Source organism: Mobula birostris, chromosome 30 (assembly GCF_030028105.1).
Source record: "Mobula birostris isolate sMobBir1 chromosome 30, sMobBir1.hap1, whole genome shotgun sequence".
NCBI classification, from domain to species: domain Eukaryota; kingdom Metazoa; phylum Chordata; class Chondrichthyes; order Myliobatiformes; family Myliobatidae; genus Mobula; species Mobula birostris.
In genome coordinates, this window is record NC_092399.1 from 3,510,355 (window position 1) to 3,654,533 (window position 144,179).

Genomic DNA, 144,179 nt, shown 5'->3' on the forward strand with positions numbered 1-144,179 from the left:
GATTATGTATCAATAAAAAGATTTTAAAAATGAAAAAAAAAGAGATGACCATTTTAGAATTAAGTCTTGTCTAAGCTGGGATGCAGTGTAAGACTGCGAGGGAGGGGCCACACCCTGCGGACAATTTATCCTCACTGATTAACCAGCAGACCTGCATGGTTTTGAGATGCGGGTGGGAACCAGAGCCCCTGGAGGGAGGGAGGGAGGGAGGATGTGCAAACACTACACAGTCAGCACTGGAGGTCAGGACTGAACCCAGGTCCCTGCAGCAGCAGCCCCACCAGCTGACGTTGACTGAAAGGGTGATGGGTGAAGCAGTTGGACAGGGGCCGTGAGTTTGGGAGGATATCATATTTGCATAGGTTAGAACAAAGGAAGATGATAAGGTTCAAAGATTCAAAGTACATTTCTCATCAAAGAATGTATACAATTCTGAAATTCGTCTTCCCGCAGATAGCCACAAAACAAAGGAACCCCATGGAACCCGTTCAAAGGAACCATCAGACACCCAGTGTGCTAAAAAAGACCAAATCATGCAAATGGCAAAAAATGGGCGAGTAACACATGAAATACAAACCACAGAGTCCCTGAAAAACAGCCTGGGAATGTTCAGATGAGGAATTCTGCAGATGCTGGGAATGTTCAGTCTCATTTAGGTCAATGCATCAATGTGTCGCGTTGACTGCAGCCACAGAGCTAGCCTGCCCTGATTAACATTGTGTAAGACAGCAATAAAAAAGGAGTAACCAGAAACACAAAACACATCATAACATGAACTGTAGTCCTCTAAAAATGAGTCCAATCCACCAAATGCATCAACCAAACGTCGACTGTTTACTCTTTTCCATAGACACTGCCCAGCCTGCTGACTTCCTCCAGTATTTTGTGTGTGTTGTCCAGATTTCCAGCATCTGCAAACTTCCTCATGTTTACAATAACCAATTAACCTACTAAATGGTACACCTTTGGAATGTGCGAGGAAACCCGAGCAGTCAGACGAAACCCACATGCATTCACAGGGAGGAGCGTACAAACTCCTTACAGGTGGTGACGGAATTGAACTCTGAACTCTGATGTCAAGTTGTAGTAGCATCACGCTATGATGGCACTTGCTGCTCTTTATGAAGAGAGAACTGTAATTTTTGTATTGTAACTCCTCGGGGTACTATTTAAAGGTTAACTGTTCCCTTCCAAACTATATTCCTATTTATGTGAAGGCTTCTCCAAGAGTCGTCTGGGTAGTTATTTCAAGGTCATTGTTCAATAAGAGAGGGGAGACTGTAGGCAGAAAATAATCTTTTATAATTAGTTTAGCTCCCATCCCTCACTTTGAACTCTAGTTTCCATTGGGACATTATCTCGGCAACTCTGAAATGCAATAAAATCACTGGTGTTCCTATAATTTTTTATTTATTTCTATTTGGAGATTCAGTGGAGAATAGGCCCTTCTGGTCCTTCAAGCCGTGCTGCCTAACAACCCCCGATTTAACCCTAGCGTAATCACAGGACAATTTACAATGACCTATTATACTTTATAGTCGCCAAACAATTGATACTGGAACGTACAATCATCACAGCGATATTTGATTCTGCGCTTCCCGCTCCCTGGATTACAAATATTAAATATTAAAAATAGTAAAAATTATTAATATTAAAAAATTAAATTATAGATCATAAATAGAAAATAGAAAAATGGAAAGTAAGGTAGTGCAAAAAAAAACCGAGCGGCAGGTCCGGATATTTGGAGGGTACGGCCCAGATCCAGGTCAGGATCCGTTCAGCAGTCTTATCACAGTTGGAAAGAAGCTGTTCCAATTAACCTACCAACCGGTATGTTTTTGAATTGTGGGAGGAAACCAGAGCATCTGGAGAAAATCCACGCATTCCATGGGGAAGATGTACAGACTACAGAGGATGCCGGGACAGAAATCCGAACTCTGACACCTCGGGCTGTAAAAGTGTCACGCCAGCTGTTACGCTATCATAGCGCCCTAATATATACTCAAATCTCCATGTAAACAAAATTCTGCAGAACACCATGTGGGAATGAATGGTGAAGATATGACCAAGAATTTCAACATTACCCTATTCTCATGGGTCCCCGGTATTATTTCAAATGCTCTATATTGTCCATTCAGGTCATCAATCTTCATCGAACCTCCTTTTCTCTTTTGGTCTTAGATTCTCCTCAGCCTTCTTTCAGTATGCCTTCTCTCCCAGCCTCCCCTTCCTTCTGATTTCCTGCTGGAAATTTCTAGAACTAAAGCTATTCCCGGATTTTTGCACTGATCCTTGTAACTAATTTATTTCCCATTTATTTCTGCAACTTCGTACAGGCTTATTTTTGCGTTCTGTGCGTTTCATTCAGTCAATAACCTAATCCTAATTATTCTCACCTCTAGTGAATTATGGTTTGTATTATTTTTATAATATTTCTTTCAGAGCGAGTACGTTAAGGATCTGCTCGTCTCTGGGCTGGCTTGCAGCCTTTTGGTGCTGCAAATTCATGCTCAGCAGCACGTTGCCATGGTAACCGAGGGCTCGGCCACAACTCAGCCGCTTTCACACAGCGCACGACACGTGCCTGTGTTCTCACATGACATCTGCATGTTAATCACCCATTTCTATTTTTAATCCTATGTCTGCATGCGGGTGTACCCGAGCACATGAAAGGTTACATGTTTGGCTTAATTTTTACCTGTGAGAACACGTTTCACGCGTGTGTGTGTGAGATGTACATGCCCTTCCATCTGTTTGTAGGTTTTTTTTAAATTTAAATATACAGTGTGGAACAGACCCTTCTGGTTCTACAAGCCACAATGCCCAGCAACCCCTGACTTAACCCTAGTCTAATCACAAGACAATTTTCAGTGACTAATTACCCTACTAACCCCTACATCTTTGGGCTGTGGGTGGAAACCGGAGCACCCGGAGGAAACACACGCAGTCACGGAGAGAAAGTACAGACTCCTTACAGAGAGTGGGGGGGGGGGTGGGAAGAGGGAATGTTGCTTCTTGTCTTCTTTTTTTGTGTGTGTCTTTCTCTGGAGACATGCATACATGCTTGTCTGCCTTTCTATTTCTTGAGAATGCTCTAGCTAGTGTCTGCACACAGCTCCCTCTTTCCCCTGTGAAGGCCCGCCTCTATGTCTGGCATAAAGTCAACAACTGGGCAATATTCCAGGGAGAATTAGTCACAGATGGCAGCTCGACAATGGGCAGACACATTAGGAATCAGAGATGAGACATATTACACCCTTGTTTATGACACAGCCATCACAGAACGTTAGGATTAATCCAGGGAACTGTTACGCACTGCATTTCTTAATCCTTTGGGAACTTTAAGTTAATTAGGCCGCCGACAGCTGGAGAAGGTACTTTCGTATTAATAGTTCTAGAGTTTTCATATCAAGGCATAAATGAAAAATGCAGTGAGGACATGCCGTGTGGAATCACTGTTAATTATCTGCTCTGGCCAAGGGGTTTAATATACTTTAATATTATGCAGTAACAATCAATACTGGAGATGATTTCAAAAAAACATTTTTCATTAACTGTGGCAGTAATTCAGCTGAAAGATACACTCTCCAGCTGTGAACCCAGACGTTAAACATCTGCAGGCTATTCAGCCACGAATGGTGTTAGCTTCCTGTCTACTCCGAGCCACAGTAAGGAGCATTGCCAGCAGCGATAACTCAGCACCGGACAGTAACCTGAACCTTAGACCAATTACCCCTCTCTCCACTGAGGCCTGCAAGGAAGGACTGAAGCCAGACCAGTATTTGATGTGTAGTGCTGGTGCAGTGGAGGGGGAATTAATAAGCAATTTATACACAAGCTTCCATAAACTGGTAGGTGATAAATGTTCATATAATCTGTGCCACTTTGGTCTCCAAAATTCAGTGGTGATAACTGAGGTGCATCTCCTCACGTGATGCTCTTGATCTCTCTGCTTTCTGTGCCACGGCTGGCCTTGCATCAGCCAGCAGACCGGATATTGAGCTTCACAGCACAGCATTTATTGAATCCCAGTCTGATATTCCCCCGTGCAGCAGGACCATTACCAGAATTGGTCTCTCTTTTCCACCCCGCAGTTCCCTTGACAACTTCCCCTCACTCCCACAGCCCTTTGACCCACCTCTCACTTTCTCATTTGTAGAAATGTCAAGGATGCACTTTCACGCACATGTGCGCACACACACACACACACACAAACACGCAGGTGCACACAAAATCACATCCTCTCTGTCCACAATCCTTCAGCACCACCACTTGAAATGATGCCGTCCGTACACATTCAACGTTCATCTTCACTGTCTACAGGCTCACCCAATGAATTCTCTCCCCGCATGCTGTCAGGCATTTGCTTGCTGACATCTGATCTTGAGTGGGTTGCATCTTGCTTCATCAGGATGAGCCGAGATTCGGTGTTATAGGGGAAAGAACACTGAGGGCTAGTAACTGGTAAATCAAGATGTGGGTGGTCTAAAGTGGTAACAGGGAACCACAGACAAAGCCTAAATGTAGGGACATGGAATACAGCAGCAATGTCATCCAAGGTTCAGGAGTTTCATTATGTTATAAGCCTGTACCCATTGTTGTAACAGAAAACTGGATTTACTGTTAGATCTGTGGGACAATCATATTATCTGTAATCAGCATCTAGTCCGTTACTTAATGAAGTCTTCCTGTAGCCACCATTCTCTTATGAAAATGTATTTTTACTGGTAATCTCATCAACCAGGAATGTAAAAAATGTACCAAATTCAGACCCAAGCAGATCAGCTTTGACTGGGCTCCTGGTGCGCACCAATTTTTAATAACTTGCCCGTTATTTCAGACACCAACTCCTTATGATCTTTGCATTTGCTCTTATGCAAGGCATGTCTAGAAATTTCATCCTGTTTTGGTCTGCTATTAGTTACCGTGTTCAGCATAATGTCCATAAATTTTATTCCTCTCTTAAAAAAAATTAGGAGGTTGTGCAAGTGCATTTAAAAATTCGTTATGGTGTTTTGCAACCAGCATCAGATGTTAGAGTGAGCCTGCACAATGCACTTTCCCTGCATTTTGTGCAATTGCAGACACTCTTTCTGCTCGTTATTCCTAAGTCATCAACTCTTAAAGGCACAGTCCCCTCCAATATGGTGCAGATTCTCCAGGAAATCCCATTTTTATTTGATAGGGATATGTACAGCTGCTGAAGCGAGGACCCTGCCCGCAATGCCCACCACCGACCTCCATGGAATACCTGCCTCCCACTGGTGTGACTACTGAGGTCTCCACTGCAGGAGTTGTGAGCATTTCCCACCACTGTCTGCAACGAGCTTGTACATTCTCCCCATGACCGCGCGGGTTTCCTCCCTCATTCCAAAGGCGTATGGGCTAGGCTTAGTAAGTTGTGGATTTGGGCTACAAGGATTGCGCTGGAAGTGAGGCAAAACTTGTAAGCTACCCCCAGCCCATCCTCAGACTGTGTTGGTTGTTGATGCAAATGACAAATTTGACTGTCTGTTTTGATGTACAAACAAAGCTAATCATCATCTTATCACTTAAATAGAGAGGTTCTGAAGACTCCCACGTCTGAGTTTTGAAGATGCTCTGTCAAATGTCCTAATAGCAGTAATCTTCTTTTAAATGCCAAACCTCTTCCAAGAGGGCCACAACGCTATCATGCTAAGCAGGCCTGTGTGCTTCCATGACCCAGAGTTATACTGGCTGGATTCAGGGCTTTATGTTTTGGTTCTTGGTAGGGTCACCCAGGCCAGCCTAGGAGTGGCCCGCCAGTCCTCCAGGTTTGCGGGTTCAGCTCAGGGCTAACAATCCTGACTGGTAAAACAAAACCGTTACAGAAACAGCAGAGAAGAATCCTTCTACATCTGAGTGCGATGGCATTCCTGAGTCTCCACCTGGGACTTGCATAACTGACAGTAGTGAAAACTGGGAGGAAGCGACTGACACGATGAAGGAAGCCCTGAATAACACCGGAGACAGAAGACCCAAGCACCAGCAGTGTAACGGGCAGTAAAAATAACATGACAAACCTCGAGGTCTGTGCAATGTAATCCCAGATAAATGACAGCGACAAAATCAGTATGTTCCACGCAAAAGACCTGACACAATGTAAGTGTTTCATTCTACCTCCGTGAAGCATCTGGTTATCTAGTTATTAAACGAGTGGTCAATCAGCACTTTCTCACTGGTTACTGATAATAGATAATAAATACCAGCCAGGCCAGAAATGTCCAGAAAGTCAGAATGAGAAAATTGAAACCTTACCTCATCATTTCATTGAATACAATTCAAAAGCCACGAAGAACTAATAGGACAACCTAATATCTGTGGTAGCCGAATTTGTTTGTTTAGCGATACAGTATGGAGTAGGCCCTTCGAGCCGTGCTACCATGGCAACCCCCAACAGACCCATTTAACCCTAACCTAACCACGGGACAGCTTACAATGACCAATTAACATATCCGATACGTCTTTGGATTGTGGGAGGAAAACCCAGACATTCCATGGGGAGGTCCTGCAGAGACTCCTTGCAGAATGGCATCAGAATTCAAATCCAATCTCCAGAATGCTGAGCTGTAATAGTATCACGCCAAGCACAGCGCTACTCTGGAGGGGTTTCTAGGAGATTAGGCACACATGCATTTGGAAGGCAGGATTTGATTAGGCCAGGCAGCATCCATGGAAAGGAACAAACAGTCAATGTTTCAGTTCGAGACCATTCACCAGGACTGGAAAGGAAAGGGGAAGACCAAGATGATGCCTTCCTGGCATCTTCCCCCTTCTTTTCCAGTCCTGAAGAAGGGTCTCGGCCTGAAATGTTGACTGTTTATTCATTTCCACAGATGCTGCCTGTCTTGCTGAGTTTCTCCAGCGTTGTGTGTGTTACTCTGAATTTCCAGTGTCTGCAGAATCTTGTGTTTAGCGTTTGTTTAGGTCTAAGTCAGCATGGCTTTGTGCTGAGGAGATCACGTCTCATGGATTTGATTGTTTATTTCAAGATAGAACAAAAATGTCATTGAGTGCAGAGTGGTAGATCTAGTCTGTGTGGATTTAAGTAAGGACTTTGATAACAATATGTATAGCCTTTCGGAAGGCCTTTGGTTCCTCATGTTAAGCTTCTATGGGAAAGTCAGATCAGCTTAGGATCCAGAGAAAGCTAACCAATTGCCTTGATGGTAGGATGCAGAGGGTGATGGTAGACCGGAGCCCATGACTAGTGGTGTTCCTCAGGGGTCAGTGGCTATTGGTCATCTATATCTGGGTAGGACTCACAGCGTGAATGTTAATACACTGGGGAGTGGTGCACTATGCTCAGCTTTGCTCACCTTGCTGCAAGATACCAGTAAGCTGGTAAAAGTCCAGAGGAAATTTGCAAGGATGTTATCGGGAATCACGGGATTGAATTAGGGGGCGATTTGAGCAGGATGGAACCGTATCGATTGAAGTGTAGGAAATTCAGGGGTGATTTTATAGAGGTGGACAAAACCTATGTGGAGCACAGATAGGGTGAATAAGCACGGGCTTTTTACCAAGGTGGGGAACTAAGAACTGGAGGGTAAAGAGAGACAGGAGAGATTTAATAAGAATTTGACAGACAAATGTTTCCCCATGAAAGGTGGTCAGTATGCGGAAGGAGCAGCCACATTAAGTGAAAGATACATTAAAATTTAAAAGGCACCCGGGCAGGTACATGGACAGGAAAGGTTTAGAGCTTGGGGGGAGTTCCCAAACTTTTTATGCAATGGACCAATACTATTAACCAAGGGATTGACGGACCCCAGGTTGGGAACCCCTGGCTTAGAGCGGTATGGACTAAATGTGGGCAAATGGGACCTGCTTAGATGAGAATCTTAGCATGGATGGTTGGGCTGAAGGGCCTTTTTCTGTGCTACGTGTATGACTTTATAACCCTATATCCGCTGTGAAAACAGTAAACACAATAACATCTTTTCGGGCAGGAACCTCTCAGACAGTCTATGGGGGTGGAAGAAGAAAAAGGTCACACTATTCCAGAAAAATAATGCAACTTAAATGTCAACATCACCAAACCAGATTATCTTGTCATCATCTCTGTTGTGGGAACTTACAGCTAAACTGTGTCAACAGCTACACTTGCCTGACTTGTGTGCTCAACTTGCTGAACTAGATTTGCTGAGTATGCTTACAGGAAAAGAAGTTTCTCAGGGTTGTATATGGTGACATGCAAGTACTTTGATAATAAAATTTACTTTGAACTTTGAGCAACTTCGAAAAGGCCTTCCCTGTAAGTTGTGCCACTGGGACATCCTGAAGATGTACAACTGAATGAGTCCTTACTTTTAAGTGACACTAATTCTGCGTACCAGATTGACTTTCAAGTTTAACACCCTCAGAAGATGTCAGTGAATTGTAGGGTTAATGAAAGAAGCCAATCAGCTCCAAGCAGGAGTCAGGTGTCAAATCCCTTTCTCCTTTTCTCACAGGCACTAAGACAAAACAAGCAAACAGATCAAAGCTAAGATCAAATCCTTGAAAACTCTTATTGTTTAAGTTCAGAAGCATAAAAATGTAGATTCTCAAAGGCTAGTGTTGAATTTATATTTGTAGGAATGATTTACAATTATGACAGCAGGCTTCATAAGAAATAGGAGCTAGAGTAGGCCATTTGGCTTTTCGAACCTACTCTGCCATTCAATAAGATCATGGCTGATCTGGCCATGGACTCATCTCCACCTACCTGCCTTTTCTCCCATAACCCTAAATTCTCCTTCTATGCAAAAATCTATCCAGCCTCATCTTAAATACATTACTGAGGTAGCCTCCACTACTTCATTAGGCAAGAATTCCACAAATTCACCACGCTCTGGGAAAAGCAGTTCCTCCTCAACTTCATAATCCTGTTCCAGTTAATGTTGTCAAAGATCCCAATTCCCGCTGCATTGGGGCACAAGAAATAGGATCTGCGTTAGGTCATCTAGTCCTTTGAGTTTACTCCACCATCAGCAGCACCATTTTCCTCTACTATCGTTATATCATCAGAGTCTCAGATGACCAATCTTGAATCCACGTTAACCCCCATCCCCTCAGTACCCTGGACCCATCTTGTGCACCAGCCTTTTGGCATTTCATTGACTCATCATCATTACACGCCGTGTAGTATGACATTGGCAATCATGGTCTTTCTATGACCATGATTATTCTTGGCAAATTTTTCTACAGAAGTGGTTTGCCATCATCTTCTTCTGGGCAGTGTCTTTACGAGTGACCCCAACCATTATCAATGCCCTTCAGAGATTTTCTGCCTGGCTCAGTGGTTGCATAACCAGGACTTGTGATATGCACCAGCTGCTCCCATGGCTTCACATGACCCTGATCAAACACTAACCTAATCACTGGACAATTTACAATAACTAGCCTACCCAGCAAGTCTTTGGACCGAGAGAGGAAACTGAAGCACCCAGAGAAAACCCATACATTCCACTGGGAGGATGCAGAGAGACTCCCAGAGGACACTGAAATTGAACTCTATCTCCCTGAGCTGTAATAGCATCATGCTGACTGCTATGCCACCATTAATTCCTTTGAGATGTCTACTTTTGAACATCCAGGTGGGCTGAGATCACTGTTGTGCAATGGACCATGAACTTTGCACAGGAACCTCTTGCTCTTCACTCTTTTCCTCAATGCCATAAGCTATAGACACACTGAAGAAAGCAGTGAATTTCATAATGGATGCCTGCCTCTGATGAGAAATGGTGCTCAGGATATGGGAAATAGTACAGGCTTTCTGTGCTCTTGTTATTGACCCTTTGGCTGGCCAGTGGTATTGTTGAGCAGGGGCTTGTTGCAGACCTTTAAGTCCCATCTTATATATAGCAGTGTTTGAGCCAATAATGACTTCGAGCACAGTCTTCAACCCTCTGCAAACTTTGCTTCAACAGCTGAGATTTTCTCTGGCATGTTAGAGGCCAACTGGAGACTTGCTAGAAGTTTACAGAATCTAATGAGTAAACAGCCAGATTAGTTTCCCCAAGAATAGAAATGTCAAATACTAGAAGACATAGTCTTAAGGCGAGAGGTGGAAAGATTTCCCTTCTCCCGCAAACTCTGGAATGGGTTCCCAATGAAAACAGATGAAACAGTGGGATTCAAGAGGCTTTTGGCCTGATACATGGATATGCAGGGAATGGAGGGACTGAGTGGTGGGGTAGAGATACGTCTCCACCAAAGGAGGTGCGAGGTCCTCCTTCCCTCCTGTAGCCTATAAGTCACTCTTGGGCAAGAGGTAGCAGCTGCTTAGCCCTTTGATCAGGGTCATGTGAAGTCATGGGAATAGGTGGTGGGTGGTCGTATGAGCTGCTGCTGCACAACACAAGTCCTGGTTATGTGACAACTGACACCAGGCAGACAATCTCTGAAGAGTATTGATAAGGGCTGGGGTCACCCGTCTTGTAGACGCTGCCCAGAAGGCAATGGCAAACCATTTCTGTAGAAAAGTTTGCCAGGAATAATCATGGTCATGGGAAGACCACGATTGCCCATATCATACGATGACGATGGAGGGATACGCATCACGTGCGGGTGGAGGAGATTAGTTTAATCTGGCACACTGCTTGGAGCAGACATCACGCTTTGCGGGTCCTTTTCCTCTACTGTGCTATTCTACATGGAACAACTTTGGTTCTGGAGTGGAGATGACGAGATTGAATAGACCAGTAAATGAACTGCATGCCAGTGGAAACCTTGCTGACATAGAGCATTATATCAATTAGGACTGAGAGAAGCCTTGGAGGTGATGACACAACTAAACCATCAGTGTCCATTTTTAAACAATATTGTTAAGCACACACTTCATGCTATCATGTAGCAGACAGTATGGAGACAAATCGTTGCACTTACAAAATTTGGAAGGATTTTCCACAAAATTTCTCCACTTAGAAGGTTGAGAGTTTTGCAAGTTCAAACAAGGTTAAGGCTATGTAGTGAGATTGATAGAGCAGATGTGCAGTAAAGCTCAATTCTAATTCAACTCCATGGCTACAGGTTAAGGAGGCAGTACAAGAGGAGCTTGTTGGTAGGGTCAGATTTATTGGCTTGCCCGTACTTGACATCGTATTAGTGCAACTTTTGCAGTCAATTATTTTAAGATCCTTCATACAAGGTATTCTTTCAGTCTTGCAGAGAAAAATTCTGAAGCATTCTCATTCACATTAAAGAACTGGTGGGACTCCGTCAATCAGCAGCAGGTTTTTACGAATGGCGAGGCTCAGAAACCAAGTGTGTATCATTTCCTTCAACAAGGGCGTTCCATTTATCAAAATCCTTTTGTAGATCTAAAAATTGAGTCAGAAAAAAAAATTAATTTAACTGGTTCTCTCACACTCTGGCCGGACAGACATGGACACAGACACCCCCTCACCCATCGAATCTCCTCAGTACGTGGTGAACTACACCCCTCACAGTCAGTGCTCACCCTGACATCCACTTCCAGCACCAACCTCTAGATGTCACTCAACAGCAAGCTGAGCAGGACAACCTACAGAACGTGCTGTCTGCTGAGGAAACTCAACAGGTCAAGCAAACATCTCTGAGAGAAAAAGATGTTGACGTTTCGGGTTGAAACCCTGCATTAGGTTGAAAACTTTTTGTCCCAGTTTCCAGTTTGAAGTAGTGGCGAGCTCGACACCACTGCAGCTCAGAGCGTTCCAGGGTTCAATTGCAGCGTCGTCGTTCTGCAGAGTCTCTGTACGTCCTCCTTGTGGAACGTGTGGCTTTTCTCCAGGCGCTCTGGATCTCAGCCACAGTCCATGGACATACTGGGTAGGTTAATTGCTCATTGCAAGTTATCTTGTGATTAGGTTAGGGTTATGCAGGTTTGCTGGGGTGTTGCTGGTGGGTGTGGCTCGAAGGGCCGGAAGGGCCCTTACCACTCTGTATCACTAAATAACATCCTCAGGTGACGCTTCTGCCTTTGCTTTGAGAAAACTAATGAACTGAGTACTTTATTTCAGAAAAATCATAAGCACAACATTAACAATTCCTTTTCTCTGACACTGCTCAACCCAATTTGAGCTCCTGCAGCAGATTGGTAGTTGTTCCAGATTCCAGCGTCTGCGGTCTCCTGCATCACACAGAACACAGCACTGCTGACAAGTCTGGGATGTGATGTCTTGCCCATCCTGAGAATTCCATCATCTTCTCCCACTGCGCTATGAGAAGTAACTTCAAGGATTTGGACTCTGCTGCATTGACTCCATAGTTCATGACGGGAAGGGACTAGGTGGTGATGTTTTTCCAGGTAATCTGCTGCCCTCAAAGTTGAAGGTAAGTTTATTATCAGAGTTTGCTCTGCTTTTCGCTGCACTGAAGCGGAGGGCCGTGGGCCTGCTCCAGCAGCTCCTGGCTTCGTGACCGCGGGCTCCGCGACATTATGCTCTGCTGTGTGATGAACTGAGGCCAAGGCTGTGGCCTGCTCCCAGCTTTGTGTATACGGACTCACTTTTGGTCTGAATGCTGCTTGCTTGCACGATTTGTTATTCTCTCTCTGCACACTGGGTGTAGGATGCATTTCCACCCCCACCCCCCATGGGTTCTTCTGGGTTTCTTTGTTTTGTGGTTGTATAAGATACACACACTTTGATAATAAATGTACTTTGAGCTAGTACATCATACATTACCCAGATTCATTTCCTTGCAGGCATTTGAAGAAATACAATAGAATCAATAAAAAACTGCACATCAGGACTGACAACCAACCAACTGCGCAGAAGACAAATTGAGCAAATACAATAAAAAAAGTAGATAGTACTTGTTGTCAAGTCTATTGGTTGTGGAATCAGTTGAGTGTTGAGGTGAGTGAAGTTATTCACACCGGCTCACCAAGGTTGAAGGGTGGTAACTGGTCCCAAACCTGATGGTGTGGATATACCTCCTTCCCGCTGGCAGCAGTGAGAAGAGCATGGCCTAGATAGTGGGGGTCTTTGATGATGGATGCTGTTTTCCTGTGACAGCGTGCCTTATAGACATGCTCAGTGGTGGGGAGTGATTTGTTCATGATGGACCGGGCTATGCTCACCACTTTGTGTCATTTCATGTACCAGAACCTATAGGTGGAGGGGCCCTGGTCTGGATATTAGCAATAATTGTTTATTCTGTTTGAAGGTTAGTAACTACAGGAGAGAAGACATCCCTGCAATGCTACACTGTGGTTGCAGTCTGTACCGTGAATAAAATGTACTGCATACATTTACTTCGATTACTGAACCTTCTAAACCCACAACCTCTGATACCACAAAACAAAAGGGAAAGAGCAGCAGGTGCTTGGGAATCCCACTAGCCACAAATCTCCTTCTAAGTCGCACATGGTTCGAATGGTTCTGCTTAATATCAGAGAATGTATACAGTAGACAACCTTAAATTCTTGTCTTCACAGACATCCATGAAAACCAGAAGAACCCCATTGTGGAATTACAATCACCAACCCATCCTCTTCACCCAGCCTACATCATGGAACTCAAGCCAATGTTTCCCAGACACCTTCACCAGAGAGTGTGCAGGTGGTTCTTGAAGATGGCTACACGGTAGTGTGGCAGTTAGTGTGACACAATTACAACTTGGGGCTGAGTTCGGGGTCAATTCCGGAGTCCTCCAAGTTTGTACATTCGTCCCAGGTGGGCATGGCTTTCCTCTGGTCCTAAAATGTACCAGTTAGCAGGTTAATTAACCATTGTAAATTGTCCCATGATAAGGCTAGATTTTTTTTTAATGCCATGGACCCCTACTGATGAGTCCATGACCCACAGGGTTTGAGCCACTGGGCTAGGGGTTAAACATCTGTAGGTCACTAGATGGTATGGCTCAGTTCCTTAATGGATCTCTTTAAAAATAACAGAGATCCATTTCCCAGAGGACAATTAAGGATGTATGATGAATGAAGGCTTTATTAGGGAAGCCCGTATTCCAAAACGAGGAAACAAAAAGGCAATTGGAAAACCAGTGAAGGCAGGAGAAGGGAAGGATTGTAAATAAAAAAAAAATTAGCTTGTTATCAGTCAAGAGTCATTATATTCTGACATGCACTGCCTAAAAAAGGTGATAGAAGCCAATTCAGTAACTCAAGAGAATAAAATAGGGTACATGAAAAGAGCAGAGGGGATTTAACTGAACAGTTCTTTGAAGAACCAAGCACAGGCTTGATGGGCTGTATATAACATTTTGTATGATGGTACTTTAGAACCTACCTAGGTGTCTTTGCAGAAAGGCCATCGCAGCCCTGTTGGTGATTTCAAGACCCTTTAGAGGATCGATTCTTCCCCTCGTCTCAAATGCCCTGCTGAGCAAGTCTCCGGTCAGCAAAGTGAAGTCTGTTTGGCTCTGATGAACTGAATCCCTGAAAGCAATAACCAGAACAATTACTGCAAATAGTAGTCTTCATGTACAGGAAGTTCAAAGTGCATTATCAATGAATGTATACATTGTACAGCCCTGAGATTCATCTCCTAACAGGCAGCCACAAAATAAAGAAACCCTAAAAGGACCCATATAAAAATAAAAGACAGTCAAACATCCAATGTGCAGAGAGAGAGAGAAAAACATATCATACAAACAACAAAAGCAAACAAATAGCAGTCAGAACAAGAGAGTCCATAGATATGAAGTCTGGAGCAGATCACAGCCCCAGTTCAACACAGAGCCAAGTAAGTATCATGGAGCAGGGAGCAGGGAGCAGAACTGGCCTGACCCTCATCTCTGGTCCCGACAAGATGTCCAGTGATCTAGCCTCTGCTTGACAAATGGCAAAAGCAAAACATTGCTAACAGCCCTCCTGCAAGCACTAAACCATTTCAATTGAAATCTGGTAATGTGGAGGTGGCCATTCATTTCACTGTTCTATATAGGATCATTAAATTAATACCATGTTTATTCACAATACAGTCACAGCTAGTGTTTGAAGCATTTAGGAGGAGTGTAGAAGACAGAGCAACTCTTCTTAGTCCATGATACACACAAAATGTTGGAGGAACTCAGCAGGTCAGGCAGCATTCGTGGAGGATAAACAGCCGATAGTGAGCCAATGTTTCCCCTTTTTAAAAAAATTAATAACCACTTATTTTAAAAGCAATGGACCAACCTTATTTTTTTAAAAAAAGCATAGCCTGAAAACTGCATGGGATTTTAAAGTCTTTTTTTGTAATATGCATACTACGAATATCTTCAGAATGAAAATGGAAACATCTGTCTTCAATTAATAAAGAAAATCAAAAAGTATAATGAATTACATTACAAAGGAAATCATTAATGTTTCAAACATTTTTTACCGGCATCCAATTCTAAACCCACGGCAACAAAGGCTATGTGCACAGGAGCATTTCAGTTACTGTGTGGCCGTGCACCTGTGCAGTTTAGAGGAAAAAGAAGCTGAGACCCTTTAACAGGACTGCACTCATGAGGCATCAAGACCCTTCATGAGCTCTTGAAGTGCCTCGGACCTGAAGGTTAAAGACGACAGCTTACCTTGGGGTTGGACAACCGCAAATTGGTGGGGGAAAGAGGGATGAGCAGGGCTCGTTTTACTACTGTTGCTCATTTTGCTGTGTCCTGTATTGTTAAGCTGAGCATTATTAGCTTGCTACATTTTCACCAGAATATCTGGCAACACTTGAGCTTCCTCCCATCACACCCTTGGGTGTGTTGGCTGTTAATGCAAACAATACATTCAACTGCATGCTCTAATGTACAGTACATGTGATAACAAACTTTAATCTTAGCAGGTCAGGTCGAAACAGTCGAAATTTTGGGCCAAAACCCTTCAGGGCTACAGTAGGAAACTTTGTCACATGGTGTGAGCAGAATTATCTGCAGCTTAATGTGAAAAAGACTAAGGAGCTGGTGGTAGACCTGAGGAGAGCTAAGGTACCGGTGACCCGTTTCCATCCAGGGGGTCAGTGTGGACATGGTGGACGATTACAAGTACCCGGGGATACGAATTGACAATAAACTGGACTGGTCAAAGAACACTGAGGCTGTCTACAAGAAGTGTCAGAGCCGTCTCTATTTCCTGAGGAGACTGAGGTCCTTTAATGTCTGCCGGACGATGCCAAGGATGTTCTACGAGTCTGTGGTGGCCAGTGCTATCATGTTTGCTGTTGTGTGCTGGGGCAGCAGACACCAACAGAATCAACAAACTCATCTGTAAGGCCAGTGATGTTGTGGGGATGGAACTGGACGCTCTCACGGTGGTGTCTGAAAAGAGGATACTGTCTAAGTTGCATGCCATATTGGACAATGTCTCCCATCCACTACATAATGTACTGGTTGGGCACAGGAGTACATTCAGCCAGAGACTCATTCCACCGAGATGTAACACAGAGCATCATAGGAAGTCATTCCTGCCTGTGGCTATCAAACTTTACAACTCCTCCCTTGGAGGGTAAGACTCCCTGAGCCAATAGGCTGGTCCTGGACTTATTTCATAATCTACTGGCATAAATTACATATTACTATTTAACTATTTATGGTTCTATTACTATTTATTATTATGGTGCAACTGTAATGAAAACCAATTTCCCCCAGGATACATAAAGTATGACTATGACTTTGACTTCAGGACTGAGGACAAAGGGCCTTGGCCTGAAATGACTGTTTATTCATTTGTTTATTCATTTCCACAGGTGCTGCCTGACCTGCTGAGTTTTTCTAGCATTGTCTGTGTGCGTGTGCGTGTGTGTTGTTTTGGATTTCTAGCATCTGCAGAAGTTAAAACTTGACATAGGTACCAAAGAGAAGAGAGCATGACCTGGGTGGCGAGGTCCTTAATAATGGACGCTGCCATTCTGAGGCCCAGCTCCTGGAGGCACTGTCTTGGATACTATGGAGCTGACTAATTTTGTTACCTTCCGTAGTTTCCTTTGATTTTATGCAGTAGCCCCCTCCATACCAGACAGTGACGCAGCCAGTCAGAATGCTCTCCATGCTACATCTGTAGAAGTTTGCCTTGTCACCCAAGACACTCAATCTTCTCAAACTCCTAATGAAATATATCCACCATCTTCTTTTCTTTATAGAAGCATCGATATTTTGGGACCGGGTTAGATTCTCAGATCTTGACACCCAGTAACTTAAATGTTCACTCTCTCCACTTCTGATACCTCCATGAGGATTGGCAAGATGGAATACAAGGTGTTGTTCCTCCACCACGAGGGTGGCCTCATTTTGGCACAGGAAGTCATGGATCAACATGTTGGAACAGGAATGGGAATTGGAATTAAACTGTTTGGCCAAGGGGAAGTTCAGCTTTTGGCAGGTGGAGCAGAGGTGCTGGACAAAGTGGTCCCCAAATTTACGATGGGTCTCAATGTAGAGGAGAACACCGGATACGATAGAAGACTTCAGCAGGTTTGCAGGTGAAGTGTCGCCTCACCCGGGAGAGCAGTTTGCACCCTGAATGGAGGTGCGGGGGGGGGGGGGGGGTAGAGAAGGTGAAAGGGGAGGTGTAGCACTTTGATTTCCATGTCCATTCGTACCTCCCTCCCGGCACATCTCAACATGCAGCCAGAGGGAGCAAACCCTGTGGAAAGTGGGGGTGGGGGGTGGGGGAGGAAAGATATGTTGGTGGTAGGATCCCATTGACATAGCATAACTTGCCGAGAATGTGTTGGATGCGAAGGCTCATGGGTTGGTAGGCAAGGACAGAGGAACTCTACCACTTTTAAGGCAAAAGAAAGATAGGGTGAGCACAGTTGTCTGGGAAATGGAGATGCAAGTGAGGGCAGTATCAACAGCAGAGGAAGTTAACACTGTTCTTTAAAGAAAGACACGTCTGATGTCCTGGAATGGAACGCTGCGCCCTGGGAACAGATGTGGCAGAGACAAAGGAACCGAGAAAAGGGAATAGCATTTTTGCACAAGGTGGGTGGGAAGGGTTACAGTCAAGATAACTGTGGGAATCGGTCTGTTTATAAAAGATGCTGGTCGACAGTTCACCTCCAGAGATGGAGACACATGAGAAAAGGACCACGTGAATTTACAGGCAGGGTGGAAGTTGGAGGCAAAGTTGATGAAATTGACAAGCTCAGCATGGGTGCATGAAGCGGTGAGGAAGAGTTAGGAGCACTACCAGGGAAGGTTTGGAACATGGGCTGTTCTATGTAACCGACAAAGAGGCAGGTGTAGCTGGGGCCCACAGCTACCCAGAGTCCGGAGAAAGTAAGAGGGGCCGAAAGAAAAAAAATTGTTGAGGGTGAAGACCAGTTCTGCCAGATGGTCTTGGAAATACTTACTGTATCGAGGTTTTCATGTTCCACCCATGCCCCAAAACCATAGACCCCAGTTTCTTCTATCTTCCATTCTAAGCCACTTGCATCATTGGCTACTTTTCGATACTATGGCTATTAAAAAATAATCACTCCTACATAATTTGGTGGCATGGTAGCATAGTGGTTAGAGTAACACTCCAACAGCACCAGCAAAGCAGGTTCAATTCTACCACTGTCTGCAAGGAGTTTGTACATTTTCCCTGTGACTGTGTGTATTTCCTCTGGGTTCTCCAGCTTCCAAAGACATGTGGGCTAGCAGGGTCATTGGTCACATGGGTGTAATTGGGCGCATTGAGCCAGAAGGGCCCCGTTACCATGTAGGATCTCAAAGAAAATCTAAAGAAATATAACCGCATGTCCAACACATTTGGAGAAGTTTCTGCTTTACTGTTCTCAAATTTTTGTTGTTACAAATCCAGTGGGTCATTGGGTCATTGGTAACTCGGGCATTTGCTCATTTGGGATCATTCTTAAAGAACAAAAACCAATGGAGGAAATAGGCGGGATTCCCTTTATTTATTTGGGACACTATGCTGCTTAATTGGGGCAGGAAAGTGTTGAACAGTTTCTAACTAGCTTGAGTCATGTGACCATTAGTCACCACAGCATACTTAGAACAAAGTTTTAAAATATAGCATCACTTGTGTGTTCGTGTTCAAAAAGCAGTGATTTTTGTCACTGATAGTTGGTGAGAAGCAAGCAGCAAATCAATTCAGAACTGTTTTGCTGACTGGGGTTTCAAGAATTCAGGCTTGGAGACGCCTGAAACAGCCAGCTACTTGTGTGGCTGTTGGACACTACATCGTGCTTAAAGTGAACAGTTTTTAAAATACGATCATTTATGTGTGTTTGAGTTGTCCATTTGGGCTGACAGATGCTGGTTCAAAAAGCAGTGATTAGATAATTTTGTTTTTATTTTGAAGGCACTAGGTGTCTGTGTGATTGTTCACTGAGTCAATTGGCAGCATACATGGCAATGGATACTGGAGGAAGTCCTCTGTCAAAGACTATTAGGTACTAAAAGCTTTATAGTAAAATTACTATAGTAATATCGGCAGTTTTCTAATTTGTTCTGTATTTCACTTAATACATAAATTGTTACTCAGCTAAACAGTTGTTGTCTTTCATACTTTAACTATTTCCATGAAGCTTCAGCTAATCAGGGCAGCCACTTACTTGGGCCAAAATGCACTGGTCCTGATGTGTTCCAATTAAATGGATCCACTGTACTTCCATTCCCTGACACCAAGCAGCAACACCGAATCTGTACTGGGCTCTTTCTGTCTTATGGAATTCAGACTGGTTTTACTTACGGACTTCAGACTGGTTTTACTTACGCGATGGTGATAATCTTGAGGTCATTGTTTTTGGATTTCAGCCTCTCCTGCTTTGCAAGGCTCTCCTTTGTCTGGAACTTATCAGAGTTAATGCAAAATATAGGACCGATGACCTCGGAATAAATGTCCTCTGCTAGTGGCAGCATCCAGGTATCCAGAGCCACAGCACACCTGCAGGGAAGGAAGACAATGAGGAGCGAGGCCTTGGGAAGTTGCAGTCATCTAATCAAAGAGGAATAGTGACTAGCATTTCATAATGTCCTTCACCACTAGTGATGCTTTGCTGTGATAGATAGCAAGAACTACTGACAACCTTGTCCAGTTAAACATATGGTACTCTACCTTGTAAAAAGATGGACAATTGTTTTAGATTCAGTTACACAGTGTTGTTTAGACCAAACACCAGGATGGGGAAGTAATGAGATCTTAGTGACTTTGATTGTGGAATGGTCATTGCTGCCAGATGGGGTGGTTTGAGTATCTCAAACTGTTGATCTTCAGGGATTTTCACACACAAGTCTCATGCATTTACAGAGAATGATGCCGAAAGCAAAAAAAAAAATCTAGCGAACAGCAAGTGTGTGTGTGAAAACCCCTTAATGAGAGGTCAGAGGAGAATGGCTAGACTGGTTCAGGCTGACAAATGGAGACAGCAACTCAAATAACGAGTTACAGCAGTGGTGTGCAGAAGAGCACCTCCGAACACACGTCAAACCTCGAAGTGGATGGGCTACAGCAACAGAAGACCTTGAACATACACAAAGTGGCCACTTTATTGAGTTCAGGGAGGCATCACCTGCAGACATCAACGTAGATGATAACTGCCTCATTTTACGGCAGGAAGCTGGCACACTGAACCCCTTTGTTGAATTCTCGGCAGTGTACGTACCTGAACCGTTTATCCTTGGCAAGCGCCAAGATCGATGTGGAGCCTCCAAATGAATGACCCATCACTGCAACCTTCTGTAGGTCAATGCAGCCCTGTAGTGAAAACAGCACCATCTCATTTCTCAAAATAGTCCTTCTCAAAGACAGCAATGCAGCTCCCAGTCCCGGCTCTAATGGACACACTCCATGAAGTGGAACTACAGGTGGGTTGAATACAATTGTTACTATGTTGGACATTGGTAATGTAGAATGCTGGAAATCTGGTTTATTAGTGGGACCGAAGGCAGGGGAACTGCACGTCCTTGGTCACTGAGGACTCGGCTCCAATCCGCAGAGTCGCCCGTTTGCAGCCGCCCATGAGAGGGGTGGAGATGTCTGTGCCTGAGGTGGCGTGGTGTGGCGTCCATGCTGGAGTCTGTACTGCCCTCAGTGTTCACTCGGCACAAGACCAGCTGTATCGTTTTTGACTGCAGACTGTCGCAACATTCCTGAACTCAGGGACTTGGGCTTCTGTTTGTACGACTACTTTACTGCTCTTATATCTGCTATGTTCCGCGTGTTGTGTACGACTTGCTTCTCCATTTTGCACTTTGGCAAATGAAATGTTGTTTCGTTTGGCTGTATTCATGGGTCTGGTTACGGATGGATTACACTGGCAGAAGGCCACAAACACACACTGAGCGGCCAGTTTATTAGCTACAGGAGTACAAAGCACTACACAGCACCAGACAGTCCCTTTGGCACGTCTAGTCTGTGTCAAACTGTTATACTGCCTAGTCCCATCCGCTCACATGGACCGTAGCCTTCAGTACCCCTCTCATCCACGTACCTATCCAAATTTCCCTTAAAATAGAGTCATACCCACCTTCAGATCAGAGAGGTGCAAGCTCTCGAGGGTGTTTTTGATGGACGTCCCACTGTTGATTTCGGAAAGAATGTTCAGAACCCGGCCACATTCCTCCACTCGTTGAGACAGCTGAAAGAGTGGGGCGGGGGGGGGGGGTGGGAGACAGACAATATGCATTAATGGAGCTTGAAATAGGGCCTTAATATTTTGTTAGTGCTGAGAGTTCAGGAACTGTGGATTTGAGGTTCTGCCTGCTCAATAAAAACTGAGATAAAAGAAGGAAAAAGTCAAAAACAATTTTGACTTTTCATTGGCAGTATAATGCATAGGGCATTTGGCCATACTGATTCAGATTTATGTGGAATACAAGAGCACTCAGAATTGCTTTACCAGAAGCACTTCCCTCTTAGAAGGCATCTTCTTTGAAAATTATTATGCTATTGAGAATGAAAGTGGGATTTTCCCCACAGAGAATACTCTTGTTGATTTGACAGCTCAGTAGCCACTTTGTGTTCTCTACCATCCCAGGTGTTTGTTCCGGAGTTCACTGCCCTGCCGCAGTATTGGATTCAGGCACCAGGTGTCAGTGGTGAGGTAGTTTTAACCCACAGATCCCATTGATTTGCCTGGAAGAGGAATGTAAAACTAGTCAACCAATGGATCACACTGTCTTAGCTCAGCACAATGGATGGCAAAGCCTACAGCCTCCTTTCCTAGCTGCAATGTTTACAGCACAGATTGAAACCATTCATTATGGGAACTGCACTGCGGCAGACAGGCACCAGACCACCATCAAGTACATACAGAAAGTTACCAGAAAAAGGCCAGAAATATAATGAAAGATCCCACACACCCTGCCCATGGACTGTCTGTCCCACTCCCATCAGGGGAGTGGTTACACAGCATCCATGCCAGGACCACCAGACTCAAACACAGTTACTTTCCCCAAGCTGATGTACACCTCTACCCACTAACCCACCCCACCGTCACTACATACAAATCACCTAGCAGCACTTTACATACATTAATTGGCCAATGTATACAAGCATTACTTGTATTTTATAGGATTGCTTTTATGTTTTACATTTATTGTGTGCATTTTGAAAAAAAAGGTTCTTTATGCTTTGCATCTCCTCCTCCTTCTCTTTCCCTGATGGCCCACTCTCCTCTCTAATCAGATTCCTTCTCCAGCCCTTTACCTTTCCCACCCACCTGGCTTCACTTATCACTTTCCGGCTATCCTCCTTCCCCTCTCCCACATCTTTTTATTCTGGCATCTTCCCCCTTCCTTTCCAGCCCTGAAGTGTGGGGGGGGGGGGGGTGGTCCTCGATCAAACATGTCAGCTGTTCATTCGTTTCAATAGGTGCTGCCTGACCTGCTGAGTTCTTCCAGCATTTTGTGTTGCTTAAGTTTAGTGTTTTTATGCTGCATCAGATCCAGAGAAACAATCATTTTGTTCTCCTTTACACTTGTATATTACATAATGGCAAACAATCTTGAATCTTCTCCAGTAGAGTACCAAGGCCAATAGGGTCAACTTCTGAAGCCAGGCTGCATGAATTAGGTTCACATCTCCTCAAATTTAAAATATTGAATATCGATTGGAGGTTTTAAATGTTTAAAGGATTTGTTAGGTACAAAGAAACAATTTACACTGGTGGGAAAAGCAAAGAGAAAAAACCATGTTAAATTCAGGCAAAGGGGCATAGACATCTCCTCCACCTGCCCCTCAAAAATAAATACCTGTGGAACATAGGCAAAATGCTGGAACTCAGCAAGTCAGGCAGCAGCTACGAAGGGGAATGAACAATCAGTATTTATTTGGATCTTGGCCTGAAACTATGCATTCCCCTGCAAATATACTGCCCGTCTTGCAGCGTTCCTCCAACATTGCGTGTGCATTGCTTAAGACTTCCAGGATCTGTAGAATCTCTTGTTTATAAAGCAACTGTGGAATATGGCAAGAAAGGGAGATTTTGTGATGGGACTGATTTTTTTTTTTTTAAACTGGTGAGGGTAAACTTGGGAAAAGGGGTCTGGTTACATCTTGGCTGTCACTAGAATGATTAGCAGAACAGGCTTGTTGGATTCAAAGGCCTCCACTTGAACTTCTGACCCAGTAATATTCTCACTTATTCCAGTGCCAGCATCTCTTCCATCTCTCAAGAAAGGTCGATTTGTCTCTTGAAATATTTTGCTCTGTAACTTCTCTAACTTTTGTGAAAACTGTCCACCAAACTGCACACATCTTACTACCATTTTCTAATCTTTGACAACCATATCCTGGCTTTCAAAACAATTAAGGCTGCTTTAATAAGCAGCTACATTTTATTAAGAGGCAGGAAATAAGTCAATACACCCCTGCAAAATTATGGAGCAACTCAAACTAACCGATAAAGTCATAGAACGGACCAGTTTGGTCTATCCTTGTCCGTAACAGAACTGTGGCACATCAAACAGTCAGCCAGCCAGACCACCCTCCACCAATATCTTGTCCCAAGCATTTAGACAACAGTGACTCCAATCAGTTGGTTCAATTCAAATATACCTGGGTGAATGATTCTAGCTTAGATTGGTATCTTGGTCAGAATGGGCCAGATGGGCTGAAGGGTCTGTTTCTGTACTATATCACTATAACCAATTGCAGACAAAGAATCCCTAGCAATGGCTTCTCTTCCCACACCCAACTTAACTCCAGTGAAGTCCAAAGTGCTTTTGATCTTTCATCTACATGCTGTTCCACAGCAACACTGGTCAAAAACACAACCTCCGTTTTCACATGCGCACTAATGACACCCACCAATACCCCATTCCCATCACTCTGGAATCTTTTCCTGTCATAAAACTGACAATGTGTCATCCAACGTTCAGTACTGGATAAGAAAATCTTCCTCTAGCTGAATAGCTGGGGGACAAAGACCAAGCTTCATTCCCCATCTCTCTTGCTAGTGACTCAAACCAGTCTGTTTGCTACATCTGACTCCGAGTGGAACATCTAACCACAGATACTGTTTTCACCTCAATGATATCACCTGATCTTACCACGCCAGCACACCCGCAGCTCTTCACTCTTCATACCTTGCAGTACTTCTAGACCTCTTATGGACACCTACCAAGTTATGCTCAGCGACCCTCCTGCTACTTTCCAAAGCTTTACATTACTCCAAAGCATCGTGAATTTGGAGATGAGCGGGGACCACTCCTGGGAGCTTGTGGTCAATATCACTGTTTGTGGGAACAGTGGTATTGGTGTTTGTGGGAGTTTGCTGAACTGTTAGGCAGGTCACTTTCAGTGCAACCCGACTACAGTGCTAAAATTAGTTTAGCAATTGGAAACCAGTTTGGCACATGCTGAGGTCACAACACCACCATTAAGGCAGAGAGCAGATGCCATTGAATGAGAATGGTTTGCTCTACTTACATTGCAACATGGGTCACTTTGATTTCCTACTGTCTAATATTCTGCAGAATAAACTTGAGGTCTTACAGATATCATCTTAGAAACTGACTGAGCCCACAGTCATAAGTGATGATTAAAACAGATCTTCTAAATCAGCTGGTTGAGAATCCTGCTCCCATTTTGAACTACATCCAGGGGCACTTGCAGCAAATTTCCTGATCCAGTCAGTAAATGTTCTCATGGCAGAGCTGAAGTGAACAGTTTTACTAGACTGCTGAATTAATAACAACATTTTTGAAGCACCTGGTTATTCCGAAGGGGGAACTCCTCCTCGCCTGCGTTCAGCTTTCTGACGGGCAGCCACACTTCTTCCAGGTCAGAGTGAGCATCTGCAGAATGTTCCTCCATTTGTGGCTTGAAATAATAGGTACAGGCAGCTGATTCATCTCTGATTCAAAAACAAACATCCAGAATTATCTAACATCCAAGCAACAGTTTCAAGAAACTCATGTACTGTACTTAAAATGCTCAGATGCTCAATGTACGAGATGGGGCTAGATATAGAATGAAGCTCCTCCACCAGGACCCCATTCTGTACTCTGGTTAAAAGCAAAAAAAAGGCATTTAATAGAGCAAACATTTGTGCAAAGTTAGAGGATTGGGAAATTTTTAAAGACTAGCAGAAGGCAACAAAAACAAAACCATGGGGGAGGGGAAGATGAAGTATGAAGGCAAGCTAGTCAAAAACAAATGATACTAATCAAAAACGTACTGAAAGTTTCTTTTTCAGATAAATAAAGAGCAAAAGAGGAGAGAGTGGAGATCGGACCACTGGAAAATGACACCGCAGAGATAGTAATGGGGGATAAGGAAATGGGAGATGAACTGAATAAGTCTTTTGCATCAGGCTTCACTGTGGAAGACGCTAGTAGTATGCCGAAAGTTCGAATGCATCAAGAGGCAGAAGTGAGTGCAGTTGCTATTAGTAAGGAGACTGGTGTTTGGGAAACTGCATGGTCTGAATGTAGTCAAGTTACCGGGACCTGCTGGACTACACCCCAGGGTTCTGAAAGAGGGAGCTAAAGAGACTGAGGAGGCATTAGTAATGATCTTTCAAGGATCACTAGATTCTGGCAAGGTTCCTGCGGACTGGAGAATTGCAAACGTCACTCCATTCTTCAAGAAGGGAGAGAGGGAGAAGAAAGGAACTTGTAGGTCAGGCAGCCTGACCTCAGTGGTTGGGAAGATGTTGGATTCAAGGTCAAGGATGAGGTTTCAGGATATTTGGAGGCACAAGGTAAAATAGACCAAGGTAAGCATTTTTCCCTTAATTGAAACCCATTAAATGTTGAAATGTTTAGATAGAGTGGATATAAAGAGGTGGAGGAGCCTAGCACCAGAGTTCACAGCCTCAGAACAGAGGAGCCTCCATTTAGAACAAGGATGAGGAGGGATTTGTTTTTAAGCCAGAGGGTGGTGAATCTGTGGAATTCTTGCCACAAGCAGCTGTCGAGGCCAGGTCACTGGGTGCCTTTTAGGCAGAGGTTGATGGTTTCTTGATTAGTCAGGACGTGAAAGGTTTTGGGAAGAATGCAGGAGAATGGGGTTGACAGGGAAATGGATCAGCCATGATGAAATGGCAGAGCAGAGTCGATGGGCTGAATGGCCTAATTCTGCTCCTATGGTTACAGTGATAGATGAAGCAAAAAAAAAAAATTCTTCCTCACTAACCCATCAAATATTCTCACCCAAACATTGTGGGAATATTTGATGGGTCAGTGATGAAAATAAAAACTTCAGAAAGTTAACAACAGGATACCCTCTGCCAGGAATGGCAGAGAAAAAGCCCAGTGGATGCCACCCTGTTACCATGTTTTGGAACAATGTGGAGACATCCCCCAAAATTAAAGAAAATTATCAGAGCACATACAGTACTGTCACCACCTACAACCCCGAGATTCTTTTTCCTGTAGGCATACTCAAATCTACTGTTATAGAACAGCAAATGTAAACAGAACCAATGAAAGATCAAGTGGACCATAGAAGGCAACAAACCACAAATGCAAATATAAACAAATAGCAATAAATAACGAGAGCAAGAAATAACACGATAAAGTCCTTAAAGTGAGATGACTGGTTGTGGGAACATCTCAACAGATGAGTATAATTATCCTCTTGTTCAGGAGCCTGATGATGGCTGATGTTCCTAAAACTGGTGTTCAGAGTCCTGAGGCTCTTGTACCTCCTACCCGACGGCAGCAGCGAGAAAGAGCATGGTCCTGGGTGGTGAGGGTCTTTGATGATGGATGCGGCTTTTCTGTAACAATGTTTCATGTAGATGTGCTTTACCTGCCGAATCCACTACCTTTAGTAGGATTTTCCACTGAAAGGCATTGGTGTTCACCAACAGAAAGCAGTGCTGCGACTCGTCAAAAATACCTGTGCTCCACAGCGGCAACGAGAAACCCCTGGGATGCCATTTCGAGGCAGATGGAAGAGTACACAGTCCTGTATCAAGGAAGAACAGAACAATGGGATGTTAAAACAGAGTGTTAGAGATCGGAAAATAACTACATCCTTGTACCTGCACGAGAGAGCAGAACATGCAGCAACTTTAATTTAGTAAGTGAACGATGGACCATTGACACTTTGCAAAGGAGCAAGGATGCATCTAAAAGGGAAGCAGAATGTGCAAATGAAAGAGGAAATTTAACAAAAAAAAGTTCAGAACTGTAAATAATTCTGGCAGTTCTAGATTTTTGAAGAGATACAAAACCACCAACAAAAATACTAAGACCATCTCTAAGAATATGCCAGAAATGATCGGACACGCATTCAGGAAAGCCAGAGTTATCTTCTGCAGAAACCGAGAAGTGAGCAGACGAAGATTACAGAAGAGAGTTGGTTCTGATCAATAGACCACAAATACACAGTGGTCAGTAATAAATCCAGGAAGAATTGTGATAGGGATCTCACATGTTTGGAATGAGATATGTGGGTGGCATGCAAAACAAAGCATTTCACTGCATCTCAGTACATGTGAAAATAATTATTCAGAGGGTGGATAGAAGGCCAAACGCAATGTTGAAAGAGGATTATAATAGTTACTTTGATAGAAGTGAGCAGAAATGAGGAAGTGTTACATTGGGATGAGATGAAGGAAGGGAGAAGGCTTGTGTGGAGCTCTGGTCACCATGGACCTACGCTGGACAGAATGTTTTTTGCACCTCATATCGAAGACAGCTTCGGCAGTCTGGGTGGACGAGATCTAGTGAGGTCCAATGGCTAGGAAGGTGGTACTGCAACGTTGTATGGAGAGTGAAGGGCATGACAAAGAACAGAAGATGTCGTGGTCATCCACTGCAACCAAAGACGACCCCAGTTTGTGACGCTTGCTCGTACCACCGGACCTGGACTTGAGGTTGAGGGAGTGGGACAAGGCAAAATGAGCTAGTTCTATTAGGGAGTCAAACACAAGAGATTCTGCAGATGCTGGAATAACACAAAATGCTGGAGAAACTCTGTCCTGATGAAGGATCTTGGCCTGAAAATGTCAGCCATTGATTCTTCTGCATAGATGCTGCCTGACCTGCAGAGTTCCTCCAGCATTTTGAGGGTGATATGGGTTCGTGTGTTACCCTATGAAGCAAGATAGAGAAAGCAAATGAGGAAAAGAGTGGCATGATTGTACAGGAGGTACTGCAGCCTCAACATGTACAACCCAGGGCTTAGGTGCTGTCCATATAGAAGTACCACGACCATGGGAGTTTCCTCCAGGTGCTCCAACATCTTCCTGGCTAAATTCCCCCAGTGGACCACAAGGAAGCACATCAGAAATAATAGGTTGCAGGAAAACAGGTGGGAAGGTGGGACTGATAGAGACCTTCTGAGAACAGGCAGAAACTCAATGGACCTTCAAGGATGCAAGGAAAAGGGGCATACAAGGAAAGGGGGAAGGGGGAAAAAAAAAAGGTTAAAAGCTAAAACCAACACATAAAATGCAGCAGGAAGTCAGCAAGTCAGGCAGCAGCTATAGAAATGAATAAACAGAGTCAACTTTTCAGGCTGAGACCCCCCCCCCCCTTCAGGACTGGAAGAGAAGGGACAAGACACTAGAATAAAAACGTGTGGGGGGTGCAGATAGCTAGAAGGTGATGTGAAGCCAGGTGGGCAGGAAAGAAAAAGGGCTGGAGAGGAGTGGACCATAGCAGAAAGGAAGGAGGGGCACCAGTGGAAGGTGATAGGCAGGTAGAGAAGAGATAAGAGGCCAGAATGGGGAATAGAAGAGGGGAAGGAAGGGAATTTTTTTTTTAAAAACTGGAAGGAGAAATTGATATTTGTGCCATCAGATTGGAGGCTACCCAGACAGAATATAAGGCATTGCTCCTCAACCCTGAAGGTAGCATCATCTTGGCACAGGAGGAGGAATGGGAATTAAAATAATTGGCCACTGTGGTGATGGAGTAGACGTGCTCGATGGAGCTGTTCCCCAATTTATGACTGGTCTCACCAACGTAGAGGAGGCCACGTTGGGAGCTTCATCAGGGGCATAATAGACAACTCCAGTGGTTTCCCAGGTGAAGTGTTGCCCCATGTGGAAGGGCTGTCTCGGACTCTGAGGGAGGTGGTGAGTGGGCAGGTGTAGCAGTTTGGCCACTTGCAGGGAAAAACGATGGGAGGGAGATTACTGGGGAGAGACAAATAGACCGGGGAATCATGGAGGGAGCCATTTCTGCGTAAAGCGGAGAGAAGGAGAGGGGTAAAGATATGTTGGGTGTTAGGATTCCTTTGGAGGTGGTAGAGGATGATGCGTTGAATGTGGAGGCTTATGGGGTGGTAGGCAAGGACAAGAAGGCGGCGGTATGTAGGTAAGACAACTGAAAACAAGAATGATGAACCAAATTAACAACAGAATAACAAAGAAGCAAAACACACTTTAAGGATAGGGGAGTCAGAGAGAATAAAAAAGGTCAAAAGGTGGACCATTGCCAGACCCAGAATGCAAGGTGGCGAGGCTCATCTGTAAAGAGGGACTGACAGAAGCTGAAGGGTCAGATGTGTGATCATACTCTACCTGAATGCCCCAAGACCATGCGAAAATATAATCACAGGGTATTTCTCCACAGCTCTGAAAGAAGCGTTCCATCCAACTGGGACTGAATAATGACCTAAAGGTTTAATAAATGAGGCACAAAATATTGACATTGATTGAGGTGTGGGATTCCATTACCAAAACTAATTTTCCAGTACATCCAATGTCCAGCACTGGAGAATAGATAGTTAAAAAAAAAGAGTCAAAAATACTTAATCATTATTGAAAATAATATGTACACTCATAATGAGGCTATGATGCATACTTAAGTACACACACACACTCTTAAGACTTTTGCACAGTACTGCATTTGTCAACATGGAGCAGAGAGTGAGTTTGTAAATCTGGTGGGAACAAAGGATGTTGGGAATAGTGAGGGTGGAGTGCCACAGGAGGGGTGTGGGACAGGGGCACAGGAGGCAGCGCAGGTGCAGATGCACCCAGCTCTGAGACACCAGGCAAGGTCATTTGATTTCAAACAATTGGTTTACTGACCATTATAGAATGTGCTCCCCTCTCCTTTTCACCCAAACATAATTTCCCCCTTCCTGGCCCATTCCTACTCTCAGTGCATAATAGAGACCCATATCAGAATCAGATTTTATCACTCACATCATGAAATTTGGTGTGTTTTTTTTAAAAAAACAGCAGTATAGTGCAATACATAAAATTACTACTGCAGTATAAAGACCTAACTATACATGTGTGTATGCCCAAGACCTTTGCACAGGACTGTAATTCTTACAAAAAATGGCTCAGCTTTCTTTCCTCTTGTCTGGGTAGAATCTGTTACTCCCCAAGTGTCAATTAATGGATTACCCAACTCTAGGTTACCAAAGCAAGGAAAATCCAAATCTGTCAATCTGAAATTGAGGGGAAACTGACCTGAAATATCATTTCTCTACAGATCCTGTGGAACAGGCTCTTTCATCCCAACGTGCCGTGCCACCCAGCAACCCACTGACTGAACCCTAGCCTAGTCACAGGACGATTTACAATGACCAATTAACCTACTACCTGGCAGTAATGCCAGTGTTTTGACTGTGGGAGAACCCCTGAGCAGCTAGAAGAAATTCACATGCTCACAAGAAGATCGTACAAGCTTTCTTACAGAGGATACTGGAATTGAATTCTGACGTCTTGAGCTGTAATAGTGACACTATAATCATTATGCTACCAGAGTGCCCGAATCCACCACTCTCTACTTCATTTCCACGTTCTTGTCTCTGTTTCCACCTCATATTGGGCACGGAAAGCAAATTCCTCTGGGCCAGTACCAGAACTGTAAGAAGACTGCAATGGCCCCATCACAGCTACATTTTCAATAGACAATAGGTGGAGTAGGCCATCTGGCCCTTTGAGCCAGCACCACCATTCACTGTGATCATGGCTGACCATCCACAATCAGTACCCCGTTCCTGCCTTATCCCCATATCCCTCGACTCCGCTATCATTAAGAGCTCTATCGATCTCATTCTTGAAAGCATCCAGAATTGGCCTCCACTGCCTTCTGAGGCAGAGCATTCCACAGATCCACAACTCTCTGGGTGAAAAAGTTTTTCCTCAACTCCATTCTAAATGGCCTACCCCTCATTCTCAAATTGTGGCCTCTGGTTCTGGACTCCCCCAACATCGGGAACATGTTTCCTGCCTCCAGCGTGTCCAATCCCTTAATAATCTTATATGTTTCAATCAGATCCCCTCTCATCCTTCTAAATTCCAGTGTATACAAGCCCAGTCGCTCCAATCTTTCATATGACAGTCCTGCCATCCCAGGAATTAACCTCGTAAACCTCCGCTGCACTCCCTCAATAGCAAGAATGTCCTTCCTCAAATTTGGAGACCAAAACTGTACACAATACTCCAGGTGTGGTCTCACCAGGGCCCTGTACAATTGCAGAAGGACCTCTTTGCTCCTATACTCAACTCCCCTTGTTATGAAAGCCAAAATGCCATTAGCTTTCTTCACTGCTTGCTGTACCTGCATGCTTACTTTCAGTGACTGATGAACAAGGATACCAAGATCTCATTGTACTTCCTCTTTTCCTAACTTGACACCATTCAAATAGTAATCTGCCTTCCTGTCCTTGCCACCAAAGTGGATAACCTCACATTTATCCACATTAAACTGCATCTGCCAACTCATCCAATCTGTCCAAGTCATCCTGCATTATCTCAACATCCTCCGCACATTTCACACTGCCACCCAGCTTTGTGTCATCTGCAAATTTGCTAATGTTACTTTTAATCCCTTCATCTAAATCATTAATGTATATTGTAAATAGCTGCGGTCCCAGCACTGAGCCTTGCAGTACCCCACTAGTCACCGCCTACCATTCTGAAAAGAACCTGTTAATCCCTACTCTTTGTTTCCTGTCTGCCAACCATGCCCTACCCCCAATACTATGTGCTCTAATTTTGCCCACTAATCTCCTATGTGGGACCTTATCAAAGGCTTTCTGAAAGTCCAGGTTCACTACATCCACTGGCTCTCCCTTGTCCATTTTCATAGTTACATCCTCAAAAAATTCCAGAAGATTAGTCAAGCATGATTTCCCCTTCGTAAATCCATGCTGACTCGGACCGATCCTGTTACTGCTCTCCAAATGTGCCGCTATTTCATCCTTTATAATTGACTCCAGCATCTTCCCCACCACTGATGTCAGGCTAACTGGTCTATAATTCCCCGTTTTCTTTCTCCCTCCTTTCTTAAAAAGTGGGATAACATTAGCTACCCTCCAATCTGCAGGAATTGATCCTGAATCTATAGAACATTGGAAAATGATTACCAATGTGTCCATGATTTCTAGAGCCACTTCCTTAAGTACCCTGGGGTGCAGACCATCAGGCCCTGGGGATTTATCAGTCTTCAGTCCCATCAGTCCATCCAACACCATTTTCTGTCTTATGTGAACCTCCTTCAGTTCCTCCGTTATCCTAGGTCCTCCAGCCACTTCCCAATTAAAATAGAGCCATTAGTTTTGCAGATATTTTAATTTCTCTTCCTGCAGTGGTAAATTCTCATTAATGCCAGTGTTTGGTTCTGCACATGATCCTTCCAATCCTACACCATTTGGCATCTTCAGTAAACGTAATCCCATTCGCCAGAACCGCGAACCTCAAGTTCCCATGCATTTACTTTTACAGGATACACTGTTCTCGTCATCCTTGTGGAGGATGGCAAATTTTCTGAAATTCCTTTATCCCAAAGGGTTTGAGGCTAGATCATAGGGGATACTTCTTAAAAGATCAGGGAGTTGAGGACTATGCAGAACTAACAGAAAAGGTGAGAATATCGGCTATTATCATATTAAATGGTGGGGCATCCTTGAAGGCCCAAAAGGCCTGAGGCCTACTCCTGCTCCTAATACGATCTTGTGTTCTATACCTTTGAGAACTTTCTATCACCTATTTCTACTAACCTCATCCTTAATTTTAATTATACAACCCAGTTCTGTTGCCAGGTCCCTAAACTCAAGAGATCCCTCCCTTAATCCCACTAACTTTTCCTCTTAAGTCACCAACCTCTGGCCAAGATTTTGATCACATTCTATTAACTCCTGTTTGGTCTCAAATTGCATTCCATTTTGGGCCCCCATTATAGGAAGGACATGGTAGCTTTCCAGAGAGCGCAGAAGAGGTTTACTAGGGTGCTGCCTGGATTAGAGGGCAGGTGCTATAACAAGAGGTTGGACAAACTTGGGTTGTTTCCATGGAGTGGCAGAGGTTGAGGGGAGGACCTGATAGAAGTTTATAAGATTAAGAAGTGTAGACAGTAGATAGCCAATATTACCCCCCACCCCAGTCCAAAATGTCTGATACACTTGAGGTGAGAAAGGACAAGTTCAAAGCAGATGGGTGGGGCAAGATATTACATCCTGGCATGTTATGGATTCCAGATTCTGACTAATAACATTCTGAGTTAGGAATTTTGCTTCATTAATCCCAGGGAAATGATGGATGTAGGGAGTAGATGAAAAAGTAGGAAAGGGTAGTGTCTCTCCAATCCCCTCCCGTGCTTTGAGTCATTCCAGAACAAACTTGCCAAAACTACCAAGGCTTCTTAACTATTGTACTCTCAGACCCAAACCCTGCATCCCTACACAATGTGCACATCCTCGCTCTCTGCACACTCATGTGCCTTTCTAGCAGGCTTTTAAATACTGTTATACGCCTCCACTTCCAACATGTTCCAGGCACCTGCCATTCTCTTTAAACAACTGTTCACTGGCCTTGATGCAGGTTTAAGAATTTAATTTTGCAAGCTTGTTACTGTTGTGATGCAACAGTGGCATATGCACAGCTATAGGAACAGTTTTTGTAGGCCAGATCAAGATATAGAATGCAGGATAGGTATTGGCCAGGACAGGGTTGAGAACTTTCCTGCTCTTCCTCAAAATAAGACCGATTTTCCTTTGAAAACATGCTTGAGAGGGGATTAATTTATTATACCATTTGAATGACCTTAACACCAGTATTGCTCTGTGCCATAACACTGGCACAAGGGTTACAAATCTACATTTTGCACTCAAATTCAGCAGCAGTGACTGTACAATTTACTTCATCAAACTGTATGCCTTAAACCCGTCTACATCAACGGAGCTGTAGTGGAGCATGTATCAAGCTTCAAATTCCTTGGTGTCCACACTTCCGAGGATCTCACCTGGTCCCTGAACTCCTCCCATCCGGTAGGCGCTACAGGAGCCTCCGCTCCCGCACCAGCAGGCACAGGAAGAGCTTCTTCCCTGAGGCTGTGACCCTGCTGAACCTCACATCACAGCACTAAGCAGTATTGCACCCATATTGTACTGTCTCAGTACTTTTATACTTGTGTGCTGTAGCACTTACTTTTTATTCGCAATTATTTTGTAAATAACACTATTCTTTGCATTTCTGGTCAGATGCGAAATGCATTTCATTGGCTTTGTATCTGTACTTGGCACAATTACAATAAAGTTGAATCTAATCTAAAGTGGGAGATTATAGTGGGTATTTTTGATCCCACACAAGTTTACAGAGATAATTATTTAGAGATATAGCATAGTAAAAGGCTCTTCCAGCCCATCGAACCCACACGTTTGTAATATGGGAGGAAACCAGAGCACCCAGAGGAAACTCACAGGGTCTGAGGAGAATGGATAATTTCCTTACAGACAGTAGTGGAACTGAACTCTGCCACTGGCACTGTAAAAGTGCTACACTAACTGCTAAACTACCCTGGAGCCCAAAAATTGATCAATGTATCATAGGTGTTGACACCTGTTGGACCAAATGTCCCAAAAATCACATCAAACTCACCTCTGAGGCATCTTCTTAGACTACTTTTAGCTGAACTTCGTTATTTTGGTAAGGCAATCTGATATTCCCTTAACCCCATCCACAAAAAGACCTTCACAAGCTCTTCTCTCCTGTGGGCACAAGCTCCTTGGCCCTCCACCTTGCTTCAGTCTGGGAGCTCCTGCTCTGTAATTTTGGAACTGTAGCCCTGCCACGCGCGAGCACTGAGAGTCACTCACCAAACGCCAGGGACAACAGAGGAGGAAACCACATCTTGCTCTTATCCAGGTAATCAGCAAGGCCAACAAAATATTGATATTGTGGTATCCATGACACCGGCTTTAATTGCTCAGCCTCAGTGGGGTAATAAAGGCGGAAGAAGCTTCCCTGTAATAAAATGGCAAGAACATGGGGTGAGTTAGAGGCAGAAAGGAAGGCTTATCATTCTCTGCCAAACATTCAAGACTTAAGATTGCTTATTGTCCTTCTTCAGCGCAAGAGTGCTGCGGAGGATGAAATGATTGCTGTTACTCCAGATCCAATACAGCATAAAAACACAAAAAGCATAAAGAACACAATTAAAACAGGTTAGAAATGCAGCGATTACAAATGAAAGTGTACAGTAACCGTTCAAGTGTGACAGTATACATACATAGACTGATCACATGACCAAGCGATGCCAGCTGTAGGAGTCTCTGTACATTTCGAGTTCCTGTACGTCAACGTCTAAGGATCTATCCATAAGACATAGGAGCAGAATTAGGCCATTCAGCGCATCAACTCTGCTCTGCCATTCCATCATGGCTGATCCCGGATCCCACTCAACCCCATACACCTGCCTTCTCGCCATATCCCTTGATGCCCTGACTGATGAGGAAACTATCAATTTCTGCTTTAAAGACACCCATGGACTCGGCCTCCACCGCATTCTGTGACAGAACATTCCACAGATTCACTACTCTGACTTAAAAAAAAATGCTCCTTACTTGTTCTAAAAGGTCACCCCTTAATTTTGAGCCTGCGCCCTCTAGTTCTGGATACTCCCACCATAGGAAACATCCTCTCCACATCCACCCTATCTAGTCCTTTCAACATCTGGTAATTTCAATGAGGTCCCCTTGCATTCTTCTAAATTCCAGTGAGTACAGGCCTAAAGCTGCCAAACACTCCTCACATGTTAACCCCTTCATTCCTGCAATCATCATCACAAACCTCCTCTGGACTCTCTCAAATGAGAACACATACTTTGAGCTATGGGACCCAACAACCATTGACAATAGTCCAAGTGCGGCCTGACTAGTGTCTTAGAAAGCCTCAGGATTATCTCCTTGTTTGTATATTCTATTCCTTTTGAAATGAATGCCAACACTGCATTTGCCTTCTTTACCACAGACTCAACCGGTAAATTAACCTTCTGGGAGTTTTGCACAAGGACTCCCAAGTGCCTATGCACCTGATGTTTGAATTTTCTCCACATTTAGATAACAGTCCGCACTATTGTTTCTTTTACCAAATGCATTATCGTACAAAATTTATTTCCAAACATTGCATTCCATCTGCCACTTTTTTGCCCATTCTTTCAATTTATCCAAGTCCATTGCTTCCTCAGCACTACTTACACCTCCACCTATCTTCGTATCATCCCCAAACTTTGCCACAATACCATCAATTCCACTATCTAAATCATTGACGAACAATATGAAAAGTGGTAGTCCCAATATTGACCCCTTAGAAACATCACTAGTCACTGGCAGCCAATCAGAAAAGGCCCCTTTTATTCCCCCTCTCTGCCTCCTGCCTGTCAGCCACTCCTTCGTCCATGCCAGTATCTTTCCTGTAATACCATAGGACTTCATCTTGGTACGCAGCCTCATGTGGCACCTCATCAAATGCCTTCTGAAAATCCAAGTAAATGACATCCACTGCTTCTCCTTTGTCCACCCTGCTTGTTACTTCCTCAAAGAACTCTAACAGATTTGTCAGGCAAGATTTCCCTTCACAGAAACCATACTGACTTTGACATTTTATCATTAGGTTCCAAACACCTCTAAACTTCAACCTTAAAAATAGACTCCAACACTTTCCCAACCACTGAGGTTAGGCTAACTGGCTCATAATTTCCTCTCTTTTGCCTTCCTCCCTCCTTAACAAGTAGAGTGACATTTGCAATCTTCCAGTCCTCTGGGACCATGCCAGAATCAAGTGATTCTTCAAAGACCATGACCAATGCATCCGGTATCTCTTCAGCAACTTCTTTCAGGACTCTGGGATGTCGTCCATCTGGTCCTTGTGAGTCATCCACCTTAAGAATTTGAGCTTGCCTAGCACTTTTCCCTTTATAATAGGAATGGCATTCACTCTTGCTCCCTGACACTCAGACCTCTGGCACACTGTTAGTGTCTTCCACAGTGAAGACTGATGCAGAAGTACCCATTAATTTCATCTGCCATTTCTTTGTCGCACATTACTACCTCACCAGCATCATTTTCTAGTGGTCCAATATCCCTATGATCTCTGTGACCTGTCTCAGAGGCTGACGTTAGGCTGGCTTTAAAGGGACTGAATCCTCGCAAGGTGGAAGGTCCCAATGAAGTACCTGGTAAGGCTCTGAAAACCTGTGCCAACCAATGGGCAGGAGTATTCAAGGACATGTTCAACCTCTCACTGCAGCTGGGAGAAGTTCCCACTTGCTTCGAAAAGGCAACAATTATACCAGTGCCTAAGAAGAATAACATGAGCTGCCTTAATGACTATTGCCGGGCAGCACTCACACCTACAGTGATGAAATGCTTCGAGAGGTTGGTCATAACTAGACTGAACTCCTGCCTCAGCAAAGACCTGGACCCATTGCAATTTGCCTATCGGCGGAGTAGGTCAACAGCAGATATAACCTCAATGGCTCTCCATGTGGCTTTAGACCACCTGGACAACACGAACAACTATGAACAGTATCCTGACATCAACTATAGCTCAGCATTTAATACCATCATTCCCACAATCCTGATTGAGAAGTTGCAGAACCTGGGCCTCTGTACCTCCCTCTACAACTGGATCCTTGACTTCCTAACCGGAAGACCACAATCTGTGGGGATTGGTGATAACATATCCTTCTCACTGACGATCAACACTGGCGCACCTCAGGGGTGTGTGCTTAGCCCACTGCTCTACCGTCTATATACACATGACTGTGTGGCTAGGCATAGATCAAATACTATCTATAAATTTGCTGTTGATACAACCATTGTTGGTAGAATCTCAGGAGGTGATGAGAGGGCATACAGGAGTGAGATATGCCAACTAGTGGAGTGGTGCCGCAGCAACAACCTGGCACTCAACGTCAGTAAGACGAAAGAGCTGATTGTGGACTTCAGGAAGGGAAAGACAAAAGGAACACATTCCAATCCTCAGAAGTGGAGAGAGTGAGCAGTTTCAAGTTCCTGGGTGTCAAGATCTCTGAGGATCTACCCTGGTCCCAACATATTGACGTAGTCATAAAGAAGGCAAGACAGCGGCTATACTTTATTAGGACCTTGAAGAGACTTGGCATGTCAACAAACACACTCAAAAACTTCTATAAATGCATTGTGGAGAGCATTCTGACAGGCTGCATCACTGTCTGGTATGGAGGGGCTACTGCACAGGACCAAAAGAAGCTGCAGAAGGTTGTAAATCTAGTCAGCTCCATCTTGGGTACTAGCCTACAAAGTACCCAGGACATTTTCAGGGAGCGGTGTCTCAGAAAGGCAGCGTCCATTATTAAGGACCTCCAGCACCCAGGACATGCCCTTTTCTCACTGTTACCATCAGGTAAGAGGTACAGAAGCCTGAAGGCACACACTCAGTGATTCAGCTTCCCCTCTGCCATCCAATTCCTAAATGGACATTGAACCCTTGGATAATACCTCACTTTTATATTAAAAAAATATAGTATTTGCTTTTTTGCATGATTTTAAAATCTATTCAATATACATAAATTGTGTAAAGTACACTGAATAAGATTTACTTATTATTATTTTAAAAAAATTCTTCTATATTACGCATTGCATTGAACTGCTGCTACTAAGTTAACAAATTTCACGTCACATGCCGGTGATAATAAACCTGATTTCTGATTCAACTCTCACCTCTCTTTCACTCTTTATACAACTGCAACTTTCAGCATCTCGATTTATATTGGCTAGTCTGTCCTCATATTTCATCTTTTCCCTTCTTATAGCTTTTTAGTTGCCTTTTGTTGGATTTTAAAAGCTTCCCAATCATCCACCTTCCCACTCACTTTCGCTACTTTATATGCCCTTTCCATGGCTTATATGCGGTTCTTAACTTCCCTTGTCAGCCACGGCTGCCTACCCGTCATTTGAGAACTTCTTCTGTGGGATACATCTATCCTATACCTTGTGAACTATTCCTAGAAACTTCAGCCGGCCCTGTTCTGCCACATCTCAGCCAGTATCCTCCTCCAATCCACTTGGGCAAGCTCCTCTCAGGCCTCTGCAATTCCCTGTATTCCATTGCGATACTGATACATGTGGCTTATGCTTCTCCCTCTCAAATTGCAGTATGAATTCAATCATATTATGATCACTGTCTCCTAAGGGTTCCTTTACGTTAAGCTCCCTAATACGATCAGGGTTATTATACAGCACCCAATCTATGATAGCCTTTCCCCAAGTAGGCTCAAGCATAAGCTGCTCTAAAAAGCCATCCCGTAGGCATTCGACAAACTCCCTCTTTAGTGATCTGACACCAACCTGATATTCCCTATCCCCTTGCATTTTGAAGTCCCCTACTACAATTGCATCATTACCTTTGTTACATGCCTTTTCCAGCTCCCTTTACAATCTCAGCCCCACATCTTGGCTACTATTTGGAGACCTATTTATGATTTCCATAATGGTTTTTTACCCTTGCAATTTCTTAACTCCACCCATAAAGATTCAACATTCTCTGACCCTATGTCACCTCCTTCTAAAGATGTAACTGCATCACTTACCAAGAGAGCCACACCACCGCCTATGCCTTCCTGCCCTGTCCTTTCTACACAAGGTATATTCTTTGATGTAAGGTCCCAACTATGGCCTCCTTTCAGACACGACTGATGCCCACAGCGTCATACCGACCAATCTCTAATTGTGCCACAAGTTTGTCCATGTTATCCCGAGTGCTACACACATTTACAAACTGCACCTTCAGTCCTACATTCTTCACCCTTCTGTATTTTGCCGCTGTGGTATAATGCAATTCTTTGCTCTGTCTGCATTTGTAGCCAATCATTAGCTTGTCCTTCCTTACATTCATGTTACTCCCATCATCTACTTGTAAACCTCCTGGCTCATCCTCAGATCCATCATACTGGTTCCCATCCATATAACTATATCTATATATAACAATTACAGCACGGAAACAGGCCATCTCGGCCCTTCTAGTTCATGCCGAACTCTTACCCTATCCTATTCCCACCGACCTGCACTCGGCCCATAACCCTCCATTCCTTTCCTGTCCATATATCTATCCAATTTAACTTTAAACGACAACATAGAACCTGCCTCAACTACTTCTGCCGAAAGCTCATTCCACACAGCTACCACTCTCTGAGCAAAGAAGTTCCCCCTCATGTTACCCCTAAACTTTTGTCCTCTAATTCTCAACCCATGTCCTCTTGTTTGAATCTTCCCCACTCTCAATGGAAAAAGTCTAACCACGTCAACTCTATCAATCCCCCTCATAATTTTAAACACCTCTATCAAGTCCCCCCTCAACCTTCTATGCTCCAAAGAATAAAGACCTAACTTGTTCAACCTTTCTCTGTAACTTAGGAGATGAATATGAATATCCACCTGGCACATTAGTTTAAACCACTCCAAACAACTCTAGTAAACCTACCTGCAAGATTGTTGGTTCCCTTCAGATTCAAATGCAACTCATCCGTTTTGTACAGGTCACACCTGCCCCAGAAGAGGTCCCAATCATCTAGAAATCGGAATCCCTGCCCCTGCTCCAATTCTTCAGCTACACATTTAATGCCACCCCAGTCTATTCCTACCCCCACTGTCACGTGGGGCAGGCTGCAATCCCCGAGATTACTACCCTTGAGGTCCTGCTTCTTAGCTTCCTTCCCAACTCCCTGTACTCTGTTTTCAGGACCTCCTCCCTTTTTCTACCCATGTCTTTGGTACCAATATGTACCATGACTTCTAGCTGCTCACTCTCTCTTTCCAGGATATTGTGGATGTGCTCAGAAACATTGCGGACCCTGGCACCTGGGAGGCAAACAACTGTCTGTGTTTCCTTTTTCCACAGAATCGCCCATCTGCCCCCCCCCCCCATTACTACTGCCATCTTCTTCAGTTTCCTACCCTTCTGAGCCACAGGGCCAGAGGCACAGCCACTGTTACTTCCTGGACCCTACACATCAATGCAGCTACAAAGAAAATAAGACAGTGGCTATATTAGGAGTTTGAGGAGATCTCACATGTAACCAAAGACACTCAAAGTTCTACAGATGTATTGTGGAGAGCATTCTAGCTGGCTGCATCACCACCTGGTACTGGGGGCGGGGGTGGGCTACTACACAGGATCTAAATAAGCTGCAGAGAGTTGTAAACTTAGCCAGCTCCATCAAGGGCACTAGTCTCTGTAGCACCCGAGACATCGAGGAGTGATGCCTCCAAAAGGTGGCATCCATCATTAAGGACCCCATAACCCTGGACATGTCCTCTTCTCACTGCTAACATCAGGGAGGAGGTATGGAGCCTGAACACACACACTCACCGATTCAGGAACAGCTTCTTCCCCTCGGAAAGATTTCTGAATGGACACTGAACCCTGAACACCACCTCCCTAATTTTTTATACTATTTTTTTTTAATATATACTTTACTGTAATACATAATTAAAATTGTAAATTACAATGTACTGTTGCTACATAACAAATTTCATGACATATGGCAGTGATATTAAACCAGATTCTGACACAAGGTGACTGACAGGAAATGGTCGTGACAAAGTGACTCTCGGCAAGAGGAACGAAACAGCAGCAGCGCATGCATACGGGTCCACGACAGGATAGTCAGTGTCAGTGCCGGTATGAGGTGTGGAGTCTAAGTGTAAAGCGGCAATGCATGGCGATGGAGGATGCAGGGGTGATGAAAGTTACTGATGTGCTATGGAAAGAAGTGGCTGGTGCATGTAGTGGTTCTGGGGTGATCTCAAGTACAGGCACTCCTGATTTCCATTTTGGAGAACTACCCATAAATCGATTTATGGAAATGAACAATTTCTCAGACAAAGGAAAACAGAAACAGGAGTTCACTCGTTGCCATGGATAGGCCTTAAAGGAGCCTGCTCAGAGGAGGTGACAAATTTCTTTTTAGCTGAGTCAGTTGTCTCCCAATTTCACACTTCCTCTCCTCACCCTGCTCCATCCGTTTCCTCTTTTCGCCTGTCTGTCTCCATCTATCGTTCACCTGCCATAGTCTTTCAGCTCTGCCACTACTCACCTCACCTACCAGCCACCTCAGAACCCTTCCCTGCCACTTCTCTTTAGTCTGGCAATCTTGCCTCTATACTCGGTCGTGACACAGGGCTTGGGCAAGATCTTTCCTCCCAGGTGCATTTCACCCTGGTGTTCCTCCAGAGGATTGCTTGTTGCGACAGATTAAACATTGAACGTTGGCCTGTACAGACATTTTCAGCGTAAATCATTTAGTGTTATTTTAAACTTTGAACAGACTACAGCAGACATCCCACCCTACAAAAACTCATTTCAGGGAGGTAGCACCATCAATTTGCGGGAGACTTCCGGGAGAGGTGGGATGTCTGCAATAGAGTAGCTCCTTAGCAGCCAGCCAGCTAGTATAAATAACGTTAGCTATGCTAATGAACGAATGACAGCTGTTAAACACACCTCAACATGTCTTTTACAGTCTTAACCCACCATGGGCAATAGAAAAGTCACTGTTGCAAACAGTGCAATGAGCAACACCGTCATTATTTTGACCCCTATTAGGCAGGGGTACACCTTAGTGTAGTCTGGGATGACGTACGTTTTATTTTTTTTGGAACACTTTGCCATGGCGCGCTCTCGCTCTCTCTCTCTCTCTCTCTCTCGTGGTCGCTCTCGCGCTCTCTCTTGCTTTTCTCTCAAAAAAATTGATTTCCGTGATATCGTATATAATTTGCGGGCATCAAGGAGCCACTATTAATATGCGGGAGACTCCCAGAAGTTCTGGGAGAGGTGGGGTGTCTGCTACAGCAAACATTCGTGCGAGCAAGTATAACATAGTTTTGTTTTCACAGACATCGTCTGTACTTAGTTAAACTTCTATGGGGTAATTTGCATAAAATCAGATTTACATACATGAGGTCTTCCACAAACTTGGATCATGGTTATTACTGATCCAGAGGTTCTCAAAAGTCAAGAATAATGGTCCAGTCATGTAATTGTAGTTGTTTTATTGGGTGTTCATCTTCCAATCTGCATGAAAATGCCCGAAGCAGGCCCCTCATGGTCTGAGTTGACGTTCCCTCTCTCCCCTCATAACAAAAACAATAATCAACTCACACTTTTGTAATGGAGAGAGAAAATAAATGAGGAAAATAAAGTGTGAGAAAGTGTGAGGAAACAAAGCTTGTGATCGTCTGGCTCGAACAGGAAATTAAAAAATAACCTGTGAATTAGACAGGTTCTAGCAGAATGACATCTACTAGAGAAGAATTAAGAAGCCTCTAGAAGAATACAGAATCAACTTACTATTACTGGAAAATTCACCAAACATTTAACCAAAATTTCACACATTTAAGCTGACTCTGCAAAATACACAAATGAAAAGTTAACCCGTAACAAAAACAGCAATTTTAGACTCTAATCCAACTCTAGCCTTGAATTACTGAAGTGTAAAGCACAATTTGAGCACAGCAAGAGCTCACAAACAGCGAGACAAAATGCCCTACCCGTGCTACTTGTCACTTTGCCTGCTTGCAACAGATATTGGTTAGCCATCTCTTTCACGTGACCCACAGATGGTGTTTCTCCAGCTATTGCTTATACCATGAATTTCTTACAAAGTCAACGAGCTGTGGTTGGTAAAATTCTTAATCAGCTGACCCAGTAAATTCCATCATCTGATCACCAAAGCTAGTGGCTAAGCAAGTTACACTGGGCCCGTGATAAACTGAAGCTGTTCACTGTTACATAAATTGGTCTTTGGAATGGTTTCACATTTCTTTATAGAACATTTGTGACTGCAGTAAAATCTACAGCCAATATTATTTTAAAGCAAAACTATCTGTGTCAAATGCTTAGACGTTACTAAAGTACCCGGGGAGGGGTTATCAAGATCATAGAGGCAAGGTGGGGGAGCAAGATAGAAATTGTGCATAGGAGGGGATACAGAGAGATGAAGGCAAAAAATACGGAGCAGAATTAAGACCACAGGACCATAAAACAGGAGCAGAATTAGGTCGTTCGGTCCATTGAGTCTGTTCTGCCATTTCATCAGGACCAATCAATTTCCTCCTCAACCCCATCTCCTGCATTCTTATTGTAACCTTTGACACCCTGATTAATCAAGAACCTCTGCCGGAAATATGTACATTGTCTTGTCCTCCACACCCGCCTGTGGCAACAAATTCCACAGCTACACTTCCCTCTATTCTGAGGTAGTGCCCTCTGGTCCTAGACTCCACCACCAAAGAAAACATCCTCTTCACATCTGCTCTATCTAGATTAAATAAAGAGGAAGAGGCAAGGAGGGAGCAGGGAGCAGGGGAGATGAGGGGCAAGGAAAATAAAGCTCTCAGACCTGTCCCGTCATAATGCTTATAGCCAGTGTCATGTATTGATGCTGACCATTTAATGAAGGTCATTCATCACTGATACGAAGAAGAAGATGAAGAAGAATGCCCTTAACTCCTAGTGGAGTCATCGGGGAGCCACCATGACAAGCTTTTTGCTCTGATCGTTTTTGGTGATTGCTTATCATGTGGCAGTTCTGTAGCATTCTCCAGTTTTTTTTTTTAAAAACGAGGTCGAGTTGCTAGATCGACGCTCAACCCAGCACGGATGGAAAGCGTGCAAGGGAGCCGGCTGGATTCGAACTCGGGACCAATCGCTCCGGAGTCCAGCGTTGATGCCACTACACCACCAGCCGGCCACTGATAATAAAATAACCAAAATAATTGGGCCCTGAACACGAGCTGTTGCAAGTTACTTATTTTACTTGTGCACATCACGGAGGGAGAAGAGGGGAGAAGGTAGTGACAGGGGACTCAATAGTCAGGAACAGATAGGAGATTCTGTGGACATGAATGGGACACCCAGATGGTGCCAGGATCAGGGACGTTTCGGATCGCATCCACAGCATTTTGGAGGGGGGGGGGGGGAGCAGCCAGATGTCTTGTTACATATTGGTGCCAATGATATAGGAAGGAAAAGCAGAGGTCCTGAAGACAGAATTTAGAGAGTAGGCAGAAAGCTGAGAAGCAAGTCCTCCAGAATAGTAATTTCTGGATTGCTACCTGTGCCGTGCGCTGATGAGGGTAGAAACAGGATGATTTGCAGATAAGTGCGTGGCTGAGAAGCTGGTGCAGGGGTCAGGGCTTCAGGTTCTTGGGTCATTGGGGTCTGTTCTGGGGGAGGCATGACCTGTACAAAAGTGACAGTTGCACCTGAACCCGAGGAGGACCAACATTTTCTTCAGCAAGTTTGTTTGAGCTGTTGGGGAGGGTTTAGACTAATTTGGTAGAGGGTGGAACCAGATTTAAGGGACTCAGGATAGGACAGAAGGTTAAAATAGCAAAGATAGTGTACAGCCAGACTGTCAGGAAGGGCAGGCAGATGACAGGACAAAATTGCAGCCAGCAGGGTATCAGTATATTAGGGATGCAGAATCAAAAGGGCAGCAAATACAGTACTCAAAAGTGTTATATCTCAGTGCACGGAGTATAAGAAATAAGATGGACTATCTTGTACTATTACAGATTGTCAGGTATGATGTGGCCGTCACAGAATCATGGCTGAAGGATGGTTGTAGTTGGTAGCACATTGTACCGGAGGGCCAGGCAGATAGGCAGAGGGACTGGCAAGACTCTGCTGGTAAACAATGGCATCAAATCAGAAGGAAAACGACGTAGGATCAGAAGATGTTGAATCATAGAAAACATAGAAAACATAGAAAATAGGTGCAGGAGTAGGCCATTCAGCCCTTCGAGCCTGCACCACCATTTATTATGATCATGGTTGATCATCCAACTCAGGACCCTGCCCCAGCCTTCCCTCCATACCCCCGATCCCCATAGCCACAAAGGCCATATCTAACTCCCTCTTAAATATAGCCAATGAACTGGCCTCAACTGTTTCCTGTGGCAGAGAATTCCACAGATTCACCACTCTCTGTGTGAAGAAGTTTTTCCTAATCTCGGTCCTAAAAGGCTTCCCCTTTATCCTCAAACTGTGACCCCTTGTTCTGGACTTCCCCAACATCGGGAACAATCTTCCTGCATCTAGCCTGTCCAATCCCTTTAGGATTTTATACGTTTCAATCAGATTCCCCCTCAATCTTCTAAATTCCAACGAGTACAAGCCCAGTTCATCCAGTCTTTCTTCATATGAAAGTCCTGCCATCCCAGGAATCAATCTGGTGAACCTTCTTTGTACTCTTTCTATGGCAAGGATGTCTTTCCTCAGATTAGGGGACCAAAACTGCACACAATACTCCAGGTGTGGTCTCACCAAGGCCTTGTACAACTGCAGTAGTACCTCCCTGCTCCTGTACTCGAACCCTCTCGCTATAAATGCCAGCATACCATTCGCCTTTTTCACCGCCTGCTGTACCTGCATGCCCACTTTCAATGACTGGTGTATAATGACACCCAGGTCTCGTTGCACCTCCCCTTTTCCTAATCGGCCACCATTCAGATAATAATCTGTTTTCCTGTTTTTGCCACCAAAGTGGATAACTTCACATTTATCCACATTAAATTGCATCTGCCATGAATTTGCCCACTCACCCAACCTATCCAAGTCACTCTGCATCCTCTTAGCATCCTCCTCACAGCTAACACTGCCACCCAGCTTCGTGTCATCTGCAAACTTGGAGATGCTGCATTTAATTCCCTCATCCAAGTCATTAATATATATTGTAAACAACTGGGGTCCCAGCACTGAGCCTTGCGGAATCCTGTAGGGTGAGTTCTGCAAAGGTAAAAGGACCCTGATAGCAGTTATATACGGTCCCCCAAACAATAGCTGGGATGTGGACTACAGATTACAGTCAGAAATAGAAAAGGTGTGTAAAATGATAACGATGTACAATTTTAAACTGAATGAATGGCTAGCACAAATTGAAGAGTTAACCAACTTCAAAATCCGCATCCAATCCTCCGTCATAAAAGTCAAATTAAGGTCCTTTTCCCAATCCTGTTTAATCTTAGATAAAGGACGCTTATCCCATTGTAATAATAAATTATAAATTCTTCCAATAGAACCCTTAATTAAAGGATTCATACTCAATAGTATCTAACAGGTCAGCCTCCAATATGTAAGGGAAATTACTTAAATATTTTTGTAAAAAATGTCTAACTTGAAGGTATTGCAGAAAGTGTATGAAGGAGAATATTTATCAATTAATTGTTCAAAAGACATCAATCTATCTTCTTTAAATAAATCCAAAAAAGAATTAATACCTTTATTTTTCCAAAGTAAAAAAACTGGATCACTCAAAGGTGGTTTAAAAAAGGAGAGACTTTCTAAAATCTTTTCTAATGTTGATAGTCATTGTGATAGATGTAAAACTGAGATAGCTACACTGACACATATGTTTTGGTCTTGTTCTATATTGGAACAGTTCTGGAAGTCTTTTTTTTCAACAATTTCTAAAGCACTTAAAATTAATTTACAACCTAATAAATTAACTGTGCTTTTTAGAATAATTCCTCAAAACATTCATGGTATTTCTGTATCTGACCAATATGTTATTGCATTTGTTACATTAACAGCTAGGAAGGCCATTTTGCTGAAGTGGAAGGATACATCAGCTCTCACTTTGTCACAATGGTTCTCTCAAGTGATGCTATGTCTTAGTTTGGAGAAAATTAGAAGTCCAACCTTTGAACCTTTATTTGATTTTGAGAAAAGATGGGGCTCATTTGCTCGTTATCATTTGAGTTAATTGATATAATTTTTCCACGATCTAATTGTAAATTTTTTAGTATATTTTCTTTTCTTGCTGGCGGTTTGATGTTTATTTTTAGAAGCTTTTTGTATGACGCATGACTCCGGGGTTGTACACCTAATGGGTTCTTTTTTTTCCTCAGTTTTCTGCTTAGTAGGTTTTTTTTGTTGTCACAAAATTTTTCTAAATAAAAATTTTTTAAAAAGTGTGTAAAAAGGACAATGTCGTGATAGTCATGAGAGATTTTAAACAGGCAGGTAGACTGGGGGAAAAAAATCATGTTGGTAAGTGAATTTGTTGAATGTCTTTGAGATAGCTTTTTAGAATAGCTTGTTGTTGAGCCTACTGGGGGGGAAATCAGCTATACTGGATTAGGTGCAATGTAATGAAATGGAAGCGATTAGGGAGCTTAAGTAAAGGAACCCTTAAGAGGCGTGATCACAATATGATTGAGTTCAACTTGAAATTTGATAGGGAGAAAGTAAAGCCTGACGTAGCAGTATTTCAGTGGAGTAAAGGAAATTACAGTGGTATGAGAGGGGAGTTTGCCAAAGAAAGTCGGAAGGAAACGCTGGCAGCAATGACAGCGGAGCAGAAATGGCTTGAGTTTTCAGGGGGAAATATGGGGAAGGTTCAGGATAGATGCGGTCCAAAAACAAAGAAATACTCAAATGGCAAAATACTGTAGTACAACCGTGGCTGACAAGGGAAGTCAAATCTGATGTAAAAGCAAAAGGGAGGACACACAAAGCAAAAGTGAACTGAAAGATAGAGGATTGGGAAGCTTGTAAAAACCTACAGCAAGCAACTGAAAGCATCATTAGGAGGGAAAAGATGAACTATGAAAGCAAGCTAGCAAACAATATCAAGGTAGATAGAAAGAGGTTTTTCAACTAAACAAAAAAAAAGTGGATATAGGGCCACAAGAAAACAAGGCCAGAGAAATAATAACGAGGGACAAGGAGATGGCAGGTGAACTAAATGAGTATTTTGCATCAGTCTTTACTGTGGAAGACACTAGAGGTGTACCAGGTGTTGAGGATGTGAGGGAAGAGGAGTGAGTGCAGTACTATTACAAGAGAGGTGGTGCTCAGAAAGCTGAAAGACCTAAAGGTGCACAAGTTATCCAGGCCAGACAAACTGCACCGTAGGGTTCTGAAAGAGGTAACAGCAGAGATTGTGGAGGCACTAGTAATGACTTTTCAAGAATCATTGGACTCCGGCATGGTTCCAGAGGACCGGAAAATTACAAGTGTCACTCCACCCTTTAAGAAAGGAGGGAGACAGCAGAAAGATCAGTTAGCCTGACCTCAGTGGTTGGGAAGATGTTGGAGTCAATTGTTAAGGATGAGGTGATGGAGTACCTGGTGACATAGGACAGATAGGATAAAGTCAGCATGGTTTCCTTTAGGAAAAACATGGCTGACGAATCTGTTTGAATTCTTTGAGGAGATTACGAGGGGGACAGATAAAAGGGATGTAGTGAATGTTGGAAATTTGGACCTTCAGAAGGCCTTTGACAAGGTGCCACACATGAGACAGCTTACCAAGTTAAGAGCCCATGGTATTACAGGAAAGTTATTGGCATAGTTAAGAGTATTGACTGACTGGCAGGAGGCAGCAGATGGGAATAAAAGGATCCTTTCCTAATTGGCTGGCAGTAATTAGTGCTGTCCTGCAGGGGTTGGTGTTGGGACCACCTCTTTTTATGCTGTATATCAATGACTTAGATGATGGAATAGATGGCTTTGTTGCCAAGCTTGCAGATGATACTAAGATTGGTGGAGGGGTTGGCAGTGTTCAGGAAACAGGAAGTTTGCAGAAGGACTTAGATTAGGAGAATGGGTAAGAAAGTGACAAATGAAATACAATGTTGGAAAATGCAGTCATACAATTTGGTAAAAGAAATAAATGTGCAGACTATTTTCTAAACGGGGGAAAATCCAAAAATCTGAGATGCAAAGAGACTTGGGAGTCCCTGTGCTGAACAACCCAAAGGTCCAATTGTAGGTAGAGTCAGTGGTGAGGAAGGCAAATACAATGTTAGCATTCATTTCAAGAGGTCTAGAATATAAGAGCAGGGATGTGATGCTGAGGCTTTTTCAGGCACTGGTGAGGCCTCACCCTAAGTATTGTGAACAGCTTTAGGCTCTTCATCCAAGAAAAGATATGCTGGCACTGGAGAGGGTTTTGAGGAGGTTCATAAGGATGATTCTGGGAATGAAATGTTATCATACAAAGGACATTTGATAGCTCTGGGTCTGTACTTGCTGGAATTTAGAAGGCGGGGGGAATCTCATTGAAACCTTTCAAAAATTTAAAGGCCCAGAAAATAGATGTGGAAAGGATGTTTCCCATGGTGGTGGTGGTGGTGGGGGGGGGGGGGGGGGGTCTAGGACCAGAGGGTACTGGCTCAATTTAGAGGGGCATCCATTTAAAACAGATGCAGAGAAATTTATGTATTTAGCCAGATGGTGGTGAATTTGTGACCACACCAGCTGTGGAGGCCAAGTCATTTAAGGCAGAGATTGATAGGTTCTTGATTAACCATGGTATCAAAGGATACTAGGAGAAGGCCAGGGAGTGGGGGGAAAAAAGCATCAGCCATGACTGAATGGCAGAACAGGCTCAATGGGCCAAATGGCCTAACTCTGCTCCTATGTCATATGGTCTTATCAACAGCTTGGTCCCCATCACCCATATTGTTCTGAAATCAGAACAGAAAACTTCAGCTTTGATACAGAATTGGCTCAGTTATGGATATTGACCATTTGAAAAACATACATGTCTGAATTGATTACTTGCAAGACCAGTAGCCACTCACAACAGAGATGTTAAAAGTTAATCGAAACTTTGAGCTGACAACCAATCATACTTTGGAGTTAGTAAAGCAATTGTCCCTTAGTTGTTGGGTGTTTCACATCCTTCTGTTACTTCCATCTTGACTGTTTCCAGCACCCACTACTGTGTATAGGGAAGGCATGTTCTAGGGAGATTAGATACTGCCATAGCCTTTCTCATCTGCATCTTCAGTAAGCAGATTGCCTCTGGTGGTCTCACTTCAAAGGTCTCCCTTGACTGGGTTTGATGATATGCTGAGGTAGACGGTGTCAACAAACAACATGATCAAAGGTGACATCCTTCAGAAAGGTCACAAATTTACTTTTATTCTTTCAAATATGATTTTGCTACTATTGGAGCCTGTGCTTTACATCTTGGTGTGTTTTTGGACCAATTGAGTGATCTGGCACTTGTCTCCAAGGGAGTTCAGTGAGGATTTGAGCAGAGCGTAGTATGCAGCCTGGAAGCCAAGAAGCCCAAGCCCAGGACTGATTCCATTTCTCGCCAATCCTGACAAATTAAAACGTCAAGCGAGATTGAAATCAAAGACGAGAGCAGGAGGCGAGCATGCGTGTTCAGCGCCACCCGCCTACGTTTGACCAGCCTCTCACTCCCTTTTGCTCGCTGCTCCCAGAGGAAGGTGCTTATGTGTGACCGATCTCTCTCTTACTCACAGTTTCCAGAGGAAAGTGTCTGCATTTGAATGGTCTCTCTCTTCCTCTTGCTTGGTGCCGCTGAAGGATTGTGCCAGAGTCTTGGGTCTTGGGCAAGGGTTAATTGGCACAGATTGTGGATTGGACACTGTAGTTCTTGTTCTGTTTCTGGTTACTCCTCTCCCCCCCACCCCACCCCATTATTGACTACAGCCTGCAGTAATAAATGACACAATGCTAAACTGAACATTACTAGACTATTTCAATGACTTTGTGATTTGATCTTTTATATCCTGGCTGCTTCTCGCTCATTTTTTGCCATTTGTGTAATTTGTTGTCCTTTTTTTGCGTGTTAGCGGTTTGATGTTTTCTTTGAAAGGATTCCGTGCTGTTTCTGTTTCATGGCGTCTGTGATAAGACAATTATCAGGGCTGTATACTACATACACACTTTGAGACACTGCTGTGGTTATCCTCACATAGATGCTGTCTTTAACTCTGCCTTACTGCAGCTTCCACAGCTGTGACAGTCAAAAGTTTTGAAGCTAAACCACAAGTAGCAGGTCTGTTCTGGTCAGTCCTCACATCTCATCTCTACAGTCCTGTGGCCATGTATCAGACTCAGCAAAATACAAACTTCACTTCCCTCCAAGTTGCTCTTTGCCCTCTGTACTAACTTGTCTGAGTTAAGACTTCTGCAGTTCATCCCACCATTCTCATCTAATCTTCTCCTCATCCCACCCTACCCCTTCCCTTCCTCCTGTTCCACCCTTCCACTTTGCTCCCCCAAATCCTCTTGCCTCTCCCATCTAATTGCTGCTCCCCCCGCCCGTGACCCACATCTCGCCACAATACTAATATTTATGCTCAAAATGGACCTGCTTTCGTGTGTTTACAGTCACAAGATATACTACAACGAGTGGAAGCTTCAAACTTCAGGCAGCTTCTCCTGAGCAAATCTAAGCCGATTATAATCAGGAAATTATTTGCCCCTTTCTCTGCTCCGAGGAGTTTAACTTGGCTCTCTCGAATCTGACCATTCACTGTGGCTGTTCTTTACATTTCCATACCAGGACTAGTTTCAAGTTTCTAAGGAATCACAAATTTTACATTATGGTGGGTTTGCCAAAAACATCCTTGAAGGTTAGAGGGTAGGTTGTGGGAGAGGTTTGTTCTGCCTTGCCCGTTAGGATCTGGCATTCTCTAGATATGCCAGCAGGGTCACACCAAGGTGCTGGTTCCAGATTCACTCAAAAGGAGCTCTGGAGTGTTAGCACAAGATCTGACAGTGCAAGCTGTTAACAGCAAGGCCCGGCTACTGTGTTCAGCAGGTGAGAGTGGAGACAGTCAGCCTATACTTTCATGGGGCACACACCTCTGACTATGCGCTCGTGGTTGGACATAGTATTTGCAAATCAGAGGTATTACATGTCGTATTTGATACAACGTTTCTTACCCAGAATGGGAATACTGGCAGATTTCAAAGTAAACTATCAAAATATACAGTATATGGCACCATATACAACCCTGAGATTCACTCTTGTGAGTATTCACAGTAAATCTAAGAAACACAATAGAATCAATGGGAATTCTACACTCAACAGGTCGTACAGATCCACACCTAACAGGATGTACAAATAACCAGTGCACAAAGGCCAACAGACTGTGCAAATACAACAAGAAAGAAATAAGTCAATATGCAATAAGTATGCAAAACATGAGATGAAGAACCATTAAAAGCAAGTCCATAGATTGTGAGAAGCCCTTCAACATCAAAACCGAGAATTTCATGTTCATCTCTGATAGTTACAGCTATACTCCCAATCCAATTGGAAGGAAAAGTCAGGCCTTTAACTTCTGGATGCTGATTTCCATTCTTACTCTCAAATAAAAAGTTGCATTTGATCTACTAAGCCTATACCTGCTCAATCCAAATCCAAGTGTAACCCGTTTTTATCAACCCTAGTACCTTCCTATCCTAGGGGCAAGTTACACTGGCCAATTAGCTTACTTGTCTTTGGGAGGTGGGTGGAAACTGAATGGTGTGTGACCACCATCCCAACCATGCCCTCCTTTCACTACTACTGTTGGCCAGGAGGAACAGTTTGAACTTTGAACTTTAGAGCAGCTGGGAGAAACCCACATAGTTACAGGGAGAACGCACAAATTCCACACAGGTAGCACCAGGGATCAGGGTTGCAGCTCTCCCAGCTGCACCGATGCATCACCCACATGGCTGCGGAGACAGCTTTGGGTTGGGCTTGGTATCGGTGAGGTTTGAGCTTTACCCTGAAGGATTTATCATGGTAAAGAGTTTTATCATGAGGGGTACAAGTAGGGTACATGTAAGCAGGCTTTTTCCACTGAGGTGGGGTGGGGGCAGAATTATAACTAGTCGTGTTGGGTTAAGGGTGAAAGGTGAAAAGTTCAAGGGGAACCTGAGGGGAGGAGAAGATGGCGACGCAACGCAGTGTGCGCGGCCGCTCCGAATTGATATCGTACTTGTTAAATAGGGGCCGTGCGCAATCCTGATTTGATGGAGACGGACGTGAGAAGCACGGAGGAACATCTGGAGAAACTTCTGAAATGCCTGCTTCGCTGCCGCTACTACTGTGCAATCGAGAATTTCCAGAGGGCGAGGCCCCAAATCCTCAGCTTTGCCTATTGTCTGTTGCCGGGGCACTCAGCAGAGATGGTGCTCGGTGTCGGAGGCTCGAAGTTTTTGGACGGACTCAGAGTCGGACTGTGGTCAGGTGCTTCCAGGATGCTGCATCGGCAAGTTTGTGATGCTGGAAGCTCACGACAGGGAGACTTTCTCCCTTCAACCGTCTGCGTGAGATGATGGGACTTTCGAGAGACTTTAAGACTTTTTTTTTAACCGTGCCCATGGTCTATTCTTCATCAAATTACGGTATTGCTTTGCACTGTTGTAACTGTATGTTATAATTATGTGGTTTTTGTCAGTTTTTTTAGTCTTGGTTTGTCTTGTGTTTCTGCGATATCATTCTGGAGGAACAAATTGTATCATTTCTTAATGCATGTATTACTAAATGACAATAAAGTGGACTGCGTGTCCTCATAATCTCATAATCTAATCTAATCTTCTTTATTCAGAGGGTTGAGAGACTGTGGAAAGAGCTACTAGCGCAAGTGGAACATGCAAGGTTGATTTTAATTTTTGAGAAGTTTGGACAGGTAAAGGGATGGTAGAGATATGGAGGGCTATGGTCCGGGTTCAGGTCAATATGACTTGGTAGTTTAAATGGTTCAGCATGGACTAGATAAGCTGAAAGGCCTGTTTCTGTGCTGTAATTTTCTATGACTGGTTACATAAAGATTTCACGAAGATTCTTCACTTCAAGGCAAATAATTTTGCAGGCGGCCATCTGTACTGCTGCCACAAAACACCAAATTTCACAGTATGTCAGCGATAATAAACCTGATTCAGCAAGGTGCCTGGTCACTAGGTTTTCCCCTAGTCTGGTACTCAAGATTTCTGGGTGTTAGTGTCAAGACAATTAGTGCCATACAGGAACAGAGTATGGAAACAGGCCCTCCAGTCCGTGATCTGCTTCCATTGGTCTGCATTTGGCCCAAAAACCTTTCCTCGACAACTCTAAGGGAAATGGGGCATTCCTCGCTAACCTCCTTTCAGTTCAGGGCTGCTGGCAACCCTACAATATTGCCCATCGAACCCCTTTCATTTCTCTCAAAAATCATCATCTTCCTATTCCTGAAAATAGTCTTGGCCCGAAACTGTTTATACATTTCCATAGGTGCTGCCTGACCCGCTGTGTTCCACCAGTGTTTTGCGTGTGTTACTTTAGATTCCCAGCATCTGCAGACGATTGCATGTTTATAATTTTCTACTTGCTTATTAATTTTCTTTATCATGTTACATCTATTATGTTTTTCAAGATATTACTCCAGCAACTGTCAAAGCAAATTCTGCTAATGCTAGCTTTCCGTTTACGAGATCTTTATCAATATTTTCACCTACTTTGAAAGCATGAAGCAGCAAGCCTTCTCTCTTTACCTCAGAAAAACAATTGGGTTTATTGACACTGACATGTCATGAAATTTGCTGTTTTGCAGGGGCAGTACAGTGTAATATATAATTCTAAAACTTACAGTAAGAAATACAAGATTGAGTACTGTTTTAAAAAAAAAGCAAAAATATTGAGGGTTAATTGTCCATTCAGAAATGTGATGGCAGAGGGGACGTTGCATCACAGCCTGATATGGAAACACTAATGCCCCTGAGTGGAAAAAATGCAACAAAAGTAGTGAATACAGCCCCCTCCATCACGGGCAAAGCCCTCCCCACCAACAAGCACACCTACACGGAATGCAGTTGTAGGACAGCAACATCTACTATCAAGGGCTCCCCCACCCCGGCTAGGCTTTCTTGCTGCTGTCATTAGGAAGGTGATACAGCAGCCCCAGGACTCACACCACCAAGTTCAGGAACAGGTTTACCCCTCAACCATCAGTTTCTCGATCCACTCACCTCATTACCGAACTGCTCCCACAACCTATGCACCCACTTCCAAGCACTCGTCATCTCATGCTTGATATTTATTGCTTATTTTTAAAATTATTACTTTTTTTTTGTATTTGTATAGTTTGTCATCTTTTGCACCTTGATCATTTGCCAGTCACTGATTCTCTTACGGGTCTTGGATTTACTGTGTATACCAGTAAGAAAGCAAATGTCAGAGTTGTGTATGCTGACATATGCACTTTGATAATAAATTTACGCTGAACTTTCGATGCACTGAGTGTCTCTTTTTCTTTTGAAGGTTTCCAAATCAGAGATTGGTTCCTCTTCTGGCAAGACATTTCTGCCTGAGAGATTGTACCAGATTACAAGACTTTGAAACCAAATACATAGAAATGGTTTTAAGTTCTTATTCATTCTGTTAGTTTTCACACATTGGACAGCCTCAAGGAACAGCAAAAAAAAGTGTTCAAATGACAATATTGACTACACTGTAAAAATGACACACGAAATACTGGAAAAACTCAGATCCAGCAGCATCGGCTAAAATGAGTAAACAGTCAATGCCTCAGGCTGAGACCCTTCATCAGGGCTGGAAAGCAAAATGGGATGATGCCAGAATAAAAAGTTGGGGGGTGGGGAGGAGGAGGACAAGCTAGAAGGTGATAGGTGAAGCTAGGTGGGTGGGAGAGGGGGAAAATGGTGAGATGCTGAGAGATGATATGTGGAGAAGGAATCCGATAGCAGAGGAGAGTGAACCATGGGAGAAATGGGTCACCTCCGGAAGACAATAGGTAGGTGAGGAGAGCAGGCAAGATGCTGGAGTGGGGAATTGAAAAGGGAAAGGGGAAAGAGGATAATTACCAGAAGGTGGAGATATCGATTATCATGCCATCAGGTTGGAGGCTACCAGAGAGAATACAAGGTGTTAATCCTCCAACTAGAGTGGCCTTATCATGGCAGAAGAGGCGGTCATGGACTGACATGTCGGAACGGGAAAAGGGATGGGAATTAAAATAGTAGGCCACTGGGAAATTCTAGTTTTGTGGATGGAGCAGAGGTGCTGGAAAGATAGATCAGTGTATTCCAGCTCATGATTCCACTTTACCTGCCTTGTGTGATCAGCCATGACATCTGTACATCCCACTTTAAACGGTCCGGTCCCACTCGGCACTCCCAGCGACTGGCTGGACCCCATGATCTGGCTGCATGCAACTCTCTCTGGAATGGGCAAGATAAAAAATAAATTTATTGCTGATAACATTCAAGTGGGAGACAACCAAGGAAGAACTACAATGCATTACAAATACCCCGAAGGAAACGTAAATTCAGTTTATTATCTCTGACACCACGATATTTTCTGGCATCATACAGTGAAATACATCAAACATTACTATAAAATACATAATACATTTTTTTTTAAAAAGTTCAAAAAGAGGACATTTGTTCATGGGTTCATTGTCTGTTCAGAAATGTTATGTTGGAAGGGAAGACACTAGTCCTGTTTGTTCTGGCTCCTGTATCTGATGGCAGTAATGGGACAAGACCATGTCCTGGACATGGACAGGGAGCGCCCTTCATGATGGATGCCACCACCTTGAATCAAGGACAGCAGCTCAGCAATGCTGAATCTGCAGAATGCAGTACTGTCAGAGAATACGAGATCTTGATCTGACACGGGCAAGGATGCAGCTTGATTTTTTTAAAAGGAATAAATTTAAGTTTATGAGGATGTTGCCAGGACTTGAGGGACTGAGTTATAGAGAGAGGGTGAACGGATTAGAACTTTATTCACTACAGCAAAGGGGAAAATGAGGGGTGATCTTACAGAGGTGTATAAAATCAGGAGGCGTATATGCTACAAGCAGAGGCTGGACAAACTATGGTTATTTTCTCTGAAATGGCGGAGATTGAGAGGAATCGCAACAGACAGAGACATTAACATGAGGAAATCTGCAGATGTTGGAAATTTAAGCAACACACACAAAATGCTGGTGGACGCAGCAGGCTAGGCAGCATCTCTAGGAAGAGGTACAGTCGACGTTTTGGGCTGAGACCCTTCGTCAGGCCTAACTGAAAGAAGAGCTAGTAAGAGATTTGAAAGTTGGAGGGGGAGGGGGAGATCCAAAATGATAGGAGAAGACAGGAGGGGGAGGGATGGAGCCAAGAGCTGGACAGGTGATTGGCAAAAGGGATATGAGAGGATCATGGGACAGGAGGCCCAGGGAGAAGGAAAAGGGGAGGGGGGGAAACCCAGAGGATGGGCAAGGGGTATAGTGAGAGGGACAGATGAAGAAAAAGGAGAGAGAGAAAAAGAATTTGTGTATATAAATAAATAAATAACGGATGGAGTACGAGGGGGAGGTGGGGTATTAGCGGAAGTTAGAGAAGTCAATGATCACGCCATCAGGTTGGAGGCTACCCAGACGGAATATGAGGTGTTGCTCCTCCAACCTGAGTGTGGCTTCATCTTTACAGTAGAGGAGGCCGTGGATAGACATATCAGAATGGGAATGGGACGTGAAATTGAAATGTGTGGCCATTGGGAGATACTGCTTTCTCTGGCGGACAGAGCGTAGGTGTTCAGCGAAGCGGTCTCCCAGCCTGCGTCGGGTCTCACCAATATACAGAAGACTGCACCGGAAGCAGCGGGAGACCCCTTAATGCAGGGGTCCCCAGCCTGAGACATCCATGAACACATTGCTTAACGGTGTTGGTCCATGGCATTAAAAAAGGGTTGAGAACCCCTGTTTTAATGAATGGAGTCCACATTCCCTCCTTCAGCTACTGAGATGGTGGTTGAAGAGAAATGTTGTGGTGACCATATTTGGTATTTAAACTTGCTGCTTTGTGCAGAAATTGTGCAAATTTGCATCAAGCTAAAGCCAAATGTGTTTGTTTTTAATGTTGTACTCTAGCGATAAATGGCCCATTTTGAGATACACAGGGAGATTAGGAAATGAGACATGGTACCTTGGCCCATCATTTCTTTTAGTTCTATCCTACACAATCTATCTTTGTTCCTAAATATACTGGCCAACTGTCCTTGTTCTGACCATCTATAACTAAATGCTGTCACTCAAAATTGTGCATCATGTGCTGAAAGTTTCCCTTGTCGCGAAAGACTGTCTATCAATGGAAACTCGTTATTGACATAAGCATGATGAGCTGAATGGCAGCCTTCAGTGGTGTAAATTTCAGTGATTACCTGAAAGAGACATTTTTTTAGGCTAAGTTGTTGGAACTTCAAATATTCATCTATAAATGAGGAAGTGGTACCCAGGAAAAAGCTTGATAAATGTTTCTGCTCATTACACTGCTGGTATTTAGGGCAGAAATGAAGGTCCCCCATCTCTGGCAGTGTTCAGGGCTTCCTTCATCATGTCTTTTTCACATTGTCAGTCATACAAGTCCCAGGTAGAGACTCAGGAATACCGTCGCACTCAGATGTACAAGGATTGTTCATTGCTGTTTCTGTAACAGTTTTGTTTGACCAGCCAGGGTTGTTAGCTCTGACCTGAACCCCTGAACTTGGAGGGCCAATGGACCACACTTAGTCTGGTATGGGTGACCCTACCAAGAGCCAAAGCATAAAGCCCTGACTCCAGCCAGTGTAGCTCTCTGGATTGTTGAGGCTCACAAGCCTCCAAACCTTGGCAAGGTTGTGGTCCTCGGAGAGTGATAAATTAAATAGTTAATAACTTAGAAATAATTGTAGGGATTGTGGACTGGGCCCACCAGAATGCAGTGATATCCCTTTCTAATCTGGCGCTCTCTACAAACTTTTTCCAAGATTGCAATCAGCTGAATGTTAATTAAAAATGATATTTACTCTTATTTCAGTAGTTAAATTTGCCAGGTTCTGGGCCCTGTGGTGTTGATTTGGTCTCCTGAAGGTTAGGCTATTAAAACTCAAATTTCAAAATAAATTATAGTGCACATATGTCACCATATAGACCCCTGCAATGCATTTTCTTGCTGGCTTTGACAGTAAATGCAAAGGACACAGAATCCATCAAAGGCTGCACCAAACAGGACACACAAACAACCAATGTGCAGAAGACAACAAACTTTATTTATTGATATAGTGTGGAATAGACCCTTTGTGCCCTGGATTTAACCCTAACCTATTCAAGGGACAGTTTACAGCGAGTAATTAACTTACTAATCCGTATGTACCTGGACCAAAGGAGCCCCACGTATTCCACTGGGAGAACATACAGGCTCTTTGGAGGATGCCAGGATTGAAATCTGAGCTCTTGACACCACTGTGGCACCCAAACTGTGCAAATACAAAAAGAAAGAAATAATAAATCATCACTAAATGAGATGAAAGGTTCTTGAAAGTGAGTCCATAGACTGTGGGAACAGTTCAGTGATGAAGCTGAGAAGAGTTACCTCCTCTGATTCAAGAAAATAGATTAATCTGTTTTGTTGTGAGCGAGGATGTGAGACATGCATCTACTGAAGTCACAGCATCCAACATTGTTGACAGATGATTTTCTCCTGATGATATCTTTTGGATAACCGATAAGAGGCCAGATTACTACCTTAACGAATACTCAATCTTGGGAACTGAGAATAGCAGCTCTAAGCAAATGCCACAGTAGCGGACCAGTTAGCTCGATGCAATTACAGCTTGCGGCATTTGAGTTTGCAGTCCAATCCTGGCGACCTCTGTAAGGAGTCTGATTGTACAACCCGTGGAATGCGTGGATTTTCTCCAGGTCGTCTGCTTTCTTCGCACAGTCCAAAGACGTACCGGTTGCTTGATCGGTCATTATAAATTTTTCCGCAGTTAGGTCAGGTTTAAACCGGAGTTGTTGCGGACTATCGGGCGTTGAGACATGAAGGGCTAAAGGGCCTATTCTGCCCTGTATCACAAAATAAAAATCTTCCTTTGTGTGGAAATGCTGTCATTGATGGTGTCTTCACCTGGGAATGCTTTCAATTCCTGTGAAAAACATTAGGTTTGATCCATTGATGAAGATAATGGATCTGAGATGCCCTTTGTTGCTGGATTTTCTTTCAGTAATTGGATTAGACTGGCGGTCCCAAACTGGGGCCCATGGACCCTCAGTTAATGGTAGAGGTCCGTAGCATAAAAAACGCTGGGAGCCCTGGATCAGAGGAATTACTGCAGATAAGGCAATTTCTGAGGGTGTATAACTGTTGCCCAAGATCCTTCATGATTTTTGTTGCACAGGTTTGTCCCAGCTGTTACACTGATATAACAAATATTTCCTGCACAGAGGCTACCCAAGCTAGGAACTGATGTTTTAGGATAGTTGAATTAACAGATGAAACTTCCTTGTAATACATGTGAAGGAACTGGAGAGCAAAGGCTAATGTGCCTGTGACCGTAGTCTCGGGTACATTGAGGAATATCATTGAGACAGAGGAACGTTGCTTGTTTGTGTGCCGTGGAGTCTTTAAGATGCTACATTCCAAGCCCTACTGGTGATTTTGTTCAAAAAGATTTTCATGCTTTTTCATTTGGTAGATAGGAATGCAAACAGGACCTGCACCTCCATGTTCAGGAATAATTATTACGCCTCAACCATCTATCAAACTATGGACTATCAAAATCACTGGTAAATATGGAATTAAAAAAAAAAAATCTCTTTTCTGCACTGTCTGGATTTGCATCACAATCTTGTTGTTTTGAGCAATGACAATGGAGTTCTATTCTATCTGGCTCCTGAACCAGAGGGGATAACTTCATTCAAGCAAACACTGAACTGTTCCAACAGCCTATGGACTCGCTTTCAAGGACTCTTCATCCCATGTACTTATTGCTTATTATTATTTTTTTTTTCTCTTTGTATTTGCACAGCTTAGTGTCTTTTGCACATTAATTGTCTGTCCCTCCTGTTGGGTGCAGTCTGACATTGATTCTTGTGTTTCTTGTATTACTGTACCAACAAGAAAATGAATCTTAGGGTTGTATCTGGTGACATATGTACTTGATAATAAACTTACTTTGAAATTTAAAATGGCAGTACTTGTGTAGCTGAGGGAGAAGATTTTCATCTCGGTCTAGAAGCATGTGACTTGCAGCTTATCTTCATATTCAGAAGTTTTGGTGTCCCAATGTCATGCCTAAAATTAGTAATGGGTTCAACTTCTGACTTGGCCTAAACTTCCAGCGTGCTTTGGGTGTTGAGGTGCTTTCTGCTTTCACTTCCAAAAGGCCTGCTGTGAATTAGACCTGGATACCACACATCACAGCAAAAGTGTTTTCCTCTATGTTCAGCCCCTCTTAACCTTTTTAAATACTTTGAATAATTATTCTTTCTAGTTTCTGAAGATTTAAAATCTTATTTATTGGGATACAGCACGGAATAGATCCTTCCAGCCACGCCACCCAGCAATCCCCCCCCAGTTTAACCCCAACCTAGTCATGGGACAATTTTCACTGACCAATTAACCTGCCAGCCAGTAGGTCTTTGCACAGTAGGAGGAAATCAGAGGACTTGGAAAAAAACCCGTGCGAACGTATAAACCCCTTGCAGGCAGTAATGGGAAATGAACTCGGGTCAATCCTTCCTCAAAATTTAATACACATTTATTTTTTAAAAAGGTATTTTGCGAGGCAACTTCAATCCTTCCTCAGTTTGGCTTCAGCAAAGCTTTGCATCACATGTATTATACCTTCTATACTGTAATCCAGATCTGTAACTTTAAAACCACTCCACGACCACTTGACTATTTTGTATACTTGTCCATTTGAAACTTCAAAGACTTGTTCAAATGAGCTTCTGAGTGTCTATGATCATGCTTTAGCTTCTCATTATTTATTCTTACCCGCCCAGGGTGAGACCGATCAGAAAGGCTGTCCTCCCTTTGCACTTTGTGTGTGTGTTGACGCCTGTAATGTCCCCAAGCACACTCAACTGCAAAACTTGTGGTAGTGGGGGACTGCGTTCATGCTCTAAAGAGTTGAACTGTGCCCAATTAATGACCGGGAGCATGATGAGAGATTCATTTTCACGGCTGAAAATTAATTCTCTGATTTGTCATATTTTAAAACAATGTGCACAAACTTATTGCCAATGAAAACTGCTTATTCCAGTTTTACCAATTTGCATTCTATTCCTATTTCCCTGCACGTTATCCATCCAGACCAGTCACTTTACTGCCTATCTTTGTGCTATCAGCAAAATTGAATATTTGGCTTTCCATAGAACAGCACAGCACAGGAACTGGCCCTTCAAATCACAATGTTGTGCTGAACTACTTAAACTAAAATATCTACCAGTTGAAAGGTCTCTGAAATGCCTCTATGGTATCTGACTCCACCACCACCCCTGGTATCTCATTCCAAGCACCCACTAGTTACCGTTCATAAAACAAAACTTTCTCCACACATCTCCTTTTCAACTTCTCTCACCTCTCCTTTAATCTATGCCCTCTAATATTAGACATTTCAACCCTCGGGAAAAGATCATGGCCGTCCATGTATAATGTCTATGTCTATTGGAAGAGGTACAATCGACGTTTCGGGCCGAGACCCTTCGTCAGGACTAACTGAAAGAAGAGATAGTAAGAGATTTGGAAGTGGGAGGGGGAGGGGGAGATCTGAAATGATAGGAGGGGGAGAGATGGAGCCAAGAGCTGGACAGGTGATTGGCAAAAGGGATACGAGGCTAGAGAAGGGAGAGGATCATGGGATGGGATATTGGGGGGGGCGGGGAGAGAGGGAGAGAGGGAGAGAGGGAGAGAGGGAGAGAGGGAGAGAGGGAGAGAGGGAGAGAGGGAGAGAGGGAGAGAGGGAGAGAGGGAGAGAGGGAGAGAGGGAGAGAGGGAGAGAGGGAGAGAGGGAGAGAGGGAGAGAGGGAGAGAGGGAGAGAGGGAGAGAGGGAGAGAGGGAGAGAGGGAGAGAGGGAGAGAGGGAGAGAGGGAGAGAGGGAGAGAGGGAGAGAGGGAGAGAGGGAGAGAGGGAGAGAGGGAGAGAGGGAGAGAGGGAGAGAGGGAGAGAGGGAGAGAGGGAGAGAGGGAGAGAGGGAGAGAGGGAGAGAGGGAGAGAGGGAGAGAGGGAGAGAGGGAGAGAGGGAGAGAGGGAGAGAGGGAGAGAGGGAGAGAGGGAGAGAGGGAGAGAGGGAGAGAGGGAGAGAGGGAGAGAGGGAGAGAGGGAGAGAGGGAGAGAGGGAGAGAGGGAGAGAGGGAGAGAGGGAGAGAGGGAGAGAGGGAGAGAGGGAGAGAGGGAGAGAGGGAGAGAGGGAGAGAGGGAGAGAGGGAGAGAGGGAGAGAGGGAGAGAGGGAGAGAGGGAGAGAGAGAGAAAAGAAAAAAAAACCAAAAAAACAAAAAAAACAAAAAAGAGAAAGAAGAGCCCGGAGGGGGGAGAGCAGGCAAGAAGTTATTGTGAGAGGGACAGAGGGAGGGGGAAAAAAAAGAGAAAAAAGTGAAATAATGAAAGTTCTATTTTAACTTCATCAGTCCACAGGCCTTGTTTCCAAAATGCATCAGGCTTGTGTAGATGCAAACAACAGGAATTCTGCAGATGCTGGAAATTCAAGCAACACACATAAAAGTTGCCGGTGAACGCAGCAGGCCAGGCAGCATCTCTAGGAAGAGGTGCAGTCGACGTTTCAGGCTGAGACCCTTCGTCAGGACTAACTGTTTAGATGTTCCTTTGAACCTTTTGAATAGAACTTTTTGGCCTCAAAGAGAAAGGGCATATTTGAAAAAAAAAGGGGACAGAATTTCATGAAAAGAACCCCTCTCCAACTGTTAAGCACGGGGGTGGATCGATCATGCTTTGGGCTTGTGTTGCAGCCAGTGGCACAGGAAACATTTCACTTGTAGAGGGAAGAATGAATTCAATTAAATAAAAGCAAATTCTGGAAGCAAACATCACACCGTCTGTAAAAAAGCCAAAGAAGAAAAGAGAATGGCTTTTACAACAGGATAATGATCCTAAACACACCTCAAACTCCACAATGGACTACCTCAAGAGGCACAAGCTGAAGGTTTTGCCATGACCCTCACAGTCCCCCACCCTAAACATCATCGAGAATTTGTGGATAGACCTCAAAAGAGCAGTGCATGCAAGCGGCCCAAGAATCTCACAGAACTGGAAGCCTTTTGCAAGGAAGAATGGGTGAAAATCCCCTAAACAAGAATTGAAAGATTCTTAGCTGGCTACAGAAAGCGTTTACAAGCTGTAATACTTGCCAAAGAGGGTGTTACTAAGTACTGACCATGCAGGGTGCCCAAACTTTTGCTTGCCGCTGTATTTATTACACCATGTCTACTCTTCAACCATCTTCTCAATTTCCCACATTGCAATACTGCACCTTGGATCTCCCAAGAGATGGGTTGGAATCTGTCCACAGAACAAGTGGATGTTCAACTGCCATTGTCTCCTCTGCAGAATTAATGTCACACAGAATTAATGTAGTTTAGAGGGACTTAAGTCAAACACAGGCAGATAGGACTAGCTGGTTAGGCAGAGTCAGTGTGGACAAGTGGGACTGCAAGGCCTGATTCGATGCTATATGACTAAACCTGACGTAAATTAAGGGACTGTTTTGTCAAGCACCGCCACTCCATCCACCAAAAGCAGAATTTCCCCGGTGGGCAACTATTTAATTTCAAACCCCATTCTGACATTTTGGTCCATGGCCTCCTCTTTTGCCATGACGAGGCCACTCTCAGGATAGAGGAGCAACATTCAGATAGCTTCCAACCTGAGGCATGAACATCAATTTCTCACTCTGGTAATTTTCCCCTTCCCTTCTTTCCACTTCTACCAGGCACAAAGGATCATAACCAAAAAAAAATCCACAAATCCACTAGTAGTTGGTGAGCCAAAATAAAATACCTCCCCTTCTTCTATTCCCTACGTTGGTCTCTTACCATGTCTCAGCCACCGAATCCATTCCCCCAGGTCCCTTCCACCTCCTCCCTTTTGGTCCCATGGTCCACTCTTCTATCAGATTCATTCCCCCCCCCCCCCAGCATTTTACCTTTCCAACCCACCTGGCTTCACCTATCACCTACCAGTTAGCTTCTTTCCCCTCTCCAACCCCCCTCCCCCACCTTTTTATTCTGGCATCTTCCCCCCTCTCTTCTCAGTCCTGAAGAAGGGTCTCAGCCCAAAACGTGAACTATTTACACTATTCATTTCCCTAGATGCTGCCCAAGCTGCCGAACTCCCCCAGCATGTTGGATGTTGCTCTGGATATCCAGCACCTGCTGAATCTCTTGTATCTATGACACCCCACCTTGCTGAGTGGCAGTTCACACGTTCAGAAGCAGAGACGACCAGGTTATCACTGATCCTTCCAGAGAACCATACACAGGGAATTCACAGCAAACATCCAGATGCTAAAGGTCTCCTCTAACTAAGATCTCTGGCAACTGTTTGTACAGTAAGCTTTAGCAAACCTAGATTGCCATCTATAGCTCAGAGATAATCTCTCAATAATAAGTGTTAGTGATGAACTTCATCTCCAGTACATTTTCAATTATCTGAAGCTGTGAAAGAGCAAGACTTCAGACCAGACACCAAGTTTGTGGTTTACCAAGCGACAATGGTCCCTATTTACCACATTTCCAAGATAGCAACTACCTACTGTGTGGAACCCAAAGCGCTTGACAAAAGTCCCCCAATTCTGCAGTAGGATTAACAGCTTGCTGCACACCAGACCCTCTAAACAAGTGCCCCGTGCACCTCCAATGAAACGAGACTTCAAGGGAAACAGAAAATGTTTCAAGGACATTGTCAAACTCCCCATGACAAAATGTAATACCCAGTCGAGTTCAGCAGAATCCCCGGCCCATGGTCACTCACAATGGAGGAGGTGCTGCCAGGCAGTCCAAAGATCCCCACCATCTAGACCATGCCATCTTCACAGTTATCTTCAGGCAGGAGGTACAGACCCACACCACCAGGTGCAAGATCAGCTACTTCCCTTCAACTATTTGGTCCTTGAACGTATCCCCATAATCCTAATCAGTACAGCAACATTCTGCACTACAACAGACTTCCTATTTTAAATGAGTTCTTTCCTGCAAAAATTGCGCATAGAATTTTAATGTACGTTTTTCTTGCAAATGTGTATCTAATGCCATGTGCAGTAAGTTTTTCATTGCACCGTGCATACATGTACTTGTGCATAAGGCAATAAACGCGACTAACTTTGACAGCCTGTACAAACTCAGAGCAATCATCTCCAGCAGTGCCTCCAATATACAACTTCACCTCTCCAAACCCTCCTGCTACCCGTTCTTTTCCGCCCCTCGCTAGCCTCCTCTGGTTCCCAGCGGCACTTGCATAAAACCAGGAAACACCGGGGTGAAACATCTCTCCAAAAGCAAGGCACTTTTAAAAAAAACAGCGAGAGAACTCGAACACGAAGCATTATGTGCAAAATTGTGGAGCATTTTAAATAATATCTCCGCTTCACAGCGCTTCCTTGAACGGATAAATAAAAGGTGTCTCCAATTCCACAAGTAAACTTCCCGAACCTCTTTGCTTAGAAACACCCCAGTGCGCCGATGCTGGTTACTTTGTACATGTCCTTACCTGGCGCTTGCCCACACCTTCCTCGTCACCGAGCTCTACTGAACTGTCACATAAAACTTCCTCGCTCCGATTTCACCCGCCACTCGCTGAACGGGGAACGCTGGCAGCGGTGAACTCCATTACGCAACCTCACAACGGCAGCCTTATCTCAGGACTACATCACCCATAAGGTAGCGCGCTGCCGTCCGCCCATTGGTCCAGTGGCTTCGCAGCCTATTGGACAGAGAAATGGCAACTGCGCCCTCTATGAATTTCGTCTGAGAACTGCCCAACTTCTCATTATGTTTTACTTTCCCATTTATAAGCATTGAGTTATTCAGCAATACACAACACACTATGTGCAATCTAATCTAGTAAAATCACAGACTTAGGAAATCTCCAGAATTGATCCAGGGAAAACTCCTGCCACTCTCTGTAAAGAGTTTGTACATTCTCCCGGTGACCACATGAGTTTCCTCCAGGTGCTCCAGTTTCCTCCCACAGTCCACAGACCTGTAGTTTAGCAGTTTAATTGGTATTGGTCACTTGACTGCAATTGTAGGTGGCGGGATGGAGATACATTTCTACCAAAGGAGGTATTAGGTGCTCCTTCCCTCTGCGAGGCTGCAAGTCACCCTTTGGGCAAGGTGTAGCACCCTGCCTATCACACCCCCACCCCCACCGATTAGGGTCACGTGAAGCCACGGAAGCGGGTGGTGGATATTTGTTTGAGCAGCTGGTGCACACTGCAAGTCCTTGTTATGTGACCACTGATGCCAGGCAGAAAATCTCTGGAGTATTGATAATGGCTGCGGTCACCTGTCTTGTAAAGACACTGCCCAGAAGAAGGCAATGTCAAGCCATTTCTGTAGAAAAACTTTCCAAGAACAAGCCCGGTCATGGATAGACCATGGAGAGTTAAGGTTTTGGGTCGAAAACCCTTTGACAGAACCAGGGAAGAGACAAAGTAAGTTGGTTCTAAGTTGGAGAGATGGTGGGGAAGGATGGGTAGGAGAAGACAATGTCACTGAGAGGCTGAGGCTGGAGTCACTGTGGGGAAATGTTGTGGATGAAGTCATGTGGTTGGTAATTACAGGAAACTGAACAAATATTTAAGAGAAATTCGTATAGGTACATGGACGGGGGGGGGAGGGGTATGGAGAGCTGTGGTCCTGGTGTGGGTCGATGGGACTAGGCAGAGTGATAGTTCAGCATGGACTAGATAGACTGAAAGACCAGTTTCTTTGACTTGATGATTCTATTACAGATCAGTGATCTGCACCAACCACAAACTGTTCCAGCTGCTACCATCCGGGAAATGGTACCACAGCATGAAAGCCAGGACCAACAGGCTCCAGGGCAGCTTCTTCCACCAGGCCATCAGACTGATTAATTCACACTGACACAATTAGATTTCTGTGCTACATTGATTGTTCTGTTGTATATCTTACTGGATATACTATTTATTACAAATTACTATAATTTGCACATTGCACATTCAGACGGAGATGTAAGGTGAAGAGTTTTACTCCTCATGTATGTGAAGGATGTAAGAAATAAAATCAGTTCAGTTCAGTTCAATTCAACAGTACTGGCCAAACAAACTTCCTTTGTTCTTCTTCTCCTGCTGCCCTCATTTCACAAGTAAGACTACACCAGACTTCATTACAACTTTGGTCTCAATATAGATGGAATATCTGAGTTGCAAAAATCTGAATGGAATCAGTGTCCTTGACATCAGGGCACCACCAAAGACTGGACAGAAATCAGATATCCTGGAGCATGTCTCATGCCCTGGGACCCTATAGTGTTTACACTATCTCCATGACAGAAAGCAGGATTGATGAAACACCCTCCTCTTACCTAGACGGATACAGCTCTGTCAATATTCAAGAAGGTCTACAATATCCAGGCATTTAGCCTGGTGAATTGGAATCTTCTCCGCCACTCGAAGCATTCATTTCATCGTGCAATATGTTGTTACTGTTCCTTTCCACACCATCTGGCACTTTGGGAAGCAATCTTGCCGTTTCTTACTATGTTTTGTCTGTTTTGTTTTACGAGGCTGAGTTGCTAGCTTGACCCTCAAACCAGCACGGTTAGAAAGTGTACATGTAGTCGGCCGGATTCAAACCCAGGACCACTACTCACCTCAAAGTCCAGTGCAGATGCCACTACACTACTGTACGGCATTGCAATATTTATCAAAGTCAAAATGCACTGCATCTCCTTAACAAGGCTTCGTCAACCGCATCTACTAAATCCACTCTTCAACTTTTATTGTTTTTACCTACGGTGCAGTGATTTTCTGCTTGCAATATTTAACTGTGCCTCCTAAGCGTCCGATGTCAAGTCCTGGGCCATCAGCCAAGCAACAGAGAACCACTTTAACACTTGAAAAAGGTTGCAAATTATAAACAGTGCGGTGTTAGGTGAAGGTAACACAGCTCTGGGACGCTACCCTGTGCAGTTGTGGGCTATGATAGCTGAGTTAGGCATCACACCAAGGCAGGTGTTTAATGCAGACGAGACCGGGCTTTTTTGGAACCGTATGCCGAAATGCATTTACATAAGGATGAAAGAACTGCGTCAGATTTCAAGGCAGCAAAGGATAGATTGACTTTGCTTATGTGTTCCAATGCCGAAGGAGACTGTAAGATGAAGCCTCTCTTAGTTTACCATTCACTAGATCCCTGTGCTCTGAAGGGTTTGAGTAAGAAGCCTCTCAATGGAGCGTGGAAATCAATTTGGGCGGAGTGTGTACACACCCTCAAGGAGTTTCCTGCCTTCACTGCAGCTGTCCAGGATTGTGTGGCCCTGGGCCATAAAATTGGTGGGGAAGGATTCTCAGATTTCGAGACCGCTGACGTGGTAGAACTCCTGGATTCTCATGATGAAGAATTAAGTGTGGATGACCTTCTGCGTTTAACTCAGACTGAAGGTGATAACAATGATGAAGAAGAAAGTGTTGAGTTGCAGCTGAAGGATTTTACGGTGAAGCAACTGGCAGAATTTTTTAAGGCTGCAGAACACTTGGCTCAAATGGCGATGGACATGGACCCAAGTTTAGAATGGAGTCAGCATTTCAGTCATTCCCTGCAGTCAAGCCTTCTTCCCTACAAGCAAATTTATGCTGAAAAACAAAATGCTGCCAAGCAAACAACCCTCACCACTTTCTTCAAACCGGTGTCATCTCCTGCTGCCGGCAGTACTGAGAGTTCTGTGAGTCTTCCTTCACCCCTTGCTGTCCTTGATGATCCTGATGACCCACAACCATCCACCTCGTCCAAGTAAAGCTGCCCGACACCACAACAACCACTCATCTCCTGGAGCCAACACACCTGCCACTGTTGGTGAGTGTACACCCTAGTATGTTAACTTTCTATGACTTATTACATTGAATATTACCTTAAATTGATTAAATATAATATGAATGTTGCCTTTTATCATATTGGTATGAAAATGTGAATAAATTACAAATAAAACATATTTAGGAAGCCCTCCGGAACGCATCCCTATTTTCTCCATTTAAGTAATTATTCACATTATGCATTGACTTCGAGGAACGTATCCCCTGCATAAAACGAGGATAGGGTGTACCATCCACTGCAAAACTATTACAACACTAAGGAACCTTTTCTATATTCTACAGCTATTTATATATTGCTCAGACTAGCTTTTTAGAAATTCTATATCATTTACTGAAATTAAGTTCCACAGCTGTAATAATGGAATTTGGACTCCAGTCTGTGTCATTATCCCAGGTCTCTAGGATACCAGCTTGGTAACTCTAAATGGTACAAAACTGCCTTGCCCAATGATATGAGAAGTATCTGTTTCACTTGTGTTGGTTGAAAGATAAATAAAAAGTAAGTTAGCATGATGGAGAGAGGGCTAACATTTCAGATTGTTGATCTTGTGTCAAAACTGGAAAACGTCAGAAATAAAGCAAGTTGTAAGTTGCAGCGGAGGCGGTGAAGGGGAGGAAGGAAGAACAGAAAAGATCTGTGACAGTTCAAAGTTCAAAGTACGTTTGTAAATTTATTATCAAAGTACAGTACATATATGTCACCATATACAACCCTAAGATTCATTATCATACCCAACAAATCTACAGAATTGTAATCATAACAGAATCAATGAAAGACCGCCCATCTAGGGTGTTCTACCAGAGTGCAGAAGACATCAAACTGTGCAAGTACAAAAAGAAGAAATAATAATACTAAATAAATATCAATAAATATCAGCAATAAATATCAAAAAACATGAGATGAAGCGTCCTTGAAATGTGAGTCCATTGGTTGTGGGAACAGTTCAGTAATGGGGCAAGTGAAGTTGGGTGAGGTTATCCCCTTTGGTTCAAGAGTCTGACGGTTGAGGGGTAATAACTGTTCCTGAACCTGGTGCTGTGAGTCCTGAGCCTTCTGTACCTTCTTCCTGATGGCAGCAGTGAGAAAGGAGCATGTCCTGGGTGGTGGATGCTGCTTTCCTGTGACATTGTTATATGTATGTAGGTGTTCCTAATGATTTTTGGCACAGCATTGTGGGCCAAAGGGTCTGTATCATGCTGTAGGTTTTTTTCTATGTTCTATGTTTTCTATGTTTTTTTACCTGTGATGGACTGGGCTGTATCCATTATTTTTTGGTAGGATTTTCTATTCAAGGGCATTGGTGTTTCCATACCAGGCTGTGATGCAGCCAGTCAATATCCTCTCCACCACACATCTATAGAAGTCTGCCAAAGCGCTAGATGCCATGCTGAATCTCCATAAACTCCTAAGGAAGCAGAGGTGCTGCCGTGTTCTTTTTGTAATTGCACTTACATGCTGGGCCCAGGACAGATTCTCCAAAATGATAAAATGGAGGGCCCCCTCCACCTCTGATCCTCCAATGGGGACGGGCTCAAGTTGGAGAGAGATTCAATGCCCTTAAGTGGCGGACGTGCCACAGCATGATAAAGTACTGCAGCACAAAAACAGTCCCTCTTGCCCATCTAGTCCATGCTGAACGGTTACTCTGCCCAGTCTCACTGACCAGCACACGGATCATTGCCCTCCCATTCACAATGATCAATTAACCTACTAACTGATACGTCTTTGTATCGGTTAGCATCTAGTCCATGCTGAACGGTTACTCTGCCCAGTCTCACTGACCAGCACATGGATCATTGCCCTCCCATTCACAATGATCAATTAACCTACTAACTGATACGTCTTTGTATCGGTTAGCATCTAGTCCATGCTGAACGGTTACTCTGCCCAGTCTCACTGACCAGCACATGGATCATCGCCCTCCCATTCATGTAGAAAGACTTGAAAGTCAGTTGAAAGAGTGTACCAGTTGAAAGCTTAGTCTAGAGAAGAATGGACATCAGAGTTTTAACTTCTAGAGTAACTAGCTGCTTTATGGGAAGATTTACTGCAAATGACTATTTTCATTTACTTATTTTGAGATAAAGTGTGGAACAGGCCCCCTTGATAAAGTGTGGAACAGGCCCCCTTGAGTCACACCACCCAGAAACCCACGATTTAACCCACAGGACAATTCACAATGATCAATTAACCTACTAACTGATACGTCTTTGGACTGCGGGAGGGAACAGGAGCACTCGGAGAAATCCCATGCATTCCACATACAGACTCCTCACAGGTGACATCTGAATGGAACTCTGAACCCCAATGCCTCGAGCTGTAATAGTGTCTTGCTAACCGCTAGGGTCTTTGTTACTGACTCATCAGAATGATGAGACTGGACAGTAAAACAGTGGTGTGTCAGCCTGGATTTCAGTGTTCCAGCCTCGTCTTCATCTCAGCGTTCCCATCTGATGCCTAACAGACACAGAAGGAAGAACAGCAAGTCACATGATTAGGGTCAGACCACTTGGGAGTGAAATCCAGAAAGATTTTTTTCAACATACCTCCGGCAGATGAGGAAAGAAAGATTGAATGAGCCAGAAAAGTTGAGAAGGGAAGTGAGCAACATATGGAGCAAGGTTTAACATCACTACCCTGACCTCCAAAGGTTGCAAATATCTTCTAGCATCATTCCTTCAATTTAGTATATTTTACAGGCTGTTGCAGACAGAATACAGTTCTGAGAAATTTCCATTAGAGTCCAAAATGCCTTGAAGGCTTCACTATCTTCATGTCTTCAAAGATCATCACTGCTACTAATAACTTAAAGACATCATTAGAGCTTCCACTGAACATCATGTGTTTCTCAATCTGAACTGAGAAAGAGGATTTTAATTTTGGATTTTATCTTCCAGGCGTCACTTTTAATCATGGTTGAGCTATACACATGGAGGTAAATTCTTATATTATGATCTCATTCCAGAAAACCAAAGAGTGGTCCTCAGCTAATTAATTCAATATTGACTCTCCGAGGGACAGGAAACGATGGATTGCACCCTGATCTATCACAGATCTTTCCCTCTTGATCTCAACTCTTTAGTCTGCAACATTAAACTGTTGATTACTAGGACTTTCCAGTTTTGATGAGGGATTACTGACCTGAAGCTTCGGTGACAATAAGCTGCATAAGCTTTCAGGCCGAAGAAGAAGAAGAGGATTTCGGTGCAAACTGCAGCTGGTGTGAAAGTGGTCATTACTGGTAGCAATATTTGATGTATTTCTGTTTAGTGGAAAGGCAGATTTGATTACTGAGCCAAAGGGGATAATTTCACTCAGCTTTACTCACCCCAACACTGAACTCTTCCAACAACTATTGGCTCACTTTCAAGGACTTTTCATCTCATGTTCTCAATATTTATTACTTATTTATGTATTATTATTATTTATAAACATGAGAAATTTTGCAGGTGCTGGGAAATCTAAAGCAATACACACAAAATGCTGGAGGAACTAAGCAGGTCAGGCAGCATCTATAGAAAAGAATAAACAGTTGACATTTCAGGCCAATCGTCTTCTTCAGGACTGGAAAGGAAGGGGAAAGATGCTAGAATAAAGGTATTCTGCCATCTTCCTCTTTCCTTTACAGTTCTGAAGAAAGGTACTGGCCTGAAATGCCACACTTAAAAATTGCTGGTGAACGCAGCAGGCCAGGCGGCATCTATTGGAAGAGGTACAGTCCAAATTTCGGGCCGAGACCCTTCGTCAGGACTAACTGAAAGAGATAGTAAGAGATTTGAAAGTGGGAGGGGGAGGGGGAGATCGGATTTGCCTGGCCTGCTGCGTTCACCAGCAATTTTTATGTGTGTTGCTTGATATTCCAGCATCTGTAGATTTCCTTGTGTTGGCCTGAAATGTCGACTGTTTATTCATTTCCTTAGTTACTGCCTGACTTAGATTATTTAGTTTGTTTTTTTTTTCTTTTTGTATTTGCACAGTTTGTTGTCTTTGACACACTGGCTGTTTGCCTGTTTAGTTGTATGTGGTATTTCAATGATTCTATTGTGTTTACTGTGAATGTCCACAAGAAACTGAATCTCAGGATTGTATCTGGTGACATACAGTAAATGCACTTTTATAATAAATTTACTTTGAACTTTTGATTGGCCCAATGCAACTTGTTAATACTGTGCCTTTAAACTGCTAAAATGGTATTTGTGAAACTAACTTTATTCAAGAGGGAGAGTAAATCAGTTCCAACAATAACAACAGCTTTTACATATGAAACACCTTCAAAGCAACAAAAATTTCCATCGCTATTGACATTATTTCCACTCTCCAACCGCCTCCTCCATTTAACTATAACTCTTCCTCTCTTGGATCTACATATCACCTGCCAGCTCTGGCTACACCCCTTCTCTTCACCTTTTTAAACTAGCTACCTCCCTTTCAGTCAGAATGAAATGTCCATTCAAAATGTCATCTGTCCATTTCCCTCCAAAGACGCTGCCTGTCCTGCAGAGCTTTTCCAGATTTTCCTCTGTTGCTTTAAAGTAGGGGTTCCCAACCTTTTTTATGCCATGGACCCCTACCATTAGCCAAGGGGTCTGTGTAACTCAAGTTGGGAACCCCTGCTTTGAAGGGTTGTATTGGGAGGGGGGGGGCATAACTGACCTCCAGCCAAAGATATGACTGATGGAGATGATCCAAAAGCTTGGTTATAATTATAAGCAGAGTTTCAAGACACAGAAGTTTACATTATAATCTATACAGTTTAGACTCAATGTGGGATGGCCTCCAATCAATGATGGAAATCACTAATGCACTAATGGTAGCAAAAAAAACGTTGTAGTTAAAGGAGATGGGGGAGGGAGAAAAGAAAGTAATTGAGCAGATTTCCTGAATCCTTAGAGCAAGACAACATCTTGATTGGATAACAAATGTCACCTTGACTGTAACTGGGGAGTGCAATAATCGCCTCCCCCCGTCTGTATGTGACTGGCTGGGTTCCCTCCCCGGGTCATAGCGCCTGGTCTGTTATTGTTATTGTGTTTCTCACAGTAAAAACGGTTGTCCGGTTAAACGAGCTTCCTTGTCTGCCATTATCGACTGAATGCTCGCCTCATTGGTGTCAGGAGTAGGATTAGAAATTGACAGCAAGATGAAAGAGCTATGACATCGGATGGAGCACCTGAAGGCCCGGGGAATAAGTCGAGGGACCGAGCAGTATGCCTCACCCGCATCCCAAAGATGGGACGGGCTCCCTAAATCGGGATGCTAACCCGGAGGGAGAAGCTGGGAACCAAGCATCGTGCCTTCCCAGGGAATCCCTACGGGGTGAGTGTACCCAGGCTCCCCAATTCGGGGGACACGGCAAACGCATCACCCATCTCCCTCGTGGCCTGCACGGAGGGTCCCAAGACGCTGCGGCCGGGGAGGATGGGCAACATGGCAGGCACTGCCGATGTTGCCGGGCAAGAGGAATACCAACGGGCCTCAGCAATTCATGCCACACGGTCCCCCCCGAAGCGACCCAGATACATTGGTGCCAGCCGCCTGGAGCCTTACCTGGTGCAAAAGTCAAATTTGCTGCACGGCAAAACGAGTGGAGCCCCACCGAGACGGCGGTGCACCCTGTCCTGGCGCTGGAAGGGAATGCCCTGCGGGCCCTCCTTGACCCAACGCCGGCTGAGCAGCGTGAACACAGGGTCCTTGTAGCGGATCTGGAGCGCGGTTGGGATCGCCACCTACCCCTGGTATTGTGCATGAACCGGACAGCAGTTCAGGAGAGCACCCGGTGTACGCCGGCTGTGCTCACGTTCGGGCGGGAGCTGTGCACACCGGTGGATCTGGTGTTAGTCCCCCTACCCCCACCCCCGAGCCAGAGATCCCTGGGGAGGGAGCATCTTAGGGGACGCCTGCAGGCTGTTCACGATGCAGCTCAGCAGAACCAAAGCGCAACCAGCAGCCGCCAAAAGCAGGCTTCTGATGCCCGCAGTCGGAGACAGAACTTCACTGTGGTGCTCCAGCGTGAGTCTACTGGCCCTTCCGGAAGAAGGGACTATCCCCCAAACTGGGAAGCCACTGAAAGGGGCTGGGAGAGGTGCACAACCGCATCTCAGAGTGGTATATCGGGCGCGGTTGCCTGAGCGGTGGAAGGCAATCGTGCTGCACCGGGTCCCTGAGCATCGTATCGGCCCTTGGCCAGCACCGACCCAGCCAGGCTGAAGGAGGGAAAGTGCTCTGCCTCTTGCCTCACTAAACAGTGCCTCCCCTGGAGGTCCCGAAACAGCTCCCCAGCCCTAAAGCAGGAGAGTTGACCACCACCGGGGTCATTGGTCCTTGTTGTGGACACTGTGGCCGCCGGGGATGGCGAACTCCTCGGGTGGGAGCAGCGTGGTGCTCTGGGCTGGCGTGGTCAACAGCGCTATTTATTGTTCTTGTGTTCAAATGCTTTCGTGGGATATTCCAGTTCACTTATGGTCACATTTTAGTTTGGGCTAAACAGTCATTCACTTGTGTGTTTGAGGGTCACCCTGACTGTCTGTCTGTCTGTATCTTGTTTTACGGCGGTTGGCATCCAGCTTAATGGTGCATTACCGCCACCTTCTGCTCCAGAATGTGCACTGGACATACATTCTAAATCCCTTCACCCAAACACACACACACACACACACACACACACAAACAAACCTACACTTCACCCTCCCATCTTTGACCATCCTAGTATCCTATTCCTGTTTATTCGTCATATTCTATAAAAAAAACCCTGTACCCCTTAAAAACGCTAAAAAAATACCCGGACTTGTGCTCTCTCACCCATGCCCAGCAACCCTTTTAATGTGAATTCCTGCATCCCCAACTCCCTTAATTTATTTCTCATCATCTCTCTCTGTATCCCATACTTCCTGCAACTCAGAACTACATGTTCTACTGACTCCTCTTCCTGACATTCCTCACACAATCCTGTCTGGTGTTTCCCTATCATTTTCAATGTTTTGTTTAATGCACAATGCCCCAGCTTTAACCTAGTCCACACAATTTCCTCTCTTCTGTTTCCATTACCTACCCTAGTAACTGCAACATTCTTTTGTATTTGATATAAATGCCTCCCTTTCCCCTTCCTGTCCCATCTTTCTTCCCACATTCGGTTGACTTTTTCCCAGATTACACACTTAACCTCTGCTTTACTGATACTAATGTGCATTTCCACATATTCTTTCTTTAACGCCCTCTTTGCCAACTCATCCACCCTCTCATTCCCCTTCACCCCTACATGTGCTGGAACCCATAGAAATTTTACCTGATGTCCCTGATTTGCAATTCTTGTAACTAACTGAAGGACTTCATAAAGTACATCTTGCCGACTGTTTGTGTGAAAAGACCTTAAACTTGCTAGAACGGAGGATGAATCTGAACATATCAATGCTTTGGCTTGTCTGGCTTTCTGCACCCATTGCAACGTAACCAACACTGCCAGCATCTCCACTGTAAACACCCCTAACTTAATAGATGTTCTGCTGATTCCAATTTCTTTTGCTGGTATTACCACCCCAAACCCTGTCACTCCTGTTTCAGGTTCCTTCGCACTATCCGTATAAATGTGAGTATAATCACTATACTTTTCCATCACATGACAGTTAAATGCATTTACCAAATCTGTTTTATATCTTTCTTTCCTTTTTACCTCTAACAAATGCCAGTCTATGTCAGGCCGTACAAGCTTCTATGGAGCTACAACCGGATAAACTACTGAAGGACTTATCCTCAGATCAAATACTCCACATTCTTTTGCAATATCATTCCCTACCCGACTAAAGGTATCCCTCTGAAACCTCCCATTTTCCCAGCACTCCTGCAACACTCCTTTAGTAGGGCGAGAATCATTGTGCCCCTGCAAGTTAGCCCAGTAGTTTGCCATCAGTTGCATCCTTCTTAGTTCCAAAGGCATTATTCCCATTTCTACCTGTAGGGCTGACACTGGTGACGTTTTAAAAGCCCCACTGCACACTCTCAAGGCCTGAGCCTGAATCACATCCAGTTTCCATATAAGAGACCTAGCTGCTGATCCATATACTATATTTCCACACCCTGACTGTAACCGGGGTGTGTGATAATAACCTTCCCCGTCTGTAGGTGACTGAGTGGGTTCTCTCCCCGGGTCATAGCGCCCGGTCTGTTTGTGTTTATCACAATGAAAATAGTTGTTGAGTTACACAAACTTCCTCGTTTGTCATTATGGACCAAATGTTTGCCGCAATATTATTCAACAACACTTCTACTTTGAAAAAGGCACACTCGACAACTTCATGCCAAAGAAACAACTTTTATCTCGAACTTCAAAACCGTTATGTTATACAGAGGATTTCACAACCCGTACGGCATGGCAGGAACACTATATACAGAGACCACCGGAAGTAAAAAAAAAACGGACCTAGAACTCCCCTCATTATCCTAATTAGTATTAACTTACTTTTAATAATGCTCACATTACACATTACTTCTCCCCCTTTAAAATCCAACATCCCCCAAATGTAAAAACTAGGAAATAAAAACAGTAGTGTTATTAACTTGCGTACCCCTGAAAACTTGTGCTAGTATCTCAGCAACAGTTTATCAATACAAAACATCTGGAAAATGTGACAGATTCAACATTCAATCTAACAACAACAAAATAGAACTGTCCCGTCAAAGATTCAGTCTGTCAGGAGGTTTACGAGTGACCCAGCAGGCACCGCTGGTGAGGCTGTTGGGGGCATGAGAGGGGTCTGTGTGAGAATGTCCACCCTCCTCAAGGGACCCCGACCCCTCTGCCAGCGTCTCGCCCTCTGGCAAAGTCACTGGTGGACATGCTTCCACCGTAGTCTGTCTCACAAATGGAAACTCCATGGAACTGTCTGGCTCTGAGCCGGTATCATGACGCAGGCGCACATGGTCCTGATGTCTGCGGAAAACACACCCATCAGTCAATTTAACAACGTAGGAGACGGGACCACTCTGCGTAAGAATAACCCCAGGCAGCCATCGCTGATTGTTTCTCACATAGACATTTTCATCCGGTTTTAACTCTCTCTCTCGCGCAATGGGAGCCGCCCACCTTGAAAACTGGACAGGCTCAATAATGCCCAGCCTCTGTAAACGTTCCAGCTCCTCCTCGACTTTGCCTTTCATGGCACAGGGCACCGACCTGGGCTTAAAAAAAATCGTGGTGTAGCCTCAGGGTCGACATGGAGTTTCATTATCACGCCCTTCAGTGTTCCTAGCTCGTCCCTGAAAACGTCACTGTACCGCTGCAGAATGTCCTCCGTCGTGTGTGCATACTTAATTTCATGCCAGTTTAGCCGAATTTTGCGAAGCTAATCGCGACCCAAAAGACTGGGTTCCCTGCCCTTAGCTATCACTAGCCTGGCTTCAGCCTTCTGACCCCCGGCTGAAATGTCCACGTATAACACCCCCAAATGAGGTATGGGCTACACCGTATAGGTCCTAATTTTGAGCTTTGACGGTCGGATGGGAGGCAGGTTGGACCCCCATGTCCTCCTGTAGGTCTCCTCACTAATGACCGATGCAGTAGCCCCTGAATCAATCTCAAACTTAACGTCCTTTCCCCTGACAGTGACTGTGGCATAATATGGTTCAGGTGGTTCCTCATCTGTTTCCACTGCAAACATGTTGTAGGCACACGCTGCCCCTTCATCTGCTTCTTCTAGATGGTGCGTGGCTGTCTGAGCCTGTTGAGCTTTCTCCTGCCCAGGCTTAATCTTACCCTTTGAACTTCTGCACTTTTTAGCTAAGTGTCCCTTTTTGCTACAAGCATGGCAGACAGTGTCTTTGAATTTGTAATCGTTTGCATAGTGCGTCCCTCCACACCGGAAACATTCCACCCGCTTTGCCTGTTTACCAATCTCCCTCCTGACTTGGTGCACTGCCGCCGACTGCGACCCCCCATGTCCTTTCTGGATATCCTTGACATTATTAGCAGCCGTCTCCATGCCTTGGGCAATCTCTAAGGCTTTCTTGAAAGTCAAAGGTGGGGTTTCCCCTAACTGGCGGCGTTGTGCCGTCATTATTAATGCCGCATACCAATCGATCACGGAGCAAGTCTTCCAACACCGCTCCGAAATCACAATGCTCCGACAGCTGCCGAAGCTCGGCTACAAAATTGGCCACAGACTGACCTGGCTTCCTGAAACGGCTGTGAAACTTACACCGTTGGACTGTCACAGAAGGTTTTAGATTGTAGTGGTTGTGGTAAGCCATATATATATATATATATAGGTTGTAACTGGGTTACCTGTCTGGACACGCCCCTCTGCTGAGTGCTCCCGTGGTTCCTCCCACAGACCCCTGAATAAAAGCGATTGTGTCACTGCTCCTCCCTCAGTCCAGGACAGACATACAGCATGGACGTGGATCCATTTTACTGTTAATAAAAGCCTTATAGTATTTACCCTACTTCCAGTCTTTTGGAGCAATTGATAGTGCATCAGTGGTTCCCCATCAGCTTGATCAGTTCATCATATGGAATGTCCCCTGGTTTCCACCGTGTGGCTAAATTCCTTATTAGCTTGTAAGTCTTTGCCCCACACACACTCAGGAGAATAGAGCGCTTCTTAGCCTCCTCAGTAATTTCATTAGCACAGAAAAGTGTCCCAACCTTTCCTCATACTCCGTCACATCCACAAAATCAACAATAGTTCCAAATGTAGCCATCTGAACGTGAGGCTCCTGATCAGCGCTGCTGCTCCCGTTCAAAGCGTGCCGGCACAACCACAAAACCAGTTCACCTCGTTGCCAAAAATATGTAGTAATTTCTACTTTGAAAAAGGCACACTCGACAACTTCATGCCAAAGAAACAACTTTATCTCGAACTTCAAAACCGTTATGTATATACAGAGGCTTTCACAACCCGTACGGCATGGCAGGAACACTATATACAGAGACCACCGGAAGTAAAAAGAATGGAAGTAGAACCCCCCATTATCCTAATTAGTATTAACTTACTTTTAATAATTAGATTCAACTTTATTGTCATTGTGCCGAGTACAGATACAAAGCCAATGAAATGCATTTAGCATCTGACCAGAAATGCAAAGAATAGTGTTATTTACAAAATAACTGCGAATAAAAAAGTGCTACAGCACACAATTATAAAAGTACTGAGACAGTACAATTTGGGTGCAATACTGCTTAGCACTGTGATGTGAGGTTCAGCAGGGTCACAGCCTCAGGCTCTTCCTGGGCCTGCTGGTGCAGGAGCAGAGGCTCCTGTAGCGCCTACTGGATGGGAGGAGAGTAAAAAGTCCATGGTTAAGGTGAGATGCATCCCTGATAATGCTTTTCGCCCCGCCCAGGCAGTGTTTATGGTAGATGTTCTCAATGGTGGGCAATTGGGTGCTGATAATCCGCTGGGCAGTTTTCACCACACGCTGGAGTGTTTTGCGGACCAATATGGGACAATTGCCATACCACACTGAGATGCAGTTGGTGAGTATGCTCTTAATGGTACAGTGGTAAAAGTCTGTCAGTATCCTGGGACAGAGGTGAGCTTTCTTCATGCTCCGCAGGAAATAAAGGCACTGTTGCACCTTTTTGATCAGGATGGAGGAGTTCAGGGACCAGGTGAGATCCTCAGAAATGTGGACACCATGAAATTTGAAGCTTGATACATGCTCCACTACAGTTCCGTTGATGTAGATGGGGACGTGAGTGTGACTCCTAGCGTGCCTGAAGTCCACAATGATCTCCTTGGTCTTCTGGGTGTTAAGGGCCAGATTGTTGTTGGCACAACATGCGACCAGGTGCTGACCTCCTCCCTGTAGGCCATCTCATCATCCCCTCTGATCAGGCCAACCACTGTGGTGTCGTCTGCAAACTTGATTATGGAGTTAGAACCATGTACAGGAACACAGTCACAGGTGAAAAGGGATTTCAGAAGAGGGCTCAGCACACAGCCTTGAGGCACACCGGTGTTCAGGGTGAGAGTGGAGGAGGAGAGGTTGTCCAACTTAACTGATTTGGGTCTGTTAGTCAGAAAGTCCAAGGTCGAATTGCAGAGGGATGAGCTGATACCAAGCTGGCGAAGTTTGGCGATCAGCTTGGAGGAGATCACAGTGTTGAATACCGAACTAAAGTCAATGAACAGCATTCTGACGTAAGAGTTGGGGCTGTCCAGGTGGGTCAGGGCAGAGTGAAGTGCCATGGAGATGGCATCCTCTGTTGACCTGTTTGTGCGATAGGCAAATTGATGGGGGTCCAGGGTAGTGGGCAGACAGGATTTCAGTTGTGATAGAACCAGTCTCTCAAAGCACTTTGCAATGATGGGGGTGAGTGCAACTGGACGGAAGTCATTCAGGCCCGTGGCAGTGGAATGCTTCAGCACTAGCACGGTGATGGTGATCTTGAAGCTTGTGGGGACAACTGCCTGGGCCAGGGACAGATTAAAAATGTCCGTGAAGCCCCCGGCCAACTGCCCTGCACAGACTCTGAGCACATGGGCAGTATTCCATCCAGACCAGCTGCCTTCCGTACATTCACCCTGCTCAGGGTGGCGCGAACATCGGAGGTGGAAAGTGAGAGAAGCAGTTCACCAGGTGGGAGATCTGCTTTGAGGGTGACCTCCTTGTTCTCTGGGTCAAAGCGAGCGTAGAAGTAATTGAGCTCATCAGGGAGGGAAGCAGAGCTGGAAGGGGGCACAGTACTAGGTGGTTTGAAGTTTGTAATGACCTGTATGCCATGCCAAATGCGCCGGGGGTCCGAGGAGTTGAAATGCTCCTCGATCCTCTGTTTGTAAATGTGATTAGCCTGAGAGATTCCCCTCCTTAGGCTGGCCCTGGCTGAGCTGTAAGCCTCCCAGTCTCCAGACCTGAAGGCTAAATCTCTGGCTTTGAGCAGTAGGCAAACTTCTCTGTTCGTCCATGGTTTCTGATTGGGGAAAACTTTTATTTGTTTTTGTGATGTCTCTCTATCTACACACTTGTTGATGTGCTCAAGGACAGAGTTGGTATGTAAGTCAATGTTAACTTGAGAGTCTGTGGTGGCACGGGCAGCAAACGCGCTCCAGTCTGTGTGCTGGAATTGGTGCTGAAGAGCAGAATCAGCACCCTCCAGCCAGATCTCAATAGTCTTCATTGTGGGTAAGTCAATGTTAACTTGAGAGTCTGTGGTGGCACGGGCAGCAAACGCGCTCCAGTCTGTGTGCTGGAATTGGTGCTGAAGAGCAGAATCAGCACCCTCCAGCCAGATCTTAATAGTCTTCACACGTTTAATGACCGGGCTATACTTGGAAAACAGAAACAGTGAAAGATGGTCGGACTGTCCCAAGTGGGGGAGGGTAGTGGCTTTGTACGTGTCAGCCACAAAGCAATGCTCACATTACAACATATAAAGCTGTGTTCTCCACCACTTACAAAACACGGACTCCTATGATAACTATGTAATGCCCTAGGGCTTCAATCCAAAATGTCAGATCTTTCCTTCTGAAGATGCTGCTTGACCATCTGAGTTCTTCCAGCAGATTTACGTTGCACCATGTGGTTATCGCATTATTTCATCAATACTGGAACAAAATCCTAGAAGTCCCTACCAACACGGCATGTAAGAGTCTGCAACCCCTACAGTACTGTGTAAAAGTCTTAGGCACATATATATAGATAGGGTACCTAAGATATTTGCACAGTACTGCATTTGTCAACATGGAGCAGAGAGCGAGTTTGTAAATCTGGCTGGAGCAAAGCATGTTCGGAATGGTGGTGGTGGAGCGCATTACGAGGGGTTTGGGACACGTGACAGAACTGCCCAGTACTTCCCACTCCCTCCCTCCCCTCTCCGTTCCCCTTTTCCTAACCATGATTCCCCTCTCCCTGCCCCCTTCCCACTCTCATTCCACAGTACAGACCCAAAGCAGAATCAAGTTAATGACTCAGGTGTCATGAAATTAGTTTTTTTTGCAGCAGCAGGACAGGACATAAAATTACTGCAGTACTATGCAGAAGTTTTTTTTTAATCTTAGGGACCCTAGCTATATATATGTGTCTAAGCCTTTTGCTGTAAAGCCTCTGTAATTCAGTAAGATTCACTATCAGCCTCTCAGTGGGACCTAGGAATATGCACTGAACACCTGCCCTTCCAGTGTGGTTCACGTGTGAAGAACGAAGGTCAAGATAAGGTGTTATGTAGTCATGTATATTTGACCCTTACGGGTTACCGTCGAGCTTCCCTGTGTGCTACATACTGGACGTGGTGGGAGAGGGCATTCTGGGTAGATGACTTACAAGCAAAGTAAACAACAGCACATTTGTTCTTCACCTCTCCATGATCTCCGTCTCCTGTGTGTTATCCACGGCCATCTGGCTTACCACAACCACAAACAAAACAGAAGGCAGTTAAGTTAGCAGATAAGCAATCACAATTCAGGGGACTAGGTGTTTGGACAATGTTCATTATGTGCTGTGTTGTATGACGTGGGTGATCATGGTCTCATGTCCATGATTGTTCTTGGCGAATTTTCTTTGGCAGTGGTTTGCCATTGCCTTCTCCTGGGCAGTGTCTCTACAAGACAGGTGACCCCAGCCATTATCAATATTCTTCAGAGATTGTCTGCCTGGTGTCAGTGGTCGCATAACCAGGACTTGTGATGTGCACCAGCTGCTCATATGACCATCCATCACCTGCTCCCATGGATTCATGTGACCCTGGCCGTGGGGAGGACGGGGGAGAGGTTAAACAGGTGCTATACCTTGCCCAAGGGTAACCTGCAGGCTAGTGGAGGGGAAGAAACACCTTTCACCTCCTTCGGTAGAGGCATATCTCCACCCCATTGGACAACAGATTTCACCCATAAATCCTTCCATACTGTGTTTGATTGTACTCAGCACGCTGCATAGAGAGGATGAAATAGGTTGCATAATTTGAAATGTGGTCAAGATCTGACTGAAGTAACTGGAATAAGTCAATGAATCAAATTAGAGTTGAGGAACTGATTCTTTTTTCAGGCAAAGAGATTGAGGAATATGATTGAGGAAGTGTGGAAGGTGCTGAACGGGCACTGATCCAATGCTCTCCTCCTAGTCACGAGGATATTTTGGGTTTATAGGATATCTTTCCCTGCAAAGAGTTTTGCTCACTGGGAGAGAGGAAAGCTTGGCTTTGGGAATCATTAGCTCAAGACTGGTTTGGGTGTGCAGCTTTTCTCTTGGTTGTGGGCAAGTTTCCAACAAAGCTCTCCAAGCTTCTGATGTACGGTAGCGTGGCCGTTTGCATAACACTTTACATCACCAGAGATCAAGGTTCAGTTCCCCCCACTGTCCATAAGGAGTTTGTACATTCTCCCTGTGACTGCCTGGGTTTCGTCTGGGTGCCCCGGTTCCCTCCCACATGGGTCAGTAAGTTGTGGTGCTGGTATCATTGCAACAATTGCAGGCTGCCCCCCAAGCACATCCTTGGATTGTACTGGCTGTTGATGAAAACAACACATTTCGCTGTATGTTTTGATGGCGTGTGGCAAATAGAACTAATCTTTAATCTTAAAAAAAAGAAAAGAAGAGTGAGAATGGGTCAGAAATGGAAAAAGAACAGAAAGGAGAGAAGGAATTTCGAGAGAAAATCTCTAAGGATAACAACTACAGCTTCTCTAATGGGATAAAGCAATCAATATTTAGACTAATAATCAAACACTGTAATACAGATACTCTCAGTTTAGAAATGCAAGAAGCTGTACGAAGATTAAACAAATCTCAATGCAAGTGCTCATGTTATAATTTTAATGATAGGAGTAATGGAAAATGTCTCCAGGATAGGCTTAGAATCTCCTTTTCTCAAAATGATCACACTTGCTGTGGGTGTGACAGCACATTAGTATTATTAGCTGGTGCAACAAGATAGCCCTAAACTGAAGCTTTCCGTTGGAACCGTCCAGGGTAAATGTGAGGTTGCATTTGCAATCTGTTAAATTCCAGTTCAATGCTCCAAATTGAAAACAAAGCCAATGTTTCTGCACATGGGTAATTGCAACCTCAGCCCAATTTGGCCAGAGGATTTGGCTGGCAAAGGAAGGAATGTATTTGGAAATGCCAGTGCATACAGTGGAATTAAATTTGTCAAATTCTGGAGCATCATATGCATACATCATTAATATTATCAGATGAATGTGGGCGCACCTATCTGTAACTGCACAAAGTTGTTGGGGAAAGGTGGAGAAACCAGGCCTGAATTTAATTCTATCACCCTCACCTTTAGGCAAACTGAGACTTTTATTTATTTACTTACTTACTTACTTAGCAATACAGCACAGAATAGACACTTTTGGCCCTTTGAGCTGTGCTACCCAGCAATTCCCAACAGCTCCTGATTAATCCTACCTAACCACAGGCTGATTTACAATAACCTGCTAACTGGTACATCTTTGGACTGTGGGGAGGTAACTGGAGCACCCAATAGACAATAGGTGCAGGAGTAGGACATTCGGCCCTTCGAGCCAGCACCACCATTCACTGTGATCATGGCTGATCATCCACTATCAGTATCCAGTTCCTGCCTTATCCCCATAACCTTTGATTCCACTATCTTTAAGAGCCCTATCCATCTCTTTCTTGAAAGCATCCAGAGACTTGGCCTCCACAGCCTTCTGGGGCAGAGTATTCCATATATCCACCACTCTCTGGGTGAAAAAGTTTTTCACCCAGAGAAAACACACACATTCCCCGGGGAGGAGGTACAGACTCCTTACAGAGGATGCCAGGATTGAACTCCAAACTCCATCACTCCAAGCTTTAATAGCATTGTGCTAATCACTACCGTGGCTGTACTATTCAAGAAAGAATTCTCGATGGTATCACCTTGAGAATTTTGTGTTTTAATGCATTACATTTCGTTCATCTTTGTCGACTTACAGAACTTTAATTTCTGAAGGTGATGAATGGTAAAGGGAGAAGAGAGATGAGTGAGCTGGAGAGAGTGAGAGTAGGAGTCAAAGCAGGCATTGGAGTAGGAGTGGGCAACACAGCAGAGTGGCAGTTAGTGCAATGCTTTACAATCAGAGTTCAATTCCCACCACTGTCTGTAAGGAGTTTGTAAGTTCTCTCCGTGCTTTCTCCAGGTGCTCTACCTTCCTTCCACATTCTAAAGATGTACAGGTTAGAAACAGTTCGTAAGTTGTAGGCATGCTACGTTGGCATCGGAAACATGGTGACACTTGCAGGCTGCTCTCCGCACGTCCTCAGACTGTGTTTGTTGCTGATGTAAATAATGCGTGTTTCGACGTATATGTGGCAAATAAAACTAATCTTTAACCTTTGAAAATGAGAATGGGTGAGAAATTGAAAAAGAGTAGAAGGGAGAGAGGAGGAGAAGAGCAAGAGAATGTCACAGTGTGCACTGACATGACTGAGCCCACCTGCAGAGGAATGACAGAACCCTATGTAGAGACAGAAACTGAAGTTTATTCATCAAAATTCCAACAGAACATCGGTAGCTCGATGGAGCTGCCAGGAGACAAATCATTCTTGAAACACAAGGAACCTGCAATAAGTTCTAATTGGGAGTTCACTTTGAATAATCACAGTACGCAAAAAACCCATGCCAGTCAAAGTAAACTTGAGAAGGTTAAACAGAAAGCACAAGGGTTTAATAACTCTAGATAAAACAACAATGAACACATACAGGTGTGTAGGCCTGCAGGGCTCACGATACTCCAGCCCTTTATCTCTTTCACTAATCAACTTCCCAGCTCTTTACTTCACCCCACCCTTCCTCTGGTTTCACCAGTCACCTACCACCTTGAACTTCTTCCTCCCCTCCCTCCACCTCCTTAGTCTGACTTGTCATCTTTTTTTCCAGTCCTGATGAAGAGTCTTGGCCCGAAACATCGACAATTCACTCTTTTCCATAGATGCTGCCTGGCCTGCTGAGTTCCTCCAGCATTTTATTTGTGTTGCTTTGAAATAACTGTTACTCTGGCTCCGCCGAAGCAGCAGAAAAAAACACAAAGATAAAGAACTAAATAATAACAATTTAAAAAGCACACAATAAATATAAATACATACAATAGCTTATATACATAGATTGATTGTATATCCTTAAAAGTGATGCCAGGCTGTAAACTGACGGGAGATAATAAAGTGGTGGTGGAGTTAGTGGGTGGAGATTTTGATCAGATTTACTGCTTGGGGAAACTAATCCATGACCTGAAGTGACCTCATATAATCTGAACCATACTTAGGTCAGGGGTTCTGCTGATTTCCCTAACTTGGGGTGCTTATGGTATTGTGCCGGGAAACTCCAACACACAAAGTTACAAGAATCCAGAGTATTATTAGCTGAGCTTGCAGTGGTGAGAAGTCAGGTTAGTTCCTTATTCCACTGCTCCATTTACTTTAATTACTTTAAGTTAATTTTAAGTTCAACCAAGTGATTCTGCTGTTGGTATGTATGTCCTGTGGTCAGAGCCCACTGAATCAAATTAAAAAGCAAGACCAGAGTGCTAATTTAGTAAGTGCTTTCTTAGCAGCTACGTGTGTCAACATCTCTGAGGATCTATCCCAACATATTGATGCAGTTACTAGCGGCTATATTTCATTAGGAGTTTGAGGAGATTTTGTATGTCACCAAAGATGCTCGCAAATTTCTACAGATGTACTGAGGAGAGCATTCTGACTGGCTGCACCACGTCTGGAATGGAGGTGGTGGGGGTCACTGCACAGAATTGAAGTAAGCTTGCAAAAAGTTGTGAACTCTGTCAGCTCCACCCCAGTGACTAGACAGGATATCTTCAAGGAATGATGCCTGAAGAAGGCAGCATCCATCATAAAGGACCCCTATCACCCTTGTTCTCATTGCCACCATCAGGAAGGAGGTACAGGAGCCTGAAGACACACACTCAATGATTCAGGAACAGCTTCTTCCCCTCTGCCATCAGATTCCTGATGGACATTGATCCCATGAACACTACCTCACTATTATTTTTTTTGCACAACGTATTCAATTTAAATTTTTAATAAATATATACTTCTTACTGTCATTCACAGTTTTTGTTATTATGTATTGCAATGTACTGCTCCTGCAAAACAACAAATTTCGCAAATTGCCAGTGATATGAAACCTGATTCTGAAGTCAAAGAATGGCCTACTTGCTCAAAATCCATCATATGTTTCTGACGCTGGAGAAAAATCTGTTCTGGCTGAAAATTGATTACCATTGAGTATTCTGCTCGGTATAATGATGAGGTGTTTGGTTCACACTAATGACCGAGTGTGTCCAGTATGCTGGGCATGTTTCACTGATGGCATCACCACTGCTGGCTTCATGCTTGGCTATTTTTCATCCAATTCTGATCAAGTCAAAATCATTGCCAATAAGCCAGTCATTGTCTCTATTGTCTAAAGCGGAACTGCTGATCTGGGGTGTAGTACACACAGTGAGAAAGCAGCAGCATTTTTTCTAATTTCCCAATCTCAAAAGCAAATTGAAAAATTTCCCAGGTGGGGTCATGGACTTTTATGGACTGAGGGTTTTGTTTAGTTCGGCTTTCCATTATTGGTTTAATTAGGTCTTTAAAAAATTGTGGGACAAAGAGACTGTTGCTCTCTTATTTTGTTATCGGTTCTATATTTCACACGATTCAATATCTATTTGGCCCAAATGACTTCACTGAAATAGATTCAGAGAGTCATAGAAAAACATAGTTCTAGACAATGGCGATTTAATACCACTTTGCTTCAGGACTCGGATTTTGTTAATTTTATTGAGGAACGGATTAATTCTTTCTTTACAACGAATTTTACGAAGGAAATTTCCAGCGGGTACTATGGGATACTTTTAAAGCACATATTCGTGGACAAATTATTTCATATACTGCTGGATTAAAAAAGCAAACTAATAATGAAATACTTAAATTGATTGACAAGATCAAAGAAATTGGCAAGAAATATTCTTTAACTCCTAATCAGGAGCTTTACAAAGAGAGAGTTGAACTTCAAATGGAACATAGTCTATTACTGTCATCTTCGATTGAAAGCCAATTAATTAAAACTAAGAGTCAATTCTATATACATAGTGATAAAACTGGGAAACTATTGCTAATCAATTGAAATCGGCTTCGGTTAAGCGCCAGATTGTTAAGATTCGCAAAAAAGATGGTACTCTGACGGTTGACCATGATGAGATAAATAAATCCTTTCAAGAATTTTATACCTCCCTATATCAATCAGAATTTCCTGATGACTCCGCTATAATGCATGAATTTTTAAAGAAGTTGAATATTCCAAAATTATCATCCAATGAACGTTTAAAACTAGATGTACCTATTATGATAGAAGAAATAAAAGATACTATTTCTTCGATGAACTCAGGTAAAGCACCTGGTCCAGACGGATATACAGTAGAATTTTTTAAATTTTTCTCTACTATACTGTCTCCTTGGCTATGTAGAATTTTTAGGGATGCAGTATCTATAGGTAAATTACCACAATCTTTTTATCGAGTTTCTATTTCCCTAATTCTCAAAAAAGATTAAGGATCCTACTGAATGTGCATCTTATAGGCCTATATCTTTGTTGAATGTGGATTCTAAGATTTTTTCTAAAATATTAGCAACGAGATTGGAGAATGTACTGCCTCAAATTATTTCTGCTGATCAGACTGGATTTATTAAAAATCATTACTCTTTCTTTAATATTAGGAGATTAATGAATATTGTTTATAGTCCTTCACCCAGAACTCCAGAATGTGTCATTTCATTGGACACTGAGAAAACCTTTGATAGAGTCAAATGGACATATTTGTTTAATACGCTTCAGGAATTTAATTTTAGTCCGATATTTATATCTTAGATTAAATTGATATATCTTACTCCTTTGGCTTCAGTATTTACTAATAATCAAAGATCTCCCTTTTTTCATTTATTCCGTGGTACTAGGCAGGGTTGCCCTCTTAGTCCACTATTATTTGACATTGCCCAGAGTGATTACTGACTATTTTATTTATTTGGGAGTTAAAGTTGCTAAGAGACATAAGGCCTTATTCAAGCTCAACCTTTTACCGTTAATTAGTCAGGTGAAACAACTGATTTCTAAGTGGTTCCCATTGTCTCTACCACTGATTGGCTGAATTAATGCTATTAAAATGATTACCTAAATTTTTATATCTATTCCAAGCGATACCAATTTTTATTCCTAAATCTTTTTTTGATACTATTGATTCTAAAATTTCCTCCTATATATGGCAGAATAAAAATCCCAGGTTAAGTAAAAAATACTTACAGAAGTCGAAGAAAGATGGTGGTTTAGCATTGCCTAATCTAAGGTTCTATTATTGGGCAATTAATATTCGATATTTAACATTTTGGACACAGGATTGGAATACAATTCCAAGACCACATTGGGTAAACCTTGAAGGCTACTCTGTACAAGGTTTCTCTTTGGCTTCCATTTTAGGAACTTCACTTCCTTTTGTATTATCCTAAATTGAATAAACGAATAGTTAATCCAATAATTAAACATTACATTATGAATATGGTTTCAATTTCGTAAATTTTTTGGTTTGAACAAATTTATATTATCAAGCCCTATTATATCTTATTTTTTTCAATCCTTGGTTATGGATCAACTTTTTCATATGGAAAATGAAAGGTAAAACATGTTTTGGTGACGTACTTCTGAATAAATATTTCATGTCTTTTGAACAGTTATCTAATAAATTTAATTTGCCCAGATCCCACTTTTTTAGATATTTACAAATAAGAAACTTTTTAAATACCACACTGCCTACCTTCCCGATTTCACACCCTACTGATATCATTGATAAAATTTTAGGTTTAAATCCATTTCAGAAGGGATTTAGTATCTATTTATGATATAAATATGAAATTACAGCCAGGTATAACCCATAAAAATTAAAAATGAATGGGAAAAGGAACTTCAACTTTGCCTACCTATAGAGAAATGGGATAAAATTTTTCAATTAGTTAGTTCTTCCTCTATATGTGCCAAACATACGCTAATTTAAAGTACAATTAACTACAATTTAAAGTAGTGCATAGGGCCCATATGTCTAAAGATAAATTAGCCCATTTTTATTTCCAAATAAACCCTATTTGTGACAGATGTCACTCTGAGGTGGCTTCCTTAACTCATATGTTTTGGTCCTGCCCTCTTTTGGAAAAATTCTGGAAAGCTATTTTTGATATTATCTCAACAGTTTTGCATTTTGACTTATAACCCCATCCTATTACAGCAATTTTTGGTTTGCCAATGACAGAACATAGATATTTATCCTCTTCAGCCTGTCGGATGATCGCATTTGTTACTTTAATGGCCAGGAGATCCATTTTATTGAACTGGAAGGAGACCAACCCTCCTACCACATTTCAATGGTTTTCCCAAACTATATCATGTTTAAATTTAGAAAAAATCAGAAGTGACATTTTTGATCCTTCGGTTAAGTTTGAAGAGACTTGGAAACCATTTATTCAACATTTTCATATGATGTAATTTGACCTTTCCGAATCCTTCTTATTAACTTAAAATATTTGAATAGAGGAGCGGAGTTGACGATATTATTGAACGTGTTCGATTTAAGATATTGGTCCAGCCTTGTTTTGTTTCATTTTTTTTTGGGTTTAGTATTTAGTTTTATTTTGGTTCTTTTTTTGGTTTTTTTTGGGGTTTTTCTTTGTATTATTTTTTTCTTTTTATTTCTATTTTCCCTATGATTTACTATATTAAAAGTTTGGAAGTCTATTACACCTGTATTATTTGAAATCTTTTTTGTACCTGTTTATCAACAATAAGATTATTCCAATCTCTCTGTATCAATTTTGTTATTCTGTTTATAATTTTGGAAAATTAATAAAAAGATTTAAAAAGAAAGAAAGAAAGAAAAACACAGAACAGAAACAGGCCCATTTGTCCATCTAGTCTGTGCCAAACCATTTAAACTTTCTTCCTCCATCGACTTGCACCTGGACCATAGCCCTTCCATCCAAGTACCTATCCAAACTTCTCTCAAACTTTGAAATTAAGCTCACATGCACAATTTGCACTGGCCGCTCATTCCACACTCTCACCACCCTCTTAGTGAAGAGGCTCCCCCCCCCTCATGTTCCTGTTCAACTTTTCATCTTTCAACCTTAACCCATGACCTCTAGTTGTAGTTCCACTCAACCACAGTGGAAAAAGCCTGCTTGCATTTATCAAATCAATACCCTCGTTATTTTGTATACCTCTATCAAATCTCCTCTCAATCTTCTGCGTTCCTAGGAATAAATTCCTAAACTATTCTCTCCTTGTAACTCAGGTCCTCCAGACCCAACAACATCCTTGTAAATTTTCTCTGTACTTTTTCAAGTTTATTTCCATCTTTCCTGTAGGTAGGTGACCAAAACCGTACACAATACTCCAAATTAGGCCTCACCAACGTCTTATACAACCTCAATATAACATCCCATTTCCTGTACTCAATACTTTGATTTATGAAGGCCAATGTGCCAAAAGCTTTCTTTTTGTTGGTGTGACGAGAAACCAAGTTATCAGAAGATTGATTCTGATAAGAGAGACAAAGAGAGAAGTGTTCAAAATGTTAATGAGAGAGAAGAGAGATTAACGAAAAGAGACACAGTTCCGAGTATTGACAGACCGGTTGCTTTGAACCTGGACTGTTTGAAGTTTGATGGACAGGTGATACCCCAGCAGGAGGATAAAAGGAACAGGTTTGCTAAGGCACGACAGAGACCAAGAGATCACGAGATAACAAGACCCTGGAAGTGCGGTGTGCCCCCCCCCCCACAAGTTGGTGGGAGTTTTGGAGTTCTGGTCGCGGGACCGACCATAGACGTACAGGGTGAAAAGGTACGATCGGCGGGAACCTGGTGTGTGTGTCCGCCCCTGCCTGGGTGCCAGGTTCACCGCGGAAGAATGATTGTATCCGGAACGGAGGGGTTCACAGTCGGTGGCCTCAGAAGACAGTAAAAGGGCGCGCCTGAAAGCTAACTGCGAGGAACATCAAAGGTCTGTTTGAATCAGAAATTTGCATTTTCGCTCTCTCTCTCTCCAACGGCACAACGGCGATTACTGCGAACTGTACTCAGCTGAACTGAACTCTGCGTCACTTGAGACTGATCATTTTACCCCTAGATTGCGATAGAGCTTGATTGATTCCTATTATCCTAGTTCTGCATACATGTGTGTTTTATCATTGCTAACCCGTTGCATTTATATCCTTGCGATTAGAGTACTGTGTTACTTATTTCTTTAATAAGACTTTCTTAGTTCCAATAATCCAGACTCCAACTAAGTGGTCCATTTCTGCTGGTTTGGCAACCCAATTACGGGGTACGTAACATTGGAAACGTGTAAACTAATTTATTCATAGCAAATCACAGGAGAAAAAGGATGCAATGAATATTCTCATTATCTCTCTTAGTGAAGTTCCTGCAGAGATAAATATTGTTCTTCAAAACCCCTGGGTTACCCCTGAAAATCCCTGAAATATACCCTGGATTACTTAATGCTTCTTCAAAAGACATTATTCTGTACTCCAGGAGTCAATGAACTTCTGCAAAATGCTAACACGAGGAAATCTGCAGATGCTGGAAATTGCTTCTGTGAAATGCTGTCTGTCTCCTTTATTCATTACCTAACATTTGTTGTTTTCTGCTGTATTGCATGTCTGAGATGAGAAGAAATTCTACTCAGACAGCAGTGAATTCCATCTTTGAGGGCTTGCTTACTCTGTACAGAAATCAGCAGATTTTTCTATATTAAAAATATGCAAATTTTAGAAATTTGGATATATCAAGTGATGTGGTGCGCTGGGAAGTGATGCATTAAATAGTGGAGCAGGTGCAATGGATTCGTTGGTTTTATCTGCTACTTTTAAATGTCATCTTTGTTCCATCATTTATTTATCTAGAGATACAGCATGGAGCATGGTCTTCCGGCTCAATGAGTGAGCCGTCCAGCAACCCACCTATTTAACACTAGCCTAATCACAGGTCAATTTACAATGACCAATTAAGTAGGTTAATTGGTCATTGTCAATTGTCCTCTCCGGAGTGAGGGAGGAAACTGGAGCATGCGGAGGAAGCCCACACATTCATGGGGAGAACATACAAACTCCTTACGGACAGCTCTGGAATTGAACAGTGGACTTTGATGCCTGGGGCTGTAATAGCATCACACTGACTGCTACCCTACCTCTTCTCGCCTCGCCCCTTTCACCGCGTCTTAAAGTTCGATAGCAGAGTGAGGTGACTTTTCAGAAGCTTCCCTCAACAGATCTGTCTTTTATTTCTGTTGTAATTATTCTACTCATTTAAATCTAAATCTGCATTGTGTTCTTGCTTTTTCTTTTGTATTACCTCCATGTACAGATATTTGGAATGACCAGTCATGCAAGACAAATATTTTCACTTCAGCTCAGCACATGTGACTACAATAAACCAATTACTAGCTATCTCTAACCTCCCAGTTCTGACAAAATGGTGATTGATTTGAAAAGTTGTCTTTCTTATATCTTGACAGATGCTGCCTGACTTTGCTAAACATTTCCACTCATTTCTGATCCATTTCATGTCCATCTTTCCTTTAGCGTTCCAGATGGGATCTTATTTACTTGTGCTGCAGAATCTTTATTGTCCCCCATAATAGAACCAATAAATCTTTACATTGTTATGACAGAAAAATGTTTTCTCTGTGGAGTTGTATGAAGGAGGCTATTCTAATTAGCAGAATGGACACTAAATATGGTCTCTAAATATCTCTGTATAGAACATGGTGGCAGAGCATAGCTATTTGACACACTGTCAGCACGTTAGTAGGAACTCAGCTATGTTTTCTAAGAATGTGAAAGTTTTAAACTAAATGTCCAGATAACAAGTGAGAGAACCATTCAGTTATGATTCAGGGTCAATTACTGGCCCATGTTGAGTGAGTGCGTGTGTGTGTGTGTGTGTGTGTGTGATAGTATTTGTGTGTGAGAGACAGAGAGATTTACTGGCTGGTATCAATAAGAAGGTTCAGTTTTGAATGGGTCATTGGTAATTAATCAATCACTCAACACATCCTACATGCTCCTTTTGGGTGACTATGGGAGCTGAGTATACGTTCTCAGTATTGTCTATACACACTACATTTAACACCCCAACGAATGTCCAGTTTTGCTCATATGCTGAATACTCTCAGACGAAATGACATCTGTTATCCAGGCCAACAAACATTGAAATATCCCAGAAAAAACAATGAAGCAAATGACGAATTGATCTATTTTGACTATGTTGGTCGAATGTTGTCTGTTTGCCAGAATATCCTTCTCTTTCCCCAATGTTTCCCCAATGAGGGGTCTTTAATTGGTTTCTTGAAAGGTATGGTTGTTCCAATTTTTCTCCCAAGGTTGAGTATCTATCATCAGGGACACCCATCACCCAGGACATGCTTTCTTCTTGCTGTGGCCATCAAGAAGAAGATACAGGAACCTCAGGACCCACACCACTAGGTTCCAAAACAGTGATTACCCCTCACTCATCAGGCTTTTGAACCAAAGGAGATAGCTTCACACAACTTTGCTCGCCCCTCAATGAACTGCTCCCACAACCTATGGACTCACTTTCAAGGACTCCTCATCTCATGTTCACAATATTTATTGCTCATTTATTTATTATTATTTTTTCCTTTGTATTTGCATAGTTTGTTGTCTTTTGCACACTGGTTATTGTATTTTCTGTGACTACCCATAAAAAAACTGAATCTCGGGGTTGCATATGGTGAAATATTTGTACTTTGATATTAAATTTACTTTGAACTTTGATCTGACTCCCTTTACTTTAGTCAATAACTTATTCAGAACAATTGTAGATGAGGAAATTAGATAATAAGTTCGAACATTAGAAAGTTTTTGACAAGGGCAGGCCATTCGGCCCAACAATGCTGGCCAAATTCCTATTCACATGGTGTGTTGAAATAACTATCAAGTTTAGATTTGAAACTCTCTAAGGTACTACTCTCAACTGCACGACTAGGTAGCTTGTTCCATGTGTCCACAACTCGATGTGTAAAGAAATGCTTCCTGATGTTAATCTGAAATCTCCCCTTAACCAGTCTCCACCTTGGACCTCCTGTCCTTGATGATGGATTAATTCTGAAGTAGCAGCTGGCATCCACCTTACTTATACCCTTAATGATTTTGAACAGTTCTATCATGTCTCCTCTCATTCTATGTCTACTTAGGCTAAAAAAGATTTAATTCCTTCAATCTTTCTTCACAGCTCGTACCCTGTAGACCTGGAATGAGTCTCGTCACCCTTCTCTGAACTCTCTCCAGTGCATTCACATCCCTCACACAATATGGAGACCGAAATTGTACACAGTACTCAAGGAGTGGCCTTGCAAGCGCATTATACAGCTTAAGGAGAACATCTCCAGACTTGAACTCCACTGAGTGCATTATATTACCCAACATACTATTAGCCTTCCTCATCACTATGGTGCATTGCCTAGGTGTTGTTAGTGATGAGTCTACTGGGACACCCGAATCCTTCTCATCCCGTGCACTTTCTAACTCCAGACCCCCATTGTATACTTATATCTAACATTTCTACTTCCTATTGTTACGTACCCCGTAACTGGGTTGCCAAACCAGCAGAAATGGAATGCTCATTGGAGTCTGTGATTACTAGGAACTAATAAAGTTTTATTAAAGAAATAAGTAATACAGTACACTAATTGCAAGGATATAAATGTAACAGGATAGCAATGATAATACACACATATACACAGAAATAGGGTAATAGGAATCAACCAAGCTCTATCGCAGTCTAGGGGTAAAATGATCAGTCTTAAGTGAAGCAGAGTTCAGTTCGGTTTAGTGCAGTTCGAAGTAATCGCTGTTGTTGTACCGTTGGGGGGGGGGTGGAGAGAGAGAGAGAGAGAGAGAGAGAGAGAGAGAGATGCAGTTGGTTTCGGGCAGACCTTTTTACGTCTTCTGATCCCGCTGTGGTCACCAACTGTGACCCCTCTGTTCCAGATACGATCATTCTTCCACGGTAAACCGGGCACCCAGGCAAGGGCGGACACACACCCCAGGTTCCCACCGATCATACCTTTACACCCTGTGAGCCTCTGACAGATTTCGGCGAACTGGTCCTCCAAACTCTCACCAACTTGTGGGGGCACACTGCTCTTTCCAGGGTCTCGTGGTGTGTCGTGCCTTAGCAAACCTGATCTTTTTATCTTCCTGCTGGGGTATCACCTGTCCATCAAACTTCAAACAGTTCAGTTTCAAAGCAAACGGTCTGTCAATATCTGAATTGTGTTTCTTTCTCGTTAATCTCTCTCTTCTCTCTTATTAGCATTTTGAATGTTTCTCCATTGTCTTCCGTTACCTTTCTCATTAGCATCATCCGTCTGGTAGCTCTGCTTGGCATCACACATGACACTATATAATACTTTACATTTACCTACATTAAATTTCATTTGTCACTTATTTGCCTACATCTGGATTTTGTTTAAATCTAACTGTATTGATTCTGCTGCCTGAATGTTATCAGACCGTCCCCCTAATTTTGTGCCATCTACAAACTTTACTAGTTTATTTGTTATGTGCTTATCCAAATCATTAATGTAAATCAAAAACAGCAGTGACCCCAAAACTGATCCCTGCGGAAGCCCACTTTTAACATCTAGATGTGAAAATGATCCTCTCACCATAACTCATTGTTTTCTGTTTTTCAGCCAATTCTGCACCCATTCGCACACATTACCCTCAATCCCTACCTCCTGTAATTTGATTATTAACCTCCTGTGGGGTACATTGTTAAAAGCCTTCTCAAAGTCCAAGTAAATGATATCAGCTGCTCTATTGTTATCAAAAATTTTAGTTGCCTCTTCATAGAACTCTAACACATTAGTAAAACATGATTTCCCCTTTCTGAATCCATGCTGACTTTCTGCTAACATGCCAGTACTTATCAGCTGCTTTTCCACCTCATTTCTCTTCCACTACATCTGTTAAAACATTTTCCTTTAAATATTTATTTCCTTCTTAAATTATTTTTGAATTTTGTTCCTTCATTCTTTTAGTCAATACATTCCAGATTATACTAGATACATAACAAATAATTTTGCTTATACTATCTGTGGTTCTTTTTCCAGCTGGTCACTTTACACCTATACACCTGTTCATTAATGTAAATATCTAATCAGCCAATCGTGTGGCAACAGCTCCATATATAAAGGCTTGCAGACATGGTCAAGAGGTTCAGTTGTTGTTCAGACCAAACACCAGAATGGGGAAGAAATGTGATCTGAGTGACTTTGTGAAATGATTGTTGGATGCAGGTGGGGTGGTTTGAGTATCTCAGACTTTGCTGATCTCCTGGGGTTTTCATGCACAACAGTCTCGAGAGTTTACAAAGAATAGTGGGAGAGTTAAAAAAAACATCCTGAGAATAGTGGTTCTGTGGGAGAAAACACCTTGTTAACGAGAGAGGACCGAGGAGAATGGCCAGACTGTTTCAAACTGACAGGAAGGTGACAGTAACTCAAATAACCACGAGTTACAACAGTGGTGTGCAAAAAAGCATCTCTGAACAGACAACATGTCGAACCTTGAAGTGGATGGGCTACATAAGAAGATCACGAAGATACACTGAGTGGCTGCTTTATTAGGTAGTGGAGGTATTTAATAAAGTGGCCATTGAATGTATTGGTATGCTTTGGTTTTGACCATTCTCACAAATGAACCAATGCCTCCTTATTTATCCCATCAAAGCCCTTCCTGATTTTGAAGATTCCTTTTAATCTTCTCCTTGGAGAATGCAGCTCATCAGGAGCTATGCTGCCCAAAACTTGTCCTGTTCCAAGGTATGATCACACTTGCTAACCTGCAGTCCTCTAAATGCTCAAGCTCAAAATGCTCAACATCGGAAGGTAAAATGAACCAATATTGACAATTAAGAAACCAATACAATTAGACCAGCAACTCATCATTTAAGGTTACCTCTTTACGGACCTCTCTTTTCCGTGAATCTGTAACTTTGCCAGTGTACCAGTCATCCCAAACCTACTTCACTTCACAGATCTCTTTATTCTTTGAACTCTGGCATCTCCAGAATTCTCTTTGGTTTCACATCACTGTTGGCAGCTTTCTCTCCAGCTGGTCAGTAATTCCCCTTTGAGGCTACTTTCATCTTTGCCCCCCCCCCTTATTTCTTTTAAGACCTTCTTTGAAGTCCAGCACTACCTTTAACCAACCATCTGGTCATCTCTCCTCGTTCCTTGTACAGTTTTTTGAAGTGTGTGTTATCTCAATGTATGAATAACACACACAAATAACATGGGCTCATTGGGCTGGAAGACTTTGTCACTGTGCTGCATCTCTAACTAAAATTTAATAAAAATAAAAGTGTTTATGTTATTTTATAAATAAGCACTTATTTATGCATATTTATAAGCATATATAAATAATACATATATATATTTTTTATTTATACTATATGCACAGTACAGTACAAAAGTCTTAGGCACATATGCATTGCTAAGTTTCCTAAAACTTTTACACAGTACTGTATTTCTCAACGTGGAGCGGAGAGCAATTTTGTAAATCTGGTGGGAGCAAAGGATGTTGGGAATGGTGAGGGTAGAGCACCATGGGAGGAGTGTTAGACCGATGGCAAAGAAGGAGTGCTAGATGAGGGTGACGGACACACCCAGCCCTGAGACACCAGGCAAGGCCGTTTGATCCCAAACAATTGGTTTATTGATCATTACAGAATGCCTCTCTGCTCCCTCCCCTCTCCGTTCCCCTTTCCCAACCATGATTCCCCTCTCCCTGCCACATTCCCATTCTCAGTCCACAACAGAGACCCATATCAGAATCAGGTTTATCATCACTCACATATGTCATGAAATTTGTTTTTGTTTTGTGCTAGCAATACAGTGCAATACATAAAATTACTACAGTACTGTGCAAAAGTCTTAGTCGCCCTAAAACATGCCTAAGACATTTGTACAATAGTATATATACAGTAGGTTCACATTAATCTGGACGTATCGGGATAAGTATACAGAATTTTGGCCCAATAGTTATCAATGGAAAAATTCATCCAGTGTATGCTGCCGTGTTCTTTTGATTGACTGTAATTGAACAAAATCAGTGCAGACACTTAGTGTTGATAATGGACTGCCTTCATACCATGCTTTCAATAATTGCATCCTCCAAATCTTTATTTTCATGTAACATTCAAGATAATTGTCGATATCTTCAAGTTCTTCATAGTTCCTAACTTGCTGAAGTAGTGAAATTGTTTCATTTTCACTCTCAGCTGTTTCTGGCATCTCCAAGTCTGGACATTTGGAACCACCGTGAGCAAAACAGTTCTGAATTGTCTTACTGCTCATTTCTCACTAATTATCAGTGACAAAAATTGCTGCTTTTTGAACACAAATACATGCATCTGGTGTTATTTAAGAACTGTTCCTTCTAAGCACAGTGCAGTGTCTAATGGCCAAGCAAGTGCATGCATCTGACATTAGTTAGAAACTATTCGGCATCAGTTTCCTACCTCAATTAAGTGACATAGTGTCCCAAACGAACAAAGAGAATCCTGGCTAATTTTTGTTCTTTAAGAGTTGTCCCAAATAAAGTTGTCCCCGATTAACCAATGGCCCAATTAATCGTAATCCACTCTACACTGTATATTGCTTCTTGCTATCTATCTACAGTACTGTGCAAAGGTCATATGCAATGTAAAAACATTACGTAAAGCAAAGATACTTTCAAAAATAATGAATTGAAAATATTCTAAATATCAAAAAATGACTATAAAGAGCAGCAAACAGTAAAAAAACCTAATCTTTGGTGAGATCACCCTTTGCCTTCAAAACTGTATCAATTCTCTCAGGTACACGGTCATGCAGTTTTATAAGAAAATTGGCTGGTAGGTTGTTCAAAGCATCTTGGAGAACTTGCCACAGTTCTTCTGCAGAATCTGGCTATCTCGCCTGCTTCTGCCTCTCCAGGTAATTGCAGACAGCCTCGGTGATGTTGAGATCAGGGCTCTGTGGAGGCCAAACCATATAAAAAATCTCAGGTGCCTAAGACTTTAGTACTGTGATATGCAGCAAAGTAGGACCTTCTGACCTTTGAGCTGCACTACCCCACAACTCCCGACCACCTTGATTTAACACTAATCTAATCACAGGACAAGTTATAATGATCAATTGACTTACTCACTACGTCTTTGGACTGTCGAAGGAAATGGGAGAATGCAGAGAAATCCACACATTCCACATGGAGGATGGACAGTCTCCTTACAGAGGACTCCGGAGTTGAACTCCAGACTCTAACACTCTGAACTGTAATACTGCCATGCTAACCACTACGCTATCGTGGCACCTATATGTACATATACAACAGATGGGTAGATAGATATATCAATTTATGTTGGGTCTCAACAATGTAGAGGAGGCCATGCTGGGAGAACTGGATACGGGAGATGACCCTGACAGACCTTCAGGTGAAGTATAGCCTCATCTGGAAGGACTGTTAGGGCTTTGAAAGGTGGTGAGGAAGTGAAGGGGCAAGTGTTGGTTTGGTTCTCCTTGCAGGGATAAGTGCCAGGAGGAAGATCTGTGGGGAGAGATGAGTGGGCAAGGGATTCAAATAGACAATGATCCTTGTGGGGTGGGGGAGGGTTAGAAGATATGCTTGGTAGTAGGACCCCATTGAAAGTGGTGGAAGCTATGGAGAATGAAACGCTGGATGTGGAGGCTTGTGGGATGGTAGATAAGGACAAGAGGAACTCTATCCCTGTTAAGGCAGTGAGAAGATGGTGTGAGGTCAGATAACTGGGAAACAGAGGAGATATAGATGAGGTCTGCATCAATGGCGGAGGAAGGGAAATTCAGTTTTTTGAAGGAGCATATCTCATACGTTCTGAATTGGAAAGCCTCATCCTGAGAGCAGATGTGGCTGAGCAGAAAAACTGAGAAAAGGGAACAGCAGTTTTAAAAGTGACAGGGTGGGAAGAGGAATGTATGGTCCAGATAGCTGTGAATGTCAGTGGATTTATAAAAGATATCACTGGATACCTATCTCTAAGATGGAGAGAGGGATCTAGAAAGGTGAGAGGAATCTGAGCTGGACCAAATTAATTTGAGTGCGGGGTGGAAGTTGGAGACAAAGTTGGTCAAATTTACAAGCTCATTGTGGTTGCAGGAATCAGCACCAATGCAGTTGTTGATGTAGTGCAGAAAGGGTTCAAGCACGTTCCCCTGTAGTCTTAGAACTGTTCCACATAGCCAATGAAAATGGCAAGCATAGCTGGGGCCCATATAGGTGCCCATGACAACACCTGGGGTTTGGAGTAAGACAGAGGAGATGAAAGAAAAATTGCTGAGATTGAGGACAGAGGGGGTTGTGGTTAGGTCTGTTGTCTACTAGGAGATGGAGAGCATTGCAGCCTTCCTGATGGGGGAAATGAATGACTTTGCTTTGCACAAGAACACAGGTGGTCTCCAGTTGTGGTACCAGGCAGACTTTGAGAAGCTGGGAAAAGTTGTAAAGAGGAAGTTTGAGTCAGAATGAAGAATCACAAAGTATAGTCAAAGTATAGATAAGGACGCCAGTCCCGGAGGAGGTTCCTATTCTGTTGTACTAATTAGTATATTTTTCACAGTTAGAATCTTAAACATAGCATATTAATAAAGAGTTTGACAGTAATCTGACCAGTGGGGATTGTGTTTAGGCTTTGCATGCTAATTTCCACCTATGAATTATGATGTTGCTGCAACAGATTACTTATATGTTTTACCCATTCATCACCAAATGATTCATAGCAGTAAAGCTGCAAACCTGCATTGACAGTGTGGCTCCAACTTTGACAGAGCATAAAATCATAAGCACAAGCTCAACAGGAGGTTAATTGGCACATCATTCTTGTACTGAATCTTTGAAAGAGTTCTTCAACTAATCCAACTTCTCTACTCTACCTCTTCCTTATAGTCCTGCAATAATTCTCCAAATAAACATTCAATGCCAATTTGAACAATACTGTTGAAGCTGCCTCCAGCACCTTGACAAAACACTTATTCTAGATCTTAAAACTTTCTCAGTGAAAAATATCTCCTGAAATTCCTTCTGGATGTTTTTGACTAGATAGCCTCCTGTGATAATTTTGTTGGTTCCAAACTGCATTTATACCATCCCCTGTTTTCTGCCAGCATCTGCAGGACACGTTGGAGACCAAGACAGCTCTTTGCAGCTACTACTGGGCTGTTTTAGTGCCTGAAGTTCCACACCACCAGGTTCAAGAAGAAGCTAACATTCAGTTCTTGAACCAGTTAGCACAGCTCGAGATTAGATTAGCTGTATTTGTCACTTCAAAGTTCAAAAGTTCAAAGTACATTTATGATCAAAGTATGTATACATTATACAATCTTGAGATTTGTCCCCTTACAGGCAGCCGGAAAACAAAAAACCCAAAAGAACCAATTAAAAAATATAAGATTGACAAGCACCCAATGTGTAGAGAGAGAGAGAGAGAGAGAGAGAGAAACAAATTGCGCAAGCGATAAAATTAAGCAACTAACATTTAGAATGAAAGTGAGTTTTCAGACATGAAGCCTGAAGCAGCCTGAGCAGGTCCACACCTCTTCTTGGGCACAAAAGGGCAATGTTACAATAATTGTAGGGGACTACAATATGCAGGTAGACTGAGAAAGTCAGGTTAGTGCTGGGCAAAGAAATGGCAGATAGAATATAGTGTCGTGAAGTGTATGGACAAATGAAAGGGTTGACTATTTTCTAAATGGAGAGAAAATACAAAAAAAACTGAGGAATCCGTGTGCAGGATTCCCTAAAGGTTAATTTGCAGGCTGAGTCTGTGGTGAGGAAGGCAAATGCAATGTTAGCATTCATTGCAAGAGGACTAGAATATAAAAGCAAGGATATAATGTTGAAACTTTATAAAGCACTGGTAAGGCCTCACTTGGAGTACAGTGATTAGTCTTGCACTCTTTATCTTCGAAAGGATGTGCTGAAATTGGAGAGGGTTCAAAGGAGATTCACAAACATGATTCCAGGATTGAATGGCTTGTCATATGAAGAGCGTCTGATGGCTCTGGGCCTGAATTCACCAGAATTCAAATGAATGAGTGGTGACCTCATTGAAACCTATTGAATGCTGAAAGGCCTCGATTGAGTGGATGTAGAGCAGATGTTTCCTATCGTGGGGGAGTCGAAGACCAGAGAACACAGCTTCAGAATAGAGGGGCATTCTTTTAGAATGGAGATGAGGAGGAATTTCTTTAGTCAGAGAGTGGTGAATCTGTGGAATTCTTTGCCACAGGTAGCTGTGGAGGTTGTATGTATACTTAAGGTAGAGGATGATAGATTCTTGATTGGTCTGGGCATGAAGGGATATGGGGAGAAGGTAAGAGATTAGGGCGGAGAAGAATATTGGATCAGACATGTTGAAATGGTGGAGCGGAATCGATGGGCCAAATAGCCTAATTCCGCTCCTATATCTTATGGTCTTATATTCCAGTGATACTAAACCTGATTCTGATTCTGATGGGTATAGTGTATCAGAGGAAGTATGGCTTTAAAAATACAATGAATGAAGTACTGAAATTATCCAATTCAGTTGCTGGACTGCTTTAACCCTGATTGGACTCATTTCAGTGACCTTATGGATGCATTCTTGTTAAACTTACATCTCACCTGTCTTCAAAAGGAAAGGTGTCTTCTCTGTCATTTACTCTTTGCTGAATCTTAGGCTTCTATCCATCACTCTCATATCCTGAGACAGATTGTTGTATGGCTTTCTTCTAACTAGAGTGAATTACTGCAGTTTGCCAGTCTCACATACTTGCGTTCAAACTCTGCTTTATGTGTTTGGAGACTTCATCCGACAAGCTCCTTCGTACATTACCTTTTTTTTGCATGAGGCAAGTTGCGATGATTCCACCAGCTTTTGCTTTGGCTCTCTCTTTTCCATTGCTCCGCAAGAATTTTCCAACGATGGAAGTGAGAGGTGAGGCAGGGTAGGCAGGCGTAAGTCTGTCAATTCAATAAGGATCAAGTCAGACAAATGGAGTTAATTAGGAATGTGTCAGGCTCCAGCTTTACCTGGGGAGAGGGCTAAATTGCTTGATCAGTAGCCTAGCCATCAAAATTCAATAGTTTTTGCTCTCCAGCTCTCTGCTTGCTGTGTATATTATTGATATCATACACTTCAAAAAACCCAGAGACATTATATAACGTGTAGCGCCCTTACCAGGTCTGTGTCTTTGTACTTTGGGCAATCTCTGGTTTAGCAGAGTAAGAGAAAAGTTAGACTTGTTTAGCTCCTGAGCAACACTCCTGGGAAACAGCCATTCCATTCAGACAACGTACTTTGTTATATCAGTCAGCTAGCCGTCAAAGACAAAACATCGTCTCTGTTCATGGGGGGTATTAACTAACATCATCTTGAGATAGTTAAGGACAGGCAGTAAAAATGTCCTTGCTATCTTTCTCATATCCCAAGAACAAACTTTAAAATAACAGTCTACTGGATGAACTCAGCAGGTTAAGAGGCATCTCCGAGTTTTGGGTGTGAGGGGTGCGTGGGCAGGGAAATTCTCTCTGAAGTTTCTGGAATCTGAAGCAACAGGTAATCTACTGGGGGAAGCATGCATTTGGATTCATGATGAGCAATAAAAACACATTGAGTCCTGAAGAATGCTGGCTGCTGGAGTAGAGGCATCAGCACCGGGCTTTGAGGTGAATAGTCAGTCCCAGGTTCAAATCTGGCCGGCTCCTTGCATGCTTTCCATTTGTGCTGGGTTGAGCATCAAGCTAACAACTTGGCATCGTAAAAACAGTCAACTGCTACGGAAACGGCAAAAAATGCCGCCCGATGCACCACAAGGCACGAAAAGGAACAACAACAACAGGTCCTGAGGAAGGGTCTCAGCCTGAAACATTGACTGCTTATTCATTTCCATCGACGCTGCCTGCCTGGCTGACTTCCTCCAGCATTTTGTGTGTGTTGCTTTGGATTTCCAGCATCTGCAGAATCCCTCGTGTTCCTTTTTAACTATGATACATCCCGTGGTAACTGGTTGCTGTGCTATCTATTGATCCAATAGAGAAGAATTTTCTTTCATCAGTTTTACTTGTACTTCTGAATTTATGAGTCCAGTATCTACAGTTAGTAGATACATCTCTACTAAAGGAGGTGTAAGGTGCTCCTCCCCTCACTAGACTGAAGGTCACCCTTGGGCAAGGTGTAGCACCTGCTTAGCCCCCACTCCCCTGGATCAGGGCCATGTGAAGCTGTTAGAGCAGGTGGTGCGTGGTCGTATGAGCGACTGGTGCAAATCACAAGCCTGGTTATGTGACCACTGACGCCAGGCAGACAATCGCTGAAGAGTTTTGATAATGGCTGGGGTCACCCGTCTTGTAAAGACACGGCCCAGAAGAAGGCAATGGCAAACCACTTCTGTAGAAAAATTTGCCAAGAACAAAGATGGTCATGGAAAGACCATGATCATCCTCGTCATACGACACAGCACATGACGATGATGATGAATACATATTCCATACATTCCTGAAAACTGATTAAAATTCTTTTTTAAAAACTAACATTAGACACAAGTCAGGAAGCGAAAAAAAAACCCACTAGAAATCTGAAATAAAAATGGAAAAACGTTATAAATATTTAGGAACATCTGTGGAGTAAGAAACAACAGTTGGCAGTTCAGCTCAGTGACCTGATTTGTTATCAGAGAAGATGAAGTTTTCCAGAAGAGAAACACCATTGATTCTCTCACAAAAGAAGGAACTGGTATTTCTGTTACATGTTAACAGGCATCCCAAACACATCACGTTCAAGCAACACACATCAAAGTTGCTGGTGAACGCAGCAGGCCAGGCAGCATCTCTAGGAGGAGGTACAGTCGACGTTTCGGGCCGAGACCCTTCGTCAGGACTAACTGAAAGAAGAGCTAGTAAGAGATTTGAAAGTGGGAGGGGGAGGGGGAGATCCAAAATGATAGGAGAAGACAGGAGGGGGAGGGATGGAGCCAAGAGCTGGACAGGTGATAGGCAAAAGGGATACGAGAGGATCATGGGACAGGAGTCCCAGGGAGAAGGAAAAGGGGGAGGGGGGAAAACCCAGAGGATGGGCAAGGGGTATAGTCAGAGGGACAGAGGGAGAAAAAGGAGAGAGAGAGAAAGAATGTGTGTATATAAATAAATAACGGATGGGGTACGAGAGGGAGGTGGGGCATTAGCAGGCATTCAGTTGTTATTGAACCCCTGATATTTTATAGGCAAACACAGTATTGGATTTGCTTTGATTCCTGAAAATGATGAATGCCCTTGATGGTCACTTTTGGGAAGTATTGTTGAGGGAGGGTGTATAAACATAGAAACATAGAAACATAGAAAATAGGTGCAGGAGTAGGCCATTCGGCCCTTCGAGCCTGCACCGCCATTTATTATGATCATGGCTGATCATCCAACTCAGAACCCCGCCCCAGCCTTCCCTCCATACCCCCTGATTCCCGTAGCCACAAGGGCCATATCTAACTCATAAGTGAGGATGAGTGGGAGAACCCACCTCTCCTCTTATTTATGAAGGAGGATCATTTATACCTAATTAAAACATTGGATTACTTACAAAGGACATTTGTTACGTGTGCCTGGATGGTACATGTGATTGCTAAAATTGTGTTTCGTTAGAAGTAAGAAATACCCTTACAATGGGTGAACTGGAATTTATTAAGTTCTATTTGTAAATTGACTTTTGACAATATATGAACTTTGCCACTTGGCTTCAAAAATACAACCTTTAAAAAGTGAAAAAAAATTGCAACAGTGTCAATACCAGTTGCTGATGGTCAACTATGAGTCAATCAGCAACTGCCTCGCCTGAGAATTAGAAAACCATCATTTCAAGACCCTCAGCTTGGAGCATGCAGTAGTCGCCTGATTAGGTACACTTGTACACCTCCTTGTTAATGCAAATATCTAACCAGCCAATCATGTGGCAGCAACTCAATGCATAAAAGCACGCAGGCATGGTCAAGAGGTTCAATTACTTAGAGCAAATATCAGAATGGGGAGGCAATGTGATCTTAGTGACTTTAACCATAGAATGATTGTTGGTGCCAGACAAGGTGGTTTAAGTATCTCAGAAAGTGTTGATTTTCTGGGATTTTCAAGCACAATAATCTCTAAAGTTTATGGGGGATGGTGTGAAAGAAAAAATATCCAGTGAGTAGTAGTTTTTACTTAATGCTTTTTTAGCGATATAGCGTGGAACAGCCCCTTCTGACCCAATGAGCCGCAACAGCTGGCAACCCACCTATTTAACCCGAGCCTAATTGCAGAACAATTTACCGTGACCAATTAACCCACTGAGTACTTGTACGATGGGAAAAACTGGAGCACCCAGATGGAACCCACACACTCACAGGGTAGGTGAACAAACTCCTCACAGAAGAGGATGCTGAAATTAAGCTCTGAGCTCTGATGCCCCAAAGGGTAATTGCATCATGCCTACCACTATGCTGCTGCAGCTGTTCTGTGGGCGAAAATGCCTTATTAATGGGAGAGGCCAGAAGAGAATGGCCAGACTGCTTCAAGCTGACAGGAACTCAAATATTCACACATTACAACAGCAGTGTGCAGAAGAGCATCTCTGAATGCACAGCCTTGAAGTGACGGGCTACAGCAGCAGAAGGCCACAACCACTCACAAACCAACACATTGCGACAGCGGATCAGGCCGTCGGAGGCCTCTGTACTCAGGCAATCGCTCTCTCTCTTTCTCCCCCTCTCAATGGTGGGGGCGAGTTGCTGCCGATTCTCAAGTCGGAGAAATTTGGAATGCCACATGGCAGACTTTAGCATCGGAATCAGTGAGCTGTTTTTTTTGTTGGTCTCGCTGTGAAAGGATGACTCCTTTCTGTCCCTTGTTAGTGAAAGGGAGAGCCTGTGGCATATCAAATTATCAGGTGAACAACAGTGCAAATTCTGGCCTCTCCCATTAACAAGGCGTGCAAATCACGTCTCTCTTTGCAGGCTCTGCTATTGCTTGCTAGGTGAGTGCTGGGCACTGATGTTTGCTGCTGAAGTAAGTGGGGGAGGGGGACGGTCGATGCTTTGTTGCTGCTTGCGTGTGGGAGGGGGAGAGGAGTGCTTTAGGGCTCTAACTCCTTTCTGTCATTCATTCTTTGGGGTTCTCTTCTGTTTTCATGGATGTCTGGGAAGAGCAAGAATTTCAAGTTGTATGCTGTTTACATTCACAACACGCTGGAGGAACTCAGCAGGTCGGGCAGCACCCGTGGAAAAGATCAGTCGATGTTTTGGGCCGGAACCCTTCATCAGGACAGCGTGTTGTGAGGCTGCTGAGTTCCTCCAGCGTGTTGTGAGTGTTGCTTTGACCCCAGCATCTGCAGATTATTTTGTGTTTATGCTGTTTACATTCTCTGATGTTAACAGGAACCATTGAACATACACTCATGGTCATAAAAGTGTCCACAGTCTATAAACTAATCTGACTGTGTAAATCAACAATTTTTCCCCTTCAACTTGTGTTGTCATTCAATAAGATTGTGGGTGAACTTTTACCTCAGCATCACTACCATAAATCAGTTCCTTTAAGATCCAAATGTGTATCAGTCTCCATCTCGAATGTGTGTAGTGGGTAGGAGTGTTTCTTCTGCATTTCAATGGTTTTACAACATGGCAGACTGATCAGATAAGGGAGAGGAGCTAGCTCCATCCAAGGTTGCTTAGTGGGAAGATGCAAAAGATGATGGCTGATTGTGGTATTTTAATAATTAAAAGGCTGATTGCAGTAGGATTTGCAGAACTATATAAATGAACTCTCATAATCTGAAATGTACTGTCTGATAAGCTGGAAAAAACGCATTCAATCATAACTTTCAAAAGGGGTTTAGATAGAGCAGATAGAACAGATAGTAGAGTGGTTGTGGAGGAAGATGTTGTTAAGCCTACGTACAAATCTAGGAATTAAAAGGTTGAACCTGGTGGGACTAATGTTCTGAGATGAGAATATTTCAATGTAATAAGTTTTGAGCAATGCACACAAAGTGTTGGATTAACTCAACAGGTCAGGCAGCATCTATGGGAAAGAATAAACAGTCAGCGTTTTGGGTCAAAACCCTTCTTCCGGGTCTACAGATGAAGGCAAGGCAGAGGATGTTGGTCTACAAAGTATTTGATAAGTATCACATAGGAGGTTTAGTCACTTGCTATTAAAGATGAGATAGAAAATTAGATTAGACATTGGCTTCAAGGGAAAAGCCAGAGAGTGGTTGTAGATGGTTATCTCTCTGACTGGAGGATTATGACTAATGGTGTGCTGCAAGGACTGGTGCTGGGTCCATTGTCATTTGTCAGCTATATCAACGATCTGGATGATAAGGTCGTAAACTGTATCAGCAAGTTTATGGATGACACAAAGACTGGAGGTGGACAGTGAAGAAGACTATCAGAGCTTGCAACAGGATCTGGACCAATTGGAAAATGGGCTGAAAAATGGCAGACGGAATTTAATGCAGAAAAGTGTGAGATGTTATGCTTTGGGAGGACCAAACACTGTCTTACACAGTGAGAGGTAGGGTACTGAGGAGTACAGTAGAACAGAGGGATCTGGGATACAGATTTAGAGTTCCTTGAAAGTGGCGTCACAATTAGATGTGGTCGTAAAGAAAGCTTTTGGCACATTGACCTTCATAAACCAAAGTAATGAGTACAGGAGTTGGGATGTTATGTTGAAATTGTGTTAGATGTTGGTGATGCCTAATATGAAGCATACTGTCCTGACGTAAATAAGATTGAAAGATTGCAGAGAAAATGTACAAAGCTTGAGGACCTGAGTTATCGGGAAAGGTCGAATAGGTTAGGACTTTATTCCGTAGAGCGTATGAGAAAGAAGAGAGATTTGATAGAGGTATACAAAATTATGAGGGGTATAGATAGGGTAAATGCAAGCAGGCTTTGCCCACTGGGGATGCTTGAGGGTAGAACTAGAGGTTTCAGGTTCAGTGTAAATGGTGGAATGTTCGGAATGTTTAAGGGAGCTTCCACCACTCAGAGGATGTTGGAAGTGTGGAACAAGCTGTCAACACGAGTGGTGGATGAGGGTTTGATTTCAACATTTTGGAGAAATTTGGATAGGCTCATGGAGAGAAGGGTATGGAGGGCGATGGTCTGGGTGCAGGTCGATGGGACTAGGCATATTAATAATTAGGCACAGATTAGATGGGCTGAATGGCCTGTTTCTGTACTGTAGTACTCTATGACAATCTGCGAGCAAAACAAAATGGCATGGAGATCAGAATAGGTGAGTGATATGGATTTGATAGCTTTCAAAGGCATAATGTTATTAAAAATCTCCCTCCAGTGTGTGCACGAAAAGTAATAATACAAATCCGTGCAGTGGTGAATGAACTGACCATTTTGTGTCACTCTGCACTGTTGAAGGCACCAACAACATGTCAGAAATTCAAGAGTGTCAGGCGGCAATAGTGAGCATTGTTGCTATTACTAAGGAGAAGGTGCTTGGGAAACTGAAAGGTCTGAAGGTGTATAAGTCACCTGGGCCAGACAAACTGCACTCCAGGGTTGTGAAAGAGGTAGCTGAAGAGATTATGGAGGCATTAGTAATAATCATTGAAGAATCACTAAATTCAGGAATGGTTCTGGAGGACTGGAAAATTGCAAATGTCACTCCACTTTTTCCCGTTGGCTCTCGGTGACTAGTCCTGTTCTGTAGGGGTCAGTGTTGGGTCTGCTACCGTTCACATTATATGTTAATGATGTCGACGACAGAAGTGATGGCTTTGTGGTCACGTTTGCTGATGATGTAAAGGTAGGTGGAAGGGCAGGTAGTGTTGAGGAAGCAGGGATTCTGCAGAGGGACTTGGACGGATTGGCAGAATGGGCAAAGGAAGCAGTAGATGGAATATAGTTCAGGGAAGTGAAGGGTCATGCACTTCGGTAGAAGGTATAAAGGCATAGACTATTTTCTAAATGGGGAGATAATTGGACGTACAAAGGGACTTTTGAGTAATCTTGCAGCTTTCCCTAAAAGTTAACTTGCAGTTTGAGTCAGTGGTAAGGAAGGCAAATGCAATATTACCATTTATTTTGTGAGGGGAAGAATAGAAAAGCAAGCCTGTATTGTTGAGGCTTTATAAAGCATTGATCAAACCACATTTGGAACAGTTTTGGGCCTCATATCTAAGGAGGGATGGGTTGGCATTGGTGAGGGTCCAGAGTAGATTTACAAGAATGATCCTGGGGATGAAAGGGTTAACATATAAGGAGCATTTGATGGTACTGGGCCTATACTTGCTGAACTTTAGAAATACGAGGGGGAGATCTCATTGAAATCTACTGAACATTAAAAGTCCTGCGTAGAGTGTACATAAAGAAGAAGTTTCCATTAGTATGCGAGTCTAGGAGCAGAGAGTACAGCTTCAGAATTAAAGAACAGCCCTGTAGAACAGAGATGAGGAGGAGTTTCTTTAGCCAGAGGGCGGTGAATCTGTGGAAACCATTGCCACAGACGGTTGTGGAGACCAAGTTATTGGGTATATTTAAAGTGGAGTTTAATAAGTTCTTGATTAATAAGAGTGTCAAAGGTCAAGGGAGAAGGCAGGAGAATGAGATGAAAGGGAACACTAAGTCAGCCATGATGGAATGGTAGAGCAGACTCAATGGGCCAAATGGCCCAATTCTGGTCCCATGTCTTATGGCCTTATATTCAGAAGTAAGGTGCATTTTGAATGATTATTTTAAAGGACAACAAAATAAAAGCCTTTCAGTGCTGTATTATTCTTCGATGCAGTCTTAGTCCAGGGGTTCCCAACCGTTTTTATGCCATGGACCCCTACCATTAACCGAGGGATCTGTGGACCCCAGGTTAGGAACTCCAGTCTTGGGTGCAGAATTTATTGACTCCCATTGTTTGGAAGGTGCTGATGCAAAAATAAACTTGCAGGAAATTTGACAACAATGTCAACCTTGAACCAAGTTACCAGGCCTGCACCTCAGGCATGGATTTTACCATAAATCTTCTCAGGGGTAAGAGTACTGAGCCAGCCAGCAGATGTAGCCTGACTAGATGGCCGCTGAGTGAAGAAAGGAAAACAGCTCCACCATTTTCTGAGTGGTGGCCGATTAGGAAAAGGGGAGGTGCAACGAGACCTGGGTGTCATTGTACACCAGTCATTGAAAGTGGGCATTCAGGTACAGCAGGCGGTGAAAAAGGCGAATGGTATGCTGGCATTCATAGCAAGAGGATTTGAGTACAGGAGCAGGGAGGTACTACTGCAGTTGTACAAGGCCTTGGTGAGACCACACCTGGAGTATTGTGTGCAGTTTTGGTCCCCTAATCTGAGGAAACACATCCTTGCCATCAAGGGAATACAAAGAAGGTTCACCTTGATTCCTGGGATGGCAGGACTTTCATATGAAGAAAGACTGGATCGACTAGGCTTATACTCGCTGGAATTTAGAAGATTGAGGGGGGGATCTTATTGTAACATATAAAATTCTAAAGGGATTGGACAGGCTAGATGCAGGAAGATTGTTTCCGATGTTGGGGAAGTCCAGAACGAGGAGTCACAGTTTAAGGATAAAGGGGAAGCCTTTTAGGACCGAGATGAGGAAAAACTTCTTCACACAGAGAGTGGTGAATCTGTGGAATTCTCTGCCACAGAAAACAGTTGAGGCCAGTTCATTGGCTATATTTAAGAGGGAGTTAGATATGGCCCTTGTGACTAAAGGGATCAGGGGGTATGGAGAGAAAGCGGGTACAGGGTTCTGAGTTGGATGATCAGCCATGATCATACTGAATGGCAGTGCATGCTTGAAGGGCCAAATGGCCTACTCCTGCACCTATTTTCTATGTTTCTATGAGATAATTTCCCAAGATCTAGAGTAAAAACATTAACAAAGGTGACAGTGATCTGAGCCAGCACTAATGAATGAATTCTGTCTACTAATAGAGCACCACAGTAACATAACGGTTAGCACAACTCCATTACAGCTCAGGCGTCGGAGTTCGGAGTTCAATTCTGACATCATCTGTAAGGAGTCTGTACTTGCTCTCCAGGGAAGGCATGGATTTTCGCCGGGCGCTTCGGTTACAGCTTGGGGTGCCAGAGTTCAATTCTGGTGCCATTGTATAAGGAGTCCCTGTATGTCCTCCCCGTGGAATGCATGGGTTTTCTCACATTCCAAAGATGTACTGGATTGGTTAAGTGGTCAGTGTACAGTGTCCCTGATTAGGTTAGGGTTAATCAGGTTTGTCGAGGCTTGAAGGGCCAGAAGGTCCTATACCACGATGAATCGCTAAATAAGATGAAAATTTCCTCCCACAGTCCAAAGACATATTGGTTAGTAGGTTAATGGGTCATTGCAAATTGTCTTGTGGATAGTTTAGGATTAAATCAAGGTTTGCTGGGCAGTGTGGTTCGAAGGGCTGGAAGGGGTGATTCTATGCTGTATCTCTAAAATTAAAATAAAATAATAACTATCCACATTTATATCTTTCTTTCAAAATATACCGTGATATTACCATCAATTAAAATTCACCAAAAAGCCATAGAGACAGATAGTAGGTCAAGTGGATAAAATATTGATCAAAAGCATGGGCGTTGAGGATTAATTGAGAAGAAAGGTTACATAAGGAAACAGATGATTTCAGATGGGAGTTCCCGAGCTGAGGCAGGGCTGCAATTGGTGGGATGAAAGGAAATGGAGACTAATGAGTATAAAAAATTTCTCTTCAGAGGGAGTTCAGAGAGAAAAAGTTTTGTATTCTCTTAATTATTGCAAAACCTCTTTCCTTGTGGTTGATGTTGATTTTCTTTCCCAGCCTCTGAATAGCATAGCCTTTGAAGATGGGCTTGAATGCTTCAGGGGAAGGTTCTGTGGTTTAAAAACATCATCAATAATGAATGGCAAAGTTAAGGCAACCTTCATTATTCCACAAGTTCATTCTGGAACACGCACAGCCCAGAGTGAAGGTGACACAGTGTCGAGAGAAGCAGGTCCTGTCAAACGTGACGAATAGCATGGTCACGGTCAGGCAAGTCAGTCACAGGAGCAAACCTGTGACTTAACCTTTCAGCAAAATAGAGTCAGAGTCACAGAGGGCCACAGCACAGAAACAGACCTTTGGATAAACCCTGACCATGCCGAACTATTATTCTGTTTAGTCCCATTGACCCTCACCTGAACCATAGCTCTCTGGATCCCTCCCATCCAAACTTCTCTTAAATGTCGAAATGGAACCCACACTCACCACTGGCAGCTCATTCCATATTCTCACCACCTTTGAGTGAAGATGTTTACCCTCATGCTCCCCTTAAATATTTAATCTTTCACCCTTTACAAGGTTCCACACTATTCTATGTTCTATGTTCTTAACCTATGACCTCTAGTTCTAATCTTGGACAACCTCAGTGGAAAAAAATCTGTTTGCATTTGCACTATCTATACCCCTCATAATTTTGTATACCTCTATCAAATCTCCCTTCATTCTCCTACCCAGTGGCAGAGTGGAGATATATCTCTGCCAATGTAAGGCCCTCCTTCCCTTTGTTAGTCTGCAGGTCACCCTTGGGAAAGGTGTAGCACCTGCTTTGCGCAACCCCCAAACACCCCCCCCCCCCCCGGAGCAGGGTCATGTGAAACCACGGGAACAAGTGATGGATGGTCGTATGAGCAGCTGGTGCATATCACAAGTACTGGTTGTGCGACCACTGACACCAGGCAGACAATCTCTGAAGAGTCTTGATAATGGCTGGGGTCATCTGTTTTGTAAAGACACTGCCAAGAAGAGAGCAATGGCAGGCTGCTTCTGTAGAAAAAATTGCTAAGAACAAACATTGGTCTTGAGACCATGACACAGCACGTAATGATGATGATAATCCTACATTCTGGGGAATAAAGTTTTAACCCATTCGACCTTTCCCTATAAATAAAGTTCTCAAGACAAAGTTTATTCTTATAAACAAAGTACATATTTGTCACCATATACAACCCTGACATTCATTTTCCTGTGGGCATACTCATCAAATCTATAGAATAGTAACTATAATGGGATCAATGAAAGATCAGCCAGAGTGCAGAAGACAACAAACTGTGCGAATGCAAATATAAATAAATAGCAATAAATAATGAGAACATGAGATAACAAGACAAAAAATCCTTAAAGTAAGATCATTGTTTGCTGAACATCTCAATGGATGGGCAAATGAGTGTAGTTATCCCCTTTTGTTCAGGAGGCTGATGGTTGTGGGATAGCCGCTGTTCTTGAACCTGGTGGTGTGAGTCCTGAGGCTCTTGTGCCAACACCCTTGTAAATTTGCCCCGTACTCTTTAATCTTATTAATATATTTCCTGTAGGTAGGTGACCAGAATTGCACACGATATTCCAAAATATTTTTTATTAAGAATATGAAACATCTTAAAGGAAAAATAAAAAAAATTTTTAAAAAAGCTGTGGGAATCCATTGAGAGAAGGAAAAATCAAGATGAACTGATCTAACAAGGTATTGCTACTGGCCACTGGGATGGATGCCGGAGAAGGTACATAAGTAAATATGAACAAAAGAAAAAGTTATTCTTTTATTCAGCCTTCTGTAATCACAGATCACAAGATATTATACAGCCACTGAACACTTCCTTCTAAAAATAAGCAGGTGCCTTAGAACAGGTACAATCTACTGAGATCCTCAAACCAGCTCTGCATTTAATAAGATCATGGCTGTGTTTTTCTAACCTCAACTTCGCATCCTGTTGAACTTTTAACCCCTGCAAATTAAGAATTTACAGTACTGTGTGAAAGCCTTAGGCACATATATATAGCTAGTGTGTCTAAGACTTTTACAGAGTACCATAATAATTTTATGTATTGCACTGTACTACTGCTACAAAAAAAAAACAAATTTCATGACACATATGAGTGATGATAAAACTGATTCTGATATGGGTCTCTATTGTGGACTGAGAGTAAGAAGGGGATAGATAGGGAGAGGGGAATCATGGTTGGGAAAAGGGGAAGGGAGAGGGAAGCACCAGAGAGACATTCTGTAATGACCAATCGTCTGGAATCAAATGACCTTGCCTGGTGTCTCAGGGTTGGATGTGTCTGTACCTGCGCTACCACCCTCCTGCCCCTGCACTCTTTCTCTCCCATCTGTCCCACACCCCTCCTGTAGCACTCCATCCTCACTATACCCGACATCCTTTTCACCCTCCAGATTTACAAATTCATACAAATATAGTACTGTGCAAAAGTGTTAGGTATCCCAAGCATGTGTATGTGCCTAAGTCTTTTGCACAGTACTATGTATTCTTCTGTCTTCAAAATATTCAAAACGTCCTCTTCCGCCACCCACTGACGAAAGTCCCAGGGCTTTACCGCCCTCCGAGAGAAAATATTTCACCTCACCTTTGTCTTAAATGGCCGAAGCTTTATTTCAAACAGTAACTACTCACTCTAGATAATGGGTTTCCAACCTTTTTTATGCCATGGAGCCTTTGGGAACACCTGCTCTGTCCCACGAGAGGAGGCACCTATTCAATAATTAAGGAGCTGACAGAGGAACTTAGTTGATCAGGCAGCGTCTGAGGAAGGAAATGGACAGTTGACGATTCAGGCTGAGACTCTTCATCTGGATTGGATCTGAAACTTTGGCTGTCCATTTCTCTCCATAGTAAATAAATTGATCTAACATGACGTCCCTTTCACAGAAGCTGCCGAATTACCAGTTGTTGTTTTCAAGAGTCCTGATGTTTCATACTGAGGTCCTCTAACAGATCCCTCTTTGTTCCACAACCAGCATCAACTGTCCCTTGTGTCTCTACTACTCAATAACCCTGTCATCCCTAGAATCATAAGTATTTAACTCACGTTCACCCCCTCTGTTTTAAACTCAGACACTGCCTGTCCAAGCTTTGCCATAAGATAACTTGTCTATTCCACTTATTAGTCTGAAAAACTGCTTGTAATATCCATCCTCCCTTCTGTAAGAAGGGCAATGCACATATAGTTTAATCAATAAAATAGAAACATAACATAATCTTCCTACATTGGTATTTAATTCCCCCAGTGAAAGAATGATATCATTTTGAGAACTTGTTGTACGTGAATACAGTACTAGCCTTCTGCCAGCTATGCACGAGGACATCCAGACTGTTTGCACCTTAGTGTAGGCCCATCGGCTCACAATGTTGTGCCGACATTTTAACCTACTGTAAGATCAATCTTACCCTTCTTTCCCACATAGCCCTCTGTTTTTCAATCAAATTAAGCATTCAGAAATGTGCCCTGAAACACCTGTCATTGCATCTCCATTAACTGATCCCTAAATCTAATTTGCAACTTCACTTCAGTTAACTCTTGTTTTTTTTGCCCTTACTGAAGTTTAAGGGTAAAAAATATAGAGGCAGGAATGAGGACCCTGAACCACACCTGGGGCACAATAGAGGAGATGGCCAAGGACAGACAAAGCTGGAAGACCTTCACTGCTGCCCTAAATGCCAGTGGGGTAAATGCAGGCATGATCATCATCGTCAGTTGAAAAGATTGGTGTAGGATCCATAGTTCTCTCCCTGAAATCAAATACAAAATTCAATCACATCCTGTTGACTGCTGCTGTGAGATCTGACTATTTCTTCATTTATCTCCTCTCCTACAGAGAGATTACAGTGAACGAGTTCATTCAGCACTTCCTCAAGTGAATGCTTGCCTTAGTTATTTCCTGCAACTACTGAAACTTCTACACACATTCCGCTTTCCTGACAAAAAGTTATTCCTCTCTGCTTGCATGAAGGCCATCATTAACACTGGACAACAAAGATCTTACTTCCTGAGTACTTTTGAATCAGAATTAGAATCAGGTTTTTTATCGCTGTCGTGTATCTTATGGATTTTGGGCTGCTGATCACGAAAATCACCATGAAATTTCCCTATCGTGAACTATTTTTTGATATCGCTTGCACAGTATTTGTTATTTCAATTCATAAATTAAGTCAGAATAACTGATGCCATGATTAAGGAAGGCATTTTTGTTGGTCCACAAATCAAACTGGTCATCAGTGACAGGCAATTTAAGAACTTCTCGTGGGACTGGAAGAAATTATATGAAAGGCATTCAAGGATTATTGTTGAAAATTTTCTTGGCAACTACAGAGCATCAAATTATGTGCAGCTGGTTGACAACATGCTTCAAACATACAAAACCATGAAGTGCAACATGTCATTTTCTTGCATTCCCAGTTCTTCCCTGCAAATCTTGGGGTCATGGAGAAATGGTATCAGGGCAACTGGAACCCATAAGTGCTGGCTGGACTCTTAAATGAAAAGCCTCAGACACTGGGTACAAGTGAAAGTCATCAACAAAACACTTTTAGCTTAGTTGAACTATTGCAAAGCATCAGCACCATTGTACAATTAAACACATTATATTTAATAAAACTTATTTTCTCATTTCTCCAAATTCCTATGTGATGCAAATAGTCTGAAATTATATTTGTGTTCACCTTCAAGTGGTCTATCATAAACCCAAAAAACAAAATTCTGAGGAAGCAACACTTTCAAAAAAATTTGTTGTACAGTGTAATGAAGAGAATTATGTGATTCCTTCACATTCTCCTTCTCAACTGTCATGTACCTTTCAAGATTCAGAACCCAATCTTTGTCATCCTATAGACATGCCTTTGCAATGGCTACCACGTCATACTGCTTGGTTTCTGGTGACGCTCTTGGAGTATTTGTTTTGTCATTTTGATAAGCGCAATCACTCTGTGCATCACAACTGTGCATGGCAAGCTGCTGCTGAACAGCAAAACAATAATGAACCAATGGCTGCCAGTCTGCTCAAGGGACAGGAGCTCCAGTAGTTAAAAAGAACAAATATCAGTGCATGCTTCTGTGGAAGTTGCAGCTAGGCAAGGGTTAAGATAATGTCTCGGAAAGGATGGCCGGTAGATAGTGTGTAGTCTGCCCAGGCAAGTGATGTCGTTGAAGTAAAGTTTTTGAAGAACATAGCTTCTCTTTGTACAGCAGTGGACTGGAGCCATTTGGCATCCAGAGACGAGATAAGGGTGTAATCGATGAATGCAAGTCATACACACCAACTAGGGGATTATTACTTTACTAACTTCAATGTATCATCAGCTTATATTGAATGTTAGCACCTGCATTGTGATCTTGCAAATCAGGAATTTGAACATAGGCAAGGTTACCAAATGGTCAATATTCACAAATGCTGGTCAATTCTGTATAAAAATGGCATTTATTTGTTCAGACTTCAGAGCAGTGTAGTGACAGGGACCGTGCAGTTCTCCTTGTGTACAAGTAAATAAGGTGTGATTGGGGAACGAGTATGAATTTTCAGAATCCCGTTCATTGGCGGAGACATCTCCATATCCCATTCAAGGGGTGATGTTATTCAAAGATGGCATCTTTTGGATCAATTTTTAAACTAGGGCTATGCCTGCCTCCAGGATTAAATGAATCTCCACGAAATTGCTAGAACCTGAAATAAATCCAGAAAATATTGAGACGTTGACCTGCAGAATGTTTCCCCAAATTTATTTTGACACAAAGAATATAGGATTCCTGGTCTATGTAAACCCTCAACCATCAGATAACAAGGCAAATAATTTCATCATTTATGCCATTTATGTATGTTGGCAATGATCAATCTACTTCTTTTCAAACACACACCAGTCCTCATTGAAAGGTCTGCATGGAAAAGGTGAGTAACTTTAAGTTCCTGGGTGTCAACATCACAGAGAAGCTAATCTGGGCCCAGCAGGTAGCTGTTAACTATGATAATGATGTACCGGTCTCTCAACTTTCATAAAATAGTAATCAGATTCAGTATGTTATTGAAGACACAAAGTTCAAAGTAATTTTCTTTATCAAGGTACCATATACAACCCTGAGATTCGTTTTCTTGCAGGCATACTCAATAAATCTGTAGAATAATAACCATAACAGAATCAATGAAAGCCACACAACTAGGGCGTTCAACCAGAGAGCAGAAGACTCTTACTCTTCTCACTCCGACTTCTCCCCTTTCCTTCTCAGTCCCGATGAAGGGCTGCGGCTCGAAATGCTGACTGTTGGCTTTTTTCCATAGATGCTGCCTGGCTCGTTGAGTTCCTCCAGCATTTTTTGTGTCTTGCTTTGGACTTCTAGCATCTGCAGATTTTCTTGTGTTTGTGTCACAGGTCTTTAGTACTTGGCCAGGTACCCCATGTGAGCCAGTGTTTTTTGTGGGTTCACCCTTCTGAAGGCCACTTGCACAATAGACTTCAGAGATTGAAATCACAGGATTATCAGGAGATGTGGGAGCTCAGGATGGTTCCCCCATGTTCTGATGGTCAAAGTGAGCATAGGAGGCATTGAGCTCATCTGGAAGCGAAGCCCCGCTGTCTCCTATGCCGCTTGACTCTGTGATACCTATACAGTTGTATTCTTGCCGGTTACATCATGGCCTGTTGTGGAAACTACAATGCATGGGAATGTGAAAGGCTACAGAGACTAATGGACTCAGCCAGTTCCATCAAGAGTACAGCTCTCTGCACGTTTGAGGACATCTACGTGAGTTGACGTCTCAGGAAGATGATTTCCATCATCAGAGACATCCAACGTAAGAGCCAGGGCCTCATCGCAATGCTGCCATCAGAAGCTTGAAGACCCACACCTCAAGGTTCAACAATAGCTTCTTCCCCACTGTATTCAGGTTGTTAAACCAATCTGAATGGACCTAACGCTACTGGGTTCAGATTTCCTTTTCTCGTTCTCAATTTACACTAATGTCCTGATGTTTATTTTCTTATGAAGGTAATGAATATTTTATGTTGACTTATGTTTATATTAACTTCTGTTGTTCGTCTTTGTAACGTGCAGTGCTGCTGTTGTCAGAAGCTAATTTTCATGGCGTTCATACCCTGTGTGTGCATTGCCTATGACGATAAACTGGAACTTGATGCTCTCTCCTCATCCTTGAAGCTCCTGTTTCATTCCTTTCCCCAAGCCGATCCCACATTCTGTGAGGAACTAGGGGTTCATCACCGAAGAAATGCTTCAACAATGACATAATATCTAAATCTTGATCTCAGCATGTGGTAGTTCTTTGTACATTCAGCAAGTGATCAACACTGAATACCAGATGTTAAGTGAGCAATGAGTCATGAGGTAGAAAAGCAACAAAAAGCTCACAGGGACATGGCTGCCTCCTTATGTGGGAAAATAACATGGCAGAAGCAAATTTTAGCACTTCTATGTCACTTATCTAATTGTGCATCCTGCAGTAAATTGTGAATAGGGAAAATTCATTTATAGTCCTAATATCTGCACATCTGATGGTGATGTAACTTATCAGATATACATCCACCTCGTGCCACAATCCAAGAGTCAAATTCTGTACCTCCTCCTCTCCCCTCATAGAAGAGGTATAGTCGACATTTCAGGCCGAGACCCTTCGTCAGGACTAACTGAAAGAAGAGTTAGTAAGAATTTTGAAAGTGGGAGGGGGAGGGGGAGATCCAAAATGATAGGAGAAGACAGGAGGGGGAGGGATGGAGCCAAGAGCTGGACAGGTGATTGGCAAAAGGGATATGAGAGGATCATGGGACAGGAGGCACAGGGAAAAGGAAAAGGGGGAGGGGGGGAATCCCAGAGGATGGGCAAGGGGTATAGTCAGAGGGACAGAGGGAGAAAAAGGAGAGAGAGAAAAATAATGTGTGCATATAAATAAATAACGGATGGGGTACGAAGGGGAGGTGGGGTATTAGCGGAAGTTAGAGAAGTCAATGTTCATGCCATCAGGTTGGAGGCTACCCAGACGGAATATAAGGTGTTGTTCCTCCAACCTGAGTGTGGCTTCATCTTTACAGTAGAGGAGGCCGTGGTTAGACATGTCAGAATGGGAATGGGATGTGGAATTAAAATGTGTGGCCACTGGGAGATCCTGCTTTCTCTGGCGGACAGAGTGTAGGTGTTCAGCAAAGCGGTCTCCCAGTCTGCGTCGGGTCTCGCCAATATATAGAAGTCCACATTGGGAGCACCGGATGCAGTATATCATCCCAGTCGACTCACAGGTGAAGTGTCACCTCACCTGGAAGGACTGTCTGGGGCCCTGAATGGTGGTAAGGGAGGAAGTGTAAGGGCATGTGTAGCACTTGTTCCGCTTACAAGGATAAGTGCCAGGAGGGAGATCAGTGGGGGGGGATGGGGGGGGATGGGGGGGACGAACGGACAAGGGAGTCGCGTAGGGAGCGATCCCTGCGGAAAGCATAGAGAGGGGGAGAGGGGAAGATGTGCTTAGTGGTGGGATCCCGTTGGAGGTGGCGGAAGTTACAGAGAATAATATGTTGTACCCGGAGGCTGGTGGGGTGGTAGGTGAGGACCAGGGGAACCCTATTCCTAGTGGGGTGGCAGGAGGATGGAGTGAGAGCAGATGTGCGTGAAATGGGGGAGATGCGTTTGAGAGCAGAGTTGATAGTAGAGGAAGGGAAGCCCCTTTCTTTAAAAAAGGAGGATATCTCCCTCGTCCTGGAATGAAAAGCCTCATCCTGAGAGTAGATGCGGCGGAGACGGAGGAATTACGAGAAGGAGATGGCATTTTTGCAAGAGACAGGGTGAGAAGAGGAATAGTCCAGATAGCTGTGAGAGTCAGTAGGCTTATAGTAGGTATCAGTGGATAAGCTGTCTCTAGAGATACCGCCTCTTATTTACCCCTCGATCGTGACCCCACTAAGGAGCACCAGGCCATTGTCTCCCACACCATCACCGACTTTATCCGCTCAGGAGATCTCCCATCCACTGCTACCAACCTTATAGTTCCCACACCTCGCATTTCCTGTTTCTACCTCCTACCCAAGATCCACAAACCTGCCTGTCCTGGCAGACCTATTGTCTCAGCTTGCTCCTGCCCCACCAAACACATTTCTGCATACCTCGACACGGTTTCATCCCCCCTTGTTCAATCCCTTCCTACCTATGTTCGTGACACTTCTCACGCTCTTAAACTTTTTGATGATTTTAAGTTCCCTGGCCCCCACCGCTTTATTTTCACCATGGATGTCCAGTCCCTATATACTTCCATCCCCCATCAGGAAGGTCTCAAAGCTCTCCGCTTCTTTTTGGATTCCAGACCTAATCAGTTCCCCTCTACCACCACTCTGCTCCGTCTAGCGGAATTAGTCCTTACTCTTAATAATTTCTCCTTTGGCTCCTCCCACTTCCTCCAAGCTAAAGGTGTAGCTATGGGCACCCATATGGGTCCTAGCTATGCCTGCCTTTTTGTTGGCTTTGTGGAGTAATCTATGTTCCGTGCCTATTCTGGTATCTGTCCCCCACTTTTCCTGCGCTACATCGACGACTGCATTGGCGCTGCTTCCTGCACGCATGCAGAGCTCGTTGACTTTATTAACTTTGCCTCCAACTTTCACCCTGCCCTCAAGTTTACCTGGTCCATTTCCGACACCTCCCTCCCCTTTCTAGATCTTTCTGTCTCTGTCTCTGGAGACAGCTTATCCACTGATGTCTGCTATAAGCCTACTGACTCTCACAGCTATCTGGACTATTCCTCTTCTCACCCTGTCGCTTGTAAAAATGCCATCCCCTTCTCGCAATTCCTCCGTCTCCGCCGCATCTGCTCTCAGGATGAGGCTTTTCATTCCAGGACGAGGGAGATGTCCTCCTTTTTTAAAGAAAGGCACTTCCTTTCCTCCACTATCAACTCTGCTCTCAAACGCATCTCCCCCATTTCATGCACATCTGCTCTCACTCCATCCTCCCGCCACCCCACTAGGAATAGGGTTCCCCTGGTCCTCACCTACCACCCCACCAGCCTCTGGGTCTAACACATTATTCTCTGTAACTTCCGCCACCTCCAACAGGATCCCACCACTAAGCACATCTTTCCCTCCCCCCCCCCCCGCTTTCCACAGGGATCGCTCTCTATGCGACTCCCTTGTCCATTCGTGCCCCCCATCCCTCCCCACTGATCTCCCTCCCGGCACTTATCCTTGTAAGCGGAACAAGTGCTACACATGCCCTTACACTTCCTCCCTTACCACCATTCAAGGCCCCAAACAGTCCTTCCAGGTAAGGTGACACTTCACCTGTGAGTCGACTGGGGTGATATACTGCGTCCGGTGCTCCCGATGTGGCCTTCTATATATTGGCGAGACCAGACGCAGACTGGGAGACCGCTTTGCTGAACACCTACGCTCTGTCCGCCAGAGAAAGCAGGATCTCCCAGTGGCCACACATTTTAATTCCACATCCCACTCCCATTCTAACACGTCTATCCATGGCCTCCTCTACTGTAAAGATGAAGCCACACTCAGGTTGGAGGAACAACACCTTATATTCCGTCTGGGTAGCCTCCAACCTGATGGCATGAACACCGACTTCTCTAACTTCCACTAATGCCCCACCTCCCCCTCGTACCCCATCAGTTATTTATTTTTATACACACATTCTTTCTCTCTCTCTCTCCTTTTTCTCCCTCTGTCCCTCTGACTATACCCCTTGCCCATCCTCTGGGTTCCCTCCCTCCCTTGTCTTTCTCCCAGGACCTCCTGTCCCATGATCCTCTCATATCCCCTTTGCCAATCACCTGTCCAGCTCTTGGCTCCATCCCTCCCCCTCCTGTCTTCTCCTATCATTTTGGATCTCCTCCTTCCCCTCCCACTTTCAAATCTCTTACTAACTGTTCCTTCAGTTAGTCCTGACGAAGGGTCTCGGCCTGAAACATCGCCTGTACCTCTTCCTAGAGATGCTGCCTGGCCTGCTGCGTTCACCAGCAACTTTGATGTGTGTTGCTTGAATTTGCAGCATCTGCAGAATTCCTGTCGTTTGCCCCTCCCCTCATTCTCGGGTTTTGCTTGCTGCCTGTTTACATTTAGACGCAGAGACACAGACATATCTAGGAAATGAAATCTATGACATTCCATTGATTAATGAACCAAGCAAAGCCTAAACCTAAGCTGGAGAAATAGCATCTGACCTTCTGATTGAGCACATCACAGTGATCAGAAAGCAACACTGAATTTAACAGTTTCAGATAACCAGTCTTTCCAGTTTCTATCAGGCATTATTGACCTGAAATATTAACTCAGTTTTTCTCTCTCTGCAGGTGTTGAGTAAACTTCAAAGTAAATTTATTATCAAAGTACATATGTCTCACCAGAAGCCTTTTGCAAGGAAGAATGGGCAAAAATCCCCCAAACAAGAATTGAAAGACTCTTAGCTGGCTACAGAAAGCGTTTACAAGCTGTGATACTTGCCAAAGGGGGTGTTACTAAGCACTGACCATGCTGGGTGCCCAAACTTTTGCTTCGAGCCCTTTTCCTTTTTTGTCATTTTGAAAGTGTAAAAGATGGATACAAAAAAGTAATCTTGCTTAACATATTAAAGAAATGTGTCATCTTTAACTTCATGGCTTTTGGAAACCAGGTCGTCTTTTACTTGCTTAGCTAGTCACAGTAACAGAAATTTTGACCGGGGGTGCCTAGACTTTTGCATGTATATTATAATGTATTCCAATGTACTGCTGCCAAAAAAAACACCAGACTTCACAACAGAGTTGTAAAATTAGTAAGTTGCTTCATGGGTACTAGCCTCAATAGTATCCAAGGCATCTTCAAGGAGCTGTGTCTCAGAAAGACGGCATCCATTATGACAGGCCCCTGCCACCCAGGACATGCCCTCATCTGCCATCTGATTTCTGAATGGACACTGAACCCATGTAAACTGCTTCACTGCTTTTTTTATTTCTGTTTTTTTTCCACTACTTATTTTAACTATTTAACGTAAATATATACACTTACTGTAATTCAGTCTCTTTTTCTATGTTTATCACGTACTGCTGCCACCGACTTATCCCAGATTTCATGACATATGCCGGTGATATTAAACCATTGTTCTGATTTTGATTCTATACTTAACTACATACTGACTTCATAAAAGACAACAATGAAATAAAGTTGCTTTGATAGGCTTAAAGATTTATTCTGCGCTCAACCATGAGCTGCACTCCATCACAAAGGGAAAAGATTTGACACACTTTAATAACTTAAATGGTTTAGTATACCTGATGCATTGTACTGAAGATGTTAATTTTCAGGTTTCAATGAATGTTAATACACAGAAGAATGGGAGCAGTACTGGGAAGTATATTAATTTTAGATTAGAAGCATACGAGATGTTGTCCCAGTTTCTTTGCTGTGTGCTAATTGCTGCCACTTTTCTTAGATTTTATGTTCCTATGATTCAGCGTAGCTGCAAACCACTTTGTGTGGCTGTAGTAGGGCAGACAGTGGGTGGTAGAAGTTCCAGCTGGCTATGAACTTGTAGCATATTAGTTATATGTGATGCCTCTTATGAAAAAGCACTTCCAGGACAGTGCTTAAGGGGTCAGGGGTGGAAATCAGGCAGATAGTTTGTGATATTCCTGTGTTACCTGCAATTATTCTAATTGAGCCTTCTTTTGCACTACTTATTTAAGTTAACTATATATATGTACTAATTCACAGTTTTTAAAATTATTATGTATTGCAATATACTCCTGTCATAAAGTTAACAAATTTCACAACATATGCTGATGGTATTAAACCTGATTCTGATACTGTTATTCCTGTGTAACCTGTAAATCCAGTGTGTTCTGCACAGTCCTATATGTTTCCCTGTAATCAATGCATGCCTCTTTGTCCCTGTGTGAAATCCCAATATCCCACTGTATCTCCAGCTAGTTACCCCATATTCCCAAGACACTATCTATATTGTTTATCTTGACTCACTAAATACAAACTAATAGTAAATGCAATATATCACAAGATATTTGTTCCAGACTCATTAAACTTCACTGAAAAAATCTGCTAACTTACATCTTGTTGCTACACCTTCTGTACACCTTCACTATCGTTATGTGCTGTGTTATATGACATGGGCGATCATGGTCTTTCCATAACCATGACTGTTCTTGGAGAATTTTTCTACAGAAGTGGTTTGCCATTGCCGCCTTCTGGGCAGTGTCTTTACAAGACGGGTGATCCCAGCCATTATTAATACACTTTAGAGATTGGCTGCTTGGTGTCAGTGGTCACAAAACCAAGACTTGTGATATGCACCAGCTGCTCAGATGACCGACCACCACCTGCTCCTATAGGTTCACGATCGAACAGAGGAACAGAACTGACTGGACTCCATTTCAAGAGCTGCTACCGACACAATATGTCAAACGGGCTGATTCATGTTTGAAATCCAACGATTCTGAGGCTTCGAAACACTTTCTTGACAGTGTCTAATTATTATTTCTTGATGAATCTCCATCACCATCCTACTAATCTAAACCATTGTGGTTTACCATTTTTTAAAAAAGAACTAGATAAAGGGTTTAATGCACACTTCAAGATAATTTTCTCACAGATGTTTGGTGTCTGGCTCCATTTCATCTGGTTCTTTGTAGTAATAAGCTTGCAGAGAGAACCATTGCTAAGATTCATTGCTAATTAGAAGTAATTTCACAAGCACTTCACTTTGTTCTGTTCTCTACCACTGGCAATTGCAGTTACTTTAATGTAAAAGCTGATTTTGCCATTTCTCTCCGTTATTTGCTAATTTACACCTCGTAATAAGATGAACACATATGAAATTGATGGTTGTGCAGCCTGGTACAGACCTACATCCACTCAGCTCTTCTGGGTTTCAATGAGTGCTCTAAAGTTCAGAATCAGAATCAGGTTTAATATCACCGGCAAATGTTGTGAACTTTGTTGTCTTTGTGGCAGCAGCACAATGCAATACATAATAATAGAGAAAAATTCTGTGGATTACAGTAAGTATATATATACACACTGATAAAGTGCAGCTAGTATTGTGGAATGGAAAAGCCACTTCCCGCACCTCACAAATTGATTGAGGGCAGATGATCTGTTTCCGTGATGTTAAGTGACAGATAGATATTGGACAGGAAGCCAAAGGAAATTCAAATAATGCCAAGTGATCTTCAATATTAACACCAGAGGACAGAAAGGGACTCTGATTTTGATGCTTCCAACAAAGTGAAGCAGTCTATTCACAAACTCATCAGGGAAGAGGCTACGCCATGCCAGACCACTGGACTCAAAAACAGTTACAACTCTCAAACGTCAAGCTAATCAATACCTCTGCCCATTAACCTACCCACCACCACTAAATACACATTGGCCACTCCTCTCCACAACCCCTCAGCACCTTTCATAACCCCCCCCCCACTCACTTCCACTCTAGGCTTACACTCCACACCTCAAACCTACACTGACAGCCACTGTCCCATTGTGTTTTCATCTGTCCTGCTGCTACCTGGAATAGTTCCTCTTGCCAAGAGTCACTTTAACAGTTTATCATTTTCTGACAGTCACCTTATGTACAGATATCCCTGCACCTAGCGTCACTGAATGTACAATCAGTCTATGTATATAAGCTAATCTATTGTATATACGGCCACATTCAAACATTTACTTGTACATTGTGTTTTATAAGATTGCTTTTATATTTACATTTATTATTTTTTTTAATTGTTTTTTATGCTGCATCAGATCTGGAGTAGCAATCACTTTGTTCTCCTTTACACTTGTGCGCTGAAGACAGACAACAGAGAACCCTGAAAGTTGAATATTCAGTCATGGGCTGTGTTTCTGTGTCATTGCCGGGATCATCAATATTCATCCCTTTAGCACTGGCTCACTCATCCCTGCTTCAGCTAGAACCTTTGTCATGCCTCTGTTGACTTTGCCTGGAACTGCTCCAAAGCAGTGAGTAGAAATCAAAAATTTGAAGATGTCGGAAGTCTGAAATAAGAGCAAAATAAAAAAAAGACTGGAATCTTACAGCAGGTCAGGCAGTGATGGAAGAGGTTCAAAGTACATCTATTATCAAAGTATAAGACCATAAGATATAGGAGCAGAATTAGGCCATTTGGCTCATCGAGTCTGGTCTGCCATTCAATTATGGGCTGATCCAATTCTTCCAGTCATCCCCACTTCCCTGCCTTCTCCCCATACCCTTTGATGTCCTGGCTAATCAAGAACCTATCTATCTCTGCCTTAAATGTACCCAATGACTTGGCCTCCACAGCCGCTCATGGCAACAAATTCCACAGATTCACCACCCTCTGAATAAAGTAATTTCTCCGCATCTCTGTTCCAAATGGACGTCCTTCAATCTTGAAGTCGTGCCCTCTTGTCCTAGAATCCCCTACCAATGGAAATAACTTTGCCATATCTAATCTGTTCAGGCCTTTTAACATTCAGAATGTTTCTATGAAAACCCCCCTCATTCTCCTGAACTCCAGGGAGTACAGTCCTTCATCAGCCATGTGTGCAGTACACAACCCTGAGATTCATCTTCTCTCAGACAGCCATGAAACAAAGAAAACCATGGAACTCGTTCAAAGAAAAACATCAAACCGTCCCCCCACATACAAAAAAAGCCAAATCGTGCAGATGGCAAAAAGAGAGCAAAGAACACAGAATGTAAAACACCAGACCACAAAAGTCATCGAAAATGACTTTGCAGCTTCGGGTATTTTCAGCTCAGCTGAGTTCAGTTCTTGCTGGCACTGTGTCGACTGTTATCTGTGGGCTGCTCTGATCAAAGTCACCCAAAACAGCAAAACAAAAGGAGCAGCCGGAACCAGAAGCACATCACAATATGAACTACAGAGTCCAATCCGTAAACCGCGTCGATTAAACCTTGCCCAAAACACAGGACTCCATCACGACCCTCGGGCAGCATCGTGTGAGAGGGAGAGAGAGACCGTTTGAACGTAGGGACCTTCGTCCAGGAGCAACAAGCAAGAGGAAGAAGAGATGGAACGAAAGACAGAATGACCATTTCTGATTGAAGAACACTGATCACAATACCTTTCAAAGCTGCCTTCCTTCCGCCCGCTATACACTTAAGGTACAGTAATCCAGAATACAAATTCTATCTGCCTTATGCTTGCTGACCTGAATGAACTCCTATCGATTTTTAAAAAAATCATCCATGCTTTCAAGTTCCTCCATAGCCATTGTGTTTGCCTCGTAACACAAAAAGAATGCAGGAGGAACTCAGGAGGTCAGTCAGCGTCTATGGAAATGAATAAAGAGTCAACATTTTGGGTCAAGATCCTTCATCAGTTCTGGAAAGGAAGGGGGAAGAAACCAGAATAGAAAGGGAGGGGACGGAGGCTTGCTGGGAGGTGATAGGTGAGACCAGCTGAGGGGGGATGTAGATGTGTGGGAGGTGATAGGTGAGACCATGTGAGGGGGGAGGTAGGTGTGCAGGAGGTGATAGGTGAGACCAGGTGAGGGGGGATGTAGGTGTGTGGGAGGTGATAGGTGAGACCAGGTGAGGGGTGAGGTAGGTGTGCGGGAGGTGATAGGTGAGACCAGGTGAGGGGGGATGTAGGTGTGTGTGGGAGGTGATAGGTGAGACCAGGTGAGGGGGGAGGTAGGTGTGTGGGAGGTGATAGGTGAGACCAGGTGAGGGGGGATGTAGGTGTGTGGGAGGTGATAGGTGAGACCAGGTGAGGGGGGAGGTAGGCTTGCTGGGAGGTGATAGGTGAGACCAGGTGAGGGGGAGGTAGGTGCGTGGGAGGTGATAGGTGAGACCAGGTGAGGGGGGAGGTAGGCTTGCTGGGAGGTGATAGGTGAGACCAGGTGAGGGGGGAAGAGAAGGATGAAGTTCAACATAAATTTATTATCAAAGGACATATACGTCACCATATAGTAAGAAGCTGTGAGGTGATAGGTGGAAAAAGGAAAAGGCTGAAGAAGGAGGAATGTGATGGGAGAGGAGAGAGAACCATGGGAAAAGGGGATAAAGAGGAGCACCAGAGGAGGGGATGGACAGATAAAGAGAAGAGAGAGGGTAAGATTGGAGTCTGAAAGGGAATGGGAAGGAGATTACCGGAAGTTGGAGAAACTGATGTTCATGTTGTCAGGTCGGAAGCTATCCATCCGGCATTTAAGGTGTTGCTCCTTCAACCAATCATGGCAGTAGAGGATGTCATGGACCGACATGTTGGAATGGGAATGGATATGCAAGCCAGGGCAGTATGATATGGGGAGCAAGCTGTTACCCCTGCAGCAGGCTTCGTCTCTTCATGCAGATGATGAACCCAAACGAAATGCAGAGGCTGATACAGTTTGATACCAGCAGCATCGCAGGACTTGCCAGTCAGCATTAAACTCAATGTAGGGTTGTCTTAGCTTTTCTCCAGCCAGGGGGAATGAATGTCTCCAGTGCTCTATTATCCTGTGATTCAATGAACAAACAATAAATCTTGGTTAAAGTATTGCACTAAGATGTAGAGTTCTCAATAAAGGACAGAGGAGGGATTAGTCTGACGAGAGCAAGTTCCTCCTGCATTTTGTGAAATTTCCTGCATATTCCCCTTTACGCTGCTAATTTTTCTAACTCATTTAGGGAAACAGATCTTGTACGTTGGACTGTTACTTAGTTATTTTCCTCCTTTGTCATGTCAAAGTTATTTATTTTGTTAACATGGATGGTTGGAGAGTACAACAGAGAAACAGGCCCTTTAGCCCATAACGTTCTGCTGACCCAGCAAAAAAGTAAATCAAAAAACCCCCAAAAACTAATCCCTCTACGTACACAATGTCGATATCCCTCTATCTTCCTCAAATCCATGTGCCTATCCAAATGTCTTTTAAAAGCCTCTAATATATTTTCCTCTGCCACCATACCAGGCATCCACCACTCTCTGAGTGAAAGTACTTACCCTCACATCCCCTTTGAACCTACCCCCTCTCACCTTCAATGTACACCCTCTGGTATTAGACATTTGTACCCCAGGAAGAAGACACCCACTGTCTACTCTATCTATATCTCCCAAATTCTAATAAACCTCTATCACATTTCAGTAGCGACTAGCCTTTGAAAATAATTAATTAGTTGTGAAGAGCTGCAGAACATCAGGAGCATGTAACAGATGTCAGGCCGTGACATGATCATTCTACCCATATTCAGTTCATGCACTGACTTCCCCCATGATCCTTGAGTGATGAGCCTCCAGAATTCACTTCTTGTTTGAATTACTGGTCTCAGCAGTTCTCTTCCTTCAAGCTGAGAACCTGACTGCTTCTCATGTGAAGTAGCATACAATCAATTCATACTTCTAATAAACTGAAATGTGGATGATTAATGGGGAGGCATTCACTCTGGGTATTGGCCAGCAGTAAATAAGCTGAAATAGCAGAATTGAATACGTCTTGTAAAGTTAAGTAAAAATGAGTTTTTCAACGAGCTTTTGATGCATCATTATTTAGCAACTTTCCCAGTCTTTGGTTGCTCAAATGTGATGAAAGATGTTTTCAAGATCAGCTAGAACAAGCTGAAGTTACAAGAGTTCAGTTCAATTGGTCCTAAAAGCAGGTACAGATATACCATGCAGGATTAACACACCCCCATGATGCAATATCATGCCAACTTCATGCAGCCCGCTAATGAGCAGAATTGCGACATAGCTCAGCACTAATCAGCTTTCTTAAATGTTTGCAGGTATTTAATAGAGGGCCCAAAATTGTGAAAGACTACTAACTGTTAAAACTAATTTATGTTGCTTAAAGGTTTGCTATATCTCTTAAAGTGAAGGTGCAAGGTGGCTAGTGAAGACAACAGATTTCAGCACGGTCACCTTCACTTGGTGGCAGGGTGGAGATATGTTTCTACCTCCACTAGCCTGCAGGTCACCCCAGGCAAAGTGTAGCTCCTGTTTAGACCCCCAGTCAGGGTCATGTGAAGCCAGGTGGTGGATGTTTGTATGAGTGGCTGGTGCATATCATGTCCTGGTTATGTGATCACCGATGCTAGGCAGACAGTCTGAAGAGTATTGATAATGGCAGGGGTCCCCCGTCTTCTAAAGACACTGCCCAGAAGAAGACAATGGCAAACATTTTCCAAGAACAATCATGGTCATGGAAAGACCACGATTGCCTATGTCATACAACACGGCACATATGAACATAAGAAACAGGAGCAGGAGTCGGCCATCTGGCCCATCGAGCCTGCTCCGCCATTCAATAAGATCATGGCTAATCTGACCATGGACTCATCTCCACCAATCTGCCTTTTCCCCATAACCCTTAATTCCCCTACTATGCAAAAATCTATTCAACCTTGTCTTAAATATATTGACTGAGGTAGCCTCCACTGCTTCATTGGGCAGAGAATTCCACAAATTCACCACTTCCTGGGAAACGCAGTTAGAAAAGCTGTGCAAGAGAGTTTTTAAAGCAGAAAGGTCGTCGCACTGGGGCAGTTCCACTCCCTTGACCTCAGAAGTCTGAGTCCAGTGGTGCAAACAAGTGTAACAAACTGGACTCTTCCTTGGATGCAGTGGATGACCATAATGTCTTCTGTGCCTTGTCATGCTCTCTGCTTTCCACAGAGCTTTTGCAGTACTGCCTTCTCACTGTAGATCTCATCCACCAAGTCCACCAGAACTGACTTTGCATGCTGGGACAGGCATGTCCCTACCTCACTGGGTTATGAGGCTGCCAGCTACCCCCATCTGGTTCAGCCCATCTGTTGAGGCGGTGTACCAGGGAGTGGCCACTGTCGTGTGCTACTTGGAGCCACAGGTGAGAGCTGAGTGTCTGGTGAAGATCAAAGGTGAGTGAGCTGCCCTGGAATGGACATGACAAGCCCCTTCACCAGAGATGCTCCCCCTCCCTGGACACCGTATACACCCCCAGTGATATTGTCTGCCTAAAAATGAGCAAATTACATATTGATAGATCAGCACTGTCCCAGACAGTGAAATTTGAAGTGTATACTCTCAAAAACTGAGTTACTTCCTCAATGAGCAGGTGGCCATTCCTGAGCACAGAGGCTCAGTAGACTTACACAGTTTACATTAATGGTAAATGCTTGCTAGATTGCCTTCTGAATGTGCTGTGACACAACACATGGTTGTGTCTGTGGCCTCCACACAGAATGAGACTGCTCTGGGCTTCGTGAGTGGAAAAGCAAATCGAACAAAGGATGTGGAGAGTCTGCAGAGGGATATAGATAAGTTAAGTGAGTGGGCCAAGGTCTGGCAGGTGGAATACAACGTTGGTAAATGTGGGATCATCCAACTTGGAAGGAATAATAGAAGAGCAGATTATTATTTAAACGGTGAAAGATTGTAGCATGCTGTTGTGCAGAGGGACTTGGGAGTGCTTGTTCATGAATCACAAGAAGTTGGCTTGCAGGAACAACAAGTTATTAAGAAGGCAAACGGAATGTTGGCCTTCATTGCTAGAGGGATTGAATTCAAGTGCAGGGAGGTCATGCTGCAACTATACAGGGTACTGGTGAGGCCGCACCTAGAGTACTGTGTGCAGTTCTGGTCTCCATACTTGAGGAAGGATATACTGGCTTTGGAGGCAGTGTAAAGGGTTGATTACAGGGATGAAGGGGTTAACCTATGAGGAGAGATTGAGTCGCCTGGGACTATACTCCCTGGAATTCAGAAGAATGAGAGCGGATCTTATAGAAACATACAAAATTTTGAAAGGGATAGATAAGATAGAAGTAGGAAAGTTGTTTCCATTGGTAGGTGAGACTAGAACTAGGGGACATTGCCTCAAGATTCAGGGGAGAAGGTTTAGGATGGAGATGAGGAGAAATTGCTTTTCCCAGAGAGTGGTGAATCTGTGGAATTCTCTGCCCAGGGAAGCAGTTGAGGCTTCTTCACTAAATGTATTTAAGAAACAGTTAGATAGGCTTTTACATAGTAAGGGAATTAAGGGTTACGGGGAAAAGGCAGGTAGATTGAGCTGAATTTAAGGACAGATCAGCCATGATCTTATTGAATGGCGGGGCAGGCTCGATGGGCTGGATGGCCTATTTTTTATGTTCTTATGTTCACACTGATTTGCCTCGCTGTGTGAAGAACTGAGAGTGAGGCAATTGTCTTACTATGGGGTACGTGCCTATGGACTCAATTTCCTCCTGAAGACTGTTGCTTGCTTTTACTGTATGTAGTATTTCTGTATTTTCTCTCTCTCTCTCTCTGTAGATCAGTGTTGGTCTTTTTTTTTAATTGGGTTTCTTGTTTTGTGGCTGCCTGTAAGCAGATGAATCTCAAGATTGTATAATTTATGCATATTTTGATAATAAACGTACTTTGAACTTTGTGCTTTGAGACCCCTATCTTGGCAATGTGACTTCAAGAGTGCTGGAGGAGGATCAAAATTCATGGAGAAATTTGTCTTCAGGGGAAAAGAATGGAGGGAAGTAGCTACCTGTCAACAGGGGTTATAATAGTAAAACCAAAAACTCTGTAGAATCTGTAAGTCCAAGATATAAGAGAAATATGCTGGCAGTTCTCAACTAGTCAGGCAGCATCTGAGGAGAGGGAAAACGAGTTTCTGGTTCAGTTCAATGACTCTTCAACAGAGGAAGACACAGCTGAGCATTACTGATTAGGGAAAGCATCACAGGAGAAAACAGAGACGATGTCCTGGAGGGATCATCCATTTAAGACATTTTGGATAGAATTGATGAATGTGGGGTTGTGGGGTGCTGTGGCAATTATTTTGTGGAAATAACTTTCCCACTACACATGTCAGGCTTACCAGCCTCTTATTTCCTGCTTTATTTTTACAGCCTTTCTCAAACAATGGGAAAACATTAGTATCCTCTAATCCTCCGGCACCTCACTTGTTGCTAAGAATGATTTACATATCTCTGCTCGGGCCCCGGCAATTTTTGCACATGCCTCTGTAGGGACAGAGGGAGCACCTTGGTCAGGCCTTGGGAATTTATCCATTCTAATTTGCCTCAAGATATCAAATACCTCCTTCTCTGTAATCTGTATAGGGTCTATGAATTTGATGCCATTTTGCCTTACTTCTTTAGACACTGTGTCCATCTCCTGAGTAAATACAGATGAAAAAAATACATTTAAGTTCTCCCCCATCTCTTTTGGCTCCACACATGGATTACCATTCTGATCTTCCAGAGGATCAATTTTGTTCCTCGCAATCCTTTTGTTCTTAACATGTCTGTAGAATCCCTTAGGATTCTCCTTCACCTTGTCTGCTAAGGTAACCTCATACCTTCATTTAACCCTCTTGATTTCTTTCTTAAGTGTTCTCTTGCATTTTTTATAGTCCATAAGCTCCTTATTTGTTCCTGCCTTCCTACACCTGCTATGCACCTCTTTTTTATTCTTAACCAGGGCCTCAGTATTTCTTGAAAACCAAGGTTCCCCACACCTGTTATCTTTACCTTTTATTCTGACAGGCACATACAAGCTTTGTACTCTCAAAATTTCACTTTTGAAGGCCTCCCACTTACCAAGTACACCTTTTCCAGAAAGCAGCCTGTTCCAATTCAGACTTGCCAGATCCTTTCTGATACCATCAAAATTGACCTTTCTCTACCCACAAACCAGACCTATTTTGTATATTTACTTTGAAACTAATGGCATTGCGATCACTAGATGCAAAGTGTTCACCCACACAAACTTCTGTCACCTGCTCTACCTCATTCCCTTATAGCAGATCCAGTATCACACACTCTCTCATTGGGACTTCTATGTACTGATGAAGGAAACTTTCCCGAACTCACTTGACAAACTCTATGCCTTCTAGCAACACATCAAAGTTGCTGGTGAATGCAGCAGGCCAGGCAGCATCTCTAGGAAGAGGTACAGTCGACGCTTCAAGCCGAGACCCTTCGTCAGGACTAACCTGGCCTGCTGCGTTCACCAGCAACTTTGATGTGTTGCTTGAATTTCCAGCATCTGCAGAATTCCTCGTCTATGCCTTCTAGTTCTTTTACAGTATAAGAATCCCATTCAATATGTGGAAAGTTAAAATTACCTGCTACAACAACCTTATGTTTCTTGAAACAGTCTGCAATCTCTCTACACATTTGTTCCCCTAAATCCATCAATCTGTTGGGTGGTCTGTAAAATAATCCTATTAACACGGTCATACCTTTCTTATTACTCAGTACCACCCATTACGCCTCACTAGACAAGTTCTCTAGTCTGTCCTTTCTGAGCACTGCCGTGACATTTTTCTTGACTAGTAACACCTCTCCTTCTCTTTTAGTCCCTCCTGCTTTGTTGTGTCTAAAGTGACAGAACTCCCGAGTATCGAGCTGCCAGTGCAGCCCCTCCCGCAACCAAGTCTCACTAATGGCTACAATATCATAAATCCAGGTATCGGTCCTTGAGCTCATCTGCCTATCCTATGAGGATAACTTCTTCACACAGAGAGTGGTGAATCTGTGGAATTCTCTGCCACAGGAAACAGCTGAGGCCAGTTCATTGGCTATATTTAAGAGGGAGTTAGATATGGCCCTTGTGGCTAAAGGGATCAGGGGGTATGGAGGGAAGGCAGGTACAGGGTTCTGAGTTGGATGATCAGCCATGATCATACTGAATGGCGGTGCAGGCTCGAAGGGCCGAATGGTCTACTCCTGCACCTATTTTCTATGTTTCTATGTTTCTATGATACGTCTTGCATTGTAATATACGCAGCTCAGGGCATTAGTCGCACCATGCTGAACCTTTTGATTCCTGGCTTTGTCTGAGGTCTTAACAACACTTGTCTCCACAACCTCTCCAATATCTGTTCTGGCACTCTGGTTCCTACCCCTGCAACTCTAGTTTAAACCCCACTGAGCACCACTAGTAAATCTTCCCAGAGGATATTTCTCCCTTCCCAGTTCAGGGACAAACTGTCTCTTCTGTACAGGCCCCACCTAGCCTGGATGAGAGCCCAATGAACCAATGTGTGTGATGTAAAGGGCTACGATTAATTAAATAATGAATGGACAAGATATTATTGGGAGAGCAAGAATGGGGGCAACAAATAGAAGAACCTCCTTTGACAGCAGGAGACCCTTTTCTCAGATGCAATGTAGAACATTTCATTTTTTAAAACAAGCAGACAAAGTAAAATCTATATGAAGAGAGCTTTAATAAAGAACGAAAGTAAGTACAATACTCTGGAATGATGTAGAACATCTATAATTCATGAACATAGATTTATGCCTCACACCAAATGAAATTCATGTGAAACGTGTGCATTGTATGATTATGAATTATGTTTCAATCCTCCCTGAATTGGATTATCATCCCCATCAGAGAGGGGAAGCAAAGTATTTGTGTGTGATTGATCATCATTTGCTTTGCAATCAGTTTCTGTCTCCATCCTGTGACAGTGAGAGGGAAACATTTCAATGCAATGCTTATAACTAATTCAACACCGAACCTTGCATGGAGTGTTTCTTTTCTTATTTGTCAATAATATAGTCACTTTTGAAGAGTTATACTACAGATTTATGCTAGTCTTTGGAAATATTTGTGTTTCTTAATTCCATGTTGTCATTTCCCAATAGATATAAATCTATGAATGACCTACTGCTAGGCTGAGTGAAAACTGGATTTGTATATAGAAACCATACAGCAACAACACAGGCAATTCAGTCCAACTCATCAACTTAGTGAGCTTATTTTCCTTTGCATCTTTCTTCATCTAACTCATCAGCATATTTCCCTTTCCTCAAAACAACATTTGTTCCAATGTACGGGCATCTATATTTCTCTCCTGGAACGTGCTTTGTGGTAGAGGGTTCCATATAGGTGACACCAAATGCCTAAGTGGAGAGTCTACAGAACACTACTGCACAGAGTGAACTAAGCATCCTCGTACATAGAACACAGGCACAGCAAAGTTCAAAGTAAACTTATTATCAAAGCATGTACAGTGTCTTCCCTCCCCACCTCCTTGGAAGTTTTCATGTTTTCATTGTTTTACAACAATGGATCGCAGTGGATTTAATTTGGCTTTTTTGACACTGACCAACGGAAAAATACTCTTTTGTGTCAAAGTGAAAACAGATATCTACAAAGTGATCTAAATTAATTACAAATATAAAACACAAAATAATCGATTGCAGAAGTGTTCACTCCCCTTTAATATGACACACCAAATTATCACTGGTGCAGCCAATTGGTTTTAGAAGTCCTGTAATTAGTTAAATGGAGATCTGCTTTTGCAGACCTGTGTATAGTCAAGGTGTTTCAATTGATTGTAGTAAAAATACACCTGATTTGGAAGGTCCAACTGCTAGTGAATCAGTATCCTGGCAAAAACCACACCATGAAGACAAAGGAACACTCCAAGCAACTCTGCAAGAAGATTATTGAAAAGGACAAGTCAGGAGATAGATACAAGAAAATTTCCAAGTCACTGAATCTCCATTGGAGTACAGCTTAGTCAATCATCAAGAAATGGAAATAATATGGCACAGCTGTTTACCTGCCTAAAGTAGGCCGTCCTCAAAAACTGCGTGATCGTGCAGAAGGGGGCTAGTGAGGGAAGCCAGCACGAGACCTATGACAACTCCAGAGGAATTACAGGTTTCAGTGGCTGAGATGGGAGAGACTGCACATACAACAACTGTTGCCCGGGTGCTTCACCACTCACAGCTTTATGGGAGGTTGGTAAAGAGAAAGCCACTATTGAAAAACACACATGAAATCCTGGCTACAGTTTGCCAGGAGATATGTGGGAGACCTTGAAGTCAGCTGGAGGAAGGTTCTATGGTCTGATGAAACCAAAATTGTGCTTTTGGCCATCGGACTAAACACTATGCTTGGCATAAGCTAAACACCACACATCATCAAAAGCACAACAGTGCTATTGTGGTGGCTGCATCATGCTGTGGGGATGCTGCACTGCAGCAGGCCCTGGAAGGCTTGTGAAGGTAGAGGGTAAAATTAATGCAGCAAAATACAGGAAAATCCTGGAGGAAGACCTGATGCAGTCTGCAAGAGAACTGCCACTTGGGAGAAGATTTGTTTTCCAGTAAGACAATGACTCCAAGCATAAAGCTAAAGCTACACAGGAATAGCTTAAAAACAACAAAGTTAATGTTCTGGAGTGTCCAAGTCATAGTCGAGACCTCAATCCAATTGAGAATTTGTGGCTGTTCACTCACGATCCCCATGCAATCTGACAACCTTGAGCAGTTTTGTAAAGAAGAATGGGAAAAAATTGCAGTGTCCAGAAGTGCAAAGCTGATAGAAGCCTATCCACGCAGACTCAAAGCTGAATTGCTGCCAAAGGTCCACCTACTAAATACTGACTTGAAGGGAATGAATACTTATGCAATCAATTATTTTGTGTTTTATATTTGTAATTAATTTAGATCACTTTGTAGAGATCTGTTTTCACTTTGACACAAAAGAGTATTTTTCTGTTGAGCAGAGTAAAAAAGGCCAAATTAAATCCACTGTGATTCAGTGTTATAAAACAATAAAACATGAAAACTTCCAAGGGGGGGATGAATACTTTTTATAGGTACAGTATATGTTTGATTTCAACAATGTGTTTGATATGTTTGATATATGCTTGATTTCAGTGTTTAAGAGAAGTATGGATAGGTACATGTATTGTAGGGGTATGCAGGTACCAGTGCAGGTCGATTGGAGTAGGCAATTTAAATGGTTTGGCATGGACTAGATGGCCCAAAGGGCCTGTTTCTGTGCTGTACTTTTCTATGACTCTTTGAGCCTGTGCTATCATATATTATCTTGAGATTAATTTTCCTGCAGGCATTTACAGGAAATAAAGAAATAGAATAGAACTTAGGAAAAACTGCTCACAAAGACTGGCAAACACCCAACGTGCGAAGTAAGACACTGTGTAAATAATAAAAATAGCTGAATAAATATATAGTTAATGTAGGGAACTCGGGTTGCAGAGCCCTTGAAAGTGAGCCTATAGGTTGTGGATTCAATTCAAAGTTGAGTTGAGTGAATTTATCCACACTGGTTCAGGAGCCTGATGGTTGAAGGGTAATAACTGTTTCTGAACCTAGTGGTGTGTTAATAAAATAATACTCATTATTACAGATTAAAAAGATTAAAGATTAAGAGATTAAAGA

At 43.3% G+C, this 144,179-nt stretch overlaps 1 protein-coding gene across 2 annotated transcripts; it reads right to left on the reverse strand.

Annotated features, from left to right (window-relative positions):
• Nucleotides 1-11,042: 11,042 nt before the first annotated feature.
• LOC140190601 (platelet-activating factor acetylhydrolase 2, cytoplasmic-like) lies at nucleotides 11,043-68,014 on the reverse strand. Of its 2 annotated transcripts, XM_072247299.1 has the most exons (12): nucleotides 67,850-68,014; nucleotides 60,495-60,597; nucleotides 57,424-57,536; nucleotides 35,390-35,537; nucleotides 29,856-29,949; nucleotides 27,221-27,289; nucleotides 25,085-25,229; nucleotides 21,399-21,509; nucleotides 20,535-20,626; nucleotides 19,646-19,816; nucleotides 14,235-14,383; nucleotides 11,043-11,327 (listed from the first exon to the last, which is right to left on the reverse strand). In XM_072247299.1, the coding sequence occupies exons 2-12, from the start codon at nucleotides 60,532-60,534 to the stop codon at nucleotides 11,245-11,247; spliced, it is 1,215 nt and encodes a 404-aa protein (XP_072103400.1). In that variant the 5' UTR covers nucleotides 60,535-60,597; nucleotides 67,850-68,014; the 3' UTR covers nucleotides 11,043-11,244. The 2 variants fall into 2 exon arrangements, with proteins under 2 accessions (XP_072103400.1, XP_072103401.1); XM_072247300.1 differs by lacking the exon at nucleotides 60,495-60,597.
• Nucleotides 68,015-144,179: the final 76,165 nt, after the last annotated feature.

Excerpts from the sequence above, each read along its gene's own strand:
- LOC140190601 (XM_072247299.1), bottom strand. The coding sequence starts at position 60,534 with ATGTTCTCCCAGTGGAATACGTGGGGCTCCTTTGGTCCAG. Across the intron at positions 57,537-60,494 it reads GTGGGGCTCCTTTGGTCCAG|AGAGAGTTGCATGCAGCCAG; the intron begins GTACATACGGAT and ends TGCCCATTCCAG. Across the intron at positions 14,384-19,645 it reads CTCAAGATTATCACCATCGC|GGATTCAGTTCATCAGAGCC; the intron begins GTAAGTAAAACC and ends TATTGCTTTCAG.